This window comes from Myotis yumanensis, unplaced genomic scaffold (genome assembly GCF_028538775.1).
Source record: "Myotis yumanensis isolate MYYU_CA2020_CCGP unplaced genomic scaffold, mMyoYum1.0.hap1 SCAF_4, whole genome shotgun sequence".
Lineage (NCBI taxonomy): Eukaryota > Metazoa > Chordata > Mammalia > Chiroptera > Vespertilionidae > Myotis > Myotis yumanensis.
The window spans coordinates 110,291,639-110,435,000 of NW_027223755.1; the positions used below are offsets into that span (position 1 = coordinate 110,291,639).

Consider the following 143,362-nt stretch of genomic DNA (forward strand, 5'->3'; position numbering starts at 1 on the left):
TCTCCCAGCTGATCGCAGCGCCTCCTGCCGCCCGGTTACTGCCCAGCGCCAGGCACGCCGGCCCGATTGGCTGCCAGGCTGCCCCAGCACCGGGAACCCCCAGCCGGCTCCTCTAGGGCTTCCTCCTGCTCTGGCTACCTGAGTCCAGCTGCTGGCAACAGCGTGGTTCAGCCAGACGGCTCATCCTTCGACTCGTCAGCTGCCTTTTTACAGGGGCTCAGCACACATCTACAAAAAATAAGCTTAAAAGATTGCAGCTGGACAGCATGGATGGAACTGGAGAGCATTATGCTAAGTGAAACAAGCCAGTCAATGAAGGAAAAATACCACATGATCTCACTCTTTCATGGATAATTAAGACCATTACAAACTTTTGAACAATAATAAATACAGTGGCAGAGCTGCCTCAAACCGATTGTCGGACTGCAGTGGGAAGACCAGGGAGGGTTGGGGGACTGGAGGGAGGGGAGTAAGAGATCAACTGAAGGACTTGTATGCATCCATATAACCATAACTAATGGACATAAGACACTGGGGAGTAAGGGAGGGCAGAGCCTTGTCAAGGGTGGGGGGGGGGGGAAGGACACTTATGTAATACCCTTTGTAATACTTTTAGCGAAAAAAAAAAAAAAAAAAGATTGCAGCTGGGAGGGACCATAGCGCCACCTCGGGCTCAGTTCCTTAGAGTAGAGAGGAAACAGGAGCCGCGAGGGGAAGGCGTCTGTTCCCGCTCAGAGCGTCTCAGCCTCACCTGTGCGTCCCATCACCTGCGGGTCATGTTAAAATGCAGGTTCCAATTTAGCGGGCGTGGGGCTTGGAAACCTGCATTTCTGACTTCCCGGGTGATGCTTCTGTTGCTGGTTGGAGGACCACACTTTGAGTAATAAGGGCTACTTGCCCAGGTGAGTGGAAAGTGGTTCAGATTTTTGGAGGGTAATTTAAAGAAAAGTTCATTATTTTCAAGTACCAGTAAGACATATGGGAATAAGTAGCAGACAGAGGGAAGATGGCGCTCTGTAGAGCAGTCTGGGCTGGAGACCTAGATGAGGGGCTCAGCGTGTAGTAAATGGCATGGAGATAGACGTGGCCGAGAAGATATCTGGGCTGGGAGTACAGTCTTAGAGAAAGCACTTTTAGGGAGCAGGAGAATGAAGTGGGGGAGGGAGGGAAGGAGGGAGGGAGGGAGGGAGGGAGAGAGAGAGAGAGAGAGAGAGAGATGGAAATGGAAAAGAAACCATCAGAGCAATGGGTGAAACTAAATGATACAATGGCCCAAGGGGAAAAAATCGAGGAGGAGGATGGGCAATATGGTCACGCAGTGGGGAGGATGATCATGGGGGGAAAGCCGGCAAAAAAATCTCAACTGCTTAGTCCAACATACATGCACATTGTAAAGAGCTCATAATAAAGAGAAAATGGAAGTCTTTCTGTAATATGCAACCCCAGTAAATGAGCATGGTTATTATTTATATATTCATATATGTATTGGGACTATGAAATATACACTGTTCTTTAAGTTTGTTTTAATAACAATGCACTACACAGTTATATTCTCATTGTAAAGAAATAAAGCCAGCTTTTTCACTCCATGATATATTGTAACTTTCCTTGCATATATATGCACACTTACTGGTGGGTAAGCATTCAACTCACATAGCTTACTTAATCAATCTATTAATATATTTTAAGATTGCCTCCAATTTTGCATTAATATAAATTATTCTCTAGATAATATCTTCATGTATGTCTCTGATTATTTCCTTGAGATAAATTCCTACTAGTGGGTTGTTGTTTTTTTTACTGTCAGTGTACTTACCCAGTTTAATTGACACAACAAAATAAACAAAAGAGAAGGCTACAAAAACAGTATGTAGAATAATAGAATATATATTAAAATGTTTTTTTTAATAAAAAAGATGTTATCTCTTGGGGTAGGCTTACATGTGATTTTTTTTCTTATAGGTGTTTTTTTTCTCTAATGGTGATATATATATACCTGTGCCATAAATGCTTTTAAAAGATGGTAAGCTAAAGAGAGAGATAAGATGTGAAATCAGATCTATGCCACTATTGGATGGAGTGGATTTAGGCTGGAACGCTTTCTTTTTAAAAACCAAGTTAAAATTTACATACAGTGAAATTCACAGACCTTATGGGTACAGTTCAATGAGTTTTGGTAAATGTACACCATCACCCCAGTCAACATATAGCACATTGCCCCAGAAAGCTCCCTCGGCCCCCTCCTACTCATTCCCACATAGGCACCGTGGTTTTACACTCCATATGAATGGCTTACACAGTGTATACTCTTTTGTGTCTGGTTTCTTTCATGAACTCATTTCTGACTTCCGCTTTTCCATGATGCCATTACTACCTCTGGTTACCGAGTTACCCATTTTCACAGATGAGGGGACTGAATCTCAGAGAGGTTACCCTTGATATAAAGTTTACCACTTGTTTCCCAGTGAGTACCAGTAGTGGTAGGACTAAGATTTGCATCCAAGACTGCTGCTCTAGAAAGCCTGCACACTTATCTACAAAGCTGGGTGAGAATCTTGCTGTGAGCAGGACCAACCCTCGTCCTCCCAGCTCCCCCACAGGGATGACAAAAGTCTTTGGAATGGCTGAGATGGAGAGAAGCCGCTCACTTTGTGGGCCATGGGCAGCAAGCCTTCTACCAAGATGTATGCACCAGGCATAGTCAACCAAAATTGCCAAAACTATCTCGGGTGCAGAGGGGTGTTGTCTCAGAACCACTCTGTCATCATTAGACCATAGGCAGCTGCCTTCCCTCTAGAAGCATCAGTGTCCATATTTATAACATATGCTACAGTCGGCTTCTTACCACCCCGGGGCCACCACTGTGCTCCAGTCCATCACCATCGCTCACCTGGATCATTGCTGCGGCCTCTGACCTAGTCTTCCCTCTCCACACCTATTGTCAACACACCGGCCAAAGGGTTCCTATCAAATTAGAGTCAGATCATGTCACTCCCCTGTTTATTTATTTTTATTTTATTTTTAAATGTACTTATTTATTTTTAATTATTATTTTAATCCTCACCTAAGGATATGTTTTTATTGATTTTAGAGAAAGAGAAAGGGAGAGAGAGAGACAGGGAGAGAGAAAGAGAAGCATCGGTGTGAGAGAGAAACATCAATTGGTTGCCTCCTGCATGTGCCCTGACCAGGAATTGAACTGGTGACCCTGTGGTGCATGGCATGGCACTCCACCCAACCGAGCCACCCCGGCCCGGGCATCACTCCTCTGTTCACACCTGTTCAATGATGTCTTCATTCAGAGTAAAAGCCGAAGCCCTACAGTCACTGGCATGGCCCTGTTATCTCCCACCACTCTTATTCTGACTCGTTCCGCTTCTCTCTCATTGACCTCGTGCTGCTCCTTGAATATAACTGGCACATCCTGCCTCAGGGCTTGTTACTGGTGCTCACTCTTTTTGAAATCCCTCTCTCTCCACATACACACACTCAGATAATCACATGACTCATCCTCTTGCCTCCTTCAAGTCTGCCCATTTAAAATTGCAAAGTTTCCCATCTTTTCAGAACTTCCTAACCCTACAGTTCCTCCTTCGCTGTTTTCTATATATCAAACCCAAGCAAGATAAGCAGAATCGCTTACCCGACCTCCCAGTGGCACCCATGGTGCAGCGTTGCTGTGGCATTGATAACTGACACAACTTCACTCAGACAGAAGCCTTGAAAGACCCAAGCATTTCAGGACCATTGGGACCAATGCCAGGCTCAGCCTCACCTGTAAGCCGGGAAGAGAAGAGCTCTGAGCCCAGGAAATGCCACCAGCAGGGGCCACCTTCTGAGAACACTAAAACCACGAACATTCAACATCAGCTCCTTCTTTAGGGATGCTACTGGAATTCTGGGAGTGGAATTAGTCTTGGTAAAGTCCTTTGGTTTCAAGTAACAGAAATTGACTCACATTAGTGAAAGCTAAACCAAGAAATGATTAAGAGGTTACCACATGGGGTTTGGGAGTGAAGCCAACACAAAGAAAAGCAGAGCTGAGAGATGGAGAGGGTTCCAGCTCTCATGATAAAATGCATGTCTTTGCACCCAGTACCACCTAGAGCTGAGTCTACATCCTGGATTTTTTAGTCACATGAGCCAATAAATTTGCTATAGTGCTTAAGATACATTAAATTCAGTTTCTCTCATTGGAAACCAAGAGTCCCAACTAATAGAGAGGATAAAAATTCTATCTTCACACATGGATGTGTGCGTGGGGGGTGCCATCTTCTGTTCCTTAAAGTGAGTGTATTCCAAATCCAGTCCCAGATGAAGGATCTACAAATTTTCTGGCAATGTTTTTTCTCTGCCAGATGACACCAGTGAGGACCCTGCTCTACTAAAAGGTAGGAGGGGAATTTGAACTGTGACTGTCTTTAATCATGGACCTCTTTAGCTATCTCAGTAAGATCCAAAGTTTACCAAATTATCTCTACAGGACCTGCAGCTTGTTATAAAATCTTGCTGCAGCCTCAATGGGACTCAAATTTCCAGGCTTACGTTGATGTCCTATATAATAAAAGCCTAATATGCATATTGTTGGGAGTTTGACCGGGAGTTTGACCAGGGGGCGGGGCCAGCCCGCCAACTGCCCTTGGCCCCTCCTCCCAGCTGGCTCCACCCCCAATTGCCCACCCCCACCCTGATTGGGGGTGGGGCCAGCCAGCCAACCACAGGAAGGGAGGCCCCAGCCAGCAGCTGGCAGCTGCTAGAGACCCTACCCATGCACGAATTTCGTGCACTGGGCCTCTAGTTATGTAATAAAACAGTAAGATTCCAAAAGTTATCAACAAGCTCTTCTGTGACTTGCTGGGCTCATGAGGGGTGGCAGCATGATAAAAGGTCATTCACATTTATTTATTCTAATCCTCACCCAGGGATATGTTCTTATTGATTTAGAGAGAGAGGAAGGGAGAGAGAAACATCGATGTGAGAGAGAAACATTGATTGTTTGCCTCCCATATGCACCCTGACTGGGGATCGAACCTGCAACCTTTGGGTGTATGACCAAACCAACCAAGAATGAGACACTGGGCCAGGGCTCATCTAATTCAAGCATGTTAAACTCAAAGGCTAACATGGGCCAAATAAACAAGGTTGAAGTTTATGTGGGCCGCAAAAAAACCAAAAGCTTCAATTTTCATAGAAACATAGGTTTATTTCGATAGAGACATGCTGAATACAAAAGGCTGAAATAAATGAGTAATCGTTACATAAAATAATAGAACACTTCAATAAAAATTAATATTATTTCTTGAACATTAACTTACCAGACACTGAATAAATGCACAAATTAATAAGCGTAATGCAAATAAACCTATTTTTCTTGTTCTCTGAAAGTGAAATATTTCCTGTTGCACACACCAAACAGGTCAGTACAAGACCAATGACGTGGCAATCGGCTGCTAAAATATTCGCTGCTAGTATTAGTGGACAGAAATGGTGCGCCTGCGCATAAGGGAAATGAATGCAACACGATTATAATAATCAGTCATTAGCGAACATTGTAGTTTATTATTAATAATTATGTATAACAGGATATTGTAAAAATTAAGTTACAAAAGTATTATTAAAATGTTTCTTACATACTGTTATATTGGCTGGGCTGCAAAAATATTCATTGTGGGCTGCATGCGGCCCGAAGGCTTGTTCTCATTCATTAATCAGAACCCGTGACCCGTATACTATTTGTGTGTATAATCTTACATGGGGGCAATAGCATCAATTGTTGTAGTATTAAAGAGGCAAATTTGGTTATATTTTCTAAGAATGACCCTGTGGCATTGTGTGGGCCCTCCTGTTGTAAGTGAGTCTTGATTGCCATTGGCTTTTTCATGCGTGGGATACACTCCAGGCTGGCTGCCAGCGAGGCTCGCCCCCAGCACAGCATGCAGGCTGCTGTGCAGGTGCTGATCACATGAAGCGGAATCACCTCAGCAGGTTTGGTGCCTGCTGAGATCTCCCTGTGGATGTGCTGCTCATGAAGCTAGTTGGACCCTGCTCTGTAGTTGTCTGAAGATGGCCACTGGGTGTATTGGTTCTGGGCCTCTTCAGAGGGACTCTGGTGCAGGTCAATGCCGGGCGCTGTCTGTGGCTGGCCCAGGGCAACCTGTTTGGAGCTAACAGCGATCCACAGCTTATGGCTCCCTCGCTGGGGCTGGGTGTGTGAGGAAAGAACCTAGCTGTGCACCAAGGTCTGCTTTTCCTAGCACAGGGCCCAGGGCAGGTCAGCAAAAGTCTCAAAGCACCCAGAGATCCACCTCTGCCTAGAGGCTGCCTGTTAGACTGCCACTTAAAGAGCCCGGGGCTATACTCAGCAGGGTGTGAGCTCCACAGGGTGGGGTGAGAGGGCTTCCAAAGGCTGGGGCTATTGCTTCCCCCAACGCTGATGCTGCATGGAAGGGAAGGCTCTGTCTGAGAAAGATGGAAGGCTCTGTCTGAGAAAGATGGCGTCTGCAGCATGGCGGAATGACTCAGCACAGGGATCCTGGCAGCTGACCTCTCAGTTGACCTCCCCAGAGCCACCAACCCGACTCTCCTCACACAGCTTTAGTCTGCTCTGCCCTCCCTCTGCCAAACCCCAGGGTGAGGAGCTGCAAACAAAATTTTGTGTGTTGGCTCTTCAAGAGGGTGCCTGCATTTCTCACCATCTCTCCCTGGTGGACAGAAACCCTGCTGCTTTTCACAGTCAGACCTTATGTGGGTGCCTTTCCTGGTTCTGGTGCTCTGGGCTGGGGAGCCCGGCTTGGGGTTTAGACCCCACATTTCTTAGGGGGAACCCCCCACAGCTGAGATATCCCTCCAGAACTTCAGCTACTGCCCAAGGGTGCTGGGCCAGCCCTCTCAAACCTCCCATCTCCTACCAGACTCGATGTGGCTTCTCTGTAAGTCCTTGGTTTTTGGTTACATCTATCTTCCAGGATACTGTCTTTCTCCAAGAGCGCACACATGCTTCTGACCAATGAAGCATCATTTTCCTAATGTAAGAAACATTTAAAGAAGTGTTTGGAAAATTGATTTCAGAGAGGAAGGGAGAGGGAGAGAGAGACAGAAACATCAATGATGAGAGAAAATCATTGATTGGCTGCTTCCTGCATACCCTCTACTGGGGATCGAGCCCTTAACCCAGACAATGCCCTGAGTAGGAATTGAACCATGACCTCCTGGTTCATAGATCGATGCTCAACCACTGGGCCATGCTGGCTGGGCAAAAAACTTTTTTAAATTAATCAGATTCTTTAAGGATCAAGAGACATGCACAGATTACCTATGATGACAGGGGCTTATTGAAAATACACACAAGATGACCTATCACAGGAGAGTTCTGGATGGAATCTGTTTCTCCTGCATGAAATCCATTCTACTTTCTACTGGCAACAGAGTCTATCCTTTTCTTTGAGGAAACATCTTCCCCTACTTTTTGTCCATGTGATTCTTGTAGGAACCCCATTCTCAGTGCCAATCACAACATTTCTCTCTATGGCCATAGTTGGTTCCAGAAAGGGCAGCCAATAAAAACCTTCCCCTGGAGAGAGTTTAACCAGCATTTGTGCTAATAGATGAAAATTCTTGCCAACTTTTCAGCTGTTTCAGAAGGGTTTTTACTGTTCTATGTGCCACCTACTTGGCCCTTGCCCATCCTACATTTTAGCCTTCATCATCTGAAAAAATCCACTTCTAGTACTTATTTGTAACTCAGCTAGGAGTGTATCTTGCAAGTATCAGAAACAAACAACTCAGAACTAACTTAGGTTTAAGAAAGGAAGAAGTTATTTCATGTCCTGGGGAGTTTGGCTTTAGGCCCAGCTTAAACCTGGATTCCAAAGACGTCAGCAGGACCTGGTTTCTCTGCCTTTAAGTCTAGGCTCTACTTTCTCAGTGTTCATGCCATTCTCTGTCCAGTGCAGTCTGAAGATGATGGTATTAGCTCCGACCCTCACATGTACATAGCTAAGTCCAGCAGGACTGGTAGTTCAAGCATAGATTGTAGGATTAGTTATGAATGGTACGAATCAGGCCTTATTATTTTGCCTGAGTTATGTTGCAACCCTAATTGAACATGATTATTAGAATAATAGAATGCTCTGAGTAGCTCAGGTTTAGATTACATGCTCCACCTTTGAGTAGAACCAGCTTCACTCAAAACACAGGTGCTGAGAGTGAGGAAAGGGCATTTCCCCCAAAGCAAAATCAGAGTCAACTTTGCTTTGCAAAACATCGAGGCTTCTGTAATTTCCCTCCTTTTGCCTTCTTTGGTGCTTGAAGTTGATAGTTGTTTCAGCAAAACACTCTTATTTTGGTTTCTCTGGTGTACCACTTTTCTAGAATTTATTTATACTCCTTGGAACTTTATGCAATACCTCTGTGGAGTTTCTGGGATTTAGAGATCAGTGTCAGGGATCATGAACTCAGGAACCCAGTCATGAGAGGTGGCAGGAGATCTTGAATCTTCTGGAGAGTCAGAGGAGAGCTCAAGTGGCTGAAAACATTTGGTTAAACTGCTAACCAAGCGGGCTTAGGCCTCAGTGGCATGGCATTGACTAAGTGTGGGAACCCAGTGAGTAAGCTTGTTCCCAAGTTTGGCTCTCTCCTGGATTCCTGTGGCTTTAGAATTATGTCCTACCTTTCTTATGGATGTTACCTGCCCCACGAGCATGAGGCCCAGGCTGTCTCTTCATGCATGCTCGTTAAGCCAGTCTTTTTAGAAACCTACTCTCCTTGATCACTGGGGACTAGGGGACAGGATCCTTAGATTCGCTTATAATTTTCCTGGTGCTGCTTCTCTTGCCAGAAGCTGGCTTTCGATGGTCAGCACCGCGGACAGCAGCCATAGCTGTGTTTGTGGGTTCTCCCTTTAGGCAGGAGGTCTGCAGTGGGCTGCTCCTATCCCACAAAATGCCACTTGCAGCTTGGAGATAGATAGAGAAAGGAGGGTGAGTAGAGAAAGTGACCGCCAACAGCCAGGTTATTCAGCTGGCAGAGCAGGAAGTAACAGATTGCCTAGAAGTGTACAGTTGATGCTTGATATTTGTGCTTGCAGTGGCTGTGTTCTATAAAGTCACCACAAACGCTGAGTTAGCGAACAGCGAATCATTGTTCCAAGGTGAAATACAGACTTCGGTCTCTGTGAGCCTCTGGTCACAACATAGTCATTAACCGATTGATGCATACCTTTTATTTACTTATTTTTACATTTTAATTGATTTTTAAGGAGAGAGGAAGGAAGAGGGAGAGAGAGAGACAACAAAGTGAGATGAAACACCAATTGGCTACCTCCTGCACACCTTCTCTTGGGGATGAAGCCTGAAGCCCGGACATGTGCCTCCACAGAAAATCAAACAGGCAACCTTTCGGGCGCATGGAATGACACCCAACCAACAGAGCCACACCAGCCCGGGCTCAATCTCTAAATGTGTTTCTGTGTAAAGACACCTTATTTAATAGATATTTTGATTCATCAACATTGAACTCACAGCCAACAGCACTGTAACTCATACCTGGACAAGGCTTATCTAATGCTCATACTTTCTCTGGAAGGCACACCGCCACCTTGCGCAACCACTCTATTTAAAATTGCAACCTCGAGAGAAATTTTCTGTTCCTCTCTCCTGAATTATTTTTTTTATAGCACCAATTTTCAAAATTGTGTATGTTACTGGTATCTTGTCTGTCTTTCTGCACTAGAATATAAGCTCCTTGAGAGCAGGCATTTTTACCTATTTTGTTCATTACTTTATCCCCAAGGTAGATGGAACAGTGTATACAAAGGGGCTCAATGTATATTTTATGAATAAATGAGTGAGTACAATAACAGAGCCAGGTCCAGTTTGGGTTATGGTTCGCTCCCTGGCCCTAGAAGGGTGTGCCTGTGGAGAAATGGGTTGTCTCACTCAGGGGAAATGCCCAACTGACTGCAGGCTGGAGGGTTGAATGGGCTGCGAAAAGACAGTGATATGACAATTTTTGTATTCCAAAAGGGCTTCAGCTTGCAGCTGGGTGATACACAGAGGGCTGGTTTCGTGGGAGCATGACTTGAGTGGTTGTGTCAGGTCCTACATTCAGAAGGGTCTTGTGCTATGTTTAATGCTCTGCTGTCATCATCTTGAAATTTTTAATAATTTATGAACAAGGGATTCTGTATTTTCATTTTCACTGGGCCCCGCAAATTAAATAACTCTCTCTAGATACGCAGAACAGATTCCATAGTCTCCTTGGATTTGGGAACATTGTGAGTGATGAAGGTGGGAACTGCTACAGCTAGCATGAACAGGATCCAGCGGACATGGAACTTTCCTAATGGGAGAGGAGCCATTCTGACTGAGAATAGGGACCAGAAAGTTCAGGTTCCGGAGGGGAAATAAAAGTAAGCTAATATTCATGAAATTTTAAGTTCTATGAGGACAGGAATTTGGTCTGTATTGGAGAAAAAAGAATGGCTGTTTAATGCACTAGTCTTTCAGCTTTTTTCTATGTTTGAAATTTTTTGTGTCCTGGCAGGGTAGCTCAGTTGGTTAGAGCATTGTCCTGATACGCCAAGGGTGTGGGTTTGATCCTCAGTCAGGGCACATACAAGAATCAACCAATGAGTGCACACTTCTCTCCCCAATCTCTCTCTCCCTCCCTTTCCCTCTCTCTGTAAAATCAATGAAAATTTTTCATAATAAAAAGTTTAGAAAATAAGAAGTAAATCGTTAGCAATATGGGTCCATTGAGATAACACATATATTTCCATGTTTTTTATTCATTATTGATGAAGTTGATCTGTTGCTTTATGGTTTGATCAATAACTTACTCAACAATTAATTGATATCCACAATGTTTTTAAGCATCTCTTAGCAAATAATTAATTTAGATGATCAAGAGGGAGTTTGCTATTTCAATAGATATTAATGTTTTCTCAGCTATCCCCCTTTTGAAAAAAATGTACTTAAGTTTTGTTTGATAAAATTAATCATTGTAAAAATGTTAAGCATTCCAGAAAAAAATCAAAATCTTGCTTAATAACCACTTACCTCAGACACAAATCCCACCTCATTCTTAACAATTTTGTGTGTTCTTTCAGACTTAAAAGTTGTTACACAAATATAGAAAACTATATTACCTATGTGCGCTTACAATTTTCTGCAATTGTCTTTTTTCACTTAATTAAAAATTATGGTCTTCTTTCCATGCAAATCCATAAAGGGGTATCTTATTCTTTACAATGGCTGCATAGTATGTCTTATATCTCTTAGTCTATAGCTATTTTTCCTTATCAATTCAAGTAAGATTTAAAAACATGTTCTTGGTGTTATAAATTTTCCCAATTACATGTCTTAGTGGGGATCTCTTTCAAATATATTATGCTGGATACTATTAATCTACACACACACATTCTCTAGTCCTAGATGTTTTCTTCTATTGTTTTCCTGGTGGAAATTACTGCTCTTTACTTGGAGGAAATGGAGACGAAGTAGAGAGCTAAAGAAAACTATTAAAAATTGTACTTATGCTCAAAGAGATGAGAAAAGTATTGCATCTATAAAACAAAAATATGATTTTTAAAATAAGAATATAAATGGCTTTGGAAAATAACATTTCAATAGAAGAAATTTAAAATTAAATAAAAGCATTAAAAGATAATGTTTCAGTCTTCTGGTGTGGCTCACTGGATTGAGTGTTTTCCTGTGCACCAGGAGGTCACAGTTCGATTCCCAGTCAGGGCACATGCCTGGGTTGCAGGCTTGATTCCCAGTAGGGAGTACGCAGGAGGCAGCCAATCGATGTTTCTCTCTCATCGATGTTTCTATCTCTCTCCCTCTCTCTTCCTCTTTCTCTAAAAATCAATAAAAACATTTTTTTTTTAAAAAAAGATGCTTCAGAAATCTCCTAGAAAGTAGAATTAAAAAGAACACAGATGGGAAAGAAAAAAAGAAAAGATAATGCAATTAGAGAATTAATTCATTGACATTCCATATTCAACTTAGAGGAGTTCTATAAAGAGAGTAAGCGCAGGACTCAGATTCTGTTTTCACTGGAAATTTTGATATTTTGTTCATCATGGATTTTTTTTTTGCATTAAGTTTTTTTTAAAAAAAAACAAAACAACAACAACAAAGATCCCCTCACCAACGTGGGTGTGTATCATCCAATCCATTAAAGGCCTGAAGAGAACAAAACGGCGGACAAAGGGCGAATTTAACTTTTCCTTCTCCTGCCCTGGGACATGGGTGTCTCTAGACTCAGACTGAGACACCGCCAGCTTTCCTGGCTCTCCAGCTTGCAGACAGGAGGCCGTGGGACTTCCAGGCCTCCATAACTGTGTGAGCCAATTCCTGTAGTAAAGCTCCATACACATACCTGTCTCCGACTGGCTGTGTTTGTCTGGAGAGCCATCATGCATGAGTGTCCCGGTGCCCTCTGCAAATCGATGGCCCAGGTGACTGCCTCACTAGCCTCACCTTATACCTGGCCCTGCCTTTGGGTGGCAATTGAGCTTCTGGGTTGCTCCTGAGGTTCCTTCACTTGGTGCCACAGGCTGCAGTTGGCAGAGTGGCTTGCCTGCCCTCTTCCCCCACCTCCCGGTGGTGGGATAAGCCTCATCTCCCCAAGGGAAAGCCCTTCCTACTCGAAATACAGAGCAGCTTCTGTTTTCCAGATGGAACCTTGACTTACACGTTCTCTCATCAACCGTACTCTCCTTTCCCTGATCACTATTAATATGGATTTATAACATTTTATTCTTTTACTCTCATCTTAGTAAGGTTTTGTATGGAACAGAGGAAAACTTAAGATTTACAGAATAGTTGTGAAGATAGTACAGAACTATTATATAACATCTCGCACAGCTGTGGTACATTGTTAAAACTAAGAAACAAACATTGGTACAACACTATTAATGTCCTGGTTTTATTTGTATTTTATCAGATTTTCTACTAATATCCTTTTCTTTGCCAGGGCCCAACCCTGGATGCCATGTTGCATTTAATCATCACGTCTTCTTAGTCACCTCTGGACTCTGATCGTTCTCAGTCTTTCTCTGGTTTTCTTGACCATGGCCGTTTTGAAGAGTACTGGTCAGTTACTTTGTAGAATGTCTCTATATTTGGGTTTCTATGATTTTTTTTCTTCATGATTAGACTGGGGTTATAGTTTTGCAAAGAATACCATAGAGGTAAAGTGACCTCTTCATCACATTGTATTAGGGTCGATATTAAATTTTATGTGTTTACTTGACAGGGTCACAGGGAGCACAGATATTTGATCAAACATTTCTCTAATTGGCTTAACTTAACAATTCGTGAATCAGACAGCACCCCATCTAGCAGATAAAAAAGAGCTCTGAGGAGCTTTATGTTTTATATTTTAAAAGCAAATTAATCCTCCTGGAAAAGTATAAAAATGTTTTTTGTGGTTCTAATGCTTGAATGACAGTGGTAAAATTGTCTCATGAAGCTAGGATGGATATTCTATTTTTCAGAGGTGGTTGGGTAGAATCAAGATGGGAAAGATGTCTTTATATACCTTTGTCTAATTGCAGGAAGAAATGTGTCTGTGGAACTGTGATGTTCTTCTCTGTTTCCGTCTTGACTCTTTGCCTTGGCCTTCTTTTTCTTTTACTTTAAGTCATTTTTTATTTCTCAATGACAGTTGGTGTACATTATTATTTTTTTAAAATATATTTTATTGTTTTTTTTACAGACAGGAAGGGAGAGGGATAGAGAGTTACAAACATTGATGAGAGAGAAACATCAATCAGCTGCCTCCTGCACACCCTGTACAGGGGATGTGCCCACAACCAAGGTACATGCCCTTGACCAGAATCGAACCTGGGACCCTTCAGTCCACAGGCTGATGCTCTATCCACTGAGCCAAACCGGTTAGGGCTGGTGTACATTATTATATTAGTTTCAGGTGTACAGCCCAGTGATTAGGCATTACAGAACTTACTAAGTCATCATCCTGATAAATCTTGTACCCATCTGACACCATACGTAGTTATTAAAATATTATTAACTATTCCCTATGTCATATTTTACATCCCCATGACAATTCTGTAACAACCAATTTGTACTTCTTAGTCTCTTCACCTTTTTCATCCATCCCCCCAACTCCCGTTGCATCTGGCAGCCCTCAAAATGTTCTCTGTATCTATGAATCAATTTCTGTTCTGCTCCTTCATTTATTTTGATGTTTAGATTAAATTGCTGATAGAGTCCTAGCCGGTTTGGCTCAGTGGATAGAGCATCGGCCTACAGACTGAAGGGTCCTGGGTTTGATTCCGGCCAAGGGCACATGCTCAGGTTGCGGGCTTGGTCCCCAGTAGGGGGCGTGCAGGAGGCAGCCGATCAATGATTCTCTCTCATCATTGATATTTCTATCTCTCTCTCCCTCTCTCTTACTCTCTGAAATAAATAAACCAGCTAGGGCAGTGGTCGGCAAACTCATTAGTCAACAGAGCCAAATATCAACAGTACAACGATTGAAATTTCTTTTGAGAGCCAAATTTTTTAAACTTAAACTATATAGGTAGGTACATTGTTATTCACTTAATTAGGGTACTCCTAAGGCTTAGGAAGAGCCACACTCAAGGGGCCAAAGATCCGCATTTGGCTCGTGAGCCACAATTTGCCGACCACGGGGCTAGGGAAATAAAGAAATATATTTTTAAAAAATTGCTGATAGATATGTATTTATTGCCATTTTATTGTTAACATTTTTTATCATTTCTTTTTCCTTCTCTTTAAAGAAGACCCTTTAACAATTATTTTAATACTGGTTTTGTGGTGATGAACTCCTTTAGCTTTTTCTTGTCTGGGAAGCTCTAGCTGTTTTTAGATTCTAAATGATAATTTTGGTTGTAGGTCCTTGCTTTTCATCACTTTGAATATTTCTTGCCACTCCCTTCTGGCCTGCAAAGTTTCTGTTGAGAAATTAGCTGATAGTCTTATGGGAGCTCCCTTGTAGGTAACTAACTGCTTTTCTCTTAATGCTTTTAAGATTCTCTCTTCATCTTTAACCTTTTGCATTTTAATTTGATGTATCTAGGTGTGGGCCTCTTTGGGTTCATTTTGTTCGGGACTCTGTACTTCCTGGACTTCTATGTCTGCTTCCTTCATCGGGTTAAGAAAGTTTTCTGTCATTATTTTCTCAAATAAATTTTCAATTTCTTGTTCTCTTTTTCTGGCATCCCCATGATGCAAATGTTGGTATGCTTGAAGTTGTTCAGAGGCTCCTTACACTATCCTCATTTTTTTTTGAATTAGTTTTTCTTTTTGCTGTTTTGTTTTTTGCTTCCTTATATTCCAAATTGCTGATTTGATTAATCTACTCTACTGTTAATTTGTTAATTCCATGTAACTTACTCTTCATTTCAGTTAGTGTATCCTTCATTTCTGAGTGACCTTAGCATATATATATACTAGCGGCCCAGTGCACGAATTCATGCAGCAGTGGGGTCCCTCGGCCTGGCCTGCGGGATTGGGCTCAAACCAGCTCTCCGACATTCCCCGAGGGGTCCCGGATTGCAAGAGGGTGCAGGCCAGGCCAAGAGACCCCACTGGTGAATGATCAGGGCTGGGGAGGGATACGGGAGGTTGGCCAGCTGGGAAGGGACCGCAGGAGGGGTCCAGAGCATGTTCGGCCCCTCTTGCTCAGTCCCAATCGGCCAGACCCCAGCAGTAAGCTCACCTACCGGTCGGAGCATCTTCCCCCTGGTGGTCAGTGCAGTCATAGCGAGAAGTTGAGTGACCTTAGCATATCATTAGCATATTACGCTTTGATTGGTTGAACGGCCAACCAGATGACCAGACACTTAGCATATTAGGCTTTTATTATATATGATACACACACACACACACACACACACACACACACACACACACTAGTGGCCCGGTGCACAAAATTCATGTACTTGGGGGCGGTCCCTCAGCCCAGCTTGTGCCCTCTTGCAGCCAGGAGCCCTCGGACATCCTCAGTGCTGCTGCAGAGGTGGGAGAGGCTCCCACCACCACCACTGCGCTCGCCAGCTGTGAGCCGGCTCAGGGCTTCTAGCTGAGTGGCGCTCCCCCTGTGGGAGCACACTCACCACCAGGGGCAGCTCCTGCATTGAGCGTCTGCCCTCTGGTAGTCAGTGTGGGTCATAGCGACTGGTCATTCTGCCGTTTGGTCAATTTGCATATTAGCCTTTTATTATGTAGGATATATATATAAATTGATTTCAGAGAGGAAGGGAGAGAAGGTAGAGGGAGAGAGAGATAGAAACATCAATGGTGAGAGAGAATCATTAATCAGCTGCCTCCCTGCACACCCCCTACTGGGGATCATGACTGGCTCTTTTTTATGGTTTTCATGTCCTTTTTAGTCCTGTTGAAGTTCTCACTAAGTCCATCTATTATTCCCCTAAATTCTTTGATCATCATTATAACCAGTGTTTTGAACTCTGCCTCTAATAGATTGCTTGTCTCCATTTTGTTTAGGTCTTTTTCTGGAGTTTTGTTCTGTTCTTTCATTTGGGACATGTTTCTTTGTCTCCTAATTTTTTCAGCCTCCCTGTGTTTGTATCTATGTATTAGGTAGGGCTGCTATATCCCTTGGGCTTGGTAGAGTGGCCTAATGTAGTAGGTGTCCTGTAGGGTGCAGTGGCACAGCCTCCCCAGTCACCCAAGCTGGGCACTCCAGTTGTACCCCAGCCCCCATGTGGGCTGTGTGCACCCTCCTATTGTAGTTGAGTCTTGATTGCTGTTGGCATGTCAATGGGAGGAATTTACCTCCAGGCTGATCAGCTACAAGGATTGGCTGCAACCACCATGGAGGATTAGCTGTGCAGGAGCCCATGCCACAGAGCAGTACTGACTTCAGTGGGGCTCTGGTGTCCACTGAATCTTCCCCTTGAGTGTGTTGCTTGTGGAGGTGTTTGGGTGGTGGTACTTCAACGTGGTCTGAAGCTGTCCACTGTGTACACTAGCTCTAGGGCCTCCCAGGAGGTGTAGGCCAAGGTCAGTCATGGCTTGTGCTCTGTACAAGGCCACCCAGCATGAGATACAAAGTGATCTTCAGATGGCTGTTCCTTGTGCTGGGCTTGGAGGCACCTGGGAGAGGCCAAGGCTGGCTACTATTTGTGTTGGGCCTGGGGCCATTTAGTGAGAGGTATGGGGCATGCTGAGGCCACATGTTGCTTGTTTGAGAGATTTTAGGAAAGTCTGAAGCATGAGCCAAGACAGGCCATTTGTATAGAAAAGCCACTGGAAGGAGCTTGGGTGGGCCCACAAGTTGGGTGGGGAAGAATCTCAGGGAACCACAAGGGTAGGACAAACACTGATAGCCAGGTTGATGGAGTCTCAGATATGGCACAGCTTGCTGGCTCTGTGGGAGGAGGATTTGGAAAAGGAACAATGGCCTCTGTCAACACTTCTGTCCGAGAGAAAGCTGCCCCTCCAGTTCTCACTCTGATGCCAGATGAGTTAGCTCCTCCCCACATGTCTCTGGTGCCTTTCAAGCTGCTGCCCCAGCGCTGGGGCTCAGAGTGAGTGAATCCAAGCAAGTCTGTGTGCGGCCCTTTAAGAGGGACTTCCCGGGATTCCAGCAACCCTCTATCTCACTCAGGCATAATTTCTGCGGCATTTTAGAGCCAGAAGTTATGGACTTCTCTTCCTGGCCTGGTATGGGGCTTGTGCCAACTCAGCTCAGCCAAGGGTTCGTAAGCCTGAGGGAGGGCGGTGAAGGATGAAGAAAAGACAGACAGAGAGAATAAGCAGGTCTGGGTGGATCTTCCTGTACCTGGCTGAGGCCACACAGAGAGACCCAGAGGCAAGCTGAGCCTTTATTTTATAGCCAGAGGTAAACAAGGTACTGGTCACCATAGTTACAATGTTCTTGTGAGTTTCACTTGTTTTGGCAGCACTTGCTGCATCTCCCTCAGCCCATTAGCTTCCCAGATAAGATCTAGGGAGCTCATAAGGTCAAGCCTAATTATGCTAAGAGGACTGTGCTCTCTAAGCTGGGACTTGTTTGCGGCTTTGCCAACAGGTCAGTCCGGGGCTTAACCCTATAGCCGCGCCCTACAGGGCTGGCACCCCCTCGCTCCTTAGGGGGGAACCTCTTTAGCCAAGACATCCCTTCCAATTTATATTTGCCACATGTGGGTATGGTGAGACAGGCCAGTAACCCATGACAGGTGGAATAGGGAAACGAAGACAGCTGAAAAACTGGTCTAGCAATTTACAGCAGATACAGGTCACCTCCATAGAGATAACATCTAGGCCTCAGTTATATTTCAGCTCCAGGCCCAGAAAAGCAACAAAACCAGATGGGAGACACCAGGACCAGCTGCAATGACTATGGCCCGCTGCCCTGATACTGACCACTTAGTGGAGGCCACAACCCTGAAAAATGATGAATATTCTGCTGACACCCTCCCCTGAGATCTCCCATAAACTCCAAGCCTTTAAAAACACTCAAAACAAAGAAGCCTGCACAAGCTCCCCCTCTGGGGAGCAGCTGCACCATTCTCTTCCTTCTTCTTCTCCCAGAGGCATGCATCTCCTAAACTCTAAGGGACCCAGGAGATTTGCAACCAGGGGAGCAATGAGCAGCAGTAGTTCATCCCAGGCTAGTCCCCTGAACCTGATCCCAAGACCCCTTTTCTCTGACTTCCCAGAGAGCTAGGGAAGCCCAGCCTAGGCTCTCCTGTTGCTTCTTCCATGATAAGCCTTCCCTTGTTTTACTGCCCCCTGCTTTAATAAACGTTCCCTCATAGTCACCTGGACTTGTGTTGTGAAATTTTTCCTGCACGAAGTCGAGTCCACACACTACCGGCTGGCCTTAGGCAGACGACCCACTCAGGCCCAGGTCCTCCGTCTGGTAACAGTGGGGCCAGCCCGCTTCAGTTTCTGCCCCTCCTACCAGTCTCGATGTGACTTCTTCTTTTATACACTTGGTTGTGGGACTTCTGTTCAGCTAGATTTCTGGCAGTTCTGAATGGTGACTGTTCCGTAGTTTAGTTGTACTTTAGCTGTTGTGGGAGGATGCGAGTGCAGCGTTTACCCATGTTGCCATTTTGCCCGGAAGCCCCTGGTTGTTTCTGGATGAGATTAACATTTCAATGATAGATTGAGTCAAGCTGATTGCTCTCCTCAATTTGGGTGGGCCTTGTCCAGTCAGTTGAAGGCCCAAATAGAACAAAAAAGTTGACCCTCTTCTGAATTCCTCCTGCCTGACCACAGGAGCTGGGCCATTAGTCTTTTCCTGACTTTGGACTCAAACTGAAGCATGAGCTTTTCCTGGGTCTCGAGTCTGCCAGATTTTGAACTAGAACTACCCCTTTGGCTCCCCTGGGTCTCCAGCTGCTGACTGTAGACTTTGGGGCTTGTCAGCTTCCATAATCATCATGCAAGTCAATTCCTCATAATAAATCTCTGTGTGGACACACACACACACACACACACACAGTTGGTTCTGTTTCCCTGGAGAACTCTGACAAACACAGGGGTCACGACATCAACATGCCCTGTCACTGAGTGATGTTGGCCTTGATCACTTGGTGAAGGTGGTGTCTGCCAGGTCTTTCCACTTCAGAGTTACTATTTGTCCCTTTCCACATTTTGTCCTTTGAAATGAGTCACTAAATCTAGCCCATACCCAAGGGGTAAGATGTAAAAATTAATAGAGGAAAACAAAAATGTAACTGAGATGTATCTAGATTCTTGTTTGGTTATCTCATTGTTAAGTAACAGATTACCCCAAAACTTAATTGGTTGAAACAACATAATGTATTTTGCCATCTGGATGGGGCTTGGCACGGAAGGCTCATCTCTGCTCTACAGGGCACCATAGGGTGGGAGCGGGCTGGGGACCCACTTCCAGGATTGTCCATTCACATGGCTGGCAAGTTGACGCTGGTTGTCAACTCGAGCCCAGGCGGGACCTAAGACTCAGGGCTCAGGCTTGGTTTCTTTCCAAGGGACTCTCAATGTGGCCTTGGCTTCCTCACACTGTGGTGGCTGGGTTCCCAGAGTGACTATCCTGAGAACCAAATGGAAGGTGTATTGCCTCTTATGATATGGCTTCAGCAGTCCCGTAGTGTCACTTCTCCTGAGTTCTATCAGGCGAGGCAGTCCTAAAATTCTCCAAATTTCAAAAGGGGGGGTCCTAGATTTGACCTCTTGATGGGGATCGAGTGACAAGGTTCTCCAAGAGCATGTGGAACATGAGTCACAAATTACCCCAGTAATGTTCCTACTGAAGGCTCGGGACTGGAGGCCTGCTCCAAAGGGAAAGGAAGAGCCCTGGATGGTTTGGCTCAATGAATAGAGTGTCGGCCTGGGGACCTAAGGGTTCTGGGTTCGATTCCAGTCTAGGGCACGTACCTTGGTTGCAAGCTCTTCCCCGGCCTGGGCCCTGGCTGGGGCTCATGCAAGAGGCAACCAATCGATGTGTTTCTCTCACATCGATACTTCTCTCTGTCTTTCCTTCTCTCTTCCACTCTCTAAAATTCAATGGAAAAATATCCTCAGATGAGGATTAAAAAACAAAAAAAAGGAAAGAAAGATATGAGCAGGTGGTAAAAAGGTTTACAAAACCTACTAGCTTTGTACCTAGACTAGTTTTGTACATAACTAGGTTTTTTAAAAGGAAATGAACCAAAAGGATGTACTCTTCTTAACATGCATTTCTGAGTTTCTGGAGCAACCTTAAACCAGAGCTTCCTGAACATATCAAGCCTTCCCATGTCCCTGTGTCATTACACATCATTTTCTCTTCTTAAGGTTCCCTCACTCCCTTCTCGGCCTAGAAAACTCATTTTCACTCTTCCAGACCCACTCCGCACTCCCAGGCAAGAGCAGCGTCTTGTTTATTCGAGCCCTTATTTACCCCTTGTGTGGTAATTTCCCCGAGACCTGTTTGGGTTTCCAACTTCACTCACCACCGTTTGAATTCCAAAACCATAGGAACCACATGTTATTTATAATTATGAGCTCTCCCCTCCCCCATTTTATCTATGCTTGTAACTCCCACCTCCACACTATATTTCTGGCCAACTCCTATTCATTCTTAAAAGCCCAAATTGACTTACACTTTCTCAGTAAAGTGTTTACTATCTCCTCCTGCTTGAGTTACTAACTTCATATTCACAGGCTAGCTCTATGACAATGCTCAGGTGTTGTGGTGTAATTAATTAGATGCTATGCCAGCTTCTAAGGGCCGGGATGAAGTGAAAATATTTTTGGCTGAGATCAGTTCCCCAGAACCATACCCTGAGATGAGAATTCATGTGCAAGTGATTTCTTAGAAGAAACTCTTAGCCGTGAGGAGAGCAGGCCACCAACAGGAAGAAAGGATGAAATCTGGGGCAAGGTCCTGGAAAGAGTGCCTTTGGCCTAACCCTGCAGGGAGCTCTGGAATGTACTTTATGCCTCAGGATTCGTCACGATGGGAGGCAGAGAAGCTAAGGTTCATACTCCTGCACCCAACAGCCACTACTCGAGAGGCCCCCCCCCCCCCCCCCCCCCCCAGCCCAGGACATCAACCCCTGGCACCTCCAGCTCTCTGTGTTGGAAGAGGCAGTGCCAATGGCCCCAAGGCAGGCGCCAGAAGACAGCCACAGGTGAAGCCACTCGAAGCACAGCGCACAGGGTCTGGCTGGGACACCAACAGTGCCACCCAGCATTCTGGGGGTTAGTGAACGGCTGTGAAAAGGAGAAATGACTGGTGGACAGGGCACGCCACTGCCATCCGCCAATGATAATAGAGTCACACATTAAGAAATATATTTAACTCATTTCTGTGGTCCTGAACTGAAAAAGAAAATGGAATCTCAAGACAATTCTTCGTAAGCTTTTGCTAGTAAACTGGAACACATGAATGTTTTTCTAGCAAAGTAAAATGACTACAATTAATTCAAGAAGAGAAAGAAAATTTACACAGACCAGTATTTATGGATGAAAGTTACAAAATATTTCAAAAAATGGCCTGCTCTACCAGGTCTAGAGAGTACATTGTGTGAATTCTTAGAACCTTTGAAAACACATTGATTTATTTATCCTCACCCCAGGATATGTTTTTATTAATTTGAGAGCGAGAGGAAAGGAGAGAAAGTAAGGGGGGCGGGCAGAGAGAGAATGAGAGAGAGAGAGAGAGAGAGAGAGAGAGAGAGAAATACTGATGTGAGAGAAACATTGATCAGTTGCCTCCCATATGAGTCCTGACCGGGGACAGAACCCACATGCAACCTATTGGTGTACAGACGACAACCATCTGGCCAGGGCTGAAAACACATTTAAATTGTTGCAGAGCCTAAAGATAATAGGGACCCTTCACAGTTGTTTTTAAAAAGCTGGCAAACTGGGTAACCTGCTTTGGGCCCCCTTCCTGCTGCCCTCTTGCGGCAGGAAGTCTGCTTATCTCCCAATAAACTTTGTTTCAGCCAGAAAAAAAAAAAAAGAAAAGAAAAGAAGAAAAAGCAGGCAAACTGAAACTTGACAAGGACAGTAAGCATGTACACAGACTGCAAATTGGCTTTCTTATAAAAAAAATATATAAATTGCCCTGGATGCCGAAACCGGTTTGGCTCAGTGGATAGAGCATCGGCCTGCGGACTGAAGGGTCCCGGGTTCGATTCCGGTCAAGGGCATGTACCTGGGTTGTGGGCACATCCCCAGTGGGAGATGTGCGGGAGGCAGCTGATCGGTGTTTCTCTTTCATCGATGTTTCTGACTCTCTGTCTCTCTCCCTTCTTCTCTGTGAAAAATCAATAAAATATTTAAAAAAAATAATAAATTGCCCTGGATGGCTTGCTCAGTGGTTAGAGCGTTGCCCTGCAGACTGAAGGGTTGTGGGTTGGATTCTGGTCAATAGCACGTACCTCTGTTGCAGGCTCCATCTCCAGTGCGTGTGGGAGGCAACCAGTCGATGTGTCTCATCAATGTTTCTCTCTCCCTCCCTTCCATTCTCTCTAAAAGAAAATCAATGAAAAAAATATCCTTGGGTGAGGATTAACAACAACAAAAAAAGAGATAAATTTCTGTATGCTATGTTAGCAAGTACATAAGGCAATACATTCAATGTGATCAATATGACACACACATGAATAGTTTGCAGTGGATAGTTGTCATTTTTGGCTGCCAGCATTAAACATAGTCTTTTTTTTTTTTTGAGAGGATCTCAGGACAGATGGGAGGTACTCTGTCCTCCCTTAGGGGATGTGGTCTCGTCCCTCCTCCCAGCAGCGAGTGACTAGACCAAGGGTCCAGCCCAACCACTTGGGGCCTAGAATGGTGGACGGTGGTAGCAAGCATTCAATCACAAATTACTCACGAACAGTCATGGTGGCTATAGCAGAACCAAGAGTCCAGCTGTGTGGCTGCCACTGTGCAATGGTGGGCCAGCCTTGTGGCAGCAGCGCATGTCCAGCTTCACTCATGTGCCCTTTTCCGGAGCGGGGGGCTTGGCTCTGTGCTGTCTTCCTGGGCTTTCTCAGTCTGACCTGAAGCTTTTCATGTCCTTAGAACAGCATGGTTTCTTTCCATAGGTCTGCGTAACATTAATAGATTGATTCCTGTTTGTTGATACTATGAATGGGATATTTTTATGCCATTATATTTTCAGTTGTTTGTCTCTAGGAGAAATTATTTTGTAATCAGCCACTGATGTACTGTAGTTCTTTCTCCTAATTTGCAGTTGGTTCTCCTGGTTTCTTTCAGGCATTCGTGTCAGTGCATGAGATAATGACCTGTCCTCTTCCTTTATACTGTTTATACCTCATTTTCTCTCTCTCTCCTGCCTGAGTGCCCTTCCAGAATTCAGTTAAGTAGTAGTAATGAGAGTGGGAAAGCTTGATTGTTCCTGACACTAATAGCAATGCTTCCAGGCCTTTACTAGCAAGCATGATGCCTGCTTTTGGTTTGAGATATATATTATTTATTGCATTAAAGTGGCATCCACTTATTCCTACTTCAGAAAGGGTTATTATCAGAAATGGATCTGGAATTTGATCAAACGGGTGTCAACAGAGATGAGCCTTGGCTTTTTGTTTTCCTCTGACCCGTAGGCCCATCATAGATTCTTGATAGCGAAGAACATGAGCTTCTTTAAACTAACTGAGGCAGAAGAGGCGCCCATTGGAAGTACGGGTATCGAGCAGCTCACCTGAGGACATAAAAAGCTTGTATAATTTTTAAAAGACACACTTTATTTTCAGGGAAGAGAAATTATGATGATGTCAATTTCACCTAAATTAATCTACATAAATTAATACCCTCAAAGGATTGAATTCTTCTGAGAGAACAACCAAACAGTGAATAAAATACTAGGAGGAGTAGCCCTACCAAACATTTCAATATAGTCTAAATCTGTGTTATCGTGGATTATAGACACACAGCAATGAGATAGAACAGAATTTTTAAAAACCCTAAATATATGTGACGTTTACTATGTGATTAAAAAGTGACATTAAAAAGAAGGGGGGAAGGTTAGATTGTCAAACATGGGCACCTCTCAGTCACAGCACTAATGTTACCATATGGGAATGAGCTTACGATCTGTCACCTGCCCTAAGGTACAGGCCTCCTCACAGCAGCAGAGGCTCATCTGATTCATTAGTGGCTACCTAGTGAGGTAGCCTTCATACAGATATTGATTATTTAGAAAGAGTGGAAGGGAGAGAGGGAGTGAGAGAGAGACATCCATGGGAGAGAGATACATCGCCCTGTTGTCTCCCACATGCGCCCTGACGAGGGCCGGGATCAAGTTTGCAACCCAGGTATGTGCCCTTGATTGGGAATCGAACTCTTTGGTGCTCGGGCCAATGCCTAACCACTGAGCACACCGGCCTGGGGTCAGCTCTAATTTCTTTGAAGCACATGACAACAGAGGGATTCCAAGTAGCTTGCTTGGACTGGAGAGGAGGGCCAGCAATGGGGTCATATTCAGGCTATGCTCCACTTTAACTCCCACTTTAATAAATTAAAAAAAGAACATTTGTTAGCACTGAATGGTAGCATATGCATGCCAGGCTTTTATGCCAGTAGAGAAAGGGTGTTCTGAAAAGCAGCCACCACCTGGATAGTCACATGGACAGAGCCTGTGGGAGGAGGCTGGGGATTGCTCGAAGCAGGTAGGAGAAAACCCCGTCTCGGCCAATTCCAGATCTGTCTGGGGCTCGAACTCTCCAGCTCCAGTTAAAGCTGCGCAGCCTCTGAGTTTGGGTTCTCCTTAAATCAGAGCCCGAGACAAAGACAAGCAGCAGGTGTTGAACTGGGGGTGCTGTCACAATGCAACGGCTTACACAGCTTATAGGTGTGGCTGACATTAGGGATGGGCTCCCGGCATGAGACATGGGAATGAAAGCTTTTGCTGTGCTCAGTCTCCTTCTAAAGCAGTTTATTCATTCAACCAAACATATTAGACCCATGGTCAGTACTAGGCATCCATGTTCAGCAAAACAGCCCTAGTCTCTGCAGATTTTGAGCGAGCGTGATGGGGAGCATGGACATCTGAGTCTCAGATGGAGACGTGCTTTTAAAGGAAAAGCAGCATGGGGAAGCTAACCGAGGGGCTAACTTCCAAGTGGGCTTTACGCCCAGGGAGACCCCAAGACCCTTCCCACCTCTGAGAAACAAGCAAGCAAACAAACTCTATTAACATAATAGTTGGATATTGTGATGAAACGTCAGACCGCTTGAAATGCCACCAAAAACTATTCCTTTTTATGTCATCCCCCCCCCCGCCCCATCTTCATATTTGAAGAAACTCAACCACGTCTGAAAGGTCGTGCCCACCGTTTTCTTCCTGACGTCCGGATGAGTTAGTTCCACATGAGTGAGGAACGGATACTTTGATTAGGCGGTGAGAACGGAGGTGATTTGGGGGCTAGTGCAGAGCACCCTGGGGGTGTCACCATAAGGGTCCTGCTTACTGTGGGGTGGGAGGCCAAAGGGAAAAGCCAATGACTTTGCTATCTAGCGTAAGGTGGGATTTATGTTTTAAGAAGGGGAAGAGAAAGCCCTTCCCTGATCTCTCCCTTCTCTAGTAACCAGGTTCAGGCCAGGGTTAGCAAAGAGGAGAATCTACAGAGGTCACACACCAGTGGATTTGGGGCTGACGGCAGCCCAAAGATGTACTTTTTTCCCTGCTGTATATTTTCTTTTTTAATTAAGTGAACATTTAAAAATAGGATTTCCCCCTTCTCTTTAAAAAATCGGATGATCTGATACCTCATTTCCACATGGAACAGTTGGCTGGGGCCGAGGGGCAGCCACCGCCTTAAGGATGCTCATTTGCAGTCTGCCCTTCCCGATAGTCAGAGCCCGTCACTTGTATTAACAGGTCAGCATATCTTGGTCCCTGTGATAGTTGTGGGTCTGTGACCTTTCGTTTAGAGGTCAAGTCTAGGGGCGTTGAAACAAACTTGGGCTTGAAACAGTGAGCATCTCATCCACGTGAAAGGCTCTGCATTGAAGAGGGGGGTGGTGCGCGCTCAGCACTCAGCAGCTGTCAGCACCCCGGGAGTGCCAGCTGCGGGCCAGGCGGGGCAGGCGGTGGTACCGGAGTGCGGTGGTGCGGGAGTGCCAGCTGCAGGGGGGCAGGCGGCGGTGGTGCGGGCTGCACACCAGGCCGAGCTCCCGGCGCCCAGCCCAGTGCCTGGCGCGGAGCAATAACCATGTGTCTAGGCAGGGTGATGGTGAACCTATGACACACGTGTCAGAGGTGACACTCGAACTCATTTTTTTGGTTGATTTTTCTTTGTTAAATGGCATTTAAATATATAAAATAAATATCAAAAATATAAATCTTTGTTTTACTATGGTTGCAAAGATCAAAAAATTTCTATATGTGACACGGCACCAGAGTTAAGTTAGGGTTTTTCAAAATGCTGACACGCCGAGCTCAAAAGGTTCGCCATCACTGGCTCTAGTGAGTGAATGATGGCGGGCTGCAGCGGGACCTTATTATTATTATTTGTAATCCTCGCCCTAGGATATTCTTTCCGTTGAATTTTTCTTAGAGGGTTGAAAGGGTGTGTGTGTGGGGGGGGGGGGGGGGGGAGAGAGAGAGAGAGAGAGAGAGATACTGCGCCCGCAGGAAGAGGGGAGTCGAACCAGCAGCCTAAGTCCATGCCCTTGACTGGGAACGGAAGACTCGAACCCGGGACCCTGCGGTGCGCGGGCGGGCGCGAGCCACACGGCCAGGCCAGTGGCACTGGAAGGCCGGGCTGCAGGAAGGGATCCTGATGATGCGGTTTCACTGAGACCCCGTGTCGCCTGGAAGTCGGGGCCGGGATGCGCGGGCTGGACACGCAGCGGCGGGGCTCGCCCGGCGCAGGTCAGGGTCAGGCCCTCACCGCCTCAGGGTCCGCTCAGGGCGGCCCCGACCCCGGCTCAGCAGCCTCCGCCGTGAGAGCAGGGCCTCCCTCCGCGCTGGGACCGCCCACACTAGACATGGCGGGTCAGGCTTCACGCCGCAGGACCGCGCCGGAGCCGCCAGTCACCTTCGCGGCTGGCGGGGGAGGCGACGTCGTTCCCACAGTCAACATGGCGGCGGCGGCTTCAGCGCCGGGCGGGCGGCGCCGGCGGCGAGTCACGTGAGCGGCCCAGCTGGGCCGACCGCGCGCGCTCCCGCCCGCCCGCTGGCTCGCTTGGCGGCGCTCGGAGGCGTGCGGGGCGCCCAGCCCGGCTCGGGGGGATGCGGCGGCGGTGGTGGCGGGGCCGCGGGCCGGGAGGGCGGGCGCGGGGATGAGCGTGGGCGGCCGCCGCCATGTCCAAGGTAACGGCGCCCGGGCCCGGGCCCGGGCCCGGGCCGGCGGCGGGCGGGAAGGAGAAGCGCTCCTTCAGCAAGCGGCTGTTCCGGAGCGGCCGCGCGGGCGGCGGTGCCGGGGCCCCCGGAGCGCCCGGGCCGGCCGCGCCCTCGCCGTCGGCGGCGCGCTCGGTGGGCAGCTTCATGAGCCGCGTCCTCCGGACGCTGTCCACGCTCTCGCACCTGAGCTCCGAGGGCGGCAGCCCGGACCGCGGCCCCCTCCACGGCTGCTTCCCGCCCGGGCCGCCCGCGCCGCCGCCCGGCCCGCCGCCCGCGCCGCCCGCACCGCCCGCCTGCGAGCCGGTGCCCGGCGTGGCGGGGCTCCGCAACCACGGCAACACGTGCTTCATGAACGCCACGCTGCAGTGCCTCAGCAACACCGAGCTCTTCGCCGAGTACCTGGCGCTCGGCCAGTACCGCGCCGGCCGGCCCGAGCCCGAGCCCGAGCCTGAGCCGCCCGCCGGCGCCCCCGCGGGCGAGGTCACGGAGCAGCTGGCGCACCTGGTGCGCGCCCTCTGGACGCTGGAGTACACGCCGCAGCACAGCCGCGACTTCAAGGTGGGCGCCCCTCCCCGCCGCGGCCCCCGCCCACGTCGCCCTCCTCCGGGCTGGAGGGGTGGGCGGGCCCCGAGGCTGAGGCCGGGCCACCGGGCGCGGGGGGATGGATCGGTTGATGGGCCGAGTGCGTGAGTCACGCATCCGTTCCTGGAGCGCTTGTTCCAGGTCCCACCTGCCCGGCTGAGGCGTCGGAGGGCACCCGACGCGGCCGGTCCAGGCTCCCGGCCGGGTCCGGGGCTCGGTGGGGTCGCTGGTCGTGCAGCCTCGGCCCGGCCACCCCCTCACCGTGCCAGCTTCCTCCGCCCCGACCTCAGAGGTGGCTGTGAGCTGCCAACAAGTCAGTGGGTCTTCGTTGCCCCCACGTTTTACCCTCTGTCGCTGGGAGCTTGGCCCGAAGAGGGCTCCCCGCATGGAAGAGCTTCCGTTGTGCACGGGACCAGGAGTAGTTGCTGCTCTGATTGCTTTTGTGGCTAAAGACTGTATAATAAGTTAACGGGCCACGTCGGTGGTTTGAAGACAGTGAAACCTGGTGATGCCGCCACTGCAAGGTGGGCGGGCGTGGGTAGGGCGACCCCTGGGAGGAGGCGCCTGGGCCCTGAGGCTTGAGCAGCAGGGCGGCCTGGAGGGGCCACAGAAGCTGCTCCCGCGCGAGGAAGGTGTGCACTTGACCTGGAGCTGAAGCTGGGCCGGGCGGTCTGCAAAGGGCAGCGGAGTCAGTGCTTTAGGCTTTGCTGGCCCAGACGCAAAATCGAGGCTACTATGTAGGTGCCTATGTAACAAGAGAAAACCAGTGTTTACAAAATTTGTATTGAGTAAAGTAAAAATACAGTGATCATGGAGTACAATACTTTGTAACACAGGTCTACTAATGAGAAGAAGGGGATTGTGATTTTTGCAGGGGAGAACCGTGTAGCTTAATTGCCGTTCAAAATTAGGGTGGGAGGCCAAAGGGAAAAACAGTATGCCTTTCCTGGTGTTCTCCCCAACACAGATTTGATACAGTGTTCATTGTTACAAACCATTCTTAGCTCACGGGCCATACAAGGCCAGGCAGTGGGCTGATAGGGCTCAGGTCCTCGTAGTGAGCGGGCTGGAGCCGAGGGCTGAGCCAGGTGACCTGGGACCATTTAGGCTGCACCAAGGAAATGAACGGGCTCTGATTCCCAGCAAAAGGAGAAGGTGGTTTGAGACTGCAGGGGGATTCCTTTTAGGTGGGAAACAGAATTAAGTAGAATGAAACCACACAGTGAGAAACTTCATTCCTTTTTCCTTCTCTTTCTGTCCTGATCACGCTCAAGAGAAAGTCTCAGCGTGACTTAACACTGCTTGCTCACTCCCCACCTTTTTTTTTTTTTTTAAACAAAGCGAGTACAAGCCTCAACTTTAGAGGCTTCAGCAGGCAACGGTAGCTGGAATATAGGAAGGTGATGTTTTCAATGGGCTTGTTTTTACATTTGTCTTGTATTCATGGCAAGTAGTACTGGCTTTTCACGGATGCTATGAAGTTTCTTTTAAAAATCCTTTTATTTAAGAATGAATGACTTGATTAAAATATACAATGGTCATCTGTCTGAGGAGCCGGAGCTTGGTTGAGGACTTCCCTTGCTGAGGAACAGCACTGCCAGGTGCCCCTCTCCTTTTAATACACTTTACTTACATTATATTTACATTTATGTTGTTCTACCCTGTTTTCTCAAAGAGAAAAGTGACTGCTGTTTGATCTTGGAAATATTAATGGAAATACTTGACTAGTATAGGACTGGAAAAAATGAGGTTCATGTCAGAAATCTCAAAATAAGTAAGTATGAGAGGATGACAACCAACCAGCGACTGTAAAAGAGTCTTTTTCCTTTTTAATTTTGCTTATAGTTGCCTGTGAGTAGCCACAGCAATTACAAACTTTTTAAGGTCAGAGCCCAGTGTTTTAAGTTTCATGTTCTCCTTTTTTCCAAATGTGAAAAATCAGTTTCAACAGTGTTTTGGTATGAGAACATTTCCTTTGCTTTTTAAGAGATTGTGTTCATTCTTTTATCCACTAAAAAGCTGGACAGAAATAGGTCAGTGATTCTAGAAACATCGAGACTGATTTGTAGGTATGCTTTCGTAAAGCTGAACAGATTCTTAGAGGCCCTATTTTTAAAAAAAATGTAATCTCTGAACCTTAGTAGGTTTCACTTTGCACTCCTTCATTCACCTCCCATTTATTGAAGGCTTGCCCAACCATTTAGGCTCCAGATCATTTCTGGTTTCTACTCTGTTATCCTTCGTTCTTATTGGCTTTTTGTCCTTAGTGTTTGCCACCTTGACGTCTACCTAGTCAAGGCAGGAAGTCATTGGGGAAATAGGAGTTCTCCCAGAAGCCCCCGCAGCAGGCTTCTGCTGACATCTCATTGACTAACCTTGTCACTTCACCCCTGGCTGCTGTGGAGGCTGTAGGTGGACATTTGGGCTTTCCTGCTTTAATAGAGGAGATGAGTGAAGGCAGCCCGCCCACACTCACCTGCATGTGCCACACACATTCACCTGGGGCAGACACTGTACCTGCCTGTGAAGAACTGAGTCTGGAGGAACCTGGCAAGTTCCCCCAGACACCGTTTCCACACTTTGATGTGCCTGTAATTCACCTGGGCTTCTGTTCAGAGCAGAGCTGGGTGAGCCCGAGATGCTGCATTTCCAACCAGTTTGCAGGTGGTGCTGGTGTCTGGGTGACACCGTGGAGAGGGAGGGGGTACAGGACTTTTGGGAGAAGTAGGATGTGAATGCATTGTGAAGGCTTTGTAGGCTCCCCTGGTTGAGACGTTATCCTCTGGAAGTTGAGAACCCAGAGCCAACTTTTAAGTAGGAGAGTGATGGGATCAGATTTCTTTTTTTCCTTTTATTTCTCCCCAGTTTGGTAAGCCTGGTGGATTACTTTCTTTTTTTCCAGAATGTTTTATTACAGCCAAATTTAATGGCTGTGATTTTGAGCATTAAGAAAGTTGAACACCAAAGGAGGTGGATGTGAGGCCTACTCGTCACCATGCCCTGCTGGTTCACGTTCAGCCCCAGAATCCTGCTCAGTTTAGGGGTCCAGGCAGCCACTGCCCGGTGATTAGACTTGGCAGAGAAGTTGAAACCAGTTTGCCATCTCGAGATAGTTTATGTTAAGGTCTGGAGAAGCACTTAGTCTGTCTTTGTGCTTTGTGAATTTTTCAATTATGTTCTTTCTTTCTAAACTTATTAATTGGTGCTTAGAAGCTTACCAGATAAATGGATTTTTGAGTTGGGAGAGCTAAATGATGGTTAAGTCTGGATTTTCATTTCCCAGAATGAAATGGGTTGACTGTCCCACCTGGGTGTGCTATTAAGAAACTTCTCTAGCTGCCACCTAGATCCTTTCTTTCTTTTTATGCAGATACTGTGCTCTTGCTCAGATACTGAGCTGTGGTTCTCAACCAGCGTGCTTTTGCCTGGGGACATTGGTTGGTTGTCACAGCTTTAATAGGAGGCTGGCATAGATGCTCTCTAGCTTCCAGTTCTCAGTGCCCCTTTGCAGTAAGAGAAAGATAGATGGCCGTCTTTCAAGTAAGAAAGATAAGTTTTATAGCAGCCGTGCTCAAACCATGGTCCCAAAGAACAACTAGGACATAGTGATCTCCTGATAAAGGACTGTGGGAACTCCATCCAAAGTTGTAGCAAAACAAAAAGTCATAGAATTTTCTCTCCTATGGTGTCTTCCTGGAACTTTGGTGCCTGGTGTTGCTTATTTATTAGTGAGAGTTCTCAGGTTACAGAGGGAGTAAACATGTAGAAATGAGGAGTGGCAGACAAGCTAGCATCGGGCTGACACTGGTTCAGTGTCACACCTTGCTTTTTCATGGTCTCATGCTACAGGCCTTTGAGAGATGTTTCCTGGTTTGTACAAAGCTGTTTAGTACATTGAAATTTCACAGTAGCTTCTAAGAAGTACTCTGAGTTCAGGTATCCCTTGAATTCCTTTGAAAAATAGAAAAAAAAAAAAATTGTGTAGGTCCCATGTAGGTTTGGGACAGTATAAAATAGAAAGCACGTCTCTTCCTGGTCAGTGCCCTTGTCTGTCAAATGCTGTCACTTTAGTCAGTGAAGCTCCAAGTCTCTGAAGGAGCAAGGAGGTGACAGAATCATCACGTTTGACTTGGAAGGAGACTTGGGTGGATGGGACAGACCCCGGCCTTTCTGGATGATGGAACCGAGGTTCGTCTGGCTGGAGGCCGAGGGCGCAGAAGCAGAATTTGACTTCCACTTTGTCACCCTGCATTGCTGAGGCTCACGCTCAGTCCTGTGTCTGGTTGCCTTATTGGTACAACCGCTGAAAGGACAGGTCTCAACATAAAATGTCAGTTGGCAGGTGGACATGCTGAAATGCGCAGCATTTTCCCCTCTCGGTTGTGGTGCTGAATGGTAGTGAACATAAATAAGGTCAGCCACAGCTGCTTCACCATGTGCCCTTGCTGCTCTACCTTGGCACTTTGCAGTCTTCTTAAAAACCGTTCTTTCTGACTGGTTAAATGTGTATACGAACATGTATACATTATTTATAGGCTCATACTCCACAGGTAGCTATGCATATATACTCTCAATCTAATGCAGTGGTTCTCAACTTTCTGGCCCTTTAAATACAGTTCCTCATGTTGTGACCCAACCATAAAATTATTTTCATTGCTACTTCAGAACTTTAATGTTGCTACTGTTATGAATTGTAATGTAAAATATCTGATATGCAGGATGGTCTTAGGCGACCCGTGTGAAAGGGTTGTTCAACCGCCAAAGGGGTCGAAACCCACAGGTTGAGAACTGCTGATCTAATGACTTCCTTTCCCCTGTACCCTCACCTGGTACATTTGGGAGACGAGGAGGATAGATGAGGCTGGGACGGGATGGGCAGGTGGGCAGAGGCTGGGCCATACAGCACCTTGTAGGTGCATATACGGGGTTTAGATTCTATTCTAAGTGCAGTGGGGAGTGGCTGCAGGACTTGGACAGAGTTCTGTTCTGATCTCATTAAAACTCAGGTGCTGAACAGTGGATAGAACAGAATCAGGGAGACCAGGGAAGAGGCTTCTGTGATAGATTAAGTAAAAGTGGGGGTAGATGGAGATGGAGAAGTGGGTGGATTTGAGATATGTCTGCAGGTAGACTCCACAGGACTTGCTGGGGGTGAGGGGTACACTGAGGCAGAGGGATGCATCCAGAATAACTCCCAGGTGTTTGTCTTGAGCAACTGAGTGGTTACCAGTGCTTACTTGAGGAGCAGCAATTTTGGGGGTCAGGAGTTCATTTTCAGATGTGTTAATAGGATATTCATGAGCTGTCTAATAGGCAGCTGGATAACGGAGTCGAGTTCAGAAGATTGAGACTAGCTAAAGAGAAAATTAGGGAGCCATCAACTTCTTGGTGGTGTTTAAAGCCATGAAATATGGCTTTGAATGGGGTTTGATGATAAACAAGTCTTGGATAGTTAAGAAGAGGGGTGTCGTCTCAGGATGGTGGGGAAACATTCTGAGCAGAGGGATAGAGTTGGCACATGGTCATGGAAGCTACTGGGCTGTCTGCCGCGGAGGCTTGATTTGGAGTTGTCTCAGCCTTGGCACTGTTGACATATCTGGCATTATTGGCTGGATAGTTTTTTGTTGTGAGGGGCTGTCCTGGCATTGTAGGATGTTTGTTAGTGTCCCTGTCCTGTCCACATCCCACTGATGACAATAAAAAATGTCTCCAGATATTTTCAAATGTCTCCTGGGGGGCAAAATCTCCCTTGGTTGAGAACCATTGATTTGAGAGAAATACATGTAGATGTCTGAGGAGATGAGAGGAGGCAAATTATGGGTGGCCTTGAAAGTCTGTCACAATAATTTAGCCTTGAGGCTGCCATCAGTACTGATTCAGTTGAGGCTCTTGAGCTGTGCAGACATTGATTAGAGGAAAAAGATATTAAAAAAATGGGTCTGATGGTGAGTAAAAAATGAATCAAATGGAGGACAAAATAAATGCAGGGAGAGGGCAATCATAGGTATGAGATGAGGTAAAGAAGAGGAAAAGGTGAATCCAAGAGACATTTGGAGGACATCATGACATTATTAAGGAGAATCCAAGAAATGGAGACGTAAGGAAACCCCGAGGTATCAGACCTGATGATGGGGAGAATAATGAGGGTCTCTGACAGCAGTGGAGCAGCTGGAAGGGGAGTGGTTTGGGGAGTTCAAGGGGCAGAGAAGATAATGCATTTAATTTGAGCATGTAGTGTTGGGGCCTGGGATACCCAGGAAGGTCTTACTAGACTATTGGGAATGTGCCACGAATTAGGGCTAGCTGTGTAGACTTGGATTCCGCTGCATATAGGTGGTAAGTGTAAAGGTCAGAAGCCCAAGGCCAGGCCGTTGGGGGACCTGAAAATAAGATGACAGGAGAGGGAGCGGACCTGCTGAAGGGCAGTCTGAGAGACGGGAAACCAGGAGGGCGGCAGGGTCCTGGACCTGGTTTATGTGATGGTTTGACTCCTTGAGTTGAGCCCTGAATACAGTGTAACAGTGTAGGGCAGCAGAAACGCCAGTTCATACCCATTAAGAATCAAATTCAGGTTGGTATTTTGTAGCCATGATATGGATTTATTAAGTGCACAAAATTATTGAGCATGGTTATTGATTCCTGTGCTGGTTTTGTGTTGCAAAGCACTGGGGATATGAAGATGGGTGAGATGGTTCATGCCCTTAAGGAAGTCAGGATCTAGAAGGGAAGACTGATGGGTAAAGAAATAGCTGCATAGGGTAGGGTGCTGTCATAGATTGTGTACAAAGTGCTGTGCAGATGCAGGGGGAGAGCACTGGAGGAGGAATGGGAGGGGTGAGGGGGGACCAAAGAGGTGTTACCTGGCCTGTGTCTTGAAGGATTTGGTAGGTTGTTTCTGCTTTTTGGCCACTGAGAGTAATGATGCTGTGAGCGTAGGTGTGCAAGTATTTGTTTGAATCTGTGTTTTCAATTCTTTTGTATCATGTGCTACTTCTGGGTTTAACTCTGAGAAACTCAAATGTTTTCCACAGTGGCGGCACCATTTTATACCCTCAACGGCAATGCATGAAGGCTCCGCTTTCTGCCAACGCTTGTTATCTTCTGTTTTTTGTTCTGTTTTGTTGGTGGTTTTTTTTAATAGCCATTGTAGTGTGTGCGAAGTGAAACCTCATTGGGGTTTTGATTTGAAGGAGGAGATGAAAGTAACAGATTTTGAAACAGGGTGTCTTGGGATGGATGGTGCTCTTCAAGACCAGAAGCACCGAATGGACAGTAGTTCTGGAGGTAGGTGGTACGTTAGTTAGTTCTGGAGGTAGGTGGTACATAGTATTTGATCGTAAGAGCCCTAGAAAAACTTTTTAGTTATATTTGCTGAATGTCTGTCGTGTATCAGGAACTGTGCAAAGTGCATTATTTAAGTTTTTGGTGACTCATGTAGAAAGGAGCTGATCTGGTTTAAACATGGAAATTTCTCTGCAGATACAGAGATGCAGTAATCCAGAATCAGTTGTTTTACATTGTGCTTTGTGTGGCTTGCAGTTTTAGTTTGACTCTGCCACTTTTGTTTTGTTATTGGTGTGTGGTTTGATGGATTTTTCCTGTCCCCATCTATACACTTGTCACAATGATGGGCTACTAAATAGGGCAGTGTTCTCTGTTTGTGTCGTTCCCCACAGCTGTTTCCTAGAGTAAAGACTCTGGAAAACAAAGACCTCATGATTTCCACAAAAAAATCTTTTATATATGGTAGTGGAAAAGAAATCATTCAAAGCTGAATAATTTCAAGTTGTCCTCTGTAGCTTTTTCCTTCAAAAATATTCTTGTTTGCTCTGCTAATTAATTGTTCACTGGATGTTCCTCAAATACTCTTTTATGTTTTAACAAACGACATCTTTGCAATTGCAGTGGAGCACATGGGCTGTCTTGTCTTTCATTTGACTGTGATCTTTCTCTATTTGGAAAATCATTGTTTTATGCCCTGGCCAGTCCTTGAACATCTGTTGCTCCCCTCGCCCCCCCCCCCCTCCCCCCACCAGTTGTTGAGGTTGGAAGGCAGCAAACAGAGTGCCAGAGTGCTCACAAACCAACAGTTCATGCTTTAGGTGATTTCACAGGATTGATCAGGAAATGCCTTGGTTGCTTCTGCTGTCAGGAACTTTTGTAAGCTCATCACCAGCTCCATAAATTCTTTGCTTTTACTCTTGGTCTTCCGGTCTTTAAGAGTAAGGCCGAGCTGTCTGATTCTCAGGAGAGATTTAAGAAACAATAATAATCATAATCCTGAAAACAGTTGAGTGGAGCCAGATCACCGACAGTGTACATTCATATACAGTTTTTCATTTAGTCTTCACAATAGCCCTGTGAAAGAGGCATTGCTATTCAATGTTTAAAACTAGGATTTGGGGATTCAGTTCTAGTAAGTATCAGAGCCAGAACTCCAAACTTGCATGGTTTTTTATGAAGATTAAATGAGAAGATAGAAGTAAGGGTTTAGTATAAAAACCCACCTGTAGTAAGTATTCAAAAGAAATGGTAGGTGACAACAAAGCTGCTCATTTTAAGTCTGTGGTCACGCGAGGACCCTTCCCCATTTCCAAACTGTTTCTTCCAGTTGATAGGTTTTATTGTTTATAGATAATCTTCTTAAAGATCACCTGTAATTATATTTCTTTTACCAAAAAATGCCTCTACTACCCTGGCCGGTGTGGTTCAGCTGGTTGAGCTGAGAGGTCACTGGTTCGATTCCCAGTTAGGGCACATGTTTGGGTTGCAGGCTTGATCCCAAGTAGGGGGCAGGGCGTTCAGGAGGCAGCCCATCCATGATGTTTCTCATCCATGTTTTTGTCTCTCCTTCTCCCTTTCTCTCTAAAATCAATAAAAACATTTTTTAAAAAGAAAAATGCCTTAACCTTTTCTTTTATATACAAAATGGTATAAATTTCTTAACTTGGCATTTCAGCTTTTCTAGAAAAATGAAATAAGGCATACATAAAACCAGCGCCATTTAAAAAACTGTTAGATTTAATTAGACATAAAATGATTGTTTATTTGCTTTAAATGTTTCTATGTTTACTGTCAGTTTCTGTACCTATCTTGTCATGGACTGGTGACAAGTTCACAGATGGGCACCTGTCTGTGGATCATACTTTGAAGAGCACTGCTGTGGAGTGGCGCTTCCCATCATCTGATTTTGCCTGTTGTATTTCTGTAGTTGCAGTCAAACTTCTTCTGTCTCTGTGTTTCCTGTAAAGTAGTAGTTAGATATGGAGGTTTAATGAAGTTCAGGGTTAAGGTGTGTGTGTGTGTGTGTGTGTGTGTGTGTGTGTGTGTTAACCTCCATTTTTTTGTAAAACTAACTTGTGGGTAGTGTTATAAACCTCTATCAGAAAGCCTATTCTTGTCTGGTCGTGTCTCTTGTAATGTTAGTAATGATTATTCCTAGATCATTAAGGGTCAAAACTGGGGATGTTATAATTTTAACATTCCTTCTTCACTTAATAGCTAGGACACATCGGCAATCATTTGATTACCCCAAAGTAAATTAGGAGAAGAAAGGTAAGATAAATGCTTGATTTTTTCCCCACCTTTATTTTCTTTTTATAAAAATTATTATTTTTTTAATCCTCACCCGAGGATATTTTTTTCCATTAAGTTTTAGGGAAGGTGAAAGGGGGGGCGGGAGAGAGAGAGAGAGAGAGAGAGAGAAGAGAGGAGAAGAGAGAAGAGAGAAGAGAAAGAGAGAGAAGAAAGAGAAAGAGAAAGAAAGAAAGAAAGAAAGAAAGAAAGAAAGAAAGAAAGAAAGAAAGAAAGAAAAAAAGAAAGAAACATCCATGTGAGCCCAACTGGCATGGCTTAGTGGTTGAGTGTCAACCTGTGAACCAGGAGGTCATGGTTGTGGCCTCGATCCCAATGTGGGGTGTGCAGGAGACAGCTGATCAGTGATTGTCTCTCATCATTGATGTTTCCATCTCTCTCCCCCTCTCCCTTCCTCTCTGAAGTCAATTAAAAAAAGAAAGAAAGAAATGTCAATGTGAGAGAGACACATTGACTGGTTGCCTCTCTCACATGCCCTGATTAGGGCTGGGGATCAAACCTGCAACACAGGTACGTGCCCTTGACCGGGAATCGAACCCATGACCCTTTGGTTCAAGTGCCAACACTTTAACCACTGAACACACCAGCCAGGGCCCCACCTTAATTTTCTATTGTTCAAAATAATTACTTGATTTCCAAATGTGGCTAGTGAGATTTTGTTTTAACCATATGAATTCGGGGGTTTAAATGCATATTTGATGTTATTCAGTCACTTGTAGTTATTAACCTTTTTGTTGCTCAAGTTGTCTCATGTTAGGCTAGTGGGACAATTTGGCCCCAAGTCCGTTTGACATAATACTAGTAGTCTGTGATTTTAGACCAGAATGCAAGGAAGTTAAGATGTTCCAGGCTCATCTTACTGTCTCCTGCACCAGATCTGGAACTATACATTTCTTTAAGGAGCCCTGGGTCCTTTTGGTGGCAAATGGTACTGAGAGGCCACATGCTGGGCACCAGGGTGCACATGGTTTCTATGTCTTCTAAGTAGGCAGAGCTAGGAAATGTATAATTTCTTTTAAAGATACACTAAATCATGAATTCATGTTGATAATTCCAATTCAGGGTATCAGGTTTTTTATTTAACATCATTGATCTTACCCGTTTTTCCTTTCTTTCATACTGAAAATCCTGTTAACACCATTGTAAATTCTAATTTGCATTATCCTACAGTGCACTCCGAAGTCTCAGGATACTAGTAATAATCCCAGTAGTACCACTAATGGTGTGAGTCTTTGAAAAGATTTAAGATTTGTTTTTGTTTTTGCCCATATAATATATGTCCTACTAGGACTGTATAGTCGAATTACTATGTCTTAAAGTTGCTCGGAATAATTCTAAGTGTGGCTTTATTACCGACTGCATATATATGTAAATTTATTTGTTTCCTTTTGTTTTTGATTTTGAGGAGTTGCTTTTTAAAATTTAATTCTATGGCATAATTATGTAAAAAATTAAATACGTGGCCTAGAGCCAAATTTACCAAACAAGATCTGTTCAGAGAAGTCTAGTTTCTATCTCTGATCCCTACACCCTGTCCCCTTTCTCCCTACATTTTATGCTTTTTCATTGGTTTTAGTATAAGTAAACATGTCAGTGTGTATGTCTGTGGTTGTGTATTGTGTGTGTGATTGTATTTCCCTTTTATTGAGATAGATGCTAGCATACTGTGTAATTTTCTCCATCTTGCTTTTTCCTGTAGCTTACATGAGTGCTTACCATGTGTCCTATACAGTGGATTATTTTATTTACTCTTGATTACAGTGTAAGGTAGACATATTATTATTCCTATTTTGCAAATGAAGATACAGGTATTTTTTTAGAATTTGAATTCTGTGATTCTCTTTGTTTTCCATAGTAAACTGTTCTCTATGCATGTTTATTAGAGATTGGATGAACAGGGAAGTAACTTTTGTATTGCTTTACTTTGAACAATGATGAGGGCAGAGAAATACTAATTTTAAACTGTAGGGAAGAAAATTCAACCTTTTCTTTGAGGTCCATAGCTCTCTATAGCTGGGAAAGACTAACCCCTTTCCTGACCAGAGGTGCTCCAAGTGTGTAATTATAAAGATGCTAGAGGCCCAATGCACGAAATTCATGCAAGGGTAGGCCTTCGCAGCCGTGGCAGCTGCCTCGATCCCGCAGCTGCAGCCCTGGCTTCGTCCGGAAGGTCATCTGGAAGGACGTCTGGACGTTCGGTCAATTTGCATATTACGCTTTTATTATTATAGATTATTATTATAGATATTAGCTTAATGTTCTTAATCTTGCCCTTGTGCCAGTGCAGGTGCTTGGTGCATCTTTCTTCTTTTAGAGCAGTGGTTCTCAACCTGTGGGTTGCGACACCTTTTTGGCGGTCGAATGACCCTTTCACAGGGGTTGCCTAAGACGATCATGCATATCAGATATTTACATTACGATTCATAACAGTAGCAACATTACAGTTATGAAATAGCAACGAAAATAATTTTATGGTTGGGTCACAACATGAGGAACTGTATTTAAAGGGCCAGAAGATTGAGAACCACTGTTTTAGAGCCTTGATTCCATGGAAGTTACCATGAACTAGGATAGCTAAAGAAAAGATATAACCTTGAGCCCTGGCCTGTTTGGCTCAGTGGTAGAGCGTCAGCCTGTGGTCTGAAGGGTCCCGGGTTCGATTCTGGTCAGGGCACCTGCCTGGGTGTCGGGCTTGATCCCCGGATTGAGGAGGAGGTGGCCGATCAATGATTCTTTCTTTTTTTTCAATGATTCTTTATCATCATTGATGTTTCTGTCTCTCTCTCCCTCTTCCTTCTTCTCTGAAATATATATATATATATATATATATATATATATATATATATATATATATATAAAGATAGCACCTTTAAAAGCCACAGCTCATGGGAAGTAGCTGCTAGTTAATGATTTTAGGACTTGGATAGTGACAGGAAGGGCAGGAAGAGGAGAGTAGCCTTGTTTCCCTGCTGGCAGGAGGGAGCGCTGGCAGCTTTTCATCTTACATGCAGCGGGCGGAAGGGTTAGTTAGGTTGGCGACCTGTTCGTCCTTCCCCAGGAGCCACATTGTGATGTCAAGCAGAGTTAGGCTGTGGTAACTGCTGCCCCCCACTTCCTGGTGATACTACTGATTCTGTCTCAGACCTCAGGCTGTCAGCATCCCAAGATGGCTCTGGGAGGAGGGTGAGAGCAGTCAGCATCCAGGTCTACTCCTTTTCTTTGGAAAATTTGTGAAACCATGAATTTGGCATTAGTCAGAACCTGGTGCAGCTGAGGTCTTGTTAGTTACTGAGTCTTGGTTACCTTGTTTCCCTTTTCATTGCCATATAACATCAGCCTCACAGATCGTGGTGTTCAATAACCATTGGTTCCTTTACACCTGAGCGGTGGGAACATTTTAGCAAGAAAGCCCAGTGAGCCAGCCCACCCACCAATCCACCCACCCAGCCTGTAAGAGCAAGCCTTACAGGAAAGGGGGGGATGCCAGCAGGAAGAGCTGGAGGATCCTGCAAAAGGCCACTGTAGTTACATGTGGAGGAGAAAGGCGTTCCACCTCAAAGTTTTCTCTGGGTCTGGCCTTGCCACTCTGTTCGGTATCTCACATCGATCGGCTGCCTCCTCATGGAATCGAACCATGACCTCCTGGTTCACAAGTCAACGCTCAACCAATGAGCCACACTGCCTGGGCCCAGATAATTATATATTTGAACATCAAGTCTTTAAAATTTAGACTTTTGGATTTGTAGCTTGATAGCATATTTTATACACTCACTTTCCCAGGAGAGTATCCTGGGTACACTCTACTGTTTGTTTCCTTGGTGATTTAGGCTATCATGAGCATCGTCTAATATGCTCCTGGTCTGTAGGATGGCTGTTTTCTTTGGGGCTAGTGGGACTGTATAGGACTTGATGAATAGTTGCAGATGGCTGTGTAGTTGAATTCTTATTCCTGCTCTTTATAATGCTTCCTCTCGCTCCCCTACCCTCTTCCTTCACGGTCCTTCCTTAGTTTTTCTCCTGCTTTATCCTGGGAGCCTATACCTTCTACCGTCTCACTCCTGTGTTTTGCAGTTTCTATTTGGCTTTTAGTTAAGTAACCAGATAAATAGAATCAGCTCTAAATAAGACTAAATAAACTGAGTTAGGGCCTGAGACTCTGGCTAAGTTAAGAAACTTTAGTGTTTTTTCTTTCTGAAGTCAACTAGTTTTTTTAAACTTTTAAATGAAGTATAGACACATACTTCAGCATAAGCTTGATGAATTTTTCTAAAGTGATAATACATCAACCTGATCAAGAAATGGGACATCAGCAGCATCCAGAAGCTCCCTCTTTTGCCCCTTCCCCCAAAAGGTAACCACTCCTCTGACTTCTAACACGATTGATTTATTTTGCCAGTTCTTAAATTTTATTATGAGTAAAATAATGCAGTATATATTCTTTTTAAAAACAGCTTTATTTAGGTATAATTTACATGCCATATACTGCACTCATTTAAAGTGCGCAACCAAAAGGTTTTTAGTATATTCAGAGTTGTGCAACCATCAGTTTTAGAGCATTTTTATTATTCCCATAAGAAACCCCATACCCATTTGCAGTCACTCCTTATTCCTCCCAAATCTGTCTCTGTAGACTGACCTGTTTGGACATTTCATAAAAATGGAATCATGTAACATGTGGCCTTTTGCATCTGGCTTCTTCCACTTAGCATGATGTTTTCAAGGTTCATTATGTTGTAGCATGAGTCATACTTCCTTCCTTTTTATGGCTGAAAAATATTCCATGATATGAATATACCACAGTTTGTTTATCCAGTCACATGTTGATGAATATTGGGTTTGTACCTTTTTTGGCTATTAAGAATAATGCTGCTGTATGAACATTCATGCATAGATTTTTGTGTGGCCATATGTTTTCATTTCTCCTGGGTATATTTGCCTACGAGTAGAATTGCTGGGTCATATGGTAGGTAACTCAGTGTTTAACATTTTGAGCAACTGCCCAACCATGTTCTACAGTGCATCATTTTACATCCTCACCAGCTGTGTCTGAGGGTTTCTAGTGTTTCCATATCCATGCCAACTTGTTTTTGTCTGTCTTTTATTATAGCCACTCTAGCGGGTATGAACTGGTATCTCGTGGTTTTGGTTTGCATGAAGTATATATACTTTGTGTCTGGTTTCATTTGCTAAAATTCATTGTAAGATAACATCAATTTTGATAAGAATAGTATTTAAATTATTGTAGAAAACTTGGAAAATATGTAAAAGTTCAAAGAGGAGAATTGAAAATGTATAAAAGTTGTTTGGCATATTACTTCTTGCCTATCCCTCCTTATCTGTGTGTTTCCACATAATTGGAATCAAACTGTATATACAGTTTTACCTGATGTGATTTTATTTTATCCTAGAGGCCCGGTACACGACATTAGTGCACTGGGGGTGTGGGGGTCCCTCAGCCTGGCCTGCACCCTCTCCAATCTGGGGGCCCTCAGATCCGAGAGTTTCTGTCTGTCTTTGCAATCATATGAGCGAATTGTCTGAGACCCCAACTCAGTTTGGTTTGTTGCTCACAGAATAATACAGGCTTTTTTTTTTCTTTGCTTCATTGATGAAGATTTCCTGGAAGTTTTAGGATATCTTCCCTTTAATTTTTCCTAGACACTCTGATTTTACTTATGTCTCTCACCTTTGCTTTCCCTCCATCCCACCGCAACAGTAACTTGCTCCAGACTCACTTTGCTCTAGTGCAGCGGTTCTCAACCTGTGGGTCGCGACCCCTTTGGAGGTCGAACGACCCTTTCACAGGGGTTGCCTAAGACCATCGGAAAACAAGTACGTAATTACATATTGTTTTTGTGATTAATCACTATGCTTTAATTATGTTCAATTTGTAACAATGAAAATACATCCTGCATATCAGATATTTACATTACTATTCATAACAGTAGCAAAATTACAGTTATGAAGTAGCAACGAAAATAATTTTATGGTTGGGGTCACCACAACATGAGGAACTGTATTAAAGGGTCACGGCATTAGGAAGGTTGAGAACCACTGCTCTAGTGTCTAGGACAGTGGTTCTCAACCTTCTGGCCCTTTAAATACAGTTCCTCATGTTGTGACCCAATCATAAAATTATTTTCATTGTTACTTCATAACTGTAATGTTGCTACTGTTATGAATTGTAATGTAAATATCTGATATGCAGGATGTTCTTAGGCAACCCCTGTGAAAGGGTTGTTCTACTGCCAAAGGGGTCACAACCCACAGGTTGAGAACCGCTGGTCTAGGAGATTCGTCTGCCACCAGAACTACGATTCCCAGCATTCCTGGTGCTCCCTGTGCTCTGGGCTTCCGCTTCCACCAAAACTACTATTCCCAGAATTCCTGGTGCTCCCTGCGATCTTGGTTTTCCCTTCCTGCTCTGTCTCCATCCCATGGCCTCCCACTCTGCCAAGTCCTCCAAGCTGCCAGTTTCCCCTCTCTGCTCTCCATCTGGCGGCTTGGGGAGCCAATTTCCCCAAGCTGCTCCACTCTTCGCCAGCTCTCCCGCTCTGCTCTCCGCCCGGCGCCTTTGTATGCACATTAACCCGCCACCTTTCTTGGGTTAATTTGCATGCTCACTCCTGATTGGCTGCTGAGCAGAGCGGAGGGATGGTCAATTTACATGTTTCTCTTTTATTATATAGGATGGTATCATGAGGAATTTTTGTCAAAAAAATCTTCAGATCATTGTTTGATAGCATGATAACCTATTTTTATGGTTTTTGGTTGTATGAATGTATATTTTACATAAAGCTTTCATTTTTATGAGCAGAAAATGGTTATTATCCATGACATAAATGAGTTATTAAAATCAGTAAGATAACTACAATTACTTTAGGCTATTTTTTAGGATATATAGAAGAGAAATTCCTGGGTCAGTGATTATCTGTTTTGAAGGTTCTTCAGTCTAAGACTCTTCCAACTAAGCTATTTCAGCCAGGCCTTATTTTGAAGGTTCTTAAGTCATATTTGTTACCTGATTTTACAGGATTGTGCCATGAGCAGTGTGTAAGAATGTCTATTGTACCTCTGTTGCAGAATAGGTACAATTTACGTTGATAAATGGAAAATCACGTTTTGTTTTAAATTGCATTTCCTTGTTGATAATGAGGTAGGGCAGCTTTATCTGTTCTTTAAAGTAGAAGTACACGTATACGATGGTAATAGTTCAGTAATTCAGGGAATTGCCCTAGTTTTGATTCTCTGTTCTCTATGTAGTCAGACACTCTTCCATTTAGCCTTCACGTTCTGCAGGCAGACGACCAAGGCTTGGACTAGCTAAAATTGGTCAAGATTGGGGCAGGCCAGGCCAGGCCAAAGCTAGGAAGCTTTTAAATTGTTCTTTGCTAGGAAAAGCTTGAAGCCACGATGAGCTGGAGACTTGCACCTGTTTTTATGTGATCTGATTCTTGTGAGGGTTGGGAGAACCAGCAGAGGCCAGGATGAATTTGGAGACCACCTCTGTGTATGGCTTAGGAGTCAGTCTGGTTTACTCTCAGAAATGCACAGCATCGGGTGTGGAAAAGAGTGGTATGGCAGGCCTGGCCTTGCATCTCCAGCCAGTTAAACTTTATTGAGAGTACTCTGGGTTTATGGCACTATGAACTCATAATTTATATATGCTTTAAATCAAGATTATTTCCAGAATATTTTGGATCCCTGTGTAAAATTAGCTGTTTAGTCAAAAATATTTTAGAGTTATCATCAAATACCAGTAGATTCAAAATCAAGAGGCTATGTATTTTGCCTTTTTGCACATGTGCGTGTATGTTCACACACACATACTGATTATAGAAGAAATAACTTGCATGCTTGGCTTTGGGATAGTTTAAGACCTGATCTCATGCCTCCTCCACTCCTTTCCTTCCCCACCATGTTCCATCTCCAAGAATGTGTAGATCACTTCAATTCTACCCCAAAGAGGAGTGCCACTCAATCAAGAACATAGATTGGCCCGGCTGGTGTGGCTCAGTGGTTGAGCATTGATCCATGAACCAGGAGGTTACTGGTTCGATTCCTGGTCAGGGCACATGCTCAGATTGCAAGCTTGATACCCAGTAGGTGGTGTGCAGGAGGCAACCAATAAATGTTTCTCTCTCATCCATGTTTCTATCTCTCTATCCTTCTCCCTTCCTCTCTTTCTAAAGTCAATAAAATCATATTTAAAGGCACAAACTCTACTTTTCCCCTCTCTCTTTTCCTTATTTTTCTTTGATGCTGTCACATTTTTCCTCTAGTGATAAGGTCCAAAGCTTGTTTTTGGCTTAGGTTTAACATGGGCAGAGAACTGTAGTGTAGTATAAGGCTCTCTACATCAGTCTAGCAGAGAAGAAAGAAATTCTCAGTGGAGTGCTCCATATTTCACTGGGATTTGGGGCCAAAGCCTCAGCTAGAAATAAGCTGTATTTTTGCTAGCCCCATCTTTTGTGCATTAGATTGGAGTTCCTTGGCCAAAATTCCAAGGTGTGCTACCATCAGATCAATCTTAAGTACCACCTAGTTATTGTTATCAACAAATTTATTTTAGAAAATATGCAAAATACAGAAACATCTGAGGAAGAAAATGTGCAAAATACAGAAATGTGTGAAGATGAAAGAATCACCTAAAACTTGCCCTTCTAAGATAATGACACCTAATGCTTTGGTGTATATTTAGAAGAATACAAGATAAAAGGTATTTAAAATGTATTTTGAAAGTTTGAAATCATGTTCATACATAGTTTTGTATTTTCTTTTCACTTAGGTGTATTATTTATTTATTTCTCCATGTTTTCTTTTTTTTTTTTTTTTTTTTTTTTTTTTTTTTTTTTTTTTTTTTACATATGTCTCCTTTATTCCCCCCCTTGACATTCCCCCGGCCCCTACCCCCCCCCCCCCCCCCCGCCCCGTGTCTTGTGTCCATTGGTTAATCTTATATGCATGCATATAAGTCCTTCAGTTGGTCTCTTAATCCCGCCCCCCAACCCTCCCCAGGCTTCCCACTGTAGTTTAACATTCTGTTCAATGTTTCTCTGCTTCTGTATCTACCCCTGTTCATCAGTCCATACTGGTCCCCTTTATTTGTCCCAACCTCACTGGAGTAGTCTCAACCTCACCAGGGCCGTCTGAGCCTCACCAGGGCCGTTTCAACCTCACCGGGGCCGTCCCTAGCTCACGGGGGCCGTTTCAACCTCACCGGGGTCGTCCCTACCTCACGGGGGCCGTTTCAACCTCACCGGAGTCGTCCCTACCACACCGGGGCCGTTTCAACCTGACCGGGGTTGTCCCTACCACACCGGGGCCGTTTCGACCAGACCAGGGTCGTCCCTACCTCATGGGGGCCGTTTCAACCTCACCGGGGTCGTCCCTACCACACCGGGGCTGTTTCAACCTGACCGGGGTTGTCCCTACCACACCGGGGCTGTTTCAACCTGACCGGGGTTGTCCCTACCACACCGGGGCCGTTTCGACCTGACCAGGGTTGTCCCTACCTCACGGGGGCCGTTTCAACCTCACCGGGGTCGTCCCTACCTCACGGGGGCCGTTTCAACCTGACCGGGGTTGTCCCTACCACACTGGGGCCGTTTCGACCTGACCAGGGTCGTCCCTACCTCACAGGGGACGTTTCAACCTCACCGGGGTTGTCCCTACCACACCGGGGCCGTTTCGACCTGACCAGGGTCATCCCTACCTGACGGGGGCCGTTTCAACCTCACCGGGGTCGTCCCTACCTCACGGGGGCCGTTTCAACCTGACCGGGGTTGTCCCTACCACACCGGGGCCGTTTTGACCTGACCAGGGTCGTCCCTACCTCACGGGGGCCGTTTCAACCTCACCGGGGTTGTCCCTACCACACCGGGGCTGTTTCAACCTGACCGGGGTTGTCCCTACCACACCGGGGCCGTTTCGACCTGACCAGGGTTGTCCCTACCTCACGGGGGCCGTTTCAACCTCACCGGGGTCGTCCCTACCACACCGGGGCTGTTTCAACCTGACCGGGGTTGTCCCTACCACACCGGGGCTGTTTCGACCTGACCGGGGTTGTCCCTACCACACCGGGGCCGTTTCGACCTGACCGGGGTCGTCCCTACCTCACGGGGGCCGTTTCAACCTCACCGGGGTCGTCCCTACCTCACGGGGGCCGTTTCAACCTGACCGGGGTTGTCCCTACCACACCGGGGCCGTTTCGACCTGACCAGGGTCGTCCCTACCTCACGGGGGCCGTTTCAACCTCACCGGGGTCGTCCCTACCACACCGGGGCCGTTTGGACCTGATCAGGGTCGTCCCTACCTCACGGGGGCCGTTTCAACCTCACCGGGGTCGTCCCTACCTCACGGGGGCCGTTTCAACCTCGCCGGGGTTGTCCCTACCACACCGGGGCTGTTTCAACCTGACCGGGGTTGTCCCTACCACACCGGGGCCGTTTCGACCTGACCAGGGTCGTCCCTACCTCACGGGGGCTGTTTCAACCTCACTGGGGTCGTCCCTACCACACCGGGGCTGTTTCAACCTGACCGGGGTTGTCCCTACCACACCGGGGCCGTTTCGACCTGACCAGGGTCGTCCCTACCTCACGGGGGCCATTTCAACCTCACCGGGGTTGTCCCTACCACACCGGGGCCGTTTCGACCTGACCGGGGTCGTCCCTACCTCACGGGGGCCGTTTCAACCTCACCGGGGTCGTCCCTACCTCACGGGGGCCGTTTCAACCTCACCGGGGTCGTCCCTACCTCACGGGGGCCGTTTCAACCTGACCGGGGTTGTCCCTACCACACCGGGGCCGTTTCGACCTGACCAGGGTCGTCCCTACCTCACGGGGGCCGTTTCAACCTCACCGGGGTCGTCCCTACCTCACGGGGGCCGTTTCAACCTGACCGGGGTTGTCCCTACCACACCGGGGCCGTTTCGACCTGACCAGGGTCGTCCCTACCTCACGGGGGCCGTTTCAACCTCACCGGGGTCGTCCCTACCTCACGGGGGCCGTTTCAACCTCACCGGGGTCGTCCCTACCACACCGGGGCTGTTTCAACCTGACTGGGGTCGTCCCTACCTCACGGGGGCTGTTTCAACCTCACCGGGGTCGTCCCTACCACACCGGGACCGTTTCAACCTCACCGGGGCCATCCCAACCTCACCGGGGCCATCCCAGCCTTACCGGGGAAACAGGAAGTTTGGCCCTCTGTCCCCTGCCGGCGGCTCCCCACTGGACAAAATCTCCAGGCGTTCCTGGTGGTTGAACATCCAGCACTCCTGCCCTCCACCAAGTGCACAGACTGCCTGTCTGCTGTCCCCCAGCGCCCCAGAAGAGACTGGGACCAGTGGGCATGTTTGTGGGCTTGCTGGTACAGCAGTTCCACAGTGCCGGCAGAGTCAGGCCCAGCCCTGGCCGGCCCCGGACCCGACTCTGCCCCCCGATTGCGTCCCTCCCAGATGCAAGGAGCTGAAATCTGCAGCCTGCTGGGATGGGCTCTGTACTTGGTGCCTCTGCAGATCCTACTCAGTCTCAATGCGCTTCTTTCTATGCGAGGAGTTGAAATCTGCAGTTTGTTGGGTTGGGCTCTGTACTTGGTGTCACATCCTACTCAGTCTCAATGTTCTTTCTCTCCTTCCAGTTGTAGAGCTTCCACTGGGCCAACTTTCCCATGGTTCTGTATGCTAGGTGTTTGTCTGATATTTGGTAGTTTCGATGTTGTTGTGTGAGGTAGCACGCACAGGTCTCTTCCTTATGCCGCCATCCTGGTTCTCCTGGGTCTGCTTCTTGAGTGTGTTTCTCATGGCTGCAAGCAGTTGAAGTCTGCAATTTGTTGGGATAGGCTGCAAAAGCGCAGGTGGGTCTTTTTGTGCACCTGGCACAGCTTGGATGGGGATGTAAATTGATTAGGGCTGAGACTCAGGGAGTCGCCATGGCGGAGCAAATAGCACAGGCTGAGTCTCCGCGGCCCCTTGACTCTCTGCCAGGGCTTTGTGTCCCCCAGTGCCGGCGAGCAGCTGTGCAACAGAGTCTCCCTCGCTTTCTGATGGCTGCAAGGCCGTGCTGCCTCTCCCCGTCGGGTCTGGTGCTTCATGATCCCGCCTGAACCAGCTCAGTGGATTTGAGAGTTTGCAGAAGCAAAGGCGTTTCTACTTGTGAGTCTGGCACAGCCCAGATGGGAATGTAAATTGCGTAGGGCGGGGTCACAGGGAGTCGCCGGGGCGGAGACTCAGCGGCCCCTTGCCTATCCAGGACTCCAGGACTTTGCGTCCCCCAGTGCCGGCGAGCAGCCGAGCGCCAGAGCCTCCCTCGCTTTCTGACCGCTGGAAGGCCGTGCCGTCTCTCGCCTTGGGGCCTGGGGCCTCAGAGACCCGCCCGAACCAGCTCAGTGGATTTGAGAGTTTGTAAAAGCACAGTCATTCCCTCTTGTGCCTCTGGCACAGCCCTGAGGGTAGGGCGGGGTCACAGGGAGTCGCCAGCGTGGAGGAAATAGCGATGGCGGCGTCTCCGCGCCCCTCGCCTCCCCGGGACACCAGGACTTCTTGTCCCTCGGTGCCGGCGAGCAGCCGCGTGTCAGAGCTTCCCTCGCTCTCCGACCACTGCAAGGCCGTGGCCGCCTCTCCCTGTGGGATCTGGGGCCTCCGAGACCCGCCCCGAGCAAGCCCAGAGGATTCGAGGGTTCGTAAAAAACCGAGAATCCATTTGCAGCCCGAGTGGCGTGTGACTGCGTACCTCTGGTTTTGGTGCCTCCGTAGCTCCCACTCAGTCTCACTGCGCTTCTTTCTTTTCCTCCAGTTGTAGATCTCCCACTGGGCCAACTTCCCCATGGTTCTGAGTGGCGGTTGTTTACTTCATAGTTGATAGTTTCAATGATGCTGTGAGAGAGCAGCACACACAGGTCCGCTCCCTACGCCGCCATCTTGGTTCCTCTCCATGTTTTCTAAATTAATTTTCTTGCATCTATAACACTCCATGGTAGGAATCTATATCTATATCTATCTATCTATCTATCTATCTATCTATCTATCTATCTATCTATCCATCCATCCATCCATCCATCCATCCATCCATCCATCTACACTAGAAGCCCGTTGCACGAAGATTCGCGCAATAGGCCTTCCTTTCCCTGACTTCTGGCACCGGTTTTCCTCCGGCACCCGGGACCCAGGCCTTTGGTCCGGCTGCAGCGGAGAAGCCAAGCCTCTTCAGTCTTCATTCTTCATTCTTCAGTCTTCAGTCTTCAGTCTTCACTCTGGCCGGAGCCTTCAGTCTTCGCTCTGCGCCTGTGCATGCAAATTAACCGCCATCTTTGTTGGGTTAATTTGCATAGTCGCTCTGATTGGCTGGTGGGCGTAGTGGAGTGACACCAATTTCAGTGTTTCTTTTTTATTAGTGTAGATGTATATAAAAGGCTAATATGCTAAGTGTCCGTCCAACTGGTAGCTATGACGTCCACTGACAACCAGGGGGCAGACGCTCAACACAAGAGCTGCCGAGCTGCAGTGACTTGGCAGCAGCGGTTCTCGGGTGACGCACCCCGAAACCAGAGAGGAGGGAGCCCAATTCCTTGCGGGGGTCATGCGATTCCACCTTTGGCCGTGGATTATGTTGTTGCTGGGGCACTGTCGGCCCTGAATCTGGTTCACTGCACACTTGCATTTGTGTTCTACACCCTGTATGACAGCAACTTTGCAGAATGCTTTCTTGCACTCTGGGACCCCTCGGGGGATGTTGGAGAGCCGGTTCCACCCGATCCCCACAGGCCAGGCCAAGGGACCCCACCTGCTAGAGGGACCCTGCTCACTCCACAGACATCCTTCGAGCCATGACACCACCCAGGTACAGTTGACCTGGGGAGGGACCTCAGGTGTTTGGCTCCAGGGCATGTCCATCTAGTCTCGCCCAGTCCCACCCAGTCCCGCCCCGCCGGCCACTTTCTAATTAATGTCCTTTTAATGTACACGAATCTTTGCACTGGGCCACTAGTATATAATAATTTCTTAGATATTTAGATGAATTTTCTAGTTTTTCTTTTTTGACTTTTAACTGTTGAACTTATTAAACTTACTGTATGACTACCTTTTAGTTATATCAGGACTAAGTGTTAGCTTTTTATTTTTTTATTTTTTTATTTTTTTTTTATTTCAGATACTTATTTTTTATTTTATTTTATTTTATTTTTTTTTAATTAAATCTTCATTGTTCTGATTACATTTGTTCCTCTTTTTTTCCCATAACTCCCCTTCTCCCAGTTCCCGCCCCACCCTCCGCCGTCACTCCCCACCCACTGTCCTCATCCATAGGTGCACGATTTTTGTCCATTCTCTTCCCGCATCTCCCATTCCCCCCCCCCCCCCCAAGAATAGTCAGTCCATTCCCCTTCTATGTCCCTGATTCATTGTAATCACCAGTTCATTCTGTACATCAGATTATTTATTCACTTGATTCTTAGATTCACTTGTTGATAGATGCATGTTTGTTGTTCACAATTTGTATCTTTACCTTTTTCTTCTTCCTCTTCTTAAAGGAAACCTTTCAGCATTTCGTATAATACTGGTTTAGTGGTGATGAAGTCCTTTAGCTTTTCCTTATCTGTGAAGCTCTTTATCTGACCTTCAATTCTGAATGATAGCTTTGCTGGATAAAGTAATCTTGGTTGTAGGTTCTTGGTATTCAGTACTTTGAATATTTCTTGCCATTCCCTTCTGGCCTGCAAAGTTTCTGTTGAGAAATCAGCTGACAGTCGTATGGGTATTCCCTTGTAGGTAATTGAGTCTCTTTCTCTTGCTGCTTTTAAGATTCTCTCTTTGTCTTTTGCTCTTGGCATTTTAATGATGATGTGTCTTGGTGTGGTCCTCTTTGGATTCCTTTTGTTTGGGGTTCTCTTCGCTTCTTGGACCTGTAAGTCCATTTCTTTCACCAGGTGGGGGAAGTTTTCTGCCATTATTTCTTCAAATAGGTTTTCAATATCTTGCTGTCTCTCATCTTCTGGCACCCCTATTATTCTGATATTAGTGCGCTTGAAGCTGTCCCAGAGGCTCCTTACACTATCTTCACACTTTCGGATTCTTTTTTCATTTTGCTTTTCCAATTGGGTGTTTTTTGTCGAATCTTTGGTTTGATTCTTGTGCTCCTCTGGTCTGCTATTTGGTATAATATTCTTTATTTCAGTCAGTGTATGCTTACTTTCTAATTTCTTTATCGTAGCATCAAGGGTCTCATTAGTTTTCGTGAGGCTCTGCTCAAGTTTATAGCAAGCCCTCAAAATTGCGATTCTTAGCTCCATATCCTCCATTTCTGTCATGTTTTTTTGTCTCCGCATCTTTTATGCTTTCTTGGTGCACCCCCTTGTGGTCTTTGTGCGCAGTCTTGTTCTAGCCAAGCCTTAATTGTTGTAGTTAACACTAGAGGGATTTGACCACCAGGCCGACTGGCTGTAGGAATCAGCTGTGTGGAAAACGTCTGTCTTCTGGGGAGGCGCTAATCCAGCCTTTGCCTGAGGCAATCGGCAAATGGCTGTGCGCAGGGTTTGGGCGGGGCGGGATCAACAGGGCGGGCGGAGGGAGCAGTTATGGCCGCTCTCAGTCCCGTTCCCAGAGGCTCTGCTTCTCAGAACCCCGGCAGCCGCTGCAAACCTCGGAGAGAAAGCTGCCCTCAGGTTCCAACTGATGCCGGATAATCCCGCTTCTCCCGTTTGAGTCTGGGTCCCTAGAGACTCGCCCGGATCTGGAGCCCAGAGTCTGAGACTCACTCCCGACCGAAAACGACAACCGCGCCCTCAGCCACCAGCCCGCTTTCGCGCGCACCTCGGTACCTTTGTATTTTCCACACTGCGCCTCCTCTGAGCCTCGGTTTGCTGTTCTCTTTCCTTTTGTTGTAGAGTCTCTCTTCAGCCAGCCTTCCTGTGGTTCTGGGTGATGTCCGTTCCGTCTTTTAGTTGTATTTTTGAAATGGTTGTTTGCGGCAGAGGTCTCCGGTGTTTACCTACGCCGCCATCTTGGTCTCTTTCCCTAAGTGTTAGCTTTTTAGATTGTGTTGATTGTTCGCCAAAATTTCCCCTTCCTCAAAAAAAAAAAAAGGCATTAAAATGGCATTGTTTTACTGTATTGGGAAGAATCTTAGATTGTGTTGGAAAATAAGAAGCCCCAAAAGAAGACACTCCTGTGGCAGGACAGACTTCCTCCTCACAGCAGAGCTGTCACTCCCCTTGCCATTAGCTGAGGAGAGGCAGGCGGAGTTCTCCAAAGCCAGATCCTTGTCTTTTGTGGGCTCTCTCTCACAACCGCAGCCAGGACACTGGCAGGACAGAAACCTTCACAAGCTGTAACTTGATCTTCTGACATAGTCTGCATTTCTCCTTAGGCCTGGGATAACAACATCTCAGTGAGATAAACAGCATTTTTGTTTCTGGGCCATATTTCAGTTGTAGGGAAAATGCAAATTACAACAAAACAAACACTGATTAACAAGGATTTGTTTAAAAACAAATAAACTCCCAGAAGCCTCAGGCCTGGTGCAACTGTAATTTGTGTCTGCATGCAGAACTGACACTCAGCATGAAGAACCTCAAGTCCTGTGTGCTCCTGAGTTGTATAAGGGAAGGAAATCATTTATGAAGGAAGGATTATTGACAAAATGGTTTGAAGGCTGTTTCCATAAGATGAGGTTGAAGAATAATGGTAACTTTGGATAAGTTACTTCACTTCTCTGAGTCTGAATTTTTTTTATCTGTAAATAGTAGTAATAATGGCATTTACAGCATAGTGAATTTTCAAGGGATTGATTTTATAGGAAATAACACCTATAAACAATTAGTGTAATGCCTGATACATTATAAGCACTCAAATATTAACTCTAATTGTTATCTTTGTGTCAAGTATTGCATTTGTTAGGGGTGTGTGTGTGGGGGGGGGGGGGGTAGATAATATTGAGAATATCCCTATCCCTGTACAGTGGTGGAGGCAGATATGATATTGTATTTCCTGATATGAATAAAATACAGTGTAATAAGTGATGGTAATCCAGTGAGGACCAAAGAGCCTCTCCTAAATATTAGTGCTTTTAGAAGTGAAGCTGCAGAGCTTTTCCCGTGTGGCCATGTTCTTTCTCCGTCTTAGCTTCCCATTTGAATTCTTAAAAAAAAAAGAATCACACTTGATAAAAGATGAGCAGTGATCAGATCCCACCATAGGCCTGGATCTGCTGTCAGGACATGGTTTTTATTTTTAAAAATTTCCCAGATGATTCTAATGTGTAACCAAGAGTCAGGGGACAAAATTTTAGGTATTTTCTCCTTTGCTTTCTCTTTGGGATTTTCCAAATATGGTATCCTATAGCACCATAGGGTAATTCCTTTCTTTACTCTTGACTTTTGAAAGTTATGTAACAGCAGCCATATAGAGTTTTAGAATTTATGAAATGCTTTATGATTTGAAGTGCCACAATAATCTTTTTTAGAAAAATATTACCATCACCATTTTGCAGAAAAGATAGCCAAGGCTCAGAGAAATGCTAAGTAAAAAGTGGAAAGAAGACCTGAACTCAGGTGTTCAGGACCCAGTCTTTCTGTTTCTATTGCATTTCTAGTGGAAACTCCCAACCACTGCCACATACTTGGGGGTCTTCTCTTGTTGCTCTGGTTTGTGCCTGTACAGCTTTATGATCTGTTGGGAAGTCTTTGCTCCTTGTTCATCTCACGGAACCACTTGTCGTAGTTTCTTTTTTATATTTCATCCTTTTATCCCGGCTCTAATGCTCTTGACCATACTCCCACCCTTAGTTATAATTTCTTGAAATGGAGTAATCCTTTCTCAACCCTTTTAGACAAGATATATGCCTTTTCCTGGTCTATATTCCAAGCAGTGAATTTCTGTCACCAAGTCTTTGTGGTGCATGCAAGTTTGTTTAATGTCCAAAATTAGTGTTACAACAGTGCACATAGCTCTTGCTTTCCACATCTGTTTAGTTCCTGAATTTGGTTCATGAGAACTTGGCTACAGGGATATCTCGATTTGAGTTACCTGTGGTAGGCCCTTGTGTCTATAAAGGTCAAGGAACTCTGTACCAGAAATAACTAATTTTTTTTCTTTCTTTTTTTTTTTTTTTAATAAAACATCCAACATTTTGTGACTGTCTTTTTAAAAAAAATTAAATATCTTTTATTGATTTTAGAGAGGGGGAGGGAGAAAGAGAGGAAGAGAAGCATCAATCGGCTGCCCTCCTGCACACCCCCTACTGGAGATCAAGCTGCAACCTGGGCACATGCCCTGACCAGGAATCGAACCAGTGATCTCCTGGTGCATGGGATGACATTAAACCAACTGAGCCACACTGGCCGGGCTCCAGTGGTTTTTTGACTCCCACTACTTTTCTTTCTCTTATAACAGTGATCGGCAAACTGTGGCTTGTGAGCCACATGCGGCTCTTTGGCCCCTTGAGTGTGGCTCTTCCACAAAATACCACGTGCGGGTGCGCACGTACAGTGCGATTGAAACTTTGTGGCCCATTGTGCAGAAGTCGGTATTTTGTGGAAGAGCCATACTCAAGGGGCCAAAGAGCCGCATGTGGCTCGCAAGCCGCAGTTTGCCGACCACTGTCCTATAACATACTAAGGGTGGTTATTAGATTATCTTATAATTTGTTTTGCCTGGGGCTAAAGGAAAGTCCCTTGGGTATCTGCAGCAGGAGGATGTCACCATTGTGAAGGGGCAGAAAGAGGAGCCTGTGTTTGTGTATGTTCAGTGAGGTCTTCTGTAAACTTTCCTTCAGTTTTTGATGTAGTGATTGAGGGCGAGGTTGACCCAGAGCAGTTTTGCCCTAGTTGCAGAGGGTTATGGAAGTCCCTGTGGCCTATTTAGCCGTGCCCAACAAAAATCCTGTTGAGCGGCTTTAGCACAGTGCCTGGAACACAGTGATTGGTGGATCAATGCTGGATGAGTTGAGGTGATAGTGGCAGGAAGCATAAATCAAGTTGAATGCAAGCCTGATAAAGAACTTAATATTGTCTCCGCCCTGAAATTTGATGACACTGTCCATAAGTATTTGCTCTGACACATAATGAAGCATTGAGTTTCAGCTCATCTGTTTCTTGGGATGCAGATGCTGAGGATTTCCCTGCTCCCTTGCTGGAAGTAGATGAGAGGGTCCTGAGCAGAAGCTGGCCATGCTTCTGGCAACTTGTGTACCCCGCTGTGTGCCATGATCCTTGTTTCTACCCTTGCTGTACCCAAGGCTTCCCCTTGGCAGTTGTCCTCTGCTTCCTCCACAAACAAACAATACAAATCAAACTTCCCACCTTCCTGTCTGTAACTTCTCTAAACCATTACATAGTCTTACCTCTGTTTCTGCCTCTCCCACTTCCTTTTTAAGGCAGTTTACCTATCCTGAATCCCTCCTTCTCCCCTTACTGAAGAATCGTCTTTCTTGTCTTGGCCAGGTGGCTCAGTTGGTTGGTGGGTTGTCCCACACACCAAAAGGTGGCATGTTTGATTCCTGGTCAGGGCACATCCCTGGATTGCAGGTTTGGATCCCTGGTCAGAGCGTGTGCAGGAAGCAACTGATCGATGTTTCTCACATTGAAGTTTCTCTCCTATTCTCTCTCTCTCAAACCAATAAAAAAAAAAAAAAAAAAGAAAGAAAAAGAAAAAGCATCGCCTTTCTTCAGGTGTCTCCTTTCTGTTAGCATCTACCCTCACCATATAAGTGCCTCTGCTGTGTCAGTCAGTCCTCCCTCTAGGTAGTCACAGCATCTTTTCTCCTGCCTTTTATAACGAGGCTTCTTGGATGCGAAGAGCGGTCTTCTTTCACCCTCTCTGTCTGCTTCACTGAAATTGCACAGGCAGTCAACCTCTTGATTTGCTATTCCAAAGGCCCTGTCTCAGTGCCTGTCTTGACTTTTCTGCAGAAGTTTACATTGTTGCTTTCATCCCCTGGAGGTTTCTCCTCCCTCTGCGTGTGTTCTGCCACTCTCTTATCTTCTTGGCTTCTTTTCTGTAACTTGTACCTTCTATGCTAGCATTCTTCAAGATTCTGTCCTGGCTGGGTTATTGCCTCTGTGCTCTCGGGATAGGTGTATGCTTCTCTGATTTAACTTCCAGCTCAGGTGTCTTTCCTCACTTGGGATCCTGCCCAACGTGCTGCAGTCTTCTGCTGTTCCTGACGTCATTGTCCGCCTAAGTCAGACACTATAAACGTGGTGTCTCCCAAAATCTAGTGCCACCAGTCACCTGTTTCTCTTCCATCCTGAGTCAGTGTGGCTAGTGCTGATGTTTTTTCTTGAACCATTTTCTTTTACTAGGAAATCTCTTTCTTTTGTAGCTGACCCTCTTCCACTGTCCATACCAATGGCTCTGGTTTTGATTCTCCTAAAGGAGAACATAAGGCCACAAACCAAGTGATTTCAAAATTAAGGAAGATATCAAGTGTAGAAACTGCTACAGGGAGATTGAGTAGGTGAGGGCTGAGAAAGAAGAAATTGGATTTGGTGATTGGGTGGCACCTGGCCTCGGGGGGAGGTTTTGTCCTGTGGTGAAGACTTTCCCCCACACTGAGTGAACTCCGGGTGCGTATAGCCATCTCCTTGTGTACTGCTTTCCGAGATGGCATCCAGGGGGCATCCTTGTTGGTCTTCAGGGTCCTTCCTTTCCCTTGCTCCCTTCATTCAGTAGTAAGTTTTGCCTGTGACACCTCACTATACTCTTATTTTTGTCCTTTTGAGTTTTTCCTCCCTAAATTGGAATCTTTGTAAGTCATCTTTATGTTTCATTGACATCTACTGGTAATTGACCATCAAGTTGTGATGCTTCTTTTTCATAATCAAATTAAAAATCTATCCCCTTTAAATCTCTGTTATCATTATCTTTATTGGAAAAATACAGTGGACAGCTTTTATTTCTTTGGCTTACTTTATCATTCTTCAACTTTGAATACTATTGGTCACTTTCTGCATGACTCTCTTCTCTTGACTCTTGGGTCTCCAGTCTCCTGATTTTTTTTGCCACATCTTTGCTGACTTTTTTGGTCTCCTTTGAGGGCCCCTAAATATAGCTGTCCTCTGGGTGCCATGTCATGAGTATGTCTGAGTGATCAGACGTACTCATGATTTTAACTACCACTGATCTGTTGATTTCCAAGTCTTGTCCTTAGCACAGACTTCCATGGAGCCCAGATCTGTATTTTTCACTTGTTCACCAGATACTTCTACTGGGAGGTTCCACAGAACTGCCAAGTGCAGTGGATTCGAAAGGGAACTCATCACCCTCTTTCCTAGACTTCTTCCTTTTTTATTTTGTCTTGAGGAAAGTACCACCAGTTGAGCATCACCCAGATAAGACACCTGGGTGACACTAATGCCTCCTTCCTCACTTTCCACATCCATTAGCTCACAAATTCTGTTGATTCTACTGCTTCAATTTTGAAATCTCTCAGACTTGGCCTCACATTTCTGCCCTCACTGCTTTAGCTTACCAGTGGTTCTCAACCTTCCTAATGCCGTGACCCTTTAATACAGTTTTTCATGTTGTGGTGACCCTCCAATTTCATTGTTACAAATTGAACGTAATTAAAGCATAGTGATTAATCACAAAAACAATATGTAATTATATATGTGTTTTCCGACGGCCTTAGGCGACCCCTGTAAAAGGGTCGTTCGACCCCCAAAGGGGTCACGACCCACAGGTTGAGAACCGCTGGCTTAGACCCTCATTATCTCATGCCTCATCATTTCATTTGTCTCCGAACTGCTCTTGCATTGTGTAGTTGTCTCCCTACTTTACAAGTCCAATATTCATTGTTAAAATTTGAGTGCTTAATTACTCATTTACATGTGAAATGTTTTGCATGTGTTCTCACTGAACCATCACACTAAATCATTATTGTCCTTTTCACTTTGGAGGGGAGTTAGCCCAGACCTCACACATAATAAGAGGCGGGACAGAGATTTGAACCGAGGCTACATGCTCCAGAGCCCATGATCTTACTTCATTCAGTTCAGCTGCAGCCTTTCCCTGGCTATCCTCTCCCATATTCAAGTCTTTGAAAGCAAGTCACTATCATAACCCATTCTCAAGGTCCAACTCCTGGAGGGGCATTAGTGACATAAATTATTTGGAATTCTAAGATCCGTCTCTTCCTCCCATGTATTTACTCAATGTTTATGTGATGTAGACTTGTTTATTTTATACTTCGGTTACTTAGGTAACCAATTCTCTTTTTTTTTTACTAAAGTGTAATTGACATAACATTTTGATGGTTTCAGGTGTACAAAGTAACAATATGATAATTGTAAAACTTCTTGTTTTTAAGATGTTCAAAGTTATCACCTGTTTTTTGCTATTAAAAGGTCTGATGAATGAATATCCTCTTAGATGTCGTGACTATTTTGATGGTTTCCTTTAGCTATCTTCCTAGAAGTGGGATTCCTGGGTAGGCACATTGAAGTCTTTGATGCATGTTCCTGGGGTGGGTTTTACATTGAGTACCTGTCTTTCTGTTGTTTTTAGCACCTGTTTTTACATTGGTCTTTCTGGGAAGTCCTCTACAACCCTTGAGAGCTTGCATCCATCCCTCTTTGGGATTATGAGCAGTTTATCATAGAGCCAGGACTCACACTCTTCGTGCTGGTTTATGTACCTTTCTAGAGTATTGTGTCAAAGAATGCACTGCAGTACCGGGGGAACTCCCAGCACGATGCCCAGGAGTTTCTGTTGTGGCTTTTGGACCGAGTTCACGAAGACCTCAATCATGCTGTGAAGCAGAGCGGCCAGCCTCCTGTGAAGGTGAGGGTGCCCTGCCCAGCAGTCAGGGAGCGGAAGCCCAGGGTCCATTCTCCCAAACCTCTCAGGAGTTGCAGTTTGCACTTACTTACTGTAGTGACATTGAGTAAGCGCTAGGTGAGTATAAAATCCATGGATACTTAGAGGATTTCTCCACATTGACTACTGTGTTGGGAGTGTGAGATGCCAGAGGCACTGTCCTAGGAGCTTACAGTCTAATGAGAAGGGACACATTTGCCTCTATGACTAACTTTAGACTAAAATTAGGTGGTTCTTTCTCACTAAACTGTTATTAAAGCAAACACCTGCCTTCTAGTCCAGTGAGACCCATAGCCTGTAGGTCACTGGAATGGACACAGTCAAACAGGAAACGTGTGGATGTCTGTTGTTAGGATTAGACTCAAGTGTAGGAACTGAACTGCCAGAATATTCATACTGAGAAAGAGTGATTTATCCTCAATTTTCATGCATGTAGCCTTACTATGATGGGTAACGTTATGATTTTTATGATGGAAGTAATTAAGATAAAGAGTTGCCTTTCTCTTGCAGCTTTTAAAGTTTTTGATAATTCTGCTCAGTACCTCAAAATTTAAATTTCTTGTTTTGGTAAGCTGTTAAATTATTTTAATTCAAGGTCCTTTCGTGCCTGAACACTGTTCTGTCATAGGACTCTATGCTTGTAGCTGACTCTCTCCCCCACCAGATTGAGATGAAGTCAAAGTCAGGCTCTGTGTCTTATTTTTGTACCCTAAAGCCCTCTACAGTGCTCTCTACACGTAATAGCAGGTACTCAGTGACTAACTTAGTGGAGAGACATGGAAAGGTTAGTGAAATATGAAGGAGAGTGATTAAGCACCCAAATCAGCAGCTAGTATGCGCTAGAGAACTTAGTGGTTGGGATTAATTTCCTGGAAGAGGTTAGAGCAGGACATCGAGAGTTGGAGGGAGATTGGAGTGTCCTAGGGAGGAACCGCCTGGATGGGGTGGAGAGACGGAGATGTGTGGGAGAGCCTGTGAAGAGATGAGTTCTTGTGACCCACGGCCCGGCTACTGTGTTCTGGTTCCTTTAGCAGATACCTTTCACTGGAACATCTGGACCTGATGCATAGCTTGTATAAGAAGTCAGGGACATTTATGACACTTTCAGAGTCATCTTCAGTCAGTAATTGGTACTTTCAGTCTGTGAAATTGTACTTTCTTCTTTTAAGCCACCATCAGAGTCTGATATGATGCCTGAGGGACCATCTTTTCCTGTCTGTAGCACTTTTGTACAAGAACTTTTTCAAGCCCAATACAGGTATGAGCAAATTAAATTTCCTTTATGTTGCCTGCTTATGTGGTTGTAGGTGATCTTAATGTGGGTATCTTACATTTTGTTTTTTGAAGATCCTCCCTGACATGTCCTCATTGTCAGAAGCAGAGCAACACTTTTGACCCTTTCCTCTGCATTTCTTTGCCAATCCCTCTACCCTACACAAGGTAAGAACAGATTTAATAAAATTAAGGTGGCACATTCCTCTGTGTTCCTTTTCCTTTGTAGGCTCCTAGTAGGTCTTCTTACTTATTTAGACAGGTAATGGGATTAATGATACGTTACATACAAGCATTGTTAAAACCTTACAGAAATTTATGAATGCCTTTCTGAGTTTGCAGGGTGCATGGGACAGGTGTGTCTGTTCACTTGGTCATCCATCCACAGCGTGGGGAAAGGGAAAGATTGTTGAGTGCCTTCCAGATTCTCTAGAGCCCTCACATTGCACTTTTAGTTAATTGCTTTATTGAACTGTTTCTCAAAATTTCCAGGAGTTACACCGTTTTAAGGGAAATACAAAGCACAGAACCAAGTATTGATATGTTATACTGTTGTTTTTTGAAGCTTACCTTTTCCAGAGACCTCTTAATTATTGTTTGAGAGTTTTACTTAGGTCCAAATGAGTTTTTCTATTGACTTCTAAATAAAGGTGGGGTTAGCTTCAGTTTTACATTGATTTCCAATCAGGTTTGTCTTGCTTCTTTATTTTAGTTGAAATAAGCCACTAATAAGAAGATCTGACTTTGATCTGTACAGGCCTCTCTATGTCACCGTAGTGTACCAAGGAAAGTGTTCTCACTGCATGCGGATTGGCGTGGCTGTGCCTCTGTCGGGGACTGTCGCCAGACTTCGGGAAGCAGTGTCTCTGGAAACAAAGATCCCCACTGACCAGGTAGTCCCCCTGCTCACACTGACTGCACAAGGAGCCCCGGAAAGGTGGCTTTCTGTCCGGGAATTTTTTAACAGTTCTCTGCCAAGTATGGTTAGATAGAAGTGTCAAACCAGTTGTTTCTGTGGTGAGGAAAAGGGAAATTAAGACCCAGAGGAGAAAAATGTACACAAAACCTTTTCATGTTTCTTTAATTGTGTATACATTTTTAAAAGGAAAAGCTGTGACTTTATGTATAATTATTTAACCCTCTTGAATCATCCGGATGGAGGCTTATGTGGGAAGAACATCCCTGTGGTATTTGAAAGCCAAAGAGGCTTAGAGAACCTGAGCAGTGGCTCTTGATAACCCCTTGCCATCATGTGATTAGAATGGGCATCTGGCTAGTTCCTGCACATAGATGCTCAGTTCTGTTTGTTCTCTGGTTAGAGCTGGACCAATCTCTTACCTTGTTTAGATAAGAAAAAGGAAGTTGTGCATCCCTTTCATTTTTGGGTAAATTTTTTGTATTTTAATTGGTCCAAAATATGTTTGGCCTGTTTGTGGCGTGACATATTTTTGCACACATTCTTTATTCAGTTCACTGTTATGATTTTATTTGGAAAAACATTCCCTATTGGGGTTTACTAAGGAAAGATGAGTCAGTGACTGAGTAGCTGCTCCCTAGATCACTTCTGGAAGCTGCCATACTCGCATAGTAAAGCTGTTACATACTTGGGCTGCAGACAGCCTCATTTCGGAAGTCATCACAGTAAAACAAATAATAGTCTGCCCTAAAAAGCAAATATCACACATTTTCGTGGACCGGTACTGGCACGTTTATAAAGTGTTCACATTTTTCCTTACACCTAAGAGCACATTGATTCACTTTTTTCCTTTAGGATAAGGGGAAAGGCAGAGAGGAGGGAGGCGTAGGTGTGTGTCCAGGCAAATCTGTTGTCTCTTTACAGCTCCCAGTCCTGTCTGGTTCTTTTTGCATGTGGTTTGAATGAGTGATAGAATTACAAGTTTGTTTTGACCTCATTGTTCTTACTGGAGAAAGTAACTTATGATTACATGTTCGCCTGCAGAAAAACAATGTGGTCATTAAAATCATAGACAGAACATAGGTCAGGAGTATTTTCCTTGGACTGTTTGTGGACTCAGCCACCAGCCCCCTTCACCTCATAGACTCATTATGTTTGTGTTAGTAAAGGAAGCCGAAGGGGTCCAGTCCAAACCCTTCATTGGAAGGAGGCTCAGAAAAACCATGTGACTTGTTCAAGGTCACAGGGCTGGTTGGTGGCAGGCCGGGACTGGAACCTCCTCATGCCCCATCCAGTGCTTTTCCACTAGACAGTGCTGCTGAGCACGTAACAAAGTCCCTGAATGTCGCCATTGTTTTACCCATCTTTTGTTTTTCTGTGTTACTGTGCAATACTCAACCATTTCAGAGACAAAACTTAGGAAGTATCTCATATAAAGTATCTGAGAACTAGGGGTTACTAACTTTAACATTATGCTATAAATTCATTCCTGTTTTTTCCTGTGCATATACTACATTTATTGTTTTATAAAAATGAACTCATTGTTCTTTACCTTACTTCTTATTTACTTAGGTTTTTTTCATGTTAATGCAGTTATTTATAGCTCATTCTTTGTAATAGCCTTCTAATTCCAGTAGGGCTATAACAGTGGTCGGCAAACTGATTATTCAACAGAGTCAAATATCAACAGGACAACGATTGAAATTTCTTTTGAGAGCCAAATTTTTTAAACTTAAACTATATAGGAAGGTACATTCAACTTTAAATTCAACTTTAAATTCACGGTTTTCATCTTCCGTTTTTCTTTGCTGCTTCTTTGTAGCCATCTCAAACAGGGCACCTAAAAAAATGTTTCATTTTATAATAATAAAGCCACCAACACAAAAGAATTACAATTCTTAAATTGATGACAAAAATACCTGTAGGATTTGCAGCTGGTTGGAAAAATACAGGTAACTTTATGCTTCGAGTAGGTTCTTTTGTCACCCGTGCTCGATTTGTGGACGCGACTAGCACTAACCACTGCACAATGAGACTGCTGACTGACTGGCTCACTCAACCCGTGCATGAATCACTTGTGCCTCCCACGCTGTGTATCCCGCGTCCCGCCTGCGCCGCGTCTCCCGTCATTCGACTGACCGACACCCCCCACTTCTTCTAACGCCATTTCTTCAAAATAGACTTGCCCAGGCCGAAAACCGACTTCTGTGCATGGGCCACGAAGTTTCAATCGCACTGTACGTGCGCGCCTGCGCATGGTATTTTGTGGAAGAGCCACACTCAAGGGGCCAAAGAGCCGCATGTGGCTCCCGAGCCGCGGTTTGCTGACCACTGGGCTATAATATATTTAACTAGTTCCTTTTGTTGGATATTGGAGTTGATTTAAATTTTTTCCTAATACAAATATTGATGGTTATTTGACATTTTTTAACCTGGAAAGAAGAAAATTTAATGATGTAGGAGTCAGTCTTGGAGCCAGATGTGGACTCTGTCATTGTCAGAGATTGAATATTTGTATAACCTCAGGCAGGTCATTGCCTTCTCTAGTTTCTTCCCCTGTGAAACGGGTAACTCATCTCCCGTGTCTCTTCTCCACCAGAACTCAGAGGAACTCTGGATTTAGTGCCATCACATTCTGAGAGCAAAATACATTGCTCTTCAGTGACAGGGGAGCCTGTGCTTCCAAGATTCTCTTATTAAAGGCAGATATAATGTGGGCCCTGTGATGTGTCAGAGGCCTCACCGGTTAGGTCCTGATGGTCTGGGGAAGTTCATGGAGAATTAGGAGATCCATTCATATTGACTTCCTGCTTATTCCGTTGTTTGCTTTTTCCCCGTTTTTAGATTGTGTTAACAGAAATGTACTATGATGGGTTCCACCGTTCCTTTTGTGACACAGATGACCTGGAAACAGTCCATGAAAGCGACTGCATTTTTGCCTTTGAGACTCCAGAAATATTCAGGCCTGAAGGAATTCTCAGTCAGAGAGGTAAATGAGCATATGTTTCCATAATGTCACATAATAGCTGTATGGGTCAACCGCTGTCTGCCTTTTCAGATGTCTGTTACATGATAGTATCATTTTTAAAATTATGGTAAAATACACATAACACATTTTTTTAAATCTACACTAATAAAAGAGAAACATGCAAATTAACCATCACTCTGTCACTTCGCCACTCCGCTATACCCACCAATCAGAGCGACTATGAAATTAGCCCAACAAAGTTGGCGGTTAATTTGCATATGCAGGCGCGGAGCGAAGACTGAAGACGACTGAAGATGGCAGTGGCCACGGAGCTGGAGTGAGCAGGAGGCTTGGGTTACACCCGGCGACGGAGGAAGCCAAGCTTCCAGCCTGCCCTGGGCTTCTCTGGAGGAGCTGGGGGGAAAAAAAAGGAGGGGCTGGGAGCAGCCGGAGCAGAGAAGCCAAGCCTCGCTGCTGTGGCCGAACCAAAGGCCTGGGTCCTGGGTGCCGGAGGAAAACCAGTGCCAGCAGCCAGGGGAAGGAAGGCCTATTGCATGAATCTTTGTGCATTGGGCCACTAATCTATGTATAAAAGGCTAATATGCAAATTATCCCCTTGGGAGTTCAGCCGGGAGACCGGGAGTTTAATCGCTTGCTATGATGTGCGCTGATGACCAGGGGCCAGCGCGCAATGAAGGAAGGCCCCGGCCGACAGCCAGAAGGCCCCAATTGGTCCTGATCGCTGGCCAGGCCTAGGGACCCTACCCGTGCACGAATTTCATGCACTGGGCCTCTAGTAATGGTACAAATTTTACAGTAACATATTTTCCTAGAAGAGAACAGTTCTTACTGCTTTAGGCAAGGATATTACCTTAATTCCTAACATTTCTGAGACTACTTTCTCCCTTAAGTGGCCACTTTGGCATCTTATTACAGCAGTCAAATTATTTATTTATGTATTACTGTAAATTTTTTTTTGTATTATGCTTACCAAATCTGATGCTCAATTTCTAAATTCTAATACCTTTAATGTAGAAACCTTCTCTTGATACTTGCTTTTAAGAAATCTGACACAAACATGTCGCATGCTTTAAACTTTCCCTGTTGTTTGCTGATAATTTATTTCCCCATCTTCTGTCTCAATAGCTTCCCCTTTGTTTCCCCAAGAACCCCTTTCCCCTGTCTCCCCTCCCACCCTAAAGCAAGTACTTTCTGTCTCTATACATTTCCCTTATCTAGACATGAATGGAAGCATATAGCATGTCACCTTTTATGACAGACTTCTTTCCCTTAGCATTATGTTTCAAGGCTCATCCATGTTGCTGTGTATCAGTCCTTCAGTCCTTCATTCCTTTTTATGGCTGAATATTATTCCATTATATGTATAGACCACATTTTGTTTGCCTATTTATCTGTTGTTTCTATCTTTTGGCCATTATTAAGTAGTGCTGCTGTGAACATTCATGTATAAATATTTTTTTGAATAAGCTGTTTTCATTTCTTTTGGGTTATAGAACTAGGAGTGGAAATGCTAGGTCACATGGTAATTTGCCGGGGTTCTTGTTCCAGCATTAAGAAGGGTTGAGGAAATCTGGAGAAGGCTGTGCATAGATTAAATAAGAGTCCAGAGACAAAAGATAATTTTGAAAGGCATTTGAGGGTCAGAGGAGCCTAGTTTAAAGGAAACTAAGATCCCCTGTCTCAGGACCCCATGCTTTTTATTAACACATTTTGTCCTGAGGTGAGGCAGAGATATACACTTCAAAGGGTCAGGTTTCGTATACAGAGTCATTGTCAGAATGGAAGAATTAGCCTGCAGCTGTTCAGATGTTTGGCCAGTAGGAGGCAATAACATGTAGATTAAGATGTCCTGAGCTGTCTGGCAGCAAACAATCATCCCTTTTCAGGTTTGGGGAAATGCCATCAGCCATTCCCAGATTCAGCCCTGCTGTCATGCTGGAATTGGCTTCTGGCAGTAATTCTCTTTAATTTTCTGAGGAACTATCAAACTGTTTTCCATAGCAGCTACATTGTTTTTATTTCTAACAACAAATATATGAGGGTTAAAATTTCTCTCCATTCTTGCCAACATTTTTCATTTTCTGTTTTTTTATTATGGCCATCCTAGTGAGTGTGAAGTGGTATCTCATTGTGTTTTTTTGTTTTGTTTTGTTTTGTTTTGTTTTGCCCAAGGGCAAAGGTGGCTTTTATTTCCTCTGTTGGGGAAGTAGGGGAGGGGAACTTCCCCAAGCACACCAACCTAAAGAAGGGGTGGTGTGCCCTCAGCAGAAGAGAGTGGCATGGTCATTCAGAAGGGCTCCTCCAGGTCCACTTCCTGGCCCAGACGGCAGGGTGTGTGCTCTGGAGAGTCATCCCCTTGGCATGCCAGCTCCTGCATGAATGGAGGCATAAAGAGGTATCTGCTGGTGTTCACCAAGAGGAAGGGGGAGCAGGTGCCCTGACTGTGGGAGCAGTGGACTAGGGTGGTTGACCCCACACCCATTGCCTGCCCAGGATGATAACTGCCGGTGTGACTCTTCTCCGGAGAAGGGCCAGAGAGGCCCAGACGCATTGCTCAGTCTGATGGCTGGGCCTTTAAATGTCCATCTCAAACTGTGACTCTTCACCGCCTGCTGGCTTCAGAGCTGTTTTGCAGATGGTTCTGGCTGGCTTCCGTGGGGGGGCTCGTCACTTACAGGGCTAGTGACCCCCGGAATGGTGGGCAGGTCCCATGGGGCTGTTTTGGTCACAGGTGAATTCCGACACGCCATCAGGAACCTTCCGGTCATAGATGATCCTGGTACCTCCCGGGGTGGTGCTGAGGAGCATGCCGCCGGGGATAGTACTGTAGTGCTGAGGGTTGGTGGGGAGTTGCATGCCGTCGCTGAGGACCACCCAGTGAGTGGCGGGGATGGCCCAGCTTGGGGTCTGGCTGCAGCTGCTGCCCCGACGTGCCAGCAGCCAGAATGTGGCCCTCCAGCCCCTGCAGCCTCGCTCCAGCCCACTCCCTCATTGTGGTTTTTATTTGCATTTTCCTAATGATATATGAGCTGATCATCTTTTCATGTGGTTGTTGGCCAGTTATATATTCTCTTCAGAGAAATGTCTTTTCAAGTCCTTTTTCTGTTTTTAAATTGGGTTGTTTATCTTTTTGTTGTTGAGTTGTAAGAGTTCCTTATGTATGCTGGGTACTAGACCCTTATCAGATACGTGATTGCAAAAATTTCCTCCATTCTGTAGGTTATCTTTTTACTTTTTTTGATAAGTGTCTTTTCTTTTTTATAAAAATTTTTATTTTTGAAGTTATAGTTGATGTATAATATTATATTAGTTTCCTGTGTATGACATCCTGAGTAGACATTATATAACTTATGAAATGATCACCTCGATGAATCTGGTACCCATCTGACAACATATGTACTTACTACAAGACTAGAGGCCCAGTGCATGAAGATTTGTGCAAGAATGGGCCTTCCTTCCCCTGGCTGCCGGCACCGCCTTAGCTGTGGCTGGAGCCCCCTTTCTGCCTTTGCTGTGGCCCAGAGCTGCCTTTCTGCCTTCCCATGCTGCCCAGAGACCCGGAGTGGCTGGGGGCGGTGTGGAACGCTCCGCCTCCAGCCGCTTGGCACCTGCGTATACAAATTAACCCACCATCTTTGTTGGGTTAATTTGCATACCCACTCCTGATTGGCTGGTGAGTGTTGCTAAGGTACAGTCAATTTGCATCTTTCTCTTTTATTAGTGTAGATTATTGACTATGTTCCCTATGCTGTACTTTATATCCCCATGACTGTTCTGTAACTACCAATTTGTACTTCTAAATCTCTTCTTTTTTGTCCAACCCCTCTATCATGTGACAACAATCAAACTGTTCTCTGTATTTATGAACCTTTTTCTGTTCTGCTTGTTTATTTATTTTGTTTTTTAAATTCCACATTTAAGTGAAATTATCTGGCATTTGTCTTTCTCTGTCTGACTTATTTCACTTAGCACAATAACGTCTAGGTCCATTCATATTGTTGCAAATGACAAGATTTCAGTCTTTTTTATGGCTGAATTACAATCCATATGTACCACCTCTTCTTTGTCCATTCATTTACTGATGAACACTTAGGTTGCTTCCATATTTTGGCTATTATAAGTTGTACTTTATGAACATAGTGATGCATGTGTCTTTTCAATTTAGTCCTTTGGGTCTCTTCGGATAAATACCCAGAAGTGGAGTTGCTGGGTCCTTATTTGTCTCTTGTTATAGCCTTTGTTTTAAAGTCTGTTTTGTCTGGCATAAGCTTTTTTGTTTATTTATTACCATTTTTTTGAAATATCTTTTTCCATCCCTTTACTTTCAGTTTGTGTGTGTCTTTCGATCTGAAGTGAGTCTGTTTTAGACAGCATATGAAAGGGTCTTGTTTTGTTAATCATTCAGTTAATGTATGTCTTTTAATTCATTTGCATTTAAAGTAATTATTGATAGACATGTATTTATTGTCATTTTATTATTAACCCTTTGCAGTCCAATGTTATTTTTGGAATTCAAACAGTCTGGTCCAAATTAATTGACGGGATTGAATGTTGAACTTTTTAATGTTCTTATTGCTCGACGTTGGACCTGCTCCTAGCGCCTGGTCTGTCAAGTCAGCCTTGAGGTTGGACCGAAAAGGGTTAATATACTTGATCTCTTTTTTTTAAATTAAATCTTTATTGTTCAGATTATTACAGTTGTTCCTCTTTTTCCCCCCATAGCTCCCTCCACCCAGTTTCCCCCCACCCTCTGCCCTCCCCCTCCCCCCACTGTCCTCATCCATAGGTGCCTGATTTTTGTCCAGTCTCTTCCCGCATCCCCCACCCCCCCACCCCCAAGAATAGTCAGTCCACTCCCTTTCTATGCCCCTGATTCTATTATAATCACCAGTTTATTCTGTTCATCAGATTATTTATTCACTTGATTTTTAGATTCACTTGTTGATAGATGTGTATTTGTTGTTCATAATTTGTATCTTTACCTTTTTCTTCTTCTTCCTCTTCTTAAAGAATACCTTTCAGCATTTCATATAATAGTGGTTTGGTGGTGATGAACTCCTTTAGCTTTTCCTTATCTGTGAAGCTCTTTATCTGACCTTCAATTCTGAATGATAGCTTTGCTGGATAAAGTAATCTTGGTTGTAGGTTCTTGGCATTCATCACTTTGAATATTTCTTGCCACTCCCTTCTGGCCTGCAAAGTTTCTGTTGAGAAATCAGCTGACAGTCGTATGGGTACTCCCTTGTAGGTAACTGACTTTTTTCTCTTGCTGCTTTTAAGATTCTCTCTTTGTCTTTTGCCCTTGGTATTTTAATTATGATGTGTCTTGGTGTGGTCCTCTTTGGATTCCTTTTGTTTGGGGTTCTCTGCGCTTCCTGGACTTGTAAGTCTATTTCTTTCACCAGGTAGGGGAAGTTTTCTGTCATGATTTCTTCAAATAGGTTTTCAATATCTTGCTCTCTCTCTTCTTCTGGCACCCCTATAATTCGGATGTTGATACGCTCGAAGCTCCTTACACTATCTTCGTATTTTTGGATTCTTTTTTCATTTTGCTTTTCCGGTTGGGTGTTTTTTGTTTCTTCGTATTTCAAATCTTTGACTTGATTCTTGCGATCCTCTAGTCTGCTGTTGGAACTCTGCATAATATTCTTTATTTCAGTCAGTGTATGCTTAATTTCTAGTTGGTCCTTTTTCATAACCTCGAGGGTCTCATTAGATTTCTTAAGGGTCTCACTACATTTATTGGCGGTCTCACCAGACTTTTTGAGGGTCTTACTAAATTTATCGGCGGTTTCTAGAAAGTTCTTGAAAAACCTTAAAAGTGTGGTTTTGAACTCTATATCCCATAGTTTGCTTTCCTCCATTTCTGTCATTTGTGTTCTGTTTCTTTGTCTCCGCATTTTGGCTGCTTCCCTGTGTTGATAGAGTGACTTTCTGTGCTAGGTGTCCTATAGGGCTCAGCCTCCCCAATTACCTGAGGTGGACACTCTTGGTGCACCCCCTTGTGGGCTTTGTGCACAGTCTTGTTGTAGTTAAGCCTTGATTGTTGTAGGTATCACTGAGAGGAATTGACCTCCAGGCCAATTGGCTGGGAGAATCAGCTGTGTCTGCAGTGGGAGAACTTCTATGCTGGAGACACCCTTCTGGGGCAAGACTTGCTTCAGTGGGGCTTTGGTGCTCACTGAGTCTGCCCCCTGAGTGTGTCCTTTATGGATCCGAGGAGGTGCAGTCTGGATGGTCCCACTCTGACCACTGGATACACTAGCTCTTGGATCTAAGGAGGTGCTAATCTAGCCTCTGCCTGAGGCTACCCAGCAGGAGCTCAGTTGTGAAGCAATGCGAGTTGCCTTGGGGCCTTGGGCCAGCTGCAGTTTGTTAGGTAATTTTCAGATTGCAAAGGGCCAGGCCTTTCATATGCAAAAGCCAGTGCACAGCTTGGGCGGGGCGGGGGTCCCAGGGGATCAACAGGGTGGAGCAAGCATCTATGGCTGCCCTCAGAGGCCCTGCTTCTCAGAGTCCCGGCAATCGCTGCAAGCACCTCCGAGAGAAAGCTGCCCTCTAGTTCCGACCGATGCCAGACAGTCCAGTTTCTCCCGTATGAGTCTGGGTCCCCAGAGACTCGCTCAGAACTGGAGCTCCAAGCTTGAGACTCCCTACCGATTGAAAAAGACAACCGTGTCCTCAGGCGCCAGCCCTCTCCGCGTGCGCCTCCGTACCTCTGTACTTTACTTCCGCACCGCAGCTCCTCTGAGTCTCGGTATGCTTTTCTCTTTCCTTCTAGTTGTAGAATTTCCACTCAGCCAGCCTTCCTGTGGTTCTGGATGATGTCTGTTCCGTCTTTTAGTCTTTTAGTTGTATTCTTGAAGTGGTTGTGCTAAGCAGCAATCTCTGGTGTTTACCTATGCCGCCATCTTGGTTTTTTCCTACTTGATCTTTTTTTATTTCTTCTCCTTCCTCTCCAAGAAGACCCTTTAACATTTCATGTAATACTGTCTTGGTGGTGATGAACTACTTTAGCTTTTTCTTGTCTGTGAAGCTCTTTATCTGACCTTCAATTCTAAATGATAACTTTGCTGGGTAGAGTAATCTTGGTTGTAGTCCTTGCTTTTCATCACTTTAAATATTTCTTGCCACTCCCTTTTGGCCTGCAAAGTTTCTGTTGAGAAATCAGTTGACAATCTTATGGGTAACTAACCCTGTAGGTAAATAACAGCTTTTCTCTTGCTGCTTTTAAGATTCTCTCTTTATCTTTAACTTTTTACATTTTAATTATGATGTATCCTGTATGGGCCCCTTTGGATTCATTTTGTTTGGGACTCTGCACTTCCTGGACTTATATGTCTATTTCCTTCACCAGATTAGGGGAGTTTCTTGTCACTTTTTTCAAATAATTTTTCAATTTCTTGCTTTGTCTCTGCTTCTTCCAGCAACCCCATGATGTGAAAGTTGGTACACTTGAAGTTGTCCCAGAGGCTCCTTACACTATCCTCATTTTTTTTTTATGAATTTCACTTTTGATTGAGTGTTTTCTGCTTCCTTATATTCCAAAACACTTATTTGATTCTCTGCTTCATCTACTCTATTGTTAATTCCATGTAACTTGTTCTTCTTTTCAGTTAGTGTATTCTTCATTGCTGTTGAAGTTCTCACTAAGTTCATTGAGCATCCTTGTATCCATTGTTTTGAACTCTGTGTCAGGTAATTTGCTTGCCACCATTTCATTTAGCTCTTTTCCTGGAGATTTCTCCTGTTTTGTTTTTTCTTTTCCATTGTGACATGTTTCTTTATCTCCTCATTTTGGCTGCTTCCTGTGTTTGTTTCTATGTATTGGGTAGAGCTGCTACATCTCCTGGAATTGGTAGAGTGGCCTCATTTAGGAGGTGTCCTGTAGGGCCCACTGACACAACCTCTCCAGTCACCTGAGCTGGATGCTCCAGGTGCACCCCTTGTGTTGGCTGTGTGCATCCTCCTGTAGTAGTTGAGCTTTGATTGCTGTTCACACATCATTGGAAAGTCGGTCAGCTGTGAGGTGTGGCTCTGACTACAGCAGAGGAGTTGCTGTGCAGGGGCTGACCCTATGGATCAGAACTTGCTTCATTGGGCTCTGGTGCCAGCTGAGTCTGCTGCTTGTGTGGGTTGCTCGTGGTGATGATTGGGTTGTCATCTGGTGTGGTCTGAAGCTGGCTCCTGCGTGCACTGTCTCTGAGGCCTCCTGGGAGTTGCAAAGTAGCCTGCCCAGGGCCTGCATGAACTACAGAGCGATCTGCAGGTGGTTGCTCCTTCTGCTGGACTTGGAGGTGCCCAGAGGAGGTGCTCAGTGTGGGAGGGCTCAGAAAAGGAACAATGGACTCTGCCATCACTTCTGTCTGGGAGAAAGCTGTCTCTCCAGCTCTTGCTGTGATGTCATACACTTCAGTCCCTTCCCATATGTTCCTGGTGCTTTTCGAACTGCTGCCCAGCTCTGAAGCTCAGAGTGAGTCTGATTAAGTCTTTGGAGAGGCCCTTTAAGAGGAACGCCTAGGACTTCAGCAGCCCTCCTTCTCACTCAGCCACAGTCTGGTTTTTACAGCCAGAAATTATGGGGATGTCTCTTCCTGGCACTGGAACCCCTTGCTCCTTATGGATCCACAGCCAAGATAACCCTCCTGGTTTATAACCACCACATGTGGGCTTGGGCCCAGCCTGCTACGAGTCTTGATGTGGATTCTTTTTATATTCTTAGTTGTAGGCCTTCTGTTCAACTAGATTTCAGGTGTTCTGAATGGATAGTACCTTTTGATACATAAAAGTCCTTAATTTTGATGAAGTCTGATTTATCTTATCATTGCTGTTGCTTGTGCTTTTGGTGTCATATGTAAGAATCCACTGCCAAATCCAAGTCCATGAAGATTTACCCCTGTGTTTTCTTCCAGAATTTTTATAGTTTTAGCTCTTACATTTATGTCTTTGATCCATTTTGAGTGAATTTTTGTGTATGGTGTGAAGTGGGGGTCCAGTTCCATTCTTTTGCATGTAAATATTTAGTTATCTCAGCACTGTTAGTTGGAGAGACTATCCTTGGATGTCTTGGTGCCTTGTCAAAAGTCTTTATTTTAGTACCTCTTTTCTTTCACCCCCTAATTCTAGAGCAGTGGTTCTCAACCTTCCTAATGCCGCGACCCTTTAATACAGTTCCTCATGTTGTGGTGACCCCCAATTTCATTGTTACAAATTGAACATAATTAAAACATAGTGATTAATCACAAAAACAATATGTAATTATATGTGTTTTCCGATGGTCTTAGGCGACCCCTGTGAAAGGTTGTTCGACCCCCAAAGGGGTCATGACCCACAGGTTGAGAACCGCTGTTCTAGGCAGTCTGTTATTTCAGTATTCATTATTCTTTGACCCAGGAGCTCTATTGTCTGTTTTCCAGTTGTTGTGTTCTCATGCATGTGCTTTTGTTTATTTAAATTGCTTTCTAATTTTAATTGCATCACAGTAAAAATACCCAAATCACCTGGTCCAGAAGTTTCTCCTCATTTCCTCCACTCTCAGCCGGCTGACTGACTCCTCCCGTCTGTGCTCTAGCTGTAGCTTCTGCTAATCTCTGGACTAGAATATTGTGTGGACATGACCTGTTTTCTCCTGTGTCTGTCCCACAGGAGAAACTGGGAATTCTCTGCAGTTGGGACTACGTTTTGCTTCATCGTTCTGTACCCAGCCGCTCAGTATAGTTTCTAATATACAGCCCAGTTAGTGTTTGTTCAACTGAATATTACCCCAAATCCCCCTTCATTCCCCAATTACTAGAGTTTACACTAAGTTTCTCTTTTTAAGTGAATATGGGGAGGTGCAAGGTTATCATATTCTAGCCAGAGAGTGCCTTTGTTGGAAGAATATGCCACTTTGGGAGTATGTGTTAGTCTTTGTTATAAAGGCCTTATACTATTGGGTTCAGGTGTATGAGGCTGCTACTTTTCCCAGTTTGCAAATGAGGGAGGAGACTTAGATTAAGGGTCACACAGCTCGTGGTAACTGGGCCTGCACTTTGAATGCAGAGCCAACCTCTGTAGTTGATGGGTATCCCCTCATCGCACTAGGAATCCTGATCAATTTTAGCAGAACAGGTCTTCCCAGCCTCACTTCTGTCAAGAGCCTGGGAAATGAGGCCATTCGTTATCTCAGATTCAGAATTCTATTACTTTTACTTCCTTACACTAAAGTTTAAAATGGTTAGGAACGGAAATCTGCTGTTCTTTTGTGATTTCTTCATGGTGTTCAACATTAAAAAGTATTTTTCCTCTTTAATAGCTTGATGAAAACTCAGTGTTTCCTTATTTCTAGTTCCTGTGTTATTGTTCTTTAAACACGTTTTTATTGATTTCAGAGAGGAAGGGAGAGAGAGAGAGAGAAACATCAGTGATGAGAGAGAATCATTGATTGGCTGCCTCCTACTGGGGATCCAGCCCTCAACCTGGGCATGTGCCCTGACTGGGAATTGAACCATGATCTCCTGGTTCATATGTCGACACTCAACCACTGGGCAACACTGGCTGGGCTGTGTTGTTGTTTTTTAATTTTTTTTAAAATTTCATTTATTGAAGGAAGAAGGAAAGAGAGAGATGGAAACATCACTGTTGAGAGAGAATCATTGACTGGCTGCTTTCTGCTTGCCCCCTACTGGGGATCGAGTCGGAAACCTAGGCCTGTTCCCTGTCTGGGAATCAAACTGTGACCTCATGGGTCGATGCTCAACCACTGAACCACACAGGCCAGGATAGTTCCCGTGTTCTTTATTTTAAAACGTTAATTTATCTGGAATTTATTTTGCTATTAACTATGTATTCATCATTTTTAATCCTCACCTGAGGATATGTTTTTATTGATTTTTAGAGAAGAGAGAGAGAGAAACAATCGATGTAAAAGAGAAACATCAATTGGTTGCCTCCCGTATATGCCCCCAACCAGGGATTGAACTCGCAGGTATGTGTTCTGGACCAGGAATCAAACCTGCAACCTTTTGGTGTACAGGACAACCCGCCAACCAACTCAGCCAATTGGCCAGGACTATGTATTCATGATTTTAAATTGCTATAATGTTGATGTATCTTAGTAGGTTTAGGAAGTCACATATTACTGGATATTTAGGTTATTTCAGATTTCTGCTATGAATACTTTTGTGTAAATGCTTTTTATTTTATTTTCCTCCTGGGTTACTGTATTTTAGGTGGAGGTAGGCTTCATTATCCAGTTGGAGTATCATTTCCTTAGGCTTTATCAGGCATTTATTGAGTTGCTACTGAGTGCAGGGCTGTTGCTTGGTGCTGAATTGCTTAGTGCCTCTGGTTGACAACTCTGCTTTCAGCAGTGGTATGGCCTGCCAAACACACATCTGCGTTCACTTTAATGTAGTTGATACCGTTTAGGCCAGTGGTTCTCAACCTTGGCTGCACATTAGAATCACCTGGGAATCTTTAAAATCCTGACTTCTGGGCCTCATCCTCCAGAAATTCTGTTTCTTTGTTACTAATGTTGTGGCCCCACCCCATAACAAAGAAACAGAATTTCCGGAGGATGAAGCCTAGAAATCAGGATTTTAAAAAGATTCCCAGGTGATTCTAATGTGCAGCCACGGTTGAGAACCACTGGTTTAGGTGATTGTATTAAAGTTCTGTAGTTGCTGTGAATCTAGTTAAATGGAATTTCTTTTTTAAATCCTTACCCTAGGACGTGATTGTTTTGTTTTGTTTTGTTTGTTTTAAAATTTTATTTTATTGATTTTAGAGAGAGAGGAAGGGAAAGAGAGAGAGAAACCTCGATGTGAAAGAGAAACATCAATTGTTGCCTCCCGTACACATCCTGACCAGAGATCAAACCCCAGTCCAGGTATGTGCCCTGACGGAATCAAACCCCAGCCTTTCTGGTGCAGGGGACGACACTGCAGCCAGCTGAGCCACCTGGTCAGGGCAAGTGTAGTTTCTTATAAGTTTGGCCCTTCATCAGGGAGAAAAAGCAGCATTGGAATATTGAAGATCACTCCACTTGTATTAGCCTTTACTTTTTACTTTTTGAAAAGTTTATCTGGTTGCTGGTTGCACGCATGGCCACACTTTACGTTGTTGTGGTGAATCATCTCTGCAGACTTGCCCTTCTCACACTGGACCTAATGGTCACTGAAGATCAGAGGTTTAATTTTTCAGTTTCTGACAGGTAAGGCCAGCTTAAAAATGACGCTGAAGAAATTATCTGAGTGGCTAGATGAGTCATCTCAGAGTAGATCATTTGTTCCTTCTTTCAACTGCAGTTTAAATTACATAATGACAACATCTTAATTTCTCTATTGGGTAAATTACTTTGTAATGAATGAAGGAAAAGAATTTTAAAGAGATGAAGTAAGTTTTTTCTATTTTATTTCAGGAATTCACTTAAACAACAATCTGAACCACTTAACAGTTGGCTTGGCCCATCATAGACTGTCTTCTGCACACGCAGCAGCAAAGCAGGGGAAAGTGGAGCTGCCCGTGACGAGAGCAGAGAGTGACAAGATCGTCCTGCTGGTGTGCAACCGCGCCTGCACCGGGCAGCAGGGAAAGAGGTGCAGACAGCTTCTTTTCCCGCAACTGCGGAGGCTTTGAAAAGTCTCCTATTTTCAAAAGTAGGGATAAAAGCATCCGTACTTTTCATAGTTAATTTTTGATTCTGATGTTTAGAAAGAATATGTGTGTAAGTTGACCTGATTTGAGGGATTGGGAGAGAGAATATAAAGTTACGATGATAGAATCTGAGTGAGAACGGCTCTTCAAGCTCATGGTAGTTTTTAAGGCTCCTGCCGTATGTCTATTTCCAGCACAAGCTCCTCTAGTGGCCCCAGACCTACACACCTAGATCCAGCTGCTTTCTTAACAGCTTTCTTTTTCTCCTTTAAATTCTTAACAAATCTACTTGGATGGTATGTACATCACAATCTTGGGTTCCAGACTGAGCTCTCCCTACACCTAGCCCTCCGGCGTTCCCTGAGTGTTGCGTGCCACTCTTCGTTCAGTAGCGTAAGCCAGAAAGCTGGGAGTTGGAAATCTCTCGGGTCTTCCCTCTGTAAGAACTTCCCTCTGCGGGAGTTTCAATGTCTTTTAAAGTAGCCTTCTCCCAGAAGTGATATACTTACCTGAGTGGTAAGCATGGTGTGGACCTGCTTAGGGAGGAAGGCACTTGTTTCTACTCTTTGTCAAGGTAGCATTTATATTAGCCTTTAAAAATATTGCTTTGGAATAAATTCCTTTTTTAAAGATGCTAAATTAATGTAAATGCAAAATGTGTTGATTTGTGTATTTTTGATGCTCATTAACAAATACTCGAGTGTTGCCAGTGTCGGGGGCACCGTAAACACAGGGGCTATGTAGCAGACAGACAGACAGACAGGATCTGTCTTCCCAGGAGCTTACATCCTGATTAGGACAGTGACTACAAGCAAGTAAACACATTTAACTCAGTCCTTTCCACTTTGAAGATTTTAAAACTGGCTGGGATGATAGAGTGCTGGGGTTGGGGACTGTTAGGGAGGGAGGTCAGGAAGGGCTTTCTTGCAGCAGCTGAGAGGAGAGGGTGAGCTGTGTGAGCCTCTGGGGAAGAGGATCTCATAAAAAGGGGACTTGGAGTACAAAGACGCTGAGCCTAGAGGAGCTTGGCGTGTGTAAGGGACAGAAGGGAAGGGATGTTAGTCTCTTAGAAGTGAAGACATTGTCATTGAAAATGTGGCCAGATGGTTTACATGTGCTTGTAACTTCACGTCACAGTCATTTTTAGGCAGATAGGTTGGTTCACTGTTGAGTGTCACTGTGAATAAACTTTGTATTAGTAGTTGGGTTTCTTGGTGATCTTAGCACCTCTGCTAGGCCTGAGTCAGGGTTTGTCTGATTCCTCCTCACTCACTCTCTCACTCACTCAGCATCTACCATGTTACAGCCTACTAAGATAGCAGACCACATTTCCTTCCGCCAGATAGTCGCAGTGCATGGTGGAGGCAGAAGAACGATCAGGCTCTGTAAGTTAGTGCTGTGGTGCCAAGACAGGGAACAACCGGACAGGTGCTTCCGCAGAAGGACACCTCTGGGGGTCTTGATGTGGGTGAGTGGGGCCTAGCCCAGGAGCAGGCTGGGAAGGCTTTCCGGGCTGAGGGAATTGGCTGAACAAAGACCTGGGTGTGTGAATTGGACACATTCAGGGCACACAGCACGTAGGTGTGAATGGCTGGAGCTTGGGGAGTGAGGGCAGCCCAGCGGTGCTTCACTGTGGCCGCATTTTAGAACCGCCTGGAGAACTTCTAAAAAGTCTCAGTGCTTGAGCCATCCACCAGAGTGACTGCAGCAGGATCTCGGGGGGCTGCACTTGGGCACCCTTGTTTAAAGCTCCCTCGGTGATGTAGCCTGCAGCCATAGCCTAGAGCCAGGCACTGCCTCCTGTTCTCCAACACCTGACAGCCCGGCACCGCAGGGGCCCGTGGCTTCTCCCTGGCTGCCTGCCTGCTGGGCCTGCAGTCCTGTCTGCTCCTCTGGCAGAAACCCATTGCTTGTTTGACCTGTGCTGTTCCAGACTGTTGTCCACTCTGGCCTTCTTTCCTCATCGTCTCCACTGATCCTGTGTCTTGCTTCCTAATATCCTAGCCTCATGCTCCCCCAGAAGCCATTTTGATGAATGAGCTGTTAAATTTCATTTAGAAATCTCAGCTTCTCTTCTGACTTTTTCATCCACTTATGAGAGTTATATTAAATTTCCTGTTTGTTTTATATTGAGAACAGCCCTAAAACCAATTATATAGTGATTCCATTTAAGAAGGTCAGTGGTTGAGTGTTGACCCATGAACCAAGAAATCACTGGTTTGATTCCTGGTCAGGACACTTGGCCTGGTTGTGGGCTTGATCCCCATTAGGGGGCATGCAGGAGGCAGTTGATTGACGTTTCTCTCTCATCGATGTTTCTATCTCCCTGCCCCTCTCCCTTTCTCTAATGTCAGTAAAAACATATTTTAAAAAGATCATGAGTAAGGAATACAGCGTAAAGGAATGGTTATAATTTAAGGTGATTGAAATGGTTGTGTGTGTTAGGTTTGGACAGCCTTTTGTGCTGCACTTGGAGAAGACAGTAGCCTGGGACCTGCTGCAGAAGGAAATCTTGGAGAAGATGAAATATTTCCTGAGGCCCGCGGTTTGCATTCAGGTGTGTACGTGCTCTGGTATTCCGGCCCAGCATGCGTGTGTACCAGTGAAGAAGCAGTCTTTGCAGGGGAGTTCGGAGTTCAGGCCTCTGCTCTAGGGAAGACGGACATGAACTGGAGAGTTCGTAAGCCCTGGTGCAGAGCTCTCCAGTAGGACTCTGAGACGAGGACTTAGCCCTCGTTCTGTGACATGAGCTGCCACTGCAAGTTTCCCTTCCCATGTTTGTCTAATCATGGTTAGCATGTGGTCTGCTTGGACGGACTTTGTAGAACATCTCTCTGTGTATTTTCAAAATTAGGATTTCAGTGGTAAGGTACCCATGGGAAACTGACATTAAGTTAATGTTCCACAACTGCCACATATTATCTGTCTTGCATAACATATTTGCTGTGTAAATTGTAATTGATATTTAAAGTGTATTAGAGCAGCTCAACAACCTTAGAACATTATGGAGGAGCATTTTCAAAAGTTTGCTCCCCCTCTAATCTGGTTTGGAAACACCACTGTGAAACAGATGCCCTTAGGATAGTGGTTCTCAACCTTCTGGCCCTTTAAATACAGTTCCTCATGTTGTGACCCAACCATAAAATTATTTTCGTTGCTACTTCATAACTGTAATGTTGCTACTGTTATGAATCGTAATGTAAATATCTGATATGCGGGATGGTCTTAGGCGACCCCTGTGAAAGGGTCGTTCGGTCGCCAAAGGAGTCGCGACCCACAGGTGAGAACCGCTGCCTTAGGAGCAATCCAGCCTAATTCTCCTTCCCCATTTGCTGCAGGTGTGTCCTTTCAGTTTGCGTGTGGTCAGTGTGGTGGGAATAACATACTTGCTGCCCCAGGAAGAGCAGCCACTGTGCCACCCAACGGTAGAAAGGTAAAAACATCACCTTCTAGAATTTCACAAGCGCGCATGTGTGATTTCTAGTGACGTCTGGTATGATTTCCACACAAGTGTGTTCTTTGGGCTCATTAGAAATTAAGTTCTTATTTTACTTTTGACTCATATTAGGATATGATATGCTTCAGGATCCTTTTTGGAAAAGCCTGGAGTACTCATGTGAAGGAAAGCAAATTGCTGTATATCCCAGGACTACAGAAAAATGACATGTTCATAGTTACCAAGGTTGACATTTCCCAAAGTAGAATTCTCATCATGCCCCTTTCCCCTGCCATCCTTGCAGGGTGACCTGTGTTATAAAAGACAAAGCCAGGCTCCACAGTGCCGGACGTGTTTCAGTTTGAGGCTGACTACTTGCCTCTGTCAGGCCTGCTTGCTGCTCTCCCACCATCCTAACCCTTCGGCAGTGGCAGAGTGCCACGGGCTGCTGGACACACAGCACGGCTTCATGTGCCTTTGCATGTGTTGACAGTGTCTTTCCTCTGAGCCTTTGTTCACACTATCCATCCTTCCCCTGTGGTCAAATTGTTCTTGCACTGCGCTTCCCCTGTACTTTCTACACACTTATATTACAACACTCACTGTATTAAAGTAATGATATGTATATGACACAAATATAAAACTCATGTTACTGTTTTATGATTTTTTTCAACAAATGTTGTAGTGCCTGCATTTCAGTATTTCAAAAAGGTCTACAATGTGGTTCTGTTTGAAAGCAGGTTACTGTTTGGTTTTGTTATTAACCTTTTTTTTTTTAATTGATCATAGAGAGAGGAAGGGAGGGAAAGAGGGGGAGAGATAAAGAGAAAGAGAAACATCGATCTGAGAAATATCAGTATGTTGCCTCCTGCACATGCCCTGACTGGGAATCGAACCTGTATCCTTTCAGTATATGGGACAACGATCCACACCAGCTGGGGCAAGTCACTGTTTGGTTTTAGAGATGAAAATTAATAGATTAGATAATGCTTCAAAACATTTCAAAGCATAAGAAGATTAGATGAGTAATATTGACTATTTTTTTTGTGTGTGTAAAGGCTCCCTTTGTGTTCTCTGAACATTCCTTTTTATAAGTACATCCTTTTCTTCTTTTTTAATAAAATATATTTTTATTGATTTCAGAGAGGAAGGGAGAGGGATAGAGAGATAGGAACATCAGTGCTGAGAGAGAATCATTGACCGGCTGCCTCCTGCACGCCCCATACTTAGGATCAAGCCTACAACCCAGGCATGTGCCCTTGGCCGGAACCGAACCTGGGACCCTTCAGTTCCCAGGCTGACACTCTATCCACTGAGTCACACCGGCTAGGGCAGTAATACTGACCATGAATCCTGAGCTTCTCAGGAGATGAAATGTGCCAAGGCACTCAGTGGGGCTTTATGAAGGAAGGAGGTGGAGCACGAGCAGGACTTAGTGGAAGTTCAGGTTGGCGCAGACAGAGTTCAAGGACAGGCATGGTTTATGGGGAAGGGGTGCAGGAGCAGACTTTCTTCCCAGAGAGACTGTTGTCTCTATTTGGGTTGGTGAGAAATTGGACACAGAGTTGGAAAGGTCCTAAAGAACATCTAAGAGTGACTATGGATAGCTTATAATAGGATTCTAAATTTCTTCCAATGCCTATTTCTATACTGGACAATTTTAATTGAAGGGTTTTTTAGTCCCACTGTAACCTATTTATTATATATGAGGTTGTTATAGTGGTTTCAGAAACTTTTTCTGATGGGGAATGATGATGATGTTCAGAAATCACATGATTTCAGATTTCAGATAGGATGACCATATTTAAGTAAAATAATTTATTTAGAAAATAAAATGTGACTCCCCTCCCTCCCCATCCCCTTTATCTGTAGGGCATTAAAATCGTGTGGACCGGGTGGCACTGCTCATGTGAAATTAGTGGTAGAATGGGACAAGGAGACAAAAGATTTGTGAGTATTTTTTACTTAGTGTTTATAGAGTCATTGTTTTAATTATTTTAAAAGCATGCCTTTGATCTTTCAAATTAGCTGAAACCCAAATTTCTCTTTAACTGTTTAGTGTCCGGTGTGTTGCTAATCCTTTATTTAAGTAGTTTATTATTTCTCTCCTATACATTCTGTTGTTTGCTGTTAATGAGATAGAAGCTATATATTTGTGTGTGTGTGTGTGTGTGTGTGTGTGTGTTCATTGTAAGTCCAATTACTTTGATTTGTATTACAGGTCCATTCATTCTAGTAAGTTAGGCAAGATGCATACCCTTAGTTACAAAGGACAAGAGTATATGGATTAATTAGCATAGTTCATGGCCACTTCCAAAAACAACCAGCTCCAAGTTATTTCTTCTTTTTTTTAAAAAAAATATATTTTATTGATTTTTTACAGAGAGGAAGGAGGAAGGGAGAGGGATAGAGAGTTAGAAACATCGACGAGAGAGAAACATCGATCAGCTGCCTCCTGCACACCCCCTACTGGGGATGTGCCCACAACCAAGGTACATGCCCTTGACTGGAATCGAACCTGGGACCCTTCAGTCTGCAAGCTGACACTCTACCCATTGAGCCATACCGGTTAGGGCAAGTTATTTCTTCTTGAAAATAATTTTATAGATAGAGAATTTTCAAGAACACTTTGGAACATGGGAAATTGCTTTCTTACACATTGACCTTCTTGTTTATGAAATTATATCTATGCTGTGAAGCTGTGATTGTATTTTGTGTCAGTTTTGCAAGATATTTCTGATAAATGCTTTGCCCCCAATGGCAGCTTGTTTGTAAATACTGAAGATGAGTATATCCCTGATGCAGAGAGTGTCCGTCTGCAACGGGAGCGTCATCATCAGCCTCAAACTTGCACTTTATCCCAGTGTTTCCAACTCTACACCAAAGAGGAGCGGGTAAGAGCAGGGGAGCATTTCTTGGGTGGTGCGGTGGTAGGGATGGGGGCATAGCAAGGTGACAACGAAGAAACAAATTATGTCCCAGAAAACTTCCTGGTCGTTTTGCATTTACATAGGTTCTGCACACGTATGGGTATTCTAGTGTAGGGTTTTAAATAATTTTCCTTAGTAACTGGAACAGTGATTCTCAACTGTTTGGTACTAAGAACATAGGTGTGAGAACCTATCTAAATTAATTATCTACACTAATAAAAGAGAAACATGGTAATTAGCGTACGACCGCTACCCTTCCCATTGGCTAATCAGCATATCCTTATGCAAATTAACTGTCAGCCAAGATGGCGGCCGGCAGCCATGCACTGAAGCGAACAGGGAGGCTTGCTTGCTCCAGTGACGGCTGACTCCAACATTCCCCGCCTGAGTTGCCGGCCTCTCAGCTGCAACTCTAAGCAACTATGTACTATGTTGCAAATAAGAAGCTAAACAAAACCCCAGAAACCGGCTTTCATTCAGCCAGGCTTCAGCCAGCCGGACTGCAACATTGTATCGATGTTTTCAGCAGCGAGGCCTCAGAGCTAAAGCTGGCCCAGAATGAAAAAAAAAAAAAGAAAAAAAGGAGCGGTTGGGAGCTTCAGTCACCCGCTTCCGGAAAACAGCCCTCAGCCCCTCACCCAGAGTGTCCAGGCACCCCAGTGGGGACCCCCACCCTGATCCAGGACACCCTTCAGGGCAAACCAGCCAGCCCCTACCCATGCACCAGGCCTCTATCCTATATAGTAAAAGGGTAATATGCCTCCCGGCACTGGGATCAGCAGAGCAGCGAGGCTCCTGGCACCGGGATCAGCATGACAGGGGGCAGCGCCCAAACCCCCTGATCAGCCCTGCTCTGTGCCTGATAGGGGGGATCTCCCCAATCCCCTGATTGCCCTGCGGCTCTGTATTTGACAGGGTGTGGCGCACCAACCCCCTGATCGGCCCTGCTCTGTGTGTGACAGGGTGCAGCGCACCCCACCCCCCCCCCCAATGGGCCCTGCTCTGTGTGTGACAGGGTGGAGCCATAACCTCTCCATCAGCCCTGCCCTGAGTGTGACAGTGGCGGCGCCCCAACCCCCTGATCAGCCCTGCTCTGTGGGTGATAGAGGGTGGCGCCCCAACCCCCCTCCACGGGCCCTGCTCTGTGTGTGACAGGGTAGAGCCATAACCTCCCCATTGGCCCTGCCCTGAGTGTGACAGCGTGCAGCGCCCCAACCCCCTGATCCGCCCTGCTCTGTGTGTGACAGGGGGCGGTGCCCCAGCTCCCCTATCAGCCCTACTCTGTGAGTGACAGTGGGGAGCTCCTCAACCCCCTGATCGGCCCTGCTCTGTGCGTGACAGGGGGGAGCTCCCCAACCCCCTGATCGACCCTGCTCTGTGTGTGACAGGGTACGGAGCCCCAACCCCCCTGATGGGCTCTGCTCTGTGAGTGACGGGGCAGCGCCCCAACCCCCTGATGGGCCCTGCTCTGTGAGTGACAGGGGGCAGCGCCCCAACCCCCTGATTGGCCCTGCTCTGTGCGTGACAGGAGGTGGCGCCGCAACCTCCCCATCGACCCTGCCTTGAGTGTGACGGGGGGCGGTGCCCCAACCCCCCAATCAGCCCTACCCTGAGCGTGACTGAGGGTGGCATCGCAACCTCCCTATCCGCCCTGCTCTGTGCATGACGGGGCGGCGCCCCAACTCCCCAATCGGCCCTGCTCTGAGCCTGATCAGGGGCTGCACCTAGGGATTGGGCGTGCCCTCTGCCACCCGGGAGCAGGCCTAAGCCAGCAGGTCGTTATCTCCTGAGGGGTCCCAGACTGCGAGAGGGCACAGGCCGGGCTGGGGGACCCCCCTCCCCTCCCCCCCAAGTGCACAAATTTTTGTGCACCGGGCCTCTAGTAATTAAATAAAATTGAAAGTTCAGTTTCTTCGTTTTGAGTGCTTAGTAGACACAGTGTACATATAGACAAAGTTCTATTGGGCAGTGTCTTTGGACCACTTAGCACAGTGCTTTGCAGACAGTAGGGATTTGGTAAATATTTGCATGTAAGGATGACAGATAGACAAGTCTCTGTGAACAGGGCTCAAGCCTGTGTGGTTTTTAAACCTCTCTAGGTTGGTGCAACTTGAGAAACCTTGACTAAAACACTTGTAATTCATCTTGAAGTGATGTTTAGGATCAGAACTTCTATTTAAATTTTTTAAAAATTGGTTTGAGAGAGAGACATGGATTTGTTGTTTCATGTATTTATGTATTCACTGATGGATTCTTGTATGTATCCTAACTGAGGATGGAGCCTGCAACCTTGGTGTATCGGGATGACGCTCTAGTCAACTGAGCTACCCGGGCAGGGTCAGGTCAGACTTTTGACTACTGATTGTTACTGTTCACTCTACGTACATAGGGAGTTATGCAATTTCGGGTGGAAGAGGACTTGAACGGTCCTTTCTCTCTGATGGTTGGGCTCTGCTGAATTTCAGAGACGTGCTCGTCCAGCCACTGTTTGTACACCTTTAGTTGTGAAGCGTTTGCCTACGTAGGAGACTCATCATTTCCTCTTTGGAGGTCCCTGATGGAGACTTAGGTCAGCCTGGACTACATCCCCAGGTCACTGTGACCACATGTGTTCTCTCTAAGAATAGCTGGGGCCAAATATTTGTCTATCTTTTAAATATTTGAAATGGTTTCCATTTTCTCACTGAGTCTTTTCACCCCCAAATTTTCCATAGCTAGTTCCTTTAATAATAGGTTTCATAAGACATCTTTTTTCAGTTTGGAGCTTATATAAAATAGTTCATTGGTTTTGCATCCTGGTGATTGCCTACTCTGTATAGCACCTTATCCTATTTAGATTTTTTTAAAAAAATTGATTTGGGAGATGTTTGAGAATGGCACAAACCTTAGAGGTGAGCAGACCTACTAGATGGCAACACTGGTATTTTACAGAACGTCTCACTGATTAGGAAGGATGAGTTCAAGCTAGCAGGATATATTTTCACTAGAGGCCCAGTGCATGAAAATTCGTGCACTCGGTGGGGGGGCGGGAGGTGGATGGGGGTCCCCTCAGCCTGGCCTGCGCCCTCTCACAGTCTGGGATCCCTCTGGCAGCCCAGGAGCCCTCGGGGGATGTCCACCTGCCAGCTTAGGCCCGCTCCTCCCGGGCCTAAGCCGTAGTTGGACATCCTTAGTGCTGCCGAGGAGGCAGGAGAGGCTCCCACCACTACCGTTGCACTTGCAGCCGTGAGCCTGGCTTGTGGCTGAGCAAAGCTCCCCCTGTGGGAGCGCACTGACCACCATGGGGCAGTTCCTGTGTTGAGTATCTGCCCCCTGGTGGTCAGTGCGCATCATAGTGACCAGTCGTTCTGCTGTTAGGGTCAATTTGCATATTACCCTTTTATTATATAGGGTAGGGATTCATTCATTCAGTAAATGTTTATTGAGTACATACTGTGTGCTAGGTACTGCACTAGGTCCTGGGGATTTGGCTGAGACCAAGAAAGACAGTGTTTCTGCCATCAAACAAGGAAGTAAAGAAAGCGGAGGTCATGGGTGAGAAAGGAACTGGCATGGCTGAGAAACAAAGGAAGCCAGTGTAACTGGAGCACAGGGTGAGGAGAGAGGGGAGAGACTGTGCTGGTCTTTGAGTAATCCTGAGTGTCCACCGGGGAGCCAGGCACATGGAGAGCACACAGTCAGCATGCACTGGGAAGAATGAGTAAATGGGGGTCACTTTGGTGGGTGTCCTGGTATTTGCTGAGATAGGAAAGGAGGAGAATGGTGACTATGTTGGTGGAAAGGTAATGAGTTTGGGAATACGCTGAGGTTGAGATGCTTCGGGGTCATATCCTCTAGACCAGGGGTGGAGACGCCCAGCCCTCGTGCCAGATAAGGCCTGCGAAATCATTTGGTCTGGCCCTGCCAAGGCATGAGGGGCGAGTTAATTAAATGTTTGACCAAATTTAGCAAGTTTACCAAATAGAGCAGGCTAATGTTTAAGTTGATAGTTTTGTATGGCCCTCGAATGATGTCACAGATATCCAAATGGCCCTTGGCAGAGAAAGGTTCCCCACCCCTGCGCTAGACAGTCATCGGGCCTGTGAGAGAATCCAGCCAGCAGGTGTGTGGGTGCCATTGTGTGCAGTTCCCAGAGAGGTGCTGAGTTGCGGGCGCTGGTCGAGAAGCGAGTGCAGCCGTGTCCTCAGGAAGCTTCGCCTGAGGCGCTCACCATCGTGCCCCTCGATTGCAGCTGGCCCCGGACGACGCCTGGCGCTGCCCACACTGCAAGCAGCTGCAGCAGGGGAGCATCACACTGAGCCTGTGGACGCTGCCAGACGTGCTCATCGTCCACCTGAAGCGGTTCCGGCAGGTGAGGACAGGCCGTGGCACGTGGGCTGAGGGGGTCTCTGGGATCCTGTGCTCCTGTCTGTGTTACAGACACACACCTGCCCCTTGTGTTCTTTCTAGAGTTCAGTGTCCTGTGATCCTTTAAATCCTATACATTTCAGTTCATACTGTGGCTGTTGTATTTTGTTCTGGAGCATTTGCTTTAGGTATGTAAATGCTGTGTTTCAGTTTTTGTGAGCGTGCTTTGGATCAAAAAGAAAAAAAGGAGAGCTCCTTTCTGGGGGCGGGAGGGTGATGTTTCTCCCAAAGGCATGATGGGTGGCGTCCTGCTCCCGGGGGCGGTGGTGCAGCTGGGGAAATGAGCCAGAGACATGTACAAGGAAGATCTGCTTTGTGTTACATTGCTCTGTCAGTCCGTTTTTTCAGAATGGCTGTCTGTTCTGAGGTAGGATGGTCCGGGACAGCCTCATTGTAGGAGGACTACACGGGAGGTAAACGTAGAGGGGTCTGTGAGGCCTGGCTCTAGGAAGTTTTGTGTCTGAGATTGGAGTAGGCATTAGGGGAGCAGGGTGTGCAGAGCCCCGCCCCTGAGGGAGTACGGCCGTGCCAGAGGCTGGCAGCAGCCGGTTTGGCTGGAGCACCAGGTTGGAGAAAAAGGTGCAAGCTGAGGTGGACGGCGTGGGGGGGACGGGTTGTCCACGCAGGCCCCTGCAGGCAGAGTGGGACTCTGACGAAGGGCTTAAGTGTAGAGAATTGGAAGTGACAAGAATGAAGACAGGAGATCTGAAGGGGCCAGTGCAGCCCTCAGGGCTGGGAGGGGTGCTGATGGCTGGGGCTGCAGTCGTGGCAGAGGAGATGGAGAGACCGGGAGAGGGTAAGAGGCTTAGGGCTGCTGACCACGTGGCCTGCACATGGCTCCAGGGCTGGGGCTCTCACACAGATTTGGGGGCCAGCTGTGTGTGCCAACTGCACACTCCTGTTGGTGGGGAGCTGTTGAGGGTTGGGACACCAGCCCTCTCTGATTCCTTCCACGCACACAGACTAATTTAGTTTCTTTCTGTGTCTTTTGAAGGCACAGCGGCACCCTCCTAGCACCCTGAACTGGACCCGCAGAGTGTCTTTGACTCTTCTCTCTTGCCCCTCTCAGCTAGGCCCTGGCAGTCACCTCTTCTGCTTGGTTACGCCTCTCCCTTGCCTCCTGTATCTGTCTCCTGCTCCCCATTTCTTTTTAAGATTTTTAAAATTGATTTTTAAAGAGAGGAAGGGAGAAGGAGAGAGATAGAAATATTGATGTGAAAGTGAAACATTGATTGGCTGCCTCCTGCAGGCCCCCTACCAGGGATTGAGCCCACAGCTAGGGCATGTGCCCTGACCAGGAATTGAACCAGCACCCTTTCCGTGCACGAGACAACGTCCAACTGAGCCACCAGGCCAGGGTTCTCCATTCTTGCTGTCACCCTGCCAGTTCAGACTTTTGGTACTTTTTAGCTGGTTGCAATTGCAGTGTCTTTTTTTTTTTTTTTTAATGTTTTTATTGATTTCAGAGAGAGGAAAGGAGAGGGAGATAGAAACATTGATGAGAGAGAAGCATTAATTGGCTGCCTCCTCCACACCCCCGTCTAGGGATTGAGCCTGCAACCTGGGCATGTGCTCTGACCGGGAATCAAACGGGCAGCTTCCTGGTGCATGGGCCGATGCTCAACCAATTGAGCCACGCCAGCTGAGCTGCAGTGTCCTTAACTGATTTCTTAACTTAGACAACTTGTTCTACCATGTTTTATGCACTGTTTACACAGTTCTTTACCTACAGCTCTGATGGCATCGCCTCCTCAAAGCCTCAGCACTTCCCCTTGACTGAGAACAAAGTTAAAAATTTTTAGCCTAAGCTTCCTGACCACCTAGGACACATCTTACCTTTGTCTTACGAAAAAATTTCTTCCCTTAATGGATCCATATCTCCTTGGGGTAGCCATTATCCATACCCGATTAATCTTTTTTTTTTCAATAAAGTTTAATATGTTTTTATTGATTTAAGAGAGGACTAGAGAGATAGAAACATCAATGATGAGAATCATTGATCAGCTGCCTCCAGCACATTACCCACTAGGCATCGAGCCCGCAAACCCAGCATGTGTCCTGACCGGGAATCGAGCTGTGACCTCCTGGTTCATAGGTCGACGCTCAACCACTGAGCCACGCCAGCCAGGCCTGATTAATTCTTTTTAAATATATTTTTTATTGATTTTTTACAGAGAGGAAGGGAGAGGGATAGAGAGTTAGAAACATCAATGAGAGAGCAACATCAATCAGCTGCCTCCTGCACACCTCCTACTGGGGATGTGCCCGAAACCAAGGTACATGCCCTTGACCGGAATCGAACCTGGGACCTTTCAGTCTGCAGGCTGACGCTCTATCCACTGAGCCAAACCGGTTACGGCCTGATTAATTTTTTAAAGCTCCCACAGACACATGAAACATTCAGTGAATATTCAGCTGACGGTTGGATTTCACAGGATTTCCCTATGAATGTGTGGAAAAGACAGATTACCCAGGATTGTCAACTAAATGAATAGATGAAGCTAAATCAGTGTTAACTTTTCATGCTACTGCTGGAGGGGTGGGTCAGAAGGGAGCACTGCTCAGTGAGTGGCTGTCTGTGCCAGGCACCAGCTTCGTCTTTCTCGTATGTTATTACTCCATCACTCTCATGCCTTGTGACAGGTATCAGGACGAACCACCCGAAATTGTTGGTGAGTTAAAAACCAAAAAGCCCTTTATCAGGTAAGAAGTGGAGACTCAGGAAGTCTCATTACCCCTTATATGTAGGTCATTGCTGGTTCCACGTTTAGTGATCTTAAAATCTGTTCCTCCAAACAGTTCAAACAGTTAGTCTGTTTCCCTATTTTGTGTGTGTCTTGGGGAACATCAGACAGGTAACTCAAGCCACTTCAGCTGCTAGAGCCCACGTTCCACGTTGAACCCATTCACCACCTGTTTGCAGGAAAATATCATCAGGACTTGTCTTTCTTCTTGTGACAGGAAGGAGACAGGCGTGTAAAACTTCAGAACATGGTCAAGTTCCCCTTGACTGGCCTGGACATGACGCCTCATGTGGTTAAGAGAAGCCAGAGCAGCTGGAGTTTGCCATCCCATTGGTCTCCATGGCGACGACCTTATGGACTCGGGAGGGACCCTGAGGACTACGTCTATGACCTGTATGCTGTGTGCAATCATCATGGCACCATGCAAGGGGGGCACTACACAGGTCTGCAGTGCGAGGGGCCGGGTGTCTGTGCGGATGATTCCTTCAGGCGTGTCTGCTTGTGACAGGGTCACTCTGCCTTAGTGCCTCACTGCCCCTTCAGTAGCCAGTGTGCCAGCTGTGAGGCCAGTCTTCATCCTCCGGATCTTTGTCCACGAGCAAACAGAATTCCCCTCCTTGTCCTGAGGGGGCCCATCAGTGGCGTCTGGTGAACTGGGGAGTGGTGTGTGCAGATGGGCAGCACACTCCGCTCCCCGAGGACTCGCTGGGCTCACCGTGTCTGCACTCCCCACGTATGGTTTCACTCACTCCCGTAAGCTAGCGCCTCCCTGGTTTGGAGTGACTGTGAAGCACTTTTCTAGTATCGTTAAAGGGACTTGGAAGGGTTTTCTTTTTGTATCAAGGCTACATTTACATTTTCATTTTTAAAGCAACTATGTTCATCATATGAAATTTAGACAGTACAGAGAGGGAGAAAGAATAGTGCCATCATCCATGGGCTTCTCACTCAAAAATAACCCCTGATAACAGTTTTTAAAATGGTGATGAAGTATACATAACAACACTTACCATCTTAACCTTCTTCAGTGTACGGATCAGTGGCACATCTTTATGGAATCCTCATCCTCATCCATGTCCAGAACTTTTTTATCTTAAGAGGAGCTTGGATGTTTTCTGCATCCTTTCCCCCTTTCCCACTCTGAGGCCGCACCTCTGCTTGTCTGGTATGTGAAATGGTTAGCCTTAGATTAGAGAACACTGGAAGTGAAGTGCCTCAGCGTAGTTGGAGGACGGACCCCGTGTGTACTGTTCATTGGGAATGCTTCCTGTGATGCCTGTTTTGCACTGGATCTCGCTAGACTTACGTAGTGCCTGCATGGCTCACCTGTGTAAGGATTCTGAAACTGTGCTTCTCAAAGTATCTGTGATGAAGAACCTGTTCTTTTCTTTTTAAAAACTTCCAGTCCTTCATAAACCAATATTTTTGCAAAAATACAATTAAAATATGGCAGTATCAGATTGCTATAAAAGTTCTCCAGTGCTTTTCTCAGTTTTGCTGTTTATCTTGTGGACTGGCATCAGTCTTCCAACCATACTTTGAGTAGCACTGGTCTGACGACACTTCACTAATAGTGCTGGAAAGAAGGCAACTAGAAGTATTTTGTAAATGCATCATTTACTCATTAATGAGTATTGTGCTCCCTGGTGTTCACGCTGTGGCTGGGGACAGACCATCTGAAGGAAACAGACGGAAGCCAGTGCAAGGTCTCTCTGTCACCTTCTCTCGGTCGTCCCCTGGCAGTCCCATCCCCACTCCAGAAGAGCAGCCATGGCCACTGCCCTTGCCCTGGCCCCGTTCGCTGCTTTTAGCTCCATTGTTCCCCCGTCTGGTTCCAGAGTCCAAGCTGCCCATGACTTCCCTTCCTACAAGCACAGATTCTTACTCTCCTCTCTTTCTGGACCTGTCTGCGGGAACCCTTCTCACCGGGTGCCCTCATCACTCAGGGTGCCATGCTTGGGAAAGTCGCTCCCACTGCCTCCTCTCAGGGCTTGCGTGCCCTCCTGGGGCCATGCTGAGTCTGTCCCAGTGGTCAGCTACATATCCTAGCACTCCTCCAATCCCACCCCAACAAATAGGTATTGTAGGAAGTGTGGTAAGAATGTACTTCTCTGGATCAAGCTTGTCACACCCTTGATATATCCTTCCAGGATGACAGGAACATTGAGCTGTCCATTCTTGCTGGCTCTTGAATGCTCTATATTTCTACCTCAGGCTTAGAATTAGAACTGGAGAGAAGGCTGCATACATCCATGAGCTCAAATGGTCTCTGTTTACCAAGGGACTTCCCTGGGACATTGTTTGTGCTACCCCCAAGGGAAGCAGGATTGCACAGGGGACGAGACAATTCTGAAATGTGCTGGGCCCTGCCCTTCCACTGCGGCATGACCGTGGGGAGCTGGCTGATCTTTCTGAGCCTTTGTCAAATGGGAATCGTTGTGGAGCAGGTCTCATAGGCTAAGTGCATGTGTGGCACACAGTCAGTTCTAAGCAAGTGTTAGCTGCTGTTATGATTAATACAGTACTTCTGGTTCTGTTACCTTCTGTCTCTGATAAACACCAAGCTGTCACAACATGCTGACCTCAGGGTCTCTCATCCCTGGCACTGCTGACAGTTTGGCCCGACAATTCCGTGCTGTGAGCGCCCCTGCCTCCCATGGAGGCCAGGAGCACCTTCCCCAGGCTGGGACAATCAGAATGCCTTCAGACTTTCCACATGTCTCCTGGGGTAGAACTGTCCCTGCTTGAGACCCACTGGTTTAAATAAATAAACATATTTTGTTTCCTAAGATTAAAAAGAACTTTATCTCTTTGGAATTTTTTGAAACATTTGGCCTCAGTGTGATATGGAATTTGAGTTTTTCACCTCTTTCTCTGTTACTGCATGCAGCCTTTAAAAGGTCTTGAGTTAATTATATGAGCCAAAGAAACGGTCTCGGTGGGTAGTGGCCCAGCTGGTGCAGCGGGTGCTGACGGGGCTCTCTTTGGCAGCCTACTGTAAGAACTCCGTGGACGGCCTCTGGTACTGCTTTGATGACAGTGACGTGCAGCAGCTGTCGGAAGATGAGGTCTGCACACAGACGGCCTACATCCTCTTCTATCAGCGGAGGACAGCAATACCGTCATGGTCGGCCAACAGCTCGGTGGCAGGTAAGGCCAACCCTATTCTTGGGCAGTTTTTCCCAGAACAGAAGATAGTCATTAATGTCCAGAGAAATTCCCAGAAGGTGTCATGCCTCTGTCAGTTTCATTAGATTAATCCTCACATTTGCATTTAACCTTGAAACCAAAATGATTGCAGTTAAGGAAATGGGGGTGGTGTGTGCAAGCAGCTGTGAACCAGCAGAGTTCACAGGGAGGGGAACGAGTGCTGGGGAGGGTCATTCGTGGGGTAAATGAGCTACGAGCAGCATGGCCTGCACTCTGGAAGCAGAGGGAACGAGAGGTTTGGAAGTAGGACGAGGACTTGGCTTTGCCTCATGTTGGTTGGGTTACCTTGGGGCAAGTCCTGTCCCAGGCACACACTGACCCTCTGTAATCCTGGTGCGATAACACTGGGTGCCTCTTGAGGTCCTTGGATGCATCAGGTTAGGCAACTGCACCTTAAAGCCTTTTGTAAAGGGTTAAACGCTGTTAGAAACAGCCCCTCCCCCCAGTAAGGTTGACCTGTTCTATTAGGGAAGAATTGAAGGCTAAGGTAATAGTATGGCTTGAGTTGAGTGTGATGCATACAATTTGTTTTAGTAAATGCATACAATCTAAACAAGGGGCGGGTGCTGCTTAGTGCAGGGTTTGAGTTTAAGAGAGTAAGCCAGGACTGGGGTGTGGGAATGTGCTCAGCTTTAGGGGTTGTTGACCCCTGCTCCCCCTGAGGCTGACGTGGGCTAAGTTAGAAGCTGCTAAAAGGAGGCCTCCCTGGAGCAGTGGCCCCTGCTGGAGTCAGACCCCGCCCCCCCAGTGTACCCCTCTGTCTGCTGCTCACTCATTAACAGAGTGGGGCTCCCAGTGCTGAGGCCTGTCCTTGGTGCTTCCTAGAGTCTGGGGTGTGCTCAGAAATGACACCCTCGTGGGGGCTCCTCCAGACCCTCATGCTGCTTCATGTTCTCAACTTAAGAGCAGTTGCTGTTGCTCTCATGTATTTAAGGGCTTTCCTCAGACACAGGACAGATCGACATCGAGCCCTGTGCTTTTGTGTTTGTATATTAATATTGAGAAAATGATTTTAAAAGTCAACAAACAGTGAGGTGGAGGAAACAGCAGCACGGCTGCTCCCTCTCCTTCCTGTGTGGCAGAGTGTGTGGCAGGCACTGTGTGAGTGCTTCGTAAATATGTGTAGAAGGAATGAACGTGAGCGATTGTCTATAGCCTGTTCTGTTGCCAGCCCTTACGACTTGGATGTGCATTGTAAATGGTCCACCTGTCCTCATGTTATCACTGCAGATGCGCGGAGCCTGCTCTCCGGCCTTTCGTCTTGGCAGGGGCTGTTGGGAGGCACACTGGGATCTGGCAGCTCGTGCCCACCTGCAGTGCTCAGGTCACGGTGTGCTGTGCAGGCCCGGGCCCTGGCTGACCTCGGTGCCCTCCCTTCTCCACAGGCTCCACGAGCTCCTCCCTGTGCGAGCACTGGGTGAGCCGGCTGCCGGGGAGCAAGCCCGCCAGCGCCACCTCGGCAGCTTCCTCCCGACGAACCTCCCTGGCCTCGCTGTCTGAGTCCGTGGAGATGACGGGGGAGAGGAGTGAAGACGATGGTGAGTGTGTGTTTTGTGTTTTGGTGACAGACTTCCAAGAGGCAACTCACAGACAGCACAGGATCCCTCCTGTTTAGGAACCAGGTCCAAGAAGGCTGTGGGGCGGTACGCACAGTGTCCAGTCGTCAGTGACGTCTGCTGTGCACAGGGCGTGTCGTCTCCTCTCTGACCTAGCACTTCCTTCTTCTCTTTCATCATTTTCGACTTTGAAGGTCTGGAGTGGAGCCTTGACTCTGTACAATAATGAATACATATTTTCAAAGTGCTTTTTAAAATGTTCCAGGCAGCTGTGAGGGGGCTCAGTGCAGCGCGCCTGTGCAGGGCCTGGCAGGGAGCTCCCGCCCGCCCAGCGTCTTCCCTCCCTGCCACGCGGTTTCCCTTAGAGGAATCTGGCGCGTTCTTTTTCAGAAGTGTTTAGTACAGAAACGGGTGCCTCTGCGTAGAAGTAGTTTTGGGGAATTCTGAAGATAAGCACAACATAAAAACTTTGGAAATCTGATAAAAATGGAACTCTTTTTTACTTTCACTTACCAGTTGAGTAGTGGCAGCACGCAAGGCTCTTAGTTCCATCAGGGACCAGGTGGGTGGGACCAAGGCAGCCAGCACTGCGAGAGCTGGGAAAGGGGAGACAGTGAGCTCAGCTTCTTCTTTTTTAAAAAAAAATATATTTTATTGATTTTTTTACAGAGAGGAAGGGAGAGGGATAGAGAGTTAGAAACATCGATGAGAGAGAAACATCGATCAGCTGGCTCCTGCACACCCCCCACTGAGGATGTGCCCACAACCAAGGTACATGCCCTTGACTGGAACCGAACCCAGGACCCTTCAGTCCGCAGGCTGACGCTTTATCCACTGAGCCAAACTGGTTAGGGCGAGCTCAGCTTCTTAATGAGATGCTGACTCGCCTTCCTTCCAACAAGCCTCATTCTGCGCCAGCATTGTGATAGCTGTAACATGCTTCTAGTGGTGACGGGTCTTCTGAGAACGGGAGGTGGAGGCCAAGGCAGGGGCTGGGAGGATGTGCCAGCCTGGGGGATGTGCCCCTAGCATCAGCTCCCCCAGCTCGGGCTTGTTGCTTCTCGGCTTATATAGTAAGAGTACTGGGCTATGGCTGCTAAGCTCCTATCTAGCTCCTGACATTATTTGAAAAACTGACCAATAAATCTTCACTTATTAAGGTAGAGGTTATTTCCAGCACAGCCTTTCACCTTAGAATTCATTGTCGTTTTAACCGTAGGCCTAAAAGTGGTTTCCCGACCTGTTTTTAACCAGTGGTTGGAGAATCGGTGCCCTCTTAAGTGTCATCATCTCCCAGGAGTGCTGGTGGTGCCCACAGGACAGGGCCTGGCCCTAGGATCTTCTCAGGCAGACTCTGACATATTCCCCTGCTACCATTAGCATGTGTGTATAGGAGATGATTTACAATATTTTCTTTGGAAGTTTTTTTTTTTTAATTATTGTTTAGAGTATTACATATGTCTCCTTTTTCCCCCATTGACCTCTCCCCAGCCATTCCCACCCCTCAGCACATGCCCTTACCCCCCTACTGTCTGTATCCATGGGTTAAGCTTATATGCATGCATACAAGTCCTTTGGTTGATCTATTACCACCACCACCACCACCCTCCCACCCCCCACCCCCTACCTTTCCTCTGAGGTTGAACGGTCTGGCCAATGCTACTATGTTCTCTGGATCTAATTTTGTTCATTGGTTTATGTTGTTCATTATATTCCACAAATGAGTGAGATCATATGATATTTATCTTTCTCTGACTGGCTTATTTCGCTTAGCATAATGCTCTCCAGGTCCATCCATGCTGTTGTAAATAGTTAGAGTTCCTTCTTTTTTATAGCAGTGTAGTATTCCTTTGTGTAGCTGTACCACAGTTTTCTAATCCACTTATCTGCTGATGGGCACTTAGGCTGTTTCCAAATCTTAGCTCTTGTAAATTGTGCTTCTTTGAACATAGGGGTGCATGTTTCCTTTCTGGTTGGTGTTTCTGATTTCTTGGGATATATTTCCAGAAATCGGATTACTGGGTTGAATGGGAGTTCCATTTTTGATTTTTTGAGGAATCTCCATACTATTTTCCACAATGGCTGCACCAGTCTGCATTCCCACCAGCAGTGCACGAGGGTTCCTTTTTCTCCACACCCTCGCCAGCACTTGTTGTTTGTTGATTTGTTGATGATAGCCATTCTGACAGGTGTGAGATGGTACCTCATTGTTGTTTTGATTTGCATCTCTGGGATGATTAGTGACTTTGAGCATGTTTTCATATGTCTCTCGGCCTTCTGTGTGTGGGGTCAGTTGTTAACGTCACCTCTTTCATTTCTGATTTTGTTTATTGCAATGGTTCTCAACCTGTGGGTCGCGACCCCTTTGGCAGTCAAACTATGCTTTAATCACTATGCTTTCATTATGTTCAATTTGTAACAATGAAAATACATCCTGCATATCAGATATTTACATTACGATTCATAACAGTAGCAAAATTACAATTATGAAGTAGCAATGAAAATAATTTTATGGTTGGGGGTCATTATTTCTTCTAACGCAGTGGTTCTCAACCTGTGGGTCGCGACCGCTTTGGGGGTTGAACGACCCTTTCACAGGGGTCGCCTAAGACCATCGGAAAACACATATATAATTACATATTGTTTTTGTGATTAATCACTGTGCTTTAATTATGTTCAATTTGTAACAATGAAATTGGGGGTCACCACAACATGAGGAACTGTATTAAGGGTCGCGACATTAGGAAGGTTGAGAACCACTGTTCTAACGGGTTTTCTATTCCTTGCTCTGCTTCCTCCTTCTGGCACCCCTATTATGCGGAGGTTGTTTCGTTTTGTGTTGTACTAAAGCTTCCTTAGGCTTCCTTGTATTTTAAATTTTTTTTCCAGTTGTTGCTCTGTTTGGGTGTTTTCTCCACCTTGTCTTCTAACTTGCTGATGCGGTCCTCAGTTTCTTTTAGTCTACTGTTGAAACTTTCCATTGTACTCTTTATTGCAGCTATGTCATTCTTCATTTCCTCTTGATTCTTCTGCATTTCCTCTTGATTCTTCTTCATTTTCTCTTGATTCTTACACATGTTGTTGAATTTGTCTTTCCTTCCTTTCAGCGTCCTTATATCCATTGCTCTGAATTCTTTCTGACAAATTGCTTGCCTCCATTTCACTTATTTCCTTTTCTGGTGATTCCTCCTTTTCTTTCGTATGGGGGTTGTTTCTTTGTTTCCCCAGTTTTTCTGTTCCTTTGTGATTGTTTCTATGTATTAGATCAAACTGCTATGCCACGCAGATTTTTTGAGTTTGTCTTATATAGTAGATGTATTGTGGGACCCAGTAGTGCAATCTCTCAGGTCTTTTCTGCTGGGTATTCTAGGGATGCCCCCTACTTGGGATATTTGGGTTCTCTTGGTGTAGTTGGGTCTTGAGTGTTATTGTCCCATTCGTGGATGGAGTCTCCTCTTAGCATGTCTGGTTATGTGGCTTGCTCTCTACTATGTTCACTGAACAGTACAAAATACAACTCGACAAAACACAACACAAAGGGAAAAAAAACACTTATGTACTCATGACACCGATAACCCCAATAAAAGTGACCACCAGAGGAAAGAGAATTAGGAAAGAGAAAAGAGAGGAAAAATGATATTGAGGAAAGAAAAAAGGTAAGAGAGAAAATTAAAAAGAAATATATATATATATATATATATATATATGGAGATAACACCACAAAACAAACAAATAAACCAAAAAATGCAAACAATGAACACCTAGAATAGTGGGGGGACAGAATCTGTACAGGCAGAGCTTATATACAGAAAGTAAGGTTAAGGAATTGAATGAATATGGTAAGGACCACGGTTCAGTATAGAGGCAGTAGAAAGAGAATAAGTGGATAAGAAGAAAAGAAAGATAATAAAAAATTAAAAGACAAAACACATTTTAAAAAATTTTAGTTCATTTATTCACTTATTTTTGGAAAAGGAGAATAGAGGAGAGAGCTGATAGGCTTGAGTTTAGTGAGTGAATCTAATTAAACAATTAGAAGAAGAGAGCAGGAGAGGAGAGGAAAAACAAAAGCATAAAAAAATTGACTAGTGAAGAAAGAGAAAAGAGAAGAGTGCATGGACTTGGAGCAGGGGAGAGGAAGTTAGATATATGAGTAAGCCAACAGAGACTGCAATAATAATAACACATCAATAAAGCAGATAAAGATCAATTTTTAACAAGGGGTAAAAGGAAAGGAAAGAGAAAAACTAAAGTGGGGACAGGAGAAGAGAAAAAGGGAGTAAAATGAGAGAAGTGAGGAAGAAAAGGGTGGGGAAAAAATAAGATAAAATAAAAACAGAATGAAAAATAATACACAAAAGATTAAAAGAAATGAAAAAAATGTTTAATAAAAGATTAAAAAGTCAAGTGTCATTGGCTTCAGCTGAGTTTTAATGCCCCATGGGGACCCCACTCTTCTGTCTGTCTGCCAGTTCTCAGTTTCCTGTTAGGTAGTCGGCACCATGTTGAAGTTCCAAGTGATCCACCGCTCCTCTGTTTGTGTCTTTCTCCACAGCCTTGGCTGCGAGCTGGCAGGGCCAATCTGTCCGCTTTGCCTGTCTGCCTGCTGTCAACCTTAATCTCTCCAGCATCTGCTTCTGACAGGGCTTTTGGTGGGGGTGGTGTTTTATCGCTTTCCAGGATTCAATGGCCCCTCTTCAACCCAGTCCCTGAGGGCTCTTTGGGGCTACTCATAGTCTTTATGTCCTTTGTACAGCTCAGGGTGTAGGTTGGGTGTGACTGTATTGGCTGTCTTGAGGCTGCTGGGAGGGCTGGTTCTTCAGGAGAAAAATGGCTGCTTAGGTTTGGAGGGTCAGGAAAGTCTCAGTGCCGGATTCCCGTCACCTCTCCCCATCCCACTCTCCTCCACAGCCTCTCCCCAGACCCCACAAATCTGCACCTACACCTGCACAGCAGCCTCGGTGAGTGTAATTGAAAGGTCCTATGAACTGGGTTTAGTGAATAAAAGAAGACAAAATAGAGGCAAAACAACCACGTGACTATGAGTTTCTTTCCCCCTGGCACCCCACGGCTCTGGCAGCTCTTCAGGCCGCCTTTCTGGGCGCAGCCTCTCGCAGCTGTGGGCTTAGATCTAGACTCGCCAGCCGCCAGCAGCCCGGGGACCTCCCTTCCACAGTTGGATGTTACACCTGTCCCCAAGGGATGCAGACTTGGTGCCCTGCAGCTTTCTTCTGACCCTCTCTGCCTGGTGGTCCTCGTCTCTCTCCAGCCCAGACCCACGATCCTACGTTCTCCAGGCATCTCTGCCCTTCCCAGCTGTGAATTGTCTCACCAGCTGTGTCCAGTTTGCCAATCCCGGGGGGAAGTTATTTGATTTAGTTGCTTCTATCTGCTCTGGGACAAGGCACAGTACATGTCTGCCTATTCGGCTGCCATTTTTTTCTCCAAGGGCTGGAATTGTTTTTGTTTTGTTTTAAAAAAAAAAATTTATTGGTTTCAGAGAGGAAGGGAGCGGGAGAGATAGAACATCGATGAGAAAATACCATTGATCGGCTGCCTCCTGCACACCCCACACTGGGGATCGAGCCTGTAACCAAGGCATGTGCCCTGACTGGGAATTAAACCATGACCTCCTGGATCATAGGTCGATGCACAACCACCGAGCCACACTGGCTGGGCTCTTTGGATTTATATTATTCTAGTTATGAATATTTTTAATAAGTCCTGAGTCACTCGGGATAGCAGTGTATTGTCTCTCTAGTCCTTTGCGTGGATGTGCTTTCATAGTTAACAAGTACAGGCACCTGCATGTGGCATTGCGTGTGGCTGATGCTGCGGCTCTGGTATTCGCTCTGCCTCTAACTCTTGGTGCCATCTTGGGCAAAGACTGCCTTCTGTGAGCCCCAGATATCCTTAGTGAGTAAGCTGACTCAGTCGTTCACATTTCTTGAGCATCTGTGGAGTGCCAAGTACCTTGCTGGGCACAGGACTTTTTAAAGATTTTATTTAATTCTCATTGTAGCCCTGTGAGTTACCAAAGGAGTCTTCAAACTACAGGCCACGGGCCACATATAGCCCCTGCCTTCATTTTAAATAAGGTTTTATTGGAACACAGCCATACCCATTTGTTGATGTGTCACCCACGGCTACTTTCATGAGGTGGGGGCCCACAAAGCCTAAAATATTTGCTGTCTGGGCCTGTACAGGAACACTGTGCTGACCCCTGCTGTAGAGCAGGCAGGCAGAGGTAGCTTGCCGAGCCGTGAATTAGAATGTGCCTATTGGATAGATAAGGGAGGGAGCTGGCTCAGGAAGATGGGCGTCCCATGACGACTCCTTGAGCCCAGGAGCGTCGTGCATCTGTCGTCACTTCCTTCCCGGGAGGTGCTACTGGCCTCTTTGCTGTTTAGCTGAATGATGTTCTCTTTGTGCATTCAGGAGGTTTCTCAACACGACCGTTCGTGAGGAGTGTCCAGCGCCAGAGCTTGTCATCCAGGTCTTCTGTCACCAGCCCCTTGGCCGTCCATGAAAACTGCATCAGACCTTCTTGGTCCCTGTCTGCCAAGCTGCAGATGCGCTCCAGCTCTCCTTCCCGGTTCTCAGGGGACTCTCCGGTTCACGCCTCCACCTCCACCTTGGAGAAGATCGGGGAGGCGGTGGATGACAAGGCTTCCATCTCTTGCTTTGGTAGCTTGAGGAGCCTTTCTAGCAGTTCGCAGGACCCGGGCAGTGCTCCCAGTCGACGGGAGCACAAGGCTGCAGGCCGGGCCCCTCTGGCTGTCATGGAAGGCATGTGCAGAGACGAGCCAGACACCCACAGATCAAACTCGGGTGTGGCAGACACACAGAGCAAACACTCAGCACAAGGGGCTCACTTGCCCCCCGTGTCTGATCCATTTGATAACAATAACCAGATAGCTTACGTGGATCAGAGCGATTCTGTAGATAGCTCTCCCGTCAAAGAGGTGAAACCCCCAAGCCACCCAGGCTCCCTCACAAAGAAAGCAGAGAGCACAACCAAGAGTTCCCCCAGCTGCAAAGGCGCGTCTGAGCCCGACAGAAGCTTGCGGAAGGGGAGGTCCGTCTTGGCGAGCCGGGGGTCATCTCAGTCCAGCACCTCCCCTTCCTCTCCGGTTCCAGCCAAAGTTTCTGTGAAGCCCTCCCGCTCCCGAAGCAAAGCGGAGTCTTCCAGGGCCCCCACCCCTCCCAGGAAGGAGTCCTCCCCTAGAGCCCAGGACTCGGTGGCCTCTCCTTCGCCCCAGAAACCGAAGCCAGCTTCTTCCCTCACGTGCACTGCTTCCTCCACCCCTGCCAAAAAGGCCTCGGGCCCTGCCGCGAGGGGCCCCTGCCCACCTGGGAAGGGCAGGACTGCGGATCGGAGCCTAAGTGGAGAGGGCTCCAGACAAAGCCTGGTTTCTGACCGAGCCGGGGTCCCCTCCAGCTCCAAGCCCAACTCCCCTCGGGGGAGCCAGGCCAGGGCGGCGGAGGGCCGGGGGGACGGGAAGCAGGTCAGGAGCTCCTCCATGGCCAGCCTGCGCTCCCCCAACGCGAGTGTGAAGGCTGGTCTGAAGCGGGACAGCAAGTCAGATGAGAAGGGGCTGTCCTTCTTCAAGTCCGCCTTGAGGCAGAAGGAGACGCGGCGGTCCACTGACCTCGGCAAGACGCCCTTGCTCTCCAAGAAGGCAGGTGGGAGCTCCGTCAGGTCGGCCTGTAAGAACGCCGGGGAGGACAAGGCGGAGAAGGGGCACCGGCCTCCAGGCTCCCAGCAGCCAAATGCCAGTTCCGTTGGGAAAGAGCAGCTTGCCTCCAAGGACCCTGCTTCTGCTAGACATTCCCTGCTGTCCAGTCGCAGATCCAAGTCTTCCCCGCTAGACTGCGGAGCACCCGCATCTCCTGGTGGCAGGCAGTCCGCCGAGAAGTCCTCCCAAAGGTTACCTTCGAGCATGCCAGCCTCTGCACGGCCTCCGAAACCTCAGTGACGCCGCCACGCTCCAGTGCGACCTGCGACACGTTTATTTATTTAGAACCCTCCCCTCCCACCAAAGCCCTCTATGCTTTTGTATTTTTTGGGTCATGTGCCTGATGTGCGTGCTTGCGTGCGTGTGTGCGTGTGTGTGTGTGTGCGCGGATTTCAATTGCAAATTGTTAAAAGCGTCGCCTTATTCTGCCATTGAACCAAATAACAGCCATAGGCAAAAGCATCAATACCGAGCTAACTGGAAAAATCACAGATGATTCCCTGGACAGTCCCTGTAGCAGTTGTATATATTTCTTTAGAGAACTCTAATGACTCGTTGGGCACTATGGTTTGGAACCTGGGACCAGTCAAGCTGCTCTGCAGAAGGATGAGTTATTTGACCTGGGGTTCAGCTGAGCAGGACTTGTCCTCACGGGGACTGTCATGTGGCACCAGGAGTCCTAAAAACTGTGACACTAACAGAGACAAACCGAGAGAAAACGGTTGCTTCCTGCACTTTGGCCCCATCTACCAGTCTTTGTAAAGGGCAATATTTTAACACTAATGTTTCTCAGGTATATATACTCAGCCAGGTTAGGAAGGATGTGCATCTGTAAGAGGATTAGAGAGAAGGTGGCCTGTCAGTGACTGTCAGTCCTCCTACTGCCACACATGGACACTTTCAGAGGTAGAAGCAGTCTTTCACTACTTTCATATCGGCAAAGATGTGGGTCCCAAGATGTGGCAAATTGGGTATTCAGAAAGCCAGTCACTCGTAGTTAAGGTTTTTCCCTCCTACATTTGCTAGTGAAGGCCATTGGGAGTTTGAAAAGTAGTAGAGCAGTAGAGGAATCTTTTAAAGATTCCTGGGAAAAGAAAAAGGATTCTCAACTGCACGCATGAATCTCTCCCATTTTCCTCTGGTGTTGCTTTTTCTGTGTTGGACCTTGAAAGCTCCATGCCCACGTTTCCACACTCTGGTAAGTCATGAAAAGGAAAGAAGTTGCTAAGGCAGAAGTCAGTGGTAGTTGAAGCGACATGTAACAAAGTATTACATACACATTTCTGATCCTGCCTGTCGGGCTCAGTGTGACTGCTTCAGCAATTCACTCACTTCTTCGTGCTTAAGATTGAATCTCTCGCCAGAACTCGGCGGGATCAGTGCAGGTTCTGTCTGGCCCTGTCCATGCCAATTGCATTTTCTGGTTAGACAAGAGAACCTCACAGACATCTCACAGATAAGCAAGATACTGGTTTTCCAAGCTTTCTGGGGGTATCCTGGCAAGTTTTAGTTTATTTCCTCCTTTTTCTAAATGTCAAGAGAGTCCGTTCTCATTCTATTTGAATAGCATTTGTCACTTTGCCATGAAATATAGCATGCTATGTTTATATGCTCTTAAATATTAACTTCCAAAAAACTCACAGGCTCTTCAAGTTCTCCCTGAACTCCTGGCGCATGGACGCATGTATAATCCCCCTTCAGTCCTGCTGTGTGTGAGGCGACCACACACACACACACACACACACACACACGGCTGTGAATTCTGCACTGCCTTTTGTTGTTGTTTTTCCATGAATACCTCTTGGGAAATGTTTCCAGTAGGTTACTTTATTTTGCTGCTAATTTGAGCATTAGCAGATAACTCACAAGTCTGGAGGCCGTTTTTGTTGAGGGTAGCTGGAATTTTAGACCCTTGTGATAGCTAAGACTCCCTCGGCTTGTGGAAGTTGCCGCAGTGCTCCGTGACATTTCCTGAGCGCACGTGTCTGCCCCGCGCCCCGTCCTATGGCCCCAGAGCAGCGCTGCTCCTTGGCGCAGTGACTGCCGATGCCCGCCTGCCGGGATGTTCTCGCTTCTGACCGCACGTGGACAGCCGGTCTGTTTGGCACTGGTTTTCTGTATCACAAATGTGGGAGCGCCAGTATCAGGAATTCAGTGTTTGTCTTATTGGAACCTCTCATCATCCTTTCGCTGGCAAACCACATTTGAAATCTATCCATCTCTGCAAAGTGTCAGAATTATAGTTTGGCTACATAATAGGTTTTATGAACACCTTTTGGGGCAATAATCAGGCATGAATGGAAGGTAGTTTAATTTTCACAGTGGTAAATATTTTTATTCTTGAGTGCTTCAGGAATGGATTTTCCATTTGGTTTAGTGTCTTAAAAAGCACACTACAAACTTCTTTAATTTTCCATGAGGTCTAGAAATAAAATTTCAGTATCTATAAAATTGTATGCTTATGGATTTAGTCCTTGTTTCAGATTTAAATGGAAAAATCAGGAAGTATTATGGCATTGTCTAGGCATCTCTAAGCGGTTACATTGCTGCGCTTAAGCAGTGAAAAGTTCATCCCTGATCACCAGGCACAGACGTTCAGCCGCCGAGAAGGCTGTCTGGCCCAGAAGTTTGCAGGTCTCTGAGGTGTAGTGTGGGAAGTGGTTACTTGGTTCACTTCAGGTCTTCGGTAGGTTAGGGACTTGGTGTTGGTTTTGTTTCTTCCCCGGTGACGTTCGGTGCAATGAGCAATACTTTTGGGGTTGGAAATCACCTACTAAGGATGGTGGGCCTGGGTTTCTGACCTCATCCGAGCACTCATTTCCTGGTGGGCACAGAATAACCACCAACCATGGGGTTCGTCTGTCATGTTTGTCCACTTAAGAAACGTTTCATTCTGGATTTCTTTCCAGTGAACACCCCAGGCACTGAGGCTACAGCGTCCCCTAAGTCCCGAGCCTTGCCTTTGTAATCCCTCCCTAATGGGCGAGCACGGAGGCTGTTAGGCTCATGTTATGCAAGACCATCTCCCACCTTTTTGTATTTTCTCCTGAAAAGCAGCCTAACAGAGTAATACTACGCTGGGCCAATAGGAGCACTTGTGTTTTGGTAAAGTGTTGTAATTATCTGAGGCTGCCCTCAACTCTTGTAATCATTCTTTCATCATTTATTCATTCTTTTGTTCATTCTGACGCATTGGTTGAGGGCCTGCTCTGCGAGTGAAGGCCAGCTGCAGGCTTTGGGAGTTTGCTGTGGCCGAGGAGCCCTGGGAGCACAGCTGATGGACCGGGTGCCAACGGCGCCCTAAACGAAGTGACAGAGCCAACAGGTTCTGCTGATTCGGTCAAGTCCTCTTGAGCATGTGTGTCCTGGAAACCAAAAGTGTCCTTCACCTCCGGAGGCGCTTTCCTCTACGTCCACTTTTCCAGACTGCGCTGTTTCTATACTTAGGGCTTGAAAAGGTGGTGGTCCACGCTGGCAGGAGATGGATGTGGGGATTTGCGGGGGGGTGCGGGGGGGGGGGGGGACGGAGTTTGAGAGAAAAATTGTCATCCCTCTAACTATCATGAGAAACAGGAACAGCATGTGAAGGATGGCAGTGGCAGCCTTCAGGAAGATGGAGCAGAGGAGAGCTGTGAGCAAAACTCATTCACATAAAATAAACATCTTTTTCAAGTAGATTGACATCTGATGTTACCTTTCATTCTGATAAAATTACTAATCAACTGAAGTTACTGTTGCCTGAAGTTATAATTGTTGGATGCAAAGATAATTAGTGTTTCTGGTTGGAATTTTGACATAATATGCAAATGACAAGCACAGTTTCTATAAAACATATTCTGTGAGGTGGGTTGAACTTTGTATCATTTGGGATTGACCAGAGCAAAATTCGCTGACTAACCAGTGCCTGTGTCCTAACCATAAACACAAAAGGGAGCTGTTACTGTGCAGGCTAAGTTCATAAAGGGTGCATTGTTGCCAAACCTGCAGGAGTATTTTGGGGTAAACGCTGTGTTTTTATTTTGGTTGAGTAGTCAGCCGCATTGCCTTCGGCTCGGCGCCCAGAGGTGTGTCTTGCAGCTGCGCGGAGCCTGAGCAGCCATGCCTCACCCCGGACACAGGACCGCTCTGCATGGCCTGCAGCTACCCCAGAAGCATGCTCTCACTACCTATGCACAGCATCTCCTAAGCAACGTCCACTACACTAAATATGCTTTTTTAAAAGCAACTCTTAGGTTACGGAGCTCTATTTTCGAATTTGTAATTATTAAATGTGGTCTAATCAGTGTAGAAGAGCCCGAATGCGGTCTCTTTGCTTTGCACATGTTTCCCTCAGCCAACTTTTTTGATCATTGGTGAGACTGTGTAAGTATTTGCAAGCAGGAGTGGGTGGGGATGTTGAACACACTGGTTTATATACTGTATTTAGCTTGAAGACTTTCGTAAAGTATAGGGATGTTCTAAAAATAACCTGCCATTTTCTATAGATTTTAATTGTTTATATCTTCTAGGGTTCTATCGTGGTCACAAGGAGAGGACATGGCTCCTAGTAGTGCTAACGATTTTAATTGCTTTTTTAGAGACTTAGAGCTACTGTTACAGAAAACTTTGAGCTCCCCAACCATTGGCCACATGAAGACTAAGCTGGTGGGATTATGGTGGCATCGGAGGTGGGTTAGGTAGATCCATCTCACGTTTGTTATAACCTGGTGTTTCCCAGTTTGGGGGGGAGGTGAGATCCATGAGAGACGAGGGAGGCTTCTTCCCCTCACAGATGCCCCGGATTCGGAGCCTCTTCTGAGATCTGGACGCCCAGTGTTCATGAGACTTGTCTAGGGAGCTTTTAAGCACCCAGGCCCCGCCCTCGCACTCTGTGTAGTCAGTGTGGTCAGCTCAGGAAGGACCACGTGGATTAAAGCTCCAGGTGTGTCTGAAGTGCGGAGTTGAGGAGCCCTGCCCAGAGCCAGGGCAGAGCCCCAGATTTTGGTAGAATGATGGTTTCTTTGTAATAATTATAATAGCAAACACTAGGCTGCCCCCAAATTCCTTGTTTAGCTCATTCTCTACTTGTCTAGAATGTAATTTCAGGAAGTATTTTTAAATTTAAAAATGAATGTGAAGCATTTTTATTTGGAATCTTTTTTTTTGTAACCCTCATTGGTATTTTTTCATATAATTTTAATAAATCAGATAATGCTCATCCAAAAGTTTGGCTGCATACATTACGGCGGAGGCCAGTGGGATGGAGTGAATCTGGTGAGCTGAGTGCGTGCCAAGGACTTCAGAGAGTCCCCGTGCGCCTCGGGTGGTCATCTCACCATTGCCGCCCGCGAGAAAGAAACTACTAGTTCCCCTGGAGTTTGCGTTTCAAGGCACAAAGATAGAAAGCCGCAGGCTGGCGGGTCCTGGGCGCGGCGGGAGCGGTGAGGCCTGCTCCGTGGAGGAAGGTGATGGGAGTTCCCTCGGTGCTACTCTGCCTCTCACCTCTGGTTAAAACTGAACTCCGGCCCTCACAGCACTGGTTTCTCACGGGACGCACGCTCGGGCTGCACCCGGGCTGCTGTCCTGGGAGCTGCCGTCACAGACTCACTGGCAGCTCGGCATCCTCCACGCGCGCTCAGGGCCGGGTTCCCGCGGCCGCGCAGTCGCGGGAAGTGGGGGCTTCCCGTGGCGGAGAAGCGTGTCAGACCTTTTCAGTTATTTTAGAGCAAGTGCATGCGATTTGCCACTGACTTCTGTTTATTTGTGTGTCTTATTCTTCAAGGTGATGCACTTTTAAGAAGCAGAATTTATATTTTTATGTTTAAAAAGTTTTATTTGTGGAACAGCAGTTGATTATATTGCATATAGTTGGGATTAAGAGAAAAGTGAAAATGTAACAAAATACAATAAATTTATTACACGATGCCCTTCAAGCCATACTCCTCTTTCTCCCCGTTGCCAAACTGCATTTTTTGGTGTTAAGCTCGGAAATTAAACAGATATCGGTACCACGCTGATATATACAAAATGCCTTAAAATTGTACTGTTAAGTGAAGAAAGTCAGTTGCAGAAGGATGCAGTAGATACTCTGTCAATTTTTAAAACAAAAAGTCACATCCATCCTTTTAACTTGCACAGTCAAGGAGTAGCATCCTGGCTCCGGACAACACCGCATTCTGCTCCAGGCCAGCGGCCCGTCCACATTTCCTGTTCTCCCTCCTGCCGCCCCTCTGATGGGAGGAAACGCCGGCCAAAGGGCCGTTCCTTCTGGGCCGCTCTCGCCCCTCACAGCTTTGCTCTTCCCTGTTCTGTTCTGGGATTTCAGCTCCCAGACCTCGGGGCAGGACTCCCTACTGAGGATGTCCTACCTCGTGTGACCGCAGGGGTCGCACTCCCACGGCAGCCGCTGCCGCGCCCCCTCAGCAGGCCGTGGCAGGTTTTGGGGAGCAGCTGCACGCTGAGTGCACAGCATCGGGTTTCCCTAGAAACGGGGGCAGGTCACCGGGCATTATGGCCTGGGGTTGGGGCCGGGAGGCTCCCAACCCAGGATGCGTGAGTGAGCCACGTGTCCTGAAACCCAGCATGCAGCACTTACAAACTCGGGTTTTAAGCGGGAGAATTTTGCTTTAGGTTCCATTGTAGAGTTCAACCTGTTAACGTAAAAAACCATTGAAACCTGTAAAAAAAATTTTGTGAATTTATTTGAGCCAAATTGTCCACATATGCCGGGAAGCAGAACCTCAACGAATTGAGACAATACTCGGGAGAATGGCGGGTTACATCTGTATTTACACATTGCAATCAAAGAAGGGAGGAAAGGTGGGTTACATGAAATCTATTGGTGATAGACTAGAGAGGCGGGAGAAAGCAAAGGGGGGTGGGTAGAGGAACCCCTGGGATTGGATAAAAGGTAAAATGATAGACACATGCTAAGCAGGAACAATTAACATGATAACAACGAAGGAATTTGTGGTCTCTGTCCTGGCGTCCAGCACATTAGGTTGTGCCCCAAGGGGTCGGGACAAAGGGAGGTTACAAGTTACCCAGACATTTCAAGGGTATGTTATCAAAGATGCAAAAAGACAGATAGGCTCAGTTAAGGTAAAGGTTGACCTTGTCAGTGGAGATACCGGCCTAGGAGTGACTATCCACCATAACTGCTTTTAGTTAAAGTTTAATTTCAGACCATCCTTTGTGGTAACTTTAGGTCTGAGTTTGCAGGACCGCCATGCAGCCTTCCCTGAGCCTGTCAGGTCAGCATGTGGCCCCTTTCGTCCACAAACCATGCAGTGCACTGATTACAGAGGCTTCGTTATGCGAAAGTTTCATGTCGTAAGATACACAGATTGAGTAGCTAAGCAAATGTATATGTATGAGGCACATTCTGTTTCCTCAGAATTTGGAGGGTTATTTTCAAATATCCGAGTGACCAGTATCCCCCTGACAGTTTTCCTGGAGAAAGCCGGCCGTAACCCACAGGATGTGCCTGGAGGCCTGTCCCGCCCAGCGCCCCCTCCTTTGCAGGCGGGGGGGGGGGGGGGGGGGGGGGGGGCTCTTTGCTCTCCCGGGGGAGGGGTGCTCTGGTTCCCTTTTTGCAGCCCTGTGCCACGTCTCTGGCATCACCTCATAGATATCCTGTCTCTGTGCACTGGGGCTACCTCATGTAGAACCTTCTAGATTCAGTCTTGATTTGGTCTGGTCTTCGCCATGTCTCCCCTCTCCGTACAACGTTCTCTACACAGGGAGAGCGAGAGCCGCCCTCTCCCAGAGCGACAGGGTTGCATCCTGCCCGATGACCCCGCGGCCCAGCACCCTCTTCTTTAGAGCGTTCAGGGAGGGGACATCCTTGGCTGTCAGCTCCGTTTTTCCTAAAGAGAGTAGGGAGGACTGTGGGTGAAGCCAGTGTCGTGGTCGGAACCTCTGCAGGGCAGGCATGTCCAGTTCCTGGGCCCAGCGGGGTGGGGAGGGGAGTGGGGGTGCGGTGGTGAGGGGAGGGGTGCCAGGCTCTTCACTTAGCAGTGCCCCTGTGCCCGAACGCGGGGTCTGACTACACCTGGGAGGCGCATTCTTACATCCCAGTGCTCCTGCCCTGCCCTTTCCCGTCGCCCTCCAGGCACCGCCAGCCCGGCCCACTTCCCAGTGCCCAGGGGCCTGTCTCTGAGATGTCTCTGAGGGGCCTTCCCTGATCCCCTTGGTGTCTTCACTCCACACCAGTCTCCCAGCCCTTCCTTGATTCCTTCCCTTTCCCTCCTCCCTTTCTCTTCAGGCCACTTCTCACCAACGGCCACAGCATACGTGCAGATATATGCAACATACAGCACACACGCCCATCGCACAGCCGTCCCTCGGTATCGGGGGACTGAGTCCGGGACCGCTCAGATACCACATTTGCAGACATTCAAGTCCCTTATATGAAATGACATAGTATTTGCATACAATCTACACACATCCTCCCATGTACTTCAAATCATCGCTAGATAACTTATAATTCCTAATACAATGTAAATGCTGTGTAGATAGTTGTTTGCTGTGTTATTTAGGGAATAGTGACAAGAAAGTCTACATGTTCAGTATAGGCACCACTATGATCTTCGTAGGCCTAACTGTATACATGTCAGCAACAATGTAACTTTCTTTCAAGTATTTTTGACCTACTGGTTGGTTGAACCCACCCATGTGGAACCCATGGATGCCAAAGGCCAGCGGGGGACGGCATGCCCACAGGAGGGCGAATGTTTGCCGCTTCTGTTCCCTGCTCTTTTCCCAGCACCTGGGAGAGTGCGAGGCACATGGTAGTTACGTAGCACACATTTACCACCTGGGTTTTTTCAATATATTTTTATTGATTTCAGAGAGGAAGGGAAAGAGAGAGATAGAAACATCAATGATGAGAGACTCATTAATCAGCTGCCCCCTACATGCCCCCAACTGGGAATCAAGCCCACAACCCGGGCATGTCAACGGTGTGGGGCCATGGAGTCCCCGCAAGGAGCTTGCTGTGGGAGCCGGGGGCTGTCTGTGGAAGGGCTAAGGCAGTGTTGGGTGGACAGAGAGGGAGGAGCTCTAGAGGGTGGTGTGCTCAGGCCTGGAGGAGGCTGCTGGGTTCAAATTCTGGGACCATGACTCCCTAGGGGACAAGCGTGGGCAGGTTCCTTGACTTCTCTGCCTTTCCTTCCTCACCTGTGAACTGTGGCTAAGAGTATGCATTTGATCACTGGGAAGCTTGAGTGAGTGCTGGTTGCTTGCATTTAACTTCATTACAAGTGCATTTGCTTTTATCTGCTGTCGTGTTGTTTCTTTGCTATGTGGCCCTCCTGTTTTACATGCCCTTTTCTCTCCTTTCTAGCCTTTCTTTTAGATCAAACAATTCCAGTTTCTCACTTCTGTTAGCTTGTTTGTTATACATTCTTTTACTCTTCATCTCATGGTTACTGTTGTGATTTCAACATGAGTGCCTGATTTGAGTGTAAGAGAAATGAAATTTCACCCCTTCTGGACCTTAGGACACTTAAATCCCATTTTCCCCTTTCCACTGTTTGCTGTTCTCCCTCTCTCTTTCCTTCCCCTCCCCTCCCTTCCTCCCTCCCTCCCTCCCTCCCTCCCTTCCTCCCTCCCTTCCTCCCTTCCTTCCTTCCTTCCTTCCTTCCTTCCTTCCGATTTCTTTCTTAATATATTTTTACTAGAGGCCTGGTGCATAAAAATTTGTGCACTCAGGAGGGTCCCTCACCTGGCCTAAGCCCTCTCGCAGTCCAGAACCCCCTTGGGGGATATCCAACTGCTGACTTAGGCCTGCTCCCTGGGGGATTGGACCTAAGCTGGCAGTTAGACATCCCTCTGGCAGCCCGGGAGCCCTCGGGGATGTCCGACTAATGGCTTAGGCCCGCTGGGAGTGGGACCTAAGCTGTTAATCAGACATCCTTAGCGTTACCACGGAGGTGGGAGAAGCTCCTGCCACCACCGCTGTGCTGGCCAGCCATGAGCTGGCTTCTGGCTGAGCGGTGCTCCCCCTGTGGAAGCGCACTGACCACCAGGGGGCAACTCCTGCGTTGAGCGTCTGCCCCCTGGTGGTCAGTGTGTGTCATAGCGACCAGTCGTTCCTGGTCGTTCAGCTGTTAGGGTCAATTTGCATATTACCCTTTTATTATATAGGATTGATTTCAGAGTTCAGGAAGGGAGAGGTAGAGAGGGATAGAAACATCAATGATAAGAGAATCATTATTGGCTGCCTCCTGCATGCCCCCTACTCCCCAGCCTGTAACTCAGGCATGTGCTCTGACTGGGAATCGAACTGTGAACTTCTGGTTCATAGATCAATGGCTCAACCACTGAGCAAAACTGGCTGGGCTGCTGTTGTGCTTTCTAAGTCTATGCATATTGAACATATGTAGATACATAACTCCTATAACTAACATTATTAACTAGAGGTCTGGTGCAGGGATTGGTGCACTGGTGGGGTCCCTCGGCCTGGCCTGTGCCCTCTCTCAATCTGGGACCCCTTGGGGGATGTCGGATAGCTGGTTTTGGCCTGATCCCTGCAGGCCTCATCCAGACAGGAGGGAGCCCGATCCTGTGCGTTGAGTGTCTGTCCCCTGGTGGTCAGTGCGCATTATAGCAACTGGTCGATTGGTTGTTCAGTTGTTAGGTCGCTTAGGCTTTTATATATATAGATGCTGGAAGTCAGTATACTTAGATTTATCAATATTCACTTCCTGTTGCTCTCACGCCTTCCTGTGTTTCAGTGTTTCCTCTGCGATTATTTGCCTTCTGCCTAAAGCATTCCCTTGAGTGTTTCTTTTTGAAGCCTGCCCATGCCCTTTCATTTGATTGGAAATGACCTCATATTGCCTTTACTTTTGAGGGTATTTTCACTGAGAACAGAATTCCGGCTGGAAGTTATTTTCTTTCCTTCTCATTCCACAGTCTCCTGCCTTTTACTATGTCTGTAGATAAATCAGCAGTTAGTCTTCCAGCTGTTTTTTGAAAGTGTGTCTTTTTTTTCCCTAAATGCTTGGAAGATGTCACAGTTTGTTCTCCATCAGTTTTGTTATGATGGGCCTACCTGTAGGCTTTTTGTTTGTTCGTTTTTATCCTGCATTTTATCCTGCATGTGTTTGGGAACTTTTCAGGCATTATCTCTAAGTATTGCTTCTGCTTTGTTCCTCCCGCCTCTTCTAGGACTTGGTAAATGGCATTACCATCTGTCCCCTTCAGCTTCTCTGTCCAGAATCCAGGGATCCATCGCTCACCCCCTCCTGACACCTGAGCCATTATTCGTCCTCGACTCCAGGCACAGAAGCCACCTTGCAGTGTGTCGGCCACAGGCCCTGGCGCTTGCTGTTTCCTCTGCCAGGAGTGCTCTTGTCCTTTCTGTCTCAGTGGACCCTGGGACAGTCCTCCTCTGGCCACCACACCCAGCTCCGTCTTCCCACCCTGCAGCCACTGGTCATCTCACTACCGTTTTATTTTCACAGACCTCAGTCTCTGAAGTCCTTACTTCTCTCTTCACTAGCTCACCCACGTCTTCCCCACTGCAGGCAGTTGCCATTGGAGCAGAGTCTTATCTTTGTTCTGTTCCCGTGTCATTTGGATGCGTTCAGCAATGAGCAACAAAACGTCCACCCAAAGTCTGCCCACTCTCCGTTTTCTCAGATGTGCCCTAAGGCTCCCCCAAGGTCGGCCCCGGTGCCGGTGCAGGTCTCGGACAGGAGCCGAAGTTTGTGTGTTCTCACAGCGCAGCTCCAGTACCCGGCCCCGTCTTAGGGGATAGGACTTCATAGTCAACATACCCAATGCATTCAGGCACATGGTGCCTAACGGGGGAACCTGGGGAAGCCCAGTGAAGACTGGTTTTCCCACAGATGCCTGTTTCTGCTCAGAGTCCAGTGCCGGCTCCCACAGCACATGCCACTGCCGGCCTCCTCAGTCCCGGAACCTGACATCCGTCTTTCCGCGGCGCGGTGACTCGAAGAGCCCGGCCAGTCGTCATACAGGAGGCCCATCGTTTGGGTTTGTCTCGTGCAAGTCACGATTAGATCGACGTTTTCCATTTGGGGGCAGAAATATTACCGGAGCCACATGCCCTTCCCACGACCCAGGGAGAAGGTGGCGGCAGCACTGCGCCCGCGGGATTGGCGCGTCTTCTGGGGTCTGCAGGCTGCTGTTTCCCTTTGTCCTTAGGAACCGTCTTGGGGAGACCGTGTCAGACACACATGTCCTGTTTCTCCTCAAGCCCCGGGGCTGCAGCCATGGGAGCGGGGAGAGGCCCTGGGGCCTGCGGCCTCTCTGCCTGTGCTGGGGCGGTCAGAGGCTGGCCCTGTGCGTGTGGCCGGTCCAGGCCGAGGGGGGCGGCCCAGCATGGGCCCTGCGCGCCTATGAAGCCTGCAGCTGAGCGCCACCCGCCCCCCGCGGTCCCAGAGCAGCGCCGGGAAGCGCAGGCCGCCTTGATGAATGAACTAATGCGCAGCAACGTGAGAAACCAATACCAGTAATTAGCTGTTTCCTAGCCAGGCAGTCATGTAGAATGTGTGCCGCCTGCTTCTGGGAAAAGAGTGGAAGCGGCTTCCAATGAACACCTAGATGGTCCCAATGAAGACAGACAGATCTTCATCCGCTGCCAGCCACCAAGAGCCGCGCCCCACCCTCCTGCTCAGCCGGGCGCGGGACAGGGATGCGGGCGCGGGCTGGGGGCACGGGACAGGGATGCGGGCCGGGCAGGAGGCGGAGGCGGAGCGTGCGCCTGTGTCCCCGCCTCTGGACGACCTGGCCCCGAATGTGTTTCACGTGTCATCGCGCCAAACCACCCGTGTGCGCTGCAGGGGGCAGGGAAGGAGGGCCGTCAGGCCAGGCTCCTCAGTGACAGTGCAGGCGGGGGCAGGAGGGCGCCGTGCCGCTTCCCAGCTAACAGCCACTCTGGTCCCACCGCCTTCTCCCTGGCCCTGTGGGTGGGCAGAACCTGTCTGTCCAGCAGCTGGGCCATGTGTCTGCAGTGTGCTGTCCCCTCCCACCCCAGCGGCAGAAGTGGCTGTGGCCATAGCTGGGTAACCATTTGACCACTGCTTGCTGAGCCCTGAGCCTGAGAAGATGTTGGCCAGAGAGTGGTAAAAGGACTCCCCCTCATCCAATCTCCCTGAACCCCATAGCATCTGTAGGGCCAGTGGGAGGACTAAGACAGGGACCAGTGAGTGCAGAACAGCAGGGGGGGGGGGGGGAGGGGGGCGGGGGGGGGGGCGGTCCTGAGCTTAGCGCTGCCTGCAGGGGCGGAGTGAGGCTGTCAGTCCCTGCCAGGTAGCCAATTGCAGAGGAGGTTATAAGCTAAGGGGGTGGGAACAGCTACAACATAGGAGAAGGGTTTTCACAGATGGAAGGTGACACTCCACACCCTGTCTAACTGCTACTGAGGTCAGTTAGACGACAAACAATCTAATGATCAAACATGGTATTTCCTTCCCCTCTGGTCTCCCAACCCATCAACTCGGGGAATCCAATATAATAAAAGCCTAATATGCTAAGTGTCCGACCGTTGGACCGTTTGACCATTTGATTGGTAGCTATGATGCACACTGACCACCAGGGGCCAGACGCTCAACACACAGGCATGGAAACATGGAACAGACTAATGAATCTCAGAGGGAAGTGGGGAGGAGGGAGGGTGGGAAGAGATTAACCAAAGATCTTAAATGCATACTAGAGGCCTGGTGCATGGATTCATGCACCAGTGGGGTCCCTTGGCCTGGCCTGCACCCTCTCACAATCCAGGACTCCTCGGGGGATGTCGGACTGCCGGTTTCGGCCTGATTCCCTCAGGCCAGGCAGAGGGACCCCACCGGTGCACGAATCCGCGCACCGGGCCTCTAGTCGTTAATGAAGCTCACTCTTGGTTACTGGCATTGACCTGTCTTTACCTTATTCCTGAGAAAAGTCTTCAGACACATGAAGAAATTCATCAGAGAGAAAGAGGGATGGCTGAGGACTCGGAGCAGGTGCCTTGTGTGAAGCCAATCACTGCAGTGAGATTTAGGGGATAAGGCAGAGAAATAGCAAAAGCATGTGCTCTGCAGGGAGATTACCAGCGAAGCCAGAGGCATCTTTGGAGATACAAAACATGATTGAAAAAATATTGGCTCTCATAGTCAGATGAGTGAATTAAAAGTCTTTATCTAGAAACTCCTCAAACACCCCCACCCCCACACACAGAGCAGCCAGCTCCTAATCTTCTAATCCTCTCCTAATCTATTTTCTGTCTCTATGAATTTGCTTATTCTGGAACCAGATAATATGTGCACCTTTTGTGTTGGCTTTTTTCACCTAATATAACGTTTTCAAGGTCCATCCCTGTTGCAGCATGAATTGGTACTTGATTTCTTTTCATGACGGGAATATTCCATTTTGTTCTCCACTCATTAGTTGATGGACATGTGGGTTGTTACCTGGGATGATCTTCCTAACAATTGTGCTAACTCATCTAACATGAAGGTCCAGGCCAGTGTAGGGTCACACTATGGACACAGCCCAGGGTGCCCGGTGCCAAAAGTGCAAGGGCATGTGGAGAAATAGGCTTGAAGTACCCAGACTCAGAAGTTACCATGCCAGAGGAGTGCCTAAACCTCTCTACTCTCTGCAGAGAACAATATGTAAGCTTGTTGTAAAAGAGACGACCAGGCCTGGGGTTCCTGGAGCTTCCTACCGGGCCTGCGGGGAACACCACTGTGGGAAGTGACAGCCATCCTTTGACATCGTCACTGCTGTTCCATGTCTCGAGACAAGGACACTGAAGCACAGAGGTCATAGGCTTCATGTGCCAACTCGAGCAGTAAGGGGAGAGGGCAGTGCCACCCGAAAGGAATGGACGGAAGCCAGATTCACAGACTGACCAGGCTCTTCAGTAGTGAGCCCTCCGCACAGAGCTGGCTTGTCACTAACAACAGCCACGAGACAATGAGCACTGCGCTTGGAATCAAAAGACCAAGACTCAAGTCCCAACACTGGTCCTTCTTAGCTGTAAAACCTCAGATACAACATGTATGGCCTCAACAGAGTCACAAAGCACGAGGAAAGTCTACCAAGAAGAGCCCGTTACATTTGTTTTACTTACAGATCAGATGTTACCACCATCTGCTAGAATTTCATTTTGTTCCCATTTTTCTTTGGTCTCTCTCTTTTTTAATCCTCACCTGAGCATATTTTTCCATTGATTTTAGAGAGAGTGGAAGAGAGAGGGAAAGACAGAGAGAAATATCGATGTGAGAGAAACACATTGATTGGTTGCCTCTTGCACGCACCCCAACCAGGGCCTGGGCCGGGGAGGAGCCTGCAACTGAGGTATGTGCCCTTGACTAGAATCAAACCCAGGACCCTTTGGTCCACAAGCTGACGCTCTATCCCTCGAGCCAAACTGGCTAAAGCTTCTCTGGTTTCTTAAAAGATGGAATTGGTTTTATATTTTCCCTAATAAAATAATTCTCATAAAGAATCTTGTGTTTTAAAAGCTTGCTTATTTCTAACATGTACTTTTAGTTTCTTATTGCAAAGCTTTTCTTTATAAACATTTAAATAATTAACCAGATGTGTAGCTTCTTAAACTAAATAACGCATGTTATCAGCTGTATCACACAAAGTTGTTGATCATAACATTTTGAATGGAGATGCTTAGATGCTACCATATATATATATATATATATATATATATGGCTAATACACAAAGTGTCCCCTCGGGAGTTAGACCAGGAGACCGAGAGTTCGATCACTCACTATGATGTGTGCTGACCACCAGGGGGCAGCACAGAATGAAGGAAGACCCCATCTGGCAGCAGGAAGGCCCCAATTGGCCCTGATCATTGGCCAGGCCTAGGGACCCTACCCGTGAATGAATTTTATGCCCCAGGCCTCTAGTATATTTATCACTATATGTAATCAAGGTGAAAAGTTATACAGGATGAAAATGAACTGTTGTTGTAAGGATTTGCTTTTTAAGCTTGTTTTCCCTCAAGTTTGTTGCTTGCCTTCAATCTTAATATTTTTTGTTTTCAAAATATTAAAATATGCCTGCCACTTTTTGTCTTGGTATATTCTAAAAGGCCAAACAGCAGTTCTAAAATACTAGTAATGTATTGCCTGTATTGCCTGTATGGGTGATAGAATGTTCTATGTATTTGTACTATCTGCTTGTGTTTCTACTTTCTCCCTAAATTTTCTTTAATGAGCTTGTTCATCTTCAAATAGCTCTTAAAAAAAACAGAGACTATCAAAATATTTGCAGCCCAAAATGCAGAAAAACATATTATAGAAGTATGCTAGGTGATTAGTCAATTAATATCTTTTTTTTTCTGGATTTGGTATATTTTTGGTAATTATAAATTTTTTCAAAATGTGTGATTTGTGGTTTATTTTCTCATTTTAAATAAACATTTTTTAATCTAAAAAATGTCCTTTAGAACTAGGTAAGAAATATAAAGAAACAAGAATTATAAAAGACAAAAGATATGAAACTAAATTAAATGATTCAACATTCATATAAAACGAGTTCCAGAAACACATAATGAAGTGAATGGAGTGGAAGAAAGTTTACTTGACCTGAATACTTAAATCTTTATGTCAAAAAGTTTCAGGGTTAGTTGAAAAAAGGTCTGCATTTGGACATATTCTGTGGATTTTTATAAATTCTAAGTATAAAAAGAAAATACTAAAATCAGATAAAAATATGATTATTAAAAAGGAAAAATAGGTAAAGTAGATTGCTCCCCTAAATATTAGAAGGCAAAAGGCAAGAGTTTTCAGAGTTCTGAGGAAAAATGGTTGTGACCCCAGAATTTATACCCTCCCAAACTATTGTTGTTGCATAAGGATAAGAGATAAATAATTTTAGACATTCAAGAACTCAGAAAAGATACCATCCATATATAGTTATAAGAAATTACTTGAAGCAGTTTTCCAGCAAAAATGAAGAAATTCAAAATAAGGAACTAAACATGGTATCCATGAAACTCAGTGGTTCCAGCTGTATCCATAACATTAAATGTGAACGGATTAGACATTCCAGTCAAGGCAGAGGTTGTCAGACTGGATTTAAAAACAAGGGCCCACTATATGCTATTTATTTTAAGACTCAAGGATAGAAATTGGTTGGAAGTAAAAGGGTATAAAAGAAATAGCATGCAACCAGTTACCATAAGGAAGCTGGAGTGGCTATTCTAATATCACACAAAATAGAATTTCAAACAAAAAACATATTAGAGGGGCATTTTGTAATGATAAAAGGATTGATACATCAAGGAGATATAACAATTACAAACATATATTTACCAAACAATAGACCCCCAAAATACATGAAACAGAAATGGACGAAATTGAGGGAGAAATAGATAATTCAACAATAAGTGTTGGAGAATTCAATATCCCCTTTGAGTGATAGATAGAACCAGAGAGAAGATTAATCAGCAAATAGACTAACACAAAAACACTGTGAGTGAGTTAGACCTAACAGAGTCCGTGGGCCACTCCAGCCAGCACAAGTAGAATACACATTCTTCTCAGGACTTCATTGGTGAATTCTACCAATATTTTAAAAAGAATTAATATAATTCTCTTCCAAAAAACTGAAGATGAAGGAACATTTTCCAGCTCATTCTATGAGGCTAGTATTACCCTGATACCAAAACAAGACAAACACATCACAAGAAAAGGAAACTACATACCAATATCTCATAAATAAATGCAGAAAAGTCCTAACAAAACTGATAAACCAAATCCAGCAATATACAAAATGGATTACACACCATGACCAGCCATGTAAGTCTGGTTTAACACACTAAAGTCAATTAATTTAATGCACCATATGAATGAATAGAATAAAGGACAACATCCACATAATTATTGCAATAGATGCAGAAAATGTATTTGACACTAAGCAACTTTCCTTCATTATAAAAACACTCAAGAAACTAGAGATAACATACTTAACATACTTCACTGTGAAAGACTGAGTGTTTTTTCCCTAAGATCAGGAAAAAGAAGGGTGTTTGCTCTCACCACTTCTTATCAATCTTGTACTGGAGGTTCTAGGCAGGGCAATTAGGCTAGAAAATGAAATAAAAGGCATCCAGATTAGAAAGGATTATCTGTTTCCAGATGACTTGGTTCTACATGTAGAAAAACCTAAAGAATTCACTAAAAAACTACTAGAACTGATAAATGAGTTCAGTAAGGTTGCCGGGTACAAGATTAATATAAAAATCAATTGTATTTCTATACAATAGTAAATGAACAGCCTGGAAATAAAATTAAGAAAACATTCATTTACAATAACATCAAAAGAATAAAACATTCAGGAATAAACTTAACAAGAGATGCAAGATTTGTACACTAAATCTATAGAACACTATTGAAGTAAATTAAAGAAAATTTAGATAAGTATAAAGATATCCCATGCTCATGGATTGGAAGGTAATCTTGTTAAGATAGCAATACTTCCCAAATTATCTACAATTAGAGGCCGGGTCACAAAATTTGTGCAAGGGGCTAGGCCCTCGCAGCCCTGGCTGGCTTCGTCTGGAAGTTTGTTTGGCCTAATTTGCATATTATGCTTTTTTAAAAAATATATATTTTATTGATTTTTTACAGAGAGGAAGGGAGAGAGATAGAGAGTTAGAAACATCGATGAGAGAGAAACATCGATCTTTGACCGGAATCGAACCTGGGACCTTTCAGTCCGCAGGCCGATGCTCTATCCACTGAGCCAAACTGGTTTCGGCTGCATATTACGCTTTTATTATTATAGACTAGAGGCCCAGTGCACAAAATTCATGCAGGGGGAGGGGAGTCCCTCAGCCCAGCCTGCACCCTCTCCAATCCGGGACCCCTCTTGCAATCTGGAACCGCTGGCTCCTAACCACTCACCTGCCTGTCTTCCTGATCGCCTAACTGCTCTCCCTTGCTGGCCTGATCACCCTAACTGCTCTCCCCTGCCGGCCTGACCCCCCTAACTGCATAACTGCCACCTTCTGTTGGTGCTGGCCTTCTCCCTTCTCCTGTGGCATCGCCTTTTCCCTTCTGCTACCTCCTGCAGCACCTTCTCCTGTGGCCTCTGCAAAAGGGACCGTGGTGATGGACCGGCCCTCACAGCCGCGGCTACCGGCCCTCAGCCATTGTAGCCGCTGTGGCTTTGTCTGGAAGGACGTCTGGAAGACGTCCAGTCTAATTAGCATATTACCCTTTTATTAGTATAGATAATACCGCTATCAATAATATCGCTATCAAAACAACAGCCAGCTTCTTTGCAGAAACCGACACCAGATGTGCAGGGGCTTTTTTGTTTGTTCTGTTTTCCCCCCACACCAAGCAGTTCTCTGTGACGCCAGCTGGGTGTCCTACAATTTGATTCAATTCTGACACTAACTGGAGTTAGGGAAGGCCCCACAGGTTAAGGGACCAGTCCCATGAGTCTGCCCCCCACCCTTTCAGATTCCAGTCACAAGTGGTGGGTCCCTAGGTTACTTACAACTTCTGTTCGACTTGGCTACAAATCGGAGGTTCCCGTGACCTCCCCACTGGATTTGATTATTTGCTAGAGCAGCTCACTAACCCAGGGAAACACCTACTTGTGTTTACCAGTTTATTCAAGGGTATGGTAAAGGGTACCGACGAGCAGTCAGATGAAGAGACACACGGGTAAGGTCTAGGGCAGCGGTTCTCAACCTGTGGGTCGCGACCCCTTTGGGGGTTGAATGACCCTTTCACAGGGGTCGCCTAAATACATCCTGCATATCAGATATTTACATTACGATTCATAACAGTAGCAAAATTACAGTTATGAAGTAGCAACGAAAATAATTTTATGGTTGGGGGTCACCACAACATGAGGAACTGTATTAAAAGGTCACGGCATTAGGAAGGTTGGAACCACTGGTCTAGAGGGTCTCCAGTGCTTCTGTTCCTTTGGAGTTGGGGGAGTCACCATGGATGTGTTTGCCTGAAACCCATACTATTGGGATTGTATAGAGGCTTCCTCACCTGGGGATCCTCCATCATTAGTTCCCCTTCCAGGCCCTCTCCCCTGGAAGGCGAGGGTGGCGGAGGGAGTGGGACTGAAAGCTCCCAGCTTCTAATCATGGCTTGTCTTTCTGGCCACCAGTCACCACATTAGAATGAAAGACACTGCTATCACCCAGGACTTCCAGGGAATTTAGGAACTTTGTGTTAGGAATTGGGGTCCAATACCAAATATCAGAACAAAAGATGCTCCTGGTGGACTTGTCACCTAGGAGATTGAAGGGTGTTGGGAGCTCTGTGCGGGAGCTGGGGACAGAGATCAATATATATATGTTTCTATTATCTCACAACAATGTGCTTCTGCAGGCCTGTTATCCCCAAAGACGGGCATTGCCTATCCTGTGTGCATGCCGAATTCCTTCATGGGAGGGCTCCAGGGCATGTCTAGTCCATCTCACTCAGTCCTGATCGGCCGGACCCCAGCAGCAAGCTAACCTACCTGTCAGAGCATCTGCCCCCTGATGGTCAGTGCACGTCATAGTGGCTGGTCAACTGATTGACTGTCTGCCCTCTGGTGGTCATAGTGAGTGGTTGAGCGGCCTTAGCATATCATTAGCATGTTATACTTTGATTGGTTTAATGGCCGACTGGACGACCGAACACTTAGCACATTAGGCTTTTATTATATAGGATGAGTCTATTTTTTTCTTCATATAAGAAATATGGAAGTTGGCAGCTGCTGTTTTGGGTTCAGATGTTCAACATCATCCAGGCAAATATTTCTGAGACTTGCTTGGCCTCTCGACAGAGAAGAGGAGGAAGGAGACAGGGCAGCACCAATATCAGAAAAGCAAAGCTTTCCCAGGAGCTCCACTCTGTGTGGGTCCCCGGCCACCTCTGGAAGTGGGGCTGGAGGCAGGACAGTCACACCATCTGCCACAGTCCCACTGTCTGCACCAGTCTCTGCTCTAGAGCCGGCCGTGTCTCCACAGTTCTTTACAAACACCTGTGAACGGGCGCAGGAGAAGGTCTATTCACAATGCTCGGTGCGCATGTGCTGTTGAACTCGGGCATCTGAACTTTCTTTGGCCAGTGAAATGGGTGCAGAAGAGGCTTAAGCCGGGCTGTCTTTCCTCTGCCTCTGTGACCATGGAACCTGTGTCCAGATGGAGCTGCCAACTTGGGTCACTGCCTGGCTGTGAGGTGAAGGCCCAGTTTACCCATTACGGACATGTAGTGAGCAAGGAATGTCTGTTATTTAAACACAGAGACTTTTCTTCTGGGTGTTTGTTACTGCAGCCTAACCTACCCGGACTGATGCAATGTATGTACCAAGTTAGAAAATCCACAGCAGCCCTGGCCAGTGTGCTCAGTGGTTAGAGTGGCGCCTGTGCACCACAGGGTCACGGGTTCAACTCTGGTCAAGGGCAGCACCTAGGTTGCAGGTTTGATCCCTGGCCTCTGATCAGGGTGCGTGTGGGAGGCAACCAATCAGTGTGTCTCTCTCACATTGACGTTTCTCTCTCTCTTCCTCCCTTCCCCCTCCATTACACTCTCTCTGAAAATCAATGGAAAAATATCCTTGGTTGAGGATATAATTTAAAAATATCTACAATAAATCCTCCAAATTAAAATTTACCAAACCATATTTCCTGATCACATCAATAGCAAGAGGATGCCTAAATTAAGATAAATGATAGTCACTTGGAAATAAAACAAAATAAAAATAATGGTTGTAAAAGTTGAAGTCAATACTGAAAAGGTAGGCTATTTAGACATTTAAGATGATGAGAACCCTGTACAAAAACACACATCAGGCCATGGCTAATTTAATCGTTTGTAAAATCCATATTGTAAAGTTCTTATTAAAATAAATATGCTTAAATGTTGAACGATTGAGAACAATATTATTAAAAATTCAAAACAAGAAGCTGGAAAATGATTAGCAAAATAAAAGTGAGGGGAGGAAATTAATAAAGATAAGAACACACATTAATCACAAGGCAAAAAGTCAGTGGAATTGATTAATTGAATCAAGAACCAGAACTTTGAAAAGATAAATCAAATAGACAGTTCTCTGGAAAGTGGGACCCTCCTTGGAGCCGGTGAGAACATAGATAGGAACTCAGTGGAGAGGATGGCAAAGGACAGCACTCACTGGGGCATTTCCGGTGGCGTTTGACACAACTACCAAAATGTGCATGCCTTGGAAGTGTGATGAATAAATAAAGGTTAGATGGACCTGAAGGAGGTTCTCAAATGTGAAGGCTTGTGAAAAAAATTACTTTTCTGCAAAAAGTTTGGGGCCCCGGACCTAGCGAGCAGGGCAGAGCGTGGAGCCCCCTTGAGAGGGCCTGAGGGGAGGGACGCGTCTCGGTCCTTTTGGTCCTGGAGATTGGCCTCATGACTTCGGCTCCGAGGTCCCTGGGCGGTGTAGCCAAGGTGGTCGGCTCTGGGCAGCTGTCCTGTCCCTGCTCCTGCACGTGGGGCTGCTGAGGATGCCAACGGAGGGTGTGGCTGGCCACCGTGGAGCACGTGCCCCCGCTGGCTGGACAGCCGGGGTGGAGTTCTCTGATGCAAACCGAACTCCTTGTGCTTGGCCTGGCTCCGGGGTTGTGTCTATGCCGCTGACCTGAGGAAGCTGGTAGAGACTTGGTCCACGCCACTACCTGCACCGCAGGACTCTGCCCTTCTGTATCAATGTCCTATACAAGGGGGATAGCCTCGACTGGCCCACCACCTTCGCTCCTCCTCTCTCAGAAGTTTCTCCTAAGTCATCCCCAGGATCGCCGAGTGCTCACAAACTGTGGGTGTTCACAGCCATGCCTCAGCCATTCACTGAGTGTCCCTCATTCCTGATGCCCCCAGGGAGCAACCTGCCTGCTGGTGCTGGGACCAGGGCCCTTTCCGAGCTCAGGCTCCTGAGCCCTCCTCTCCTCCTTTGCCCAGGCGAGGGGCAGCTGCTGTGGCTGGAAGACCAGGACCTCACTCTGGCCCCTGTTTCCCGTGGAACTTCTCCAGTGCCCGGGTCCTGAAAGGCAAGGGACAAACGCACAGGCTCCTGGCCTAGAGTAGAGCCTGCCCATTGGGATAGATGGCCAGAAAGGACTGGCTGGCTGTGCCTTCACTGATGCATGTGTCCAGTCATTCATCTGCTGGTTCATTCACTTAAAAACATATTTATGTGAACACCTACTTAGTGCTGGGCTTTTTTCTAGATGCTGGGGATTCAGCAGTAAAACCAACAGAGAAATTCTTGCCCTCCTGGAACGCACGTTCCCGTAAAGCAGGGGGAGAGAACAATAAACAGAATAGATGGGTGAACTGAAATGTGTGCCCCGGGAGTAAGAGTTACGGAGATAAATAAGACAGAGATGGGAGATGGGGGTTGGGTGGTGGTTTCGGATTTACATGGGGTGGTTAGAGGGCCCATGGAGAGGTGATATTTGAACAAAGGCATAAAGGAGTGAGGGGGGGCCATGCCGACTCCCCCGAGATCCCAGGGCGGGAGGGCAGGAGAGCCCCACAGAGGAAGCCTGTGAGACACAAGGCCCTGGGGCCGAGGGAGGGAGGGAGGTCCTGGAGGGAACAGTGGGTGGAGGCCCTGGTCAGAGCCCTGCTTTCTTCTGAGCCACGGAGGTTCGGAGCTGGGGGGCCCTGTGGGGAAGTGGGAGAAGCAGGCGGCCGGGAAGAGGCATCTACAGACCTGGGGCGGCCAGGGCGCGGCTTGACAAGTGCTGCTGAGCCGGGCGGGGCGGGGGAGAGGGTGGGAGTCGCGATGGCCCCCGCACCGCTGTGGGCGCCAAGGACCACGCCCCCCACTGGAACCTGGAACCTGGTCCTCTCTGAGGCCTGGTATGTTCCCGGGACTTCCTCCAGGGGGCGCTGCTTCCCACCGCTGGGACAGCGAGCGGCTGAATGTCTGAATCCTGCCTGGTCCTCTCTCTCCAGTGACAGAAGCATCACTGTGGAAGCTGCTCAGGGAGAAACACTGTTCAATTAGGGCCGAGACACTTAGGCAAACAAAATTAAATGTTCTGTTACTACCGGTCTGTAGCCGTTTAAGCTGCAGTTCAATAAGGAGTCATTACAAAGGTCTAATAAGGAACGAAAATGTAAATAGTGTAACTCTGTGCTGCATTTCAACCATTCAGGCTCGCAGGTGCAAAGGCGGGTGTGGCCGCAGGGGAGGGGCGCTGCGAGGGAGCCGCTGGCCGAGGGGGAGCAGGTTGCACCTGCACAGCGGAGCCCTTTCATCCTGTTCTCCGCGTCTGAGAAGCAGCACCAGAGTTCTGTCCGCAGGAGAGGCGGCTCATGCGACGCCGGATCTAGACTAAGTATGTCTAACAACACGCCCTCAGCTTCGAGGCTTTGAGGATTTGGAAATAACCTCGGACATTTTCATGGCGGAGTTGCTTCACTGCAGCCGGAAAAATACCTCCTCTGGCACCTCCGTCCCAGCCAGGGCTTTGGGATGGAGGCGCCCCGGGTCTGCAGCCAGCAGAGCCCACACCAGGCACCTCCCCTGCCCCTCCCAGGAGGACACGGTCTGAGTGTAGTCCTTGTTTAAGTCAGGCCGTTGGGGTTGCAAGTGACAGACAATCCCACTCCAATTGGGTTCAGCAAAATGGGGAACCTGCCGGCTCATGGAACTGCACATCCAGGAGCTGCCCGGACGCCCACAGGAACCCGAACCCTCAGCCTGGCCTGCTCTCCTCGGAGCGGCCTCACCCAGACCTGCTTGTTGGCCCTTCAGCAACGGGAAGAGAGGAACAGCTTCTCCCCGCGGCTCCCGTCAAAGACCAGGTGGCTGTGGGTGCTTCCCAATGCCGTCTCGGTGCCCGAGGAGGGGCGCTCCCATGGGCCCAGCCTGCAGCCCCGAAACCCCAGTTATGCGTGGGGGCGGGGCAGTTTCCCAAAGGAAAGTCGGAGCACGGTTCCCAGAGGTGGTGGGTGTTTGCTGGGTCATAGCAGCAGGCGACCTCACATCCTTGCCTCCTGGTTTTCACTGTCAAGGTCAAAGCCTGTAAGGCCCTCCAGCCCAATCACACTAGGCATGGTGTGCCTTCCACACGGAGGCAGTGGCCAGTGGGAGGAGGCCACCCGGGCACCCGCGGTGAGGCAGGCCCTGCCCTTGACGATCCGCACTTTCAGGCTCCGGGCTCTGCGCTGTGGTTCCCTCACCTACCGCTGGGGCTACCCGAGAGCAGCTATGAGCTGGAGGGGAGGCCAGAGCGGGTGTTTCAGGAGTGTGGGTCCAGGCCGGGGAAGAGGCCTGCTTTTCGTGGTGTAGGCCTTTGCTGGTCATCAGAGCTGTGGTATCTGGGGCAGAGATGGGCAGACTTTTCTCTAAAGGGCCAGATATTAAACACCAGGTCAGGCTTTGTAAGCCCAACCAATTGAGCCACACTGGCCAGGCCAGTTTCCTTTTTAATTGGCAAACTTTTGATCCTCATTTGTCCTCCCAGGCGGCTTTCTCTCTAGCAAAAAATGAGCGTGGTGGAGAGGCTGCAGGACACGCGTGTGCCTTCGTTCTGTGGTGGGAGTGAGCGTGGTGGAGAGGCTGCAGGCTGTCCGAGGCCCACGGCCACTCTCCCAGCGTTTGAATGTGCACTCTTGTGTCCTGCAAACCCGTTTTTAGGAGCGCGCCTTGCAGGACCACTGGCAGGGGTCCGTGAAGGTGTATCTGGAAGAATGTCCAATACAAGCATCTTGCTGTTGGAAGGAAAGACCGGAACTGACCCAGGAGCCCACCGACTGGGTGACAGCGGGACACTCGCACGCGGTGGGAGGAGGCGTCCTCTTCCTGCGCCTCCTGAGCACAGGGCTCGCAAATGTCAGGGCATCAGACCCCGGGCTTGTGGGCCGGGTCCTCAGTGCTTTGTTTTAGTGGGTCTGGTGCGAGAGCCAGAGAATTTGCATTTCTGAGCAGCCCCCAGGTGATGCTGCCGGCCCCAGGACCACACTCTCAGAACCGCCATGTGGAGAGAAATGAGCAAACCTTCCTCAAGTGTGACCCAGCCCAGCTCCGGCAGCAGCAGCAGAGACAGAGAGGCCTGGGCAGGCGTCCAGCGGGGTGAGGGGTTCCCTCTGAGTCCCCCTCCCCTGGCCTGCAGCCCCACCTGAGCGCTCGGAGCCGGGCCAGACTCCTCGGCAAACATGAGCGCCAGAGATTCCGACAGAGCCGCCTGAGCCATGCGCAGAGGGAGGGAGCGGCTCTTGAGCTGGCCTTGCTGGCAAAGGTGCCGGGTGGGGGAGGAGGGAGGCCAGCTGTGACTCTGCCAGCTGTTTGCCCGTGTCTCTGCGCCTCCCCGCCTCCGTGGGAAGCTGGCTTCTGGCTTCAGGGACAGCATCAGGTGCTTGGGGACAGGGGAGCAGGTGTTGGCAGGAACCAGGCCGTGCATAAACTAGCAGGTGCTGCTCGCTGCGAGGCAGAGGGTATTGTGTGGGGGTATTGTCTTCTGCCTCCTTCTCTCTCCAGTCCCAGGCTACCCCCACCCCTCACCCCATCAGCTGAGCTGTGCGGGAACTCTCCCCTGTGCGAGCTTAACGGGACTCCTCCCTGGGCCAGTTTTGCTCCCTCTGGCTCACCAGGACTGGTCTGTGGCATGATGAGGAACAGGAGAAAGGAGTGGGGGGACCCCCCCTTCTTGGAAACCCCCACAACACCCCAATCTCTGCTAGAATTGTTCAGTGTCCTGGCAAAGGTCAAGGAGGGAGGGAAGGAAAAGCAGCCATTGTGGCCACGGCCCCTCCCGTGGGCTTCGCTTGTGAGGTCTCTGTCCCCTGGGTGCCCCGCCTTCCGTGTCCACCAGCGGCCCAGCTCCTTTAAACACAGGCCGCTGCATGCTCCGTGCACCCCTGCAAAGGCCATGCTGGCTCCCACTCACTAGTCCTGGGCACCTTCTTGAACCAGCGTAGTCCATTCATGGCACTTGCTTCTTCTGGACTTGGCTCTCTGGCTCTGTGCGATGCCTTCTCCCCTTTGCCCCTCCCCCTCGTCCTTCAGGTTCACACCAACTTGGCTCTTCTCAAAAATTCCTTCGTTTTCCACCGAAACACACAGCCTGGGTTCCCGCAGGTGGCTCCCAGTCCTCCTGGTCACCGTCACCTCACCCTTCCCACCCCAGCGCTGCGCCCGCGACGGCAGCCCCACAGGAAACGACGGGCAATTTCTCCTGAGAAACCCTGCCCTGGACTGAGAAGAGAGACTTGACCTTGGGAGCAAATTCCCCCTGATGAAGGCAGCGCTGCAGACTCAGCCTCACACCAAGTCCACAGGGTTCCCAGGAAGCCATGAGCCTCAGTGCAGGACTGGCAGGCTGCCTCTGCTGTCCGCGGTGCTGAACCCGCCGGCCCTGTGCCTCGGAGAGGAACAGGCTCCAAGTCCACAGAAGAAAAAGCAAACCCGGCGCTGCCTCTGGAGCCCAAGCCCCACAGGAGGGCGCACAACAGGGGTGCACTCTGGTCACGCTCAGTCCTCTGAGGTCGCGGGGCTGGGCCTCAGGTCACTGAGCAAGTAGAGGGACCAACAGGGCACACCTGGCTCACCGCGCTGGACGCCTGGGCCACACTGGTCACCTGAGTCTTGAAAATGCCCACGGGGTAGTTTTCTTGCCTTCGCTTCACTAATGGGGAAGCAGAGGCACAGAGAAGGTGCTCATGGTAGGCCAAGGCCATGCAGCTGTTAGTGGTGGGACCAGGGCTCCAACCCGAGGCGCCCACCCCACCCTGGAACTGGTGACATTAGGCCCACCTGCCCCCACGGTTAGCGGTGATGGCAGCTGCCCCAGAGCCGCTGACATCTGGGCGGGTCACCAGGTCACATGTTTCCTCCCTGGGACACTTCACATTTCTATTTTTAGACTCTGAAGCCATTTCAAAACACCCTATTCCCCCCCCCCCCACACACACACACACACACATACAAATGAACGCGCTTCATTTACTTCCTCATTTCCGGGGAGGGCGCGAACATCAGCAGGACCTCGCGGTACAATGGCCGTTAGATGTTAATGGACCTTTGGTCCCATCAGGCTCCGGAGTTCCGCTCGCCCAGCGGCCCCGGCGCGGCTTCTCCAGGGCCCGGGGCTCAGTGGCGGCGATGCTCCGTGACTCCTCGGAAGCGAAGCCAAGATGAAAAGCTGGCATCACCCGCAGCTCATCCGGCATCAGTGCGGGGCCTGCGGAGGGCGGCAGGTTCACCAGCTCCGGAGCGAAACGCAGTCTCCACCCCGAAGCTTCTTAGATGAACAGGACAGCCCCCGCCCCCCTCCTCGCTCCCCGCACATGGAGCAGGGCAGGGGGTGGAGCAGGGCAGGGTCCGCGCAGGGACCGTCCTAGAGGCCCTGGAGGCGGTCGGTAGGGGAGAAGCGGCGCAAGGGCCGGCGAGGATGGAGGCAGGCGGATGGGCGCTTTCTGGGCGCTGCCAGGTAAGGAAGGGAATTCTTCCCACTTTATGGAGGGAGTTTGGGGAGGGACCCAGCTCTTGCCGAGTGGGTTCCCTAGACCCTGGGGCGTGTTCCCCAGCCCCTGCCCGCGGGAAGGGACAGCTGCGGGGCCTGAGCACTGCTCCTGCTGCTGAGCGTCCCGGGCCGCGTGCAAGTGCTGCTGCCAGGCCACCCGCGCACCAGCGAGGAGACCACGACAGACCCCAGGGCAGTGAGAGTCGGGTGCTCACATCTCACCCTCAGGGAAATGCAATGAAAGCCCCGTCTCTGTCAGTGTCTGTGCAGGGTCCTAAAGGCTGGCGGCGCTGCAACCACTCATCCCAGGGCTCAGGAGGTCCTGACCCGTGTTCGTGTCCTCGAGGCCCGACCTGTCCCTGCCGCCCAGGCCTTCCCGTCTGGGGAGCAGTCGAGGGACTTGGTGACAGAAGCTGCTGAGCTGCTCTTTTCAGTGTCCTGCTGGGGCGGGGGGGGCGGGGGGGGGGGGGGCAGACGGGCTGGAGGGCCAGATTTGGTGTGACTCCTGCAGGGCCCCTCTAGCCCGGAGCATCTTCCTGGGTGCTTCCCGAGGGAGCCCCATGTTACAGTCACAGTCATTGAGGATGTAATTCATGCCCCAGTGATTACCCTTGGAGAGCGGCAGCCATGCTGGCTTAATGCATTTAATACCTGCCATCGCGGCCCCCAAGTAACGGTGGCTTTATATTACATACAGCCTGCTTCATAGAAGTCAGGCACTGCTCGTAAATCCTCAAGCCAATAGTAATAATAATAATAATAATAATAATAATAGATAACATTTATTGAGAACTGGGCAATGCTTTGATGAACTCGGTCTCCAGAAGACAGACGTGTGGATGGATAACTTGTGTGGGTGGTCAGGGCTGTGTCTGCTCAGACGGGACCCAGGCCCAGGGCTCTGGTTCATTTGCACGGGTGGTTGCATGAGGGCAGGGAACTATGATGAGAGCATGTTAAGAGCTCCTTTCCAGCGAAGACAGATGGCATGTCCCAGCCACATCCCGTGGCCCCTGTTAGATTTCAGCAGCAGCCATGTGGGCCGTTCTCATTACGTGGACAGTGTCCCACCTCAAGTACCTGCCCTCTCCCTGCTTTTCTGCCTCAGCTCTCGGGCCGGCAGGGGAGGTAAACCCCAGGACCTGGGAGGGGTGGGTGACGGTCCCAGGCTCCTGTTCTTCAGAGGGAGTCACTCGAATTGTCCCAGGGGGACTGGGTCCTCGTGACCCACAGCGCTAATCAGTCAACAGCACAGTCTCATCCTTTCCTGGGCCCCCTATTTCTCTCCTGCTTCTCCACTCTTCTTGAAATCACCTGTCAAATGACTGTCACCCAAACCCTTGTCTCCGGCCCTGCTTTGAGGGGTCCCATACTAAGGCAGTCACATGGGATGTCACATGAGAGAGACATAGTGATTCTGCTTGAACTGCTGTGTATTTAAGTCTTTCTGTTTCAGCAATTTATCCTGTAACCTAACTGATACCATCAATAGGAAAGGGTCTGAGCAAGCAAATAATGAGAATAAATGCTGATGTGACCTCATTTGTGCCCAAGGCTGGGGAGGCCTGGGGGCATTCAGGTTACATAACTCTGCTGTGTGGGGTGTTAGGCACTGTGAGCAGAGCACCTGGGGGTTAGCTGGCATCCAGGCTCCCTTCTGACTTGTCACCGACCTCAGGGGCTCCCTTCCTAGCTTGTGCGCCCTCTCCTCTAACGATGTCTGCTCCCAGGCCTTTTCTCCCCATCCTCTCCTCCTCGGGTTGGCTGTGCAGTGGGGCTGGGGCTGTGTCACGTGGAGAGGGCTTCAGAGGGAATTCTCAGTCATCTTTGGGGAAGTGGGCCCCACAATTAGCATAGCGGCTCTGGAGCAAGGACCCCCTGCCTGTGTTTCTCTTCTTTGCTCTCCAGGTCTCTCAGTCATGCTTTGTCTCCATACCTATCAACAGAGCCGGTGGTGGTAGCTGTGCTGTTAGTTTTCTATTGTTGTGTATCCAATGGCCACAGACTTGGTGGCTAAACAGCACCCAGTTATTACCTCACAGCTCTGTGGCTCAGCAGTCAGGGTGGGCTCAGCTGGGTTCTCTGTTTCAGGTCTCCCGACGCTAAAACCGAGGTGCCAGCTGGGCTGGGTTCTCACCTGGAGGCCCTGGAGAAGCAATCACTTCTAGATTCATTCTGAGTTTTGGCAGAGTTCAGTTCCTTGTGGTTATAGGACCGAGGTCCCAATTTCCTGGCTGGCTGTTGGCCACTCCACTCTCTAGTCCTTATATATAGTCCCTTCATATTCAAAGCCAGAAGTGCCACACTGACACTTTCTCATCCTTGGAATATTTCTGATTTACCCTACCAGCTGGAGACAATGCTCAGCTTTTAAAGGGCTCACAGGGTTATACCAGGCTCACCAGTTAATAGTTTTTTTTAAAAAAAATTAACTCATTCAACTGATAAGTAACCTTAATTACACCTGTAAATCTCTTTTCCACGTCAGGTAATATGATTTTGCATCAGAGTTTCAGGCTTGAGTGTTAGAGCAGGAAATCACTGGCAGCTATCTTAGAATCCAGCCTGCTGCCTCTATAGCCCCTTGAATCTTAGAATGTTTAACCATCATCTTTCCTCAGGGGGAAGGAAAAGTGACCCCTTTGCTGGATTTGGGGAAAGACACTGCCCCCACACTGTGGTAAAGTGTTCGAGGATGCGTGGAGTGGGTAGAATTAAGAGCCAGAAGCACGATTAAGCTTGGTTGAAGGATGGACATTTTATTGGCCCACCCAGCCGTATTTATTGAGAGCCTGTAGCTCTCGGCTAGACCGGGCAGTAGACAGAGCAGAGACAGCCCGTGCCCTTTGGAGGTGAGGTCTGGTGGGGGAGCACATGTCAAAGGTGATGAGGGGTCCTCAGGGAGAAGAATGGGGGTCCGTGGGAGGGAGACTCAGGCTAGAATGACAGCGAAGGGGGCAGAGGGTGGGGATTGACATAGGGTTGAGGTGACATGTTACCATCTCCTAGGTGAGGTTAGAGCTTAAATCCTTACAGGCTGGTCTAATGAGCACCACTTCCTCCAAGAATCCCGAGTTCTCTTCGAGTCTCATGGATCACCAAGATGCTGCAAGTCTTAGCTCATTAGCTTAGTCTCAGAGTCACTACCGTGAGTAGAATGCTCACCAGGCAGGAGATTAACATAAGTAAGTGGGGTAGTCTACATGTGAACAAAAGAATAGGGCAGATGTGATGGGAATGGTGACTGGCCATGGCCTTCGTGTCAGGGGGTGACAAGGAGAGGCGGGGTCTTAGCACCGTGGCCATGGAGACCTTCTACAGGAGTCGCCAGTGATGGTGCCACTGGGGACAAATCCTCAGATCTTCTGACTTTTAATTAATTCAGATGATTTTATGAACCGTCTCAGATTTTTACAATTTAAGTAATTTTCAAATCTGTAAGGACCTCGGAGAGGTGGCCTATGAGCAGGTGCTTGTGGCCCAGGACCAGTCTGCGGCTCCCGTTTGTGACCTTCGGTAGAGCGGCCCTCCCTGGGTTGTGTTTGGATCCCCCATCACCAGTTTAACTGAGGAAAATGCTGAGATTGCAGGTGGCTCCTGCGTCTCGGGGTCCCGTCCTGAGTTCTGCGTCAGAACCGCCTGTGATGTCAGTGGACACCTGTGTCTCCTCCTCGAGGCTCCCTGCTTCCTCCTCTTCCCCTGTGGCCATGCGGACAACCAGGTTCCCTCACTGCCCTGAGTGTCAGAGCCACTGTTCAATCCAGCTCTCGCTCCTCCGGAATCCAGTATCTTCTCTTCCGCTTCACGGTCTCATCAACTCAGGCAACTGTTTTATTTCCTGGCACTGACGGTCTGACTCTGGGCAAGAGAGGGAAGTATTTTATTTACCTCTGTGCCTGCAGCGTGTACTACATGGCAGGTGCTCCATACATACGTGGGTGTTAGGCGAGGGGCGTGTTGGCCATCACTTTTGCTTGAGGCAAGAACTGAACATGTGCCGAACGAACTGTGCGCCTTTTGTAAATGCCGTTGTTGAGACTTGGCCTCGCGCCTCACTGCCCCGTGTCCCGCAGTTAATTAGGGGCCATTCCCTCAGTTTGCCGGGACGAGGAGTCCTGGGGAGGCAGGATGTTCAGTTTAAACTGGAGCAGAGTGGCTTCCCGAGACAGGGACTTCCAGTGTCAAACTCGTGAAGTCCTGGGAAACGGAGCCGAATTGGTCGCCCGACCTAAGCAAAGACCCAGCGGAGAAACGGTTCTTAACGCCCAGAGTCGGGGAAGGCCACTCCTCCTGCTAAAATAGGCTGCTTCTCTTTACCTGCTGCTGGGAGGTCTGAAAGCGCTCACATTTTCCCTCCTCACCTTGACCTCAAGGAAGCTCCGATGCAAGACTCTGGATAAAGTCAGTAGCATCTGCCAGGCTGGGTCGTCTGAAGTTGCTCCCTTTCTCTGCCTTGCTTTCTATTGTCTTTCTCTTTAAAAATTTTAACATACTGTGCAAATTGCACCCAGAATGACATTAAATTATACTTACCAGGTGAAGACCTGAGAATGCCTGTCTTTGCTTCTCTTCAATTGGCTGCCGTGTCACTCTTCAGTGGAGTATGCCAGGGGTTGGCAAACTATGCCTGTGGGCCAAGCCCGGGGCTGCTGTCTCTGTGTGAGTAAAGTAGGTGTCATGGGCGTGCTGATTGATTCTCGGGGTGTCTCTGGCGGTTTTTGTGCTATGATAGCATAGCTGTGTAGTTGCCCACAGAGACTTCTGTGGCCCACAGAACTCCAAGTGTTTACTAAATGTAAACTGCCAACCCTGCATAATATCACAAGCCTCAGATCCTTTGGAAAGGAATTATGTAAAATTGCAAATTTTACATATATAAGTATATTTTTTGTTCCAGAGTTTGTAGTTTTAAAATTTACATATACGTATCTTTCCTGTTTATAAAAGTAATGTGAGCTCATTATAAAAATAACATCACAGAAACGTGTAAAGATGACAGTAACCACCCCAGTAAGCTCCTCTCCTCTCAGTAGCTTCACTAGTCAGAGCAGATTTCTCCTGGTGCCTGTCAGGCCTGAACTGCTCTGTACATGCCATTAGAATAGCACGAGAAAGAAAGAAGTCTCTGCTGAGCCAGTTCTCCTGGGTTAGCACTTTTAAATCCCCCTCAGCATCCTCATCCACATCTCCACGGGCGCATTGGCAGACATTTCCACTCATTGTTTCCAATATCTTTCCTCATTGATCTAGTTCAATCAAAAGCCCATTCTGACTCCTCTTCACAAAGCAACAGCATTGTGAGTTCTAATTATTCCTGGTCTCTCTCATTATACTAATTATTCTTTCTTATCATTATTAATTATGGTTGCTTTAGAACATCTCCCAGAACCAATGAGGATGGCAGATGCCTGGAGATTGTCACTTTGCTTCCAAACCGTCAAGCTAAGTATTCAGGATGTGGAGTCAGCTGATCTTGCACTTGCTTCCTGGAGCCGATGGTGTGCCGTCTGGCCCGGAGGCCCAGGTGTTCTCGGGCACCTGTCATTACCCAGAATCTTGGACCCGCAGTGCTTCCTACATCCCAGCTGGACCTCCAGCCCCTCCCACTCCCTCCCCGAACATCTCCTCGGTGTCCTCTGGAATTCTGTTAGCAGAGCACACATTCCGGTCTCAACCTCTTCTCTGAACATGTCTTTCCTTTCTTGCTTTAGCTCAAGCCCAGAGGTTCCCCTAGACTTCTGGTGAGCCTCCCCAAGTTTGTAGGTTGCTTTTCTCTCTCACCTCATGTACCTCACGCTCCCCTTCTCCCCTTTGCCATTTCCAAAAGGACTTTCCCTTTCAAAACAATCCTCAGGTCTTTCCCGTGGAGCCCTTAATTACAGAACCAGCTGCTGCTCCGCACGCGGCCGCTTCCATCCCCCACCCCCCTCCCCGTCACCAGCCTCTGTACCTAACTAGTGTCACCACCTTCATTTCCACCCGCTCTCAGCATCCTCGGTGGGGCCAACATTTGTACAGGTAACTCATCCGACCCTTTGGCTTCTCCATCCCTTGCCCTCCCCGACACCCAGGACTTCCCCCTCCTCCGCACACTTTCCCATGACTTTGCTGCTGGCAGTGACTGCACGACCTTACATCTGAATGTGAAGCCTCCCAATGTCAAGGTTCCGGCTCTGCTCCAACGCCTCCACTCGCACCTCTCAGCCGAGCCCTCCAGTCCAGCCCTGTCCCAAACGCGGTGCCAGCCACTTATGTCGTCCACAGTTTTCTATTAGTCACAGTAAGAAGTCAAGGGCGGGGGAAAAAAAGAAAAGGAGACATATGTAATACTCTTTGTAATACTTTAAGCAATAAAGAGAAAAAAATGCAATATAAACTGTTAAAATTAACTTTACTAATATTTTTATTTAACCTAATATGTCCAAAACTTTATTATTGTAATTAATGTAAAAATCATTCATGAGATATTTTATGTTTTTTTCACTCTGTCTTTGAAATCCTTATGCTTATAGCACGTCTCAGACCAGCCACATCCCACCTGCTCAGTAGCCACTCGTGGCGAGTGCTGCCGAAGTGGCCAGAGCAGCTCAGTCCACGAGCTCTAGGTTTTCATCCTCTTGAACGTCCTCCCAATCTGTCTTCTCCAACTCAGATCACCCGTCACACCACTCTCACCAGCTGTCCTCCGCTCTCCTTTCATCTACTCATCCAGAGAAAACTCAGTACTGGTTGGGCCAAACCGCCAGCGTGTCCGGGCAATTGGCTGCTCCAGGAGAACAGCACACGCGGGCGGCCTGCTTCACTCCCGCCCGACCGCACACCTCCAGGCCCCCTCACAGGCTCCTCCTTAAATCTGCTTGATTTCTCTCTGAGACCCTTTCAGATGTTCCCACCTCCCCCCCCGCCCCTTCCTCTGCCCTTCTCTCTGCGCAGTGGGTGGCCAGCTTCGTTAGTCACTAATCGATGTCACAGATGCAATTTGTCCAAAACGGAGCCCTACACTCCCCAGCCAGTTCAGTTCAGTTCAGGGGACAGTGCCATCACTGGGTCCAAAACCTAGGAGTTGGTTTTAACTCTCTCCTCACTTATACGTCACCACCACGTCCTCTGGTCCAAAGGAACCGCAGCCAGCCGCTCCCCGGAGCCTGCCGCCACTCCTCGGGTCCGGCCACGTCGTCTCCGGCCCAGGCTCCGGTGACAGCCGCTGGCCTTCCTTGTTTCCGTCCTGCCACCGCCCAAGCCATTTTCTACTCAGCAGCCAGAGCGTCTCCTAAACACATAAATCAGAGCCCGTCACTCCCTTTTTACAGGTCCTCGTTTCCATGGCTACACAGGCCCTTGCTCACATCGCCAACGCCATGGTTCACTGCTTGTCGCCCGTGCCGCACGCTGCTGTCACGCGGGCTTGTCTCTTGTTTCTGGAACACACCGAGCTCCTCCTCGCCTCCTGGCTTGGGCATTGCGATTCCCCCTCCTGGACACACCTCCGCAGCGTTCCCCAGGACCGGCCCTCCCCCTTCTGGGTTTAGAGGCGCCTCACTTAGAACCCCACCGAGGCCCCCTGCCCTCCCCATCGTGTCTCCCTCCTCAGGTCTGTGTGTTCTTCCCTTCACGGCACTTAGTGACAGGCTTTGCCTGTTTATGTCCTGGTTTACTTTGTCATCTGAACGTTCACGGGAAACCAGCTCCATGATGGGAAGGGTGCTGTCTAGTTCACGACTGAATTCCCTGAGCCTGGCTTCCCGCGTATTCACGGGATAAATGGACGAACGAGTCCAGGAACAGGGTGTTCCGATACTTCAGGCCCCTCATTACTGCGAAATGCACAGACTCACAGTGACCCTAACAGCCCCAGCAAGGTCATTAGCCTCTGATCTGGGTCACTGAGATCGACAAAGCACCCCTCTCTCCCCACCTTAATAGAGATAATGTCTACAAACGCTCGGGGTGGTGAAGCTCTTTAAATGTGGCCACACAGCAAGTCTAAATATACTGTTCCCCACAGGGTTGGGTCCGCGGAGTGTGTAATCCCGAGAGGCAGAGCGGGGAGCCTCAGGGCTACATCGGCTCCAGAGCTCACGGGATGCGCATCATGCAGGTTGTACAAACAGGCTGCGACCTAGATGGTTCTGGAAATGTTCCGTCTATTTGCTTAGAAGTCACGCTGGCTTCTGTGTGGAGGACGGGTTGGAAGGAGGAAAAAGGGGCCCGGGCATTGTTCATAGTCTTTCATTTTCAAGGGACAGAAATTTAACTCAAATTGGTTTCAACAGTAAAAAGCGCATTGACCCATGCGACTGAGGAGGCTGGGTGTTTGGCTTCAGGTATGGGTGGGCCCAGCGCCTCAAAACCGCCATTAACCAGCTGAGCTACCTCCTGGCTCCTGAGCATGGGCTGCACTTCATGACTTGCTTCCAAGGAACGGAGTCTGGAGAGGGAAAGAACACGGTGGCTCAGCGGAGAGCCTGCAACCAGTGACAAGTCATTTTCATAAGAACTCCCTCCTGCTGGGATGTGCCCGGAGGACACTCATTTCTGGGGTACTCCCCCCCAAGCCCTTAGCTCCGGTCTGATGATGAGGAAAACAGGCAGACCCCAACGAAGGCATATTCCTCGAACTATCTTGACCAGCACTTTGCAAAAGACTCAATGCCCTGCCTGGCCAGTGTGGCTCAGTGGTTGAGCATCGACCTGTGAACCAGGAGGTCACGGTTCGATTCCTGGTCGGGGCACATGCCCGGGTTGTGTGCTCCATCCCCAGTGTGAGGTGTGCTGGAGGCAGCCGATCCATGGTTCTCTCTCATCATTGATGTTTCTCTCTCTCTCTCCCTCTCCTTTCCTCTCTGAATCAATAAAACTATATTAAAAAGAAAAGACTCAATGCCTAAAACACAAGGCAAGACTGAGACAAGGTCACGGACTAGAGGTACCTAAGGACACGTGACAACTACATGCACCATGGTCTCCTGGGTTGGAACCAGGAACTGAAAATGCTGCTGGTGGAGAAGCCAGTGGGCTGTGACCGAGTCAGGCCCCGAGTGGAGGCGCCAGCGCTGGCATCCTAGCTGCGATACTGCGCACCCCTCCCCTACCCCCCCCATGAAAATATGCATACTGGGGGACACAGGGAGAGGGGTGTGGGAGCTCCCTTTGCAAATTTTCTATAAATATACAATGGTCCCAAGTTAAAAGTTTATTAAATCCTGGGTGTTTATCCAAAGGGGTTGAAAACATGTCCATATGAAAACCTGCACAGGGATGCTTATTACAGCTCCATTCACAGTTGCCGAACTTGGAAGCAACCAAGATGTTCCTCAGTAGGTGATGGGTGAATAAACGTGGTCCATCCAGACAGTGGAATATTATCAGCGTTAAAAGAAATGAGCCGCCAGGCACGAGAAGACACGAGGGGCCTTAGATGCATCCAAGTGACAGAAACCAATCTGCAAAGGCTACACACTGTGTGATTCCAACTGTCTGACGTCCTGGAAAAGGAAAATTATAGACAGTAAAGGGTAGTGGCTGTCGGAGTTGGGGGGAGGGAGGGGCGAACAGGCGGCACGCGGAGGATTTAGGGCAGTGAAACTATGACACTGTCAAGGGACACATATCAACGTACATGTGTCCAGACCAGAGTGTGCACCACAACCAGCGAGCCTGATGTCAGTGTGGACTTTGGTGATGATAATGTGTCAGTGTAGGTTCCTCTGTTGTCACCAATGCACCAGCTGTTGCGGGCATGGACAGTGAGGGTATGGAGAGTGTGGGCATGGACAGTGAGGGCAAGGACAGTGTGGGCATGGACAGAGTGGGCAAGGACAGTGAGGGCAAGGATAGTGAGGGCAAGGACAGTGAGGGCATGGACAGTGAGGGCAAGGACAGTGAGGGCAAAGACAGTGAGGGCAAGGACAGTGTGGGCATGGACAGAGTGGGCAAGGACAGTGTGGGCATGGACAGTGTGGGCAAGGACAGTGTGGGCATGGACAGAGTGGGCAAGGACAGTGAGGGCAAGGATAGTGAGGGCAAGGACAGTGGGGGCAAAGACAGTGAGGGCATGGACAGTGTGGGCATGGACAGTGAGGGCATGGACAGTGAGGGCATGGACAGTGAGGGCAAGGACAGTGAGGGCAAAGACAGTGAGGGCATGGACAGTGAGGGCATGGACAGTGAGGGCAAGGACAGTGAGGGCATGGACAGTGAGGGCAAGGATAGTGAGGACAAGGACAGTGGGGGCATGGACAGAGTGGGCAAGGACAGTGTGGGCATGGACAGAGTGGGCAAGGACAGTGGGGGCATGGACAGAG

General features: G+C 47.2%; 2 protein-coding genes and 1 pseudogene across 2 annotated transcripts in view; 2 read left to right on the forward strand and 1 right to left on the reverse strand.

Moving 5' to 3' along the window:
* Nucleotides 1-27,759: 27,759 nt before the first annotated feature.
* Nucleotides 27,760-108,117, forward strand: USP31 (ubiquitin specific peptidase 31). The gene is made up of 16 exons (XM_070413689.1): nucleotides 27,760-28,371; nucleotides 60,623-60,760; nucleotides 61,966-62,054; nucleotides 62,144-62,236; nucleotides 62,826-62,961; nucleotides 65,829-65,973; nucleotides 78,374-78,551; nucleotides 81,055-81,166; nucleotides 81,948-82,042; nucleotides 83,918-83,995; nucleotides 84,810-84,939; nucleotides 89,207-89,326; nucleotides 92,344-92,569; nucleotides 95,118-95,276; nucleotides 96,722-96,874; nucleotides 103,331-108,117. Exons 1-16 carry the CDS (start codon nucleotides 27,775-27,777, stop codon nucleotides 104,869-104,871), a joined length of 3,990 nt encoding a protein of 1,329 aa, XP_070269790.1. The 5' UTR covers nucleotides 27,760-27,774; the 3' UTR covers nucleotides 104,872-108,117.
* LOC139008409 (eukaryotic translation initiation factor 4E-binding protein 1 pseudogene) lies at nucleotides 68,548-69,185 on the reverse strand (annotated as a pseudogene).
* Nucleotides 108,118-142,797: 34,680 nt separating the features above from the next.
* The window catches only part of LOC139009566 (ribosome-binding protein 1-like), a 1,326-nt gene continuing 761 nt past the window's right edge, over nucleotides 142,798-143,362 (forward strand). Inside the window, exon 1 of the mRNA XM_070413824.1 lies at nucleotides 142,798-143,362. This exon is cut by the window's right edge and continues 761 nt beyond it. Within this exon, the coding sequence (XP_070269925.1) occupies nucleotides 142,798-143,362 (565 nt within the window).

Coding starts and splice junctions, on each gene's coding strand:
- USP31 (XM_070413689.1), top strand. CDS start 27,775: ATGTCCAAGGTAACGGCGCCCGGGCCCGGGCCCGGGCCCGGGCCGGCG. Junction 28,372..60,622: donor AGCACAGCCGCGACTTCAAG/GTGGGCGCCCCT, acceptor GTACCTTTCTAG/AGTATTGTGTCAAAGAATGC. Junction 81,167..81,947: donor GGCCCGCGGTTTGCATTCAG/GTGTGTACGTGC, acceptor CATTTGCTGCAG/GTGTGTCCTTTCAGTTTGCG.